This window comes from Leucoraja erinacea, chromosome 12 (genome assembly GCF_028641065.1).
Source record: "Leucoraja erinacea ecotype New England chromosome 12, Leri_hhj_1, whole genome shotgun sequence".
In the NCBI taxonomy this organism is placed as follows: domain Eukaryota; kingdom Metazoa; phylum Chordata; class Chondrichthyes; order Rajiformes; family Rajidae; genus Leucoraja; species Leucoraja erinaceus.
Genome location: NC_073388.1, coordinates 46,352,992 through 46,474,887, shown reverse-complemented (window position 1 = coordinate 46,474,887; position 121,896 = coordinate 46,352,992). Strand labels below are relative to the sequence as shown.

Sequence of the window (121,896 nt, the reverse complement as noted above, 5' to 3'; positions counted from 1 at the left end):
CAACTGCTCTATCTCCGACCGGAAGGCATTGCAGAGGGTGGTGAAAATTGCCCAACGCATCACCGGTTCCTTGCTCCCCTCCATTGAGTCTGTCCAAAGCAAGCGCTGTCTGCGGAGGGCGCTCAGCATCGCCAAGGACTGCTCTCACCCCAACCATGGACTGTTTACCCTCCTACCATCCGGGAGGCGCTACAGGTCTCTCCGTTGCCGAACCAGCAGGTCAAGGAACAGCTTCTTTCCGGCGGCTGTCACTCTACTCAACAACGTACCTCGGTGACTGCCAATCACCATCCCCCCCCCCCCCCCCCCCCCCCCCCCCCCCCCCCCGGACACTTATTATTATTTATTCAAATCGTTTGCTATGTCGCTCTACCAGGGAGATGCTAAATGCATTTCGTTGTCTCTGTACTGTACACTGACAATGACAATTAAAATTGAATCTGAATCTGAATCTGAATCTGAGAGGGATATGGACCAAACACGGGCAAGTGGGACAAGTTGAGATGGGACATCCTGGCCAGCATGACCAAGATGGGCCAAAGGGCCTGCTTCCATGTTGATGACTCTACCTTAAGAGTAATGGATTGTTAAACACAGATTTGGGTTGGACCACTGACAAAGTCTTGAATGCCCTTCGTGGAAATTCTAGCTAATGAGTTTCAACATTCTTGTATTTAGTGAATGAGGTGCAAATGCTTTGCATCTGAGACACTAGATGGAGCAATGGGTTACGGTGGAGAACTTGGAAGAGGGTAGACTCACCAACATTTAGACAAGATAGTTTGAAAGGCCTTGATCAAAACATCACACGGTTGACATTGATCCACTTATCCTTATGGTGAATGTGGAGTAAATTTAGGTCAGCAGTGCTCCGCTCACCCCTTTACAGCCAAGAATACATTGTCCCTAACATTTCTGTCCAGTTTTGACTGATTGAAAGGTATAGCGTGGAAACAGGCTCTTTGGCCCATCGAGCTCGCACTATCGATCACCCGTTCACACTAGTTCTATGTCACCGTACTTTCGCATCCACTCCCTACACATTAGGGGGAATTTACAGAGGTCAATTAGCCTGAAAACCCGCACGTCTACGAGATGTGGGAGCACCCAGTGGAAACCCACGCGGCTGCTGAGAGAACGTGCAAACTCCACACAGACAGCACCCATAGTCAGGATTGCAACCAGGTCTCTGGTGCATTGAAGCAGCAGCTCTCCCAGCTTTGCCACTGCGCCCCCCAATGGATTAGAAACATTTTATGTATGTTTATCATTAGTTTCTTCAAAGTAGTCTGTGTGAATTTGAAATGAATTTGGATTCTAATAACAACCAATCTGAAATGAAGTCCCATTCTTTTTCTTATTTGGGTTGACAGTCTGATGCAAAACAAGCACGTTTTGTGCACAGATTAGTAATTAAATGCCCTTTAAGTCTTATTTTATTCTTTCTTCTATGTGCCATTTGCACTCGTAACAATAGCAATAGTTTGCGCTGATGTAACGCCCTTAAAAGTAGCAAGATGTCCCAAAGTGTGTCACAAAGCGTGAACAAGGCAAAGGGACCAATGCTTAAGATTTTAAAAAGATAGGACTAAATGATAGAGAAATGTAGGGAGTTTTAGGAAAGGAATTTTAAAGTCTGAAGACCCAAATGGTAAAGGCGTTGCTTAAAATGGAGAGCAAGGCAGTCAGGAGAAGGAAGCAAGAGCCTAGTACAAAGCGTAAAGCAGAACTCACAAAGAGTTGCGTTTAGTTTATTGTCACATGTACCAAGTTACAGTGAAAACATTTTGTTGCGGGCTAACCAGTCAGCAGAAAGACTATACATAATTACAATCGAGCCGTCCACAGTGTACAGATACATACATGATAAAGGGAATAACGTTTAGTGCAAGATAAAGTCCGATCAAAGATAGTCTGAGGGTCTCCAATGAGGTAGATAGTAGCTCAGAACCGCTCTTTAGTTGGTGATAGGATGGTTCAGTTACCAGATGACAGCTAGGAAGAAAGTGTCCCTGAATATGGAGGTGTGCATTTTCACACTTCTGTACATTTGTCTGATGGGAGAGAGAAGAGGGAGTGACCGGGGGGGTGTGACTCGCCCTTGCTTATGCTGGTGGCCTTGGCGAGGCAGAGTGAGGTGTAAATAAGAGTCAATCAAAAGGAGGGTTTGTTTCATTTATTTTAGAGATACAGCATGGAAACAGGCCCTTCGGCCCATCGAGTCCATACCGGTCTCCGCACATTATCCTACACACTATGGACAATTTACATTTATACCAAGCAAATTAACCTTCAAACTGTACGTCTGGGATGCGTGGGAGGAAACTGAAGATCTCGGAGTAAATCCACACGGTACAGGGAGAACACACAAACATCTTGCAGGTTGCTTTGTGTGATGGTCTGGGCTGCATCGACAACTCTGCAATTTTTTGCAGTCTTGGTTGGATGGAGCAGTTCCCAATCCATGCTGTGATGCGAGCTGCAACACTTGTGGGGAGGAACAGAGTTATTGCTTTGCAAAAGGCATTGTGTATTCTTTTCATTAATGCTCTGCTGGCACAGTTGCTTCCTTGATCCTGACCTCAAATGCTGTCTGTGTGGAGTAAGCACATTCTCCCTGTGACCGCGTGGGTTTCCTGGTTTTCTCCCACACTCCAAAGACAAACACAGACTATTGCAGCATTCATGTCCAACAAGAGCCTCCTCCAACTTTTCCTCATAGAAATCTATCAACATAACTCTCTGGTCGCTTCTCCTCCACAAACTTGTCTAACCTCCCCTTCAATGCATCTATACTAATGAGTACATTGGCACTGTGGTGAATCCAAATAATTCAATTAAAAACAAGGAATTAAAAAAAAAAACTATTGGGAACAAAATGACTGGATTGTTGTAGAAAAGTTCTTTGGAGAAATTAATCTGCCATCTTGCCTGGTCTGGCCCGTTTACAGATGGCAGTCCAAAAAACTAGTTAATTCGTAACTGTCTATTACTAAATTTCCCACTTGATAGAGTGCCATGGAGTCATACACCATGGAGACAGGCCCTTTGGCCCAACTCACCCATGCCAACCAAGATTTCTTGGTAACCGTCTTTTATATATATACTAGACCAAGTGCAGACCCGTTGGGTCTGCTCCCCCAATGGTGTGATCCCCCAACCCAATATTCCACCATGCACCCGTCTCCTCCAATGGAACTGAAGCCGTTGCCAAATGTAAGTTTCTAGCACTCCCCTGCCTCCCTCAATTGCACCTCCCCTGCCTGCTGCAGCAGTGAAAAGTTCAGTGTTCCTGTCTTGCAACTTTGTTTCGAAGTGTGTTGGAAGCTGATAGGAAGGAGCAGCGAATCAAAAGGCAGGAAGGGATCCGTACTGCAGGCGGACGACGGATGGATTTGAGTTTTATATATTAACTAGACCAAGTGCAGACCCGTTGGGTCTGCTCCCCCAATGGTGTGATTCCCCCAACCCAATATTCCACCATGCACCCGTCTCCTCCAATGGAACTGAAGCCGTTGCCAAATGTAAGTTTCCAGCACTCCCCTGCCTCCCTCAATGGCACCTCCCCTGCCTGCTGCAGCAGTGAAAAGTTCAGTGTTCCTGTCTTACAACTTTGTTTCGAAGTGTGTTGGAAGCCGATAGGAAGGAGCAGCCGTCAACGAATCAAAAGGCAGGAAGGGATTCGTACTGCAGGCGGACGGATTTGAGTTTTATATATTAATAGAAGATAGATAGATAGATGTCTTCAATTTCTCTGCAAGTGTGAACATTCGCACAGTATCCACTCTATCAAAGCCTTTCACTTTAAAGGTCTCATAAAAACTCAATATCTCTGAGATTGATTTTTTTTTTCTTGAACAAATTGAGTAGTAACCAGTAGTTTTTTTGTGAAAGATCGAGAATTTATTAAGAACAAATGTCCGTATTCAACAACTGGTGATGGTTGACATGGAGCCACTTGGATATATCCATCCCTCTGGCTTTACATTTCACTCCTCTCGTCTCCCCTTATGCAAGACCCCTTTGCCTCCTTTTCATCTCTAACATTTAACATTTACTCCATCCACCTGCAGTCCAAGCCAGTTACCTGTATCCACCTATCACTTGCCAGGTTTTGTCCTGCCCATACCTCTCTTCACTAGATTTCTCCCCCCTATTACAATCAGTCTGAAGAAGGGGCACAACCGAAAATGCCTGCTGACTATTCTTTCCACAGATACTGCCTGATCCGCTGAGCTACTCCAGTACTTTGTGTTTTGTCCAAGATCCCCTGGATGGAATGATGTTGACCAGTCTGTTCTCCTTCTTCCTGTGGTCCTCTTCAAATGGACCTTACATCTGTATGAATCCACCTGCATTGCTTTATCCCCCCCCCCCCCCCCCCCCAACCCTCAAACACATGACATACATACTCTACCCTAGTCTACTAAATGTTATTGGCTCCAGTGTGCAAAATCCCATTGCCCCATTATCCCCATCCAGGTCAACATCTCACAATAACTTGGTTGGTGTTTACCATCATCTCCCCCACACACTTCAATAGACAATAGGTGCAGGAGTGGCCATTCGATCCGATTCAGTCAATCCAATCCCATCCCAACCTCCCTGCTGGACCTTGCAAACAGCACTCTGCATCTCTCCTGTACTCAATGCCCTGACCCATGTAGGCGCGGTTCCCAAATTTCACCATTCACCCAAACACTAGGGTCAATGTACAGAATAACCTACCAAACCACACATCATTGGCACCTGGAAGGAAACCTGAACATGTGGCGGAGGCCAAGGGGATCACAGGTAGAACGTGAAAACTCATCACTGACAGCACTCAATGCCAGGATTGAGCAAGGGTCACTGGAGATGAATATCTGTGTGGACTGTCGGGGTGTCCTGTATCTGTTCATTTTGGATCCATTGAAGAATTCCATGGGGAGCAGGAATTGAAGGCACACTGTTCTTTCTATATCTGTGGCAGAGCTTTAAAGCCCATTTCAGTTGAATGGCTTGCATTAACTGTGGAATGCTTTGTGTAAACACCAACGTTAAGGCACTTGTGGAAATTCAGATACTTTGGTGTCAACAGTAGCCAGCAATGCTGAAACATAGAGCAATGCTGAAACATAGAGCATCTTTAAAAGCAATAATCAATGTGCAGCAACATCATGGAGTAGACCCGATGATGGAAACGAAGTGTAAACGTCTGTGCTCCCTCAAGCTGTATTTGCATCAGCCCAGGAAACCTAAAAGCAGAGGGGAAAACACTGCTGGCTGCAAAGTACCTTTTTGCCAGGTATTGAAGCATTATTGTCATGTGTACAATGAAGAAAAACTGTTTGTATCCATAGTATAGTGGGCATGACTAAGAGAATAAACAGAGCACAATGAGGTAGATTGGAAGATCACAAATTCATTCCCAGTATATACGACGTCCTTTCAAGATTCGGATATAACAGCGGGGAAGATGTTTTTCTTGAATCTAGTGGTATGTCCTATTGAGCTTTTGCATCTTCTGTCCGATGGGAGAGGGGAATAGAGGGAACGACTAGGAAGTGAGTGGGCTTTGATTATGTTGTCTGCTTTCCTCTGGCAGTGTGAAATGTAGATGGAGTCAATGTCATGGAGGGAGGGGAGGCTGGTGTAAGTGCTGGAATGGGGCTGGCCCATAACTCTCTGTAGTTTCCTGTAGTCTTGGTGAACAGTAATTGCGTACCAAGCTGTGATGCATCTGGAGAGGATGCTTTCTACGGTGAATCTACAGAAATTGGCAAGAATAACTGGAGCCGTGCCGAATTTCCTTAGCCCTCTGTGGACGTAGAGCATTCTAACATAAGCCACTCTTCGTGAAACCAGGCAATTCTCGAGCTTCTTCACAACGGTCCCTCATTTAACTGGTCAACATTGAGGTCTTCCAAGCAAAGGCCAGGATCTTCTTTCCATGAGCCCTTTACCTCTGGAAAGAGTTCAAATAGCAGAAACACCAGGGCTGTCTGTATAAATGCACAACACACACACACACACACACACACAAAACATGTGATTAATTTACATACGTACAACACAATATCAATTCAAAATGAAAGACTCATTCATCCGAATGAAAGCTTATCTTCATCGGGTTTAGCTCAGATTAGTTTAGAGATACAGTGCGGAAACAGGCCCTTCGACCCACCGAGTCCGTGCCGGCCGGTGCTCTAAGCACACAAACACTATCCCACATCCCACACACACCAGGGACAATTTACAATTTTACCAAAGTCAATTAACCTACAAACTTGCGTCTTTGGAGCGTGGGAGGAAACCAGAGCCCTGGGGGATAATGCACGCATTCACGGGGAGAAGATACCAACTCCATACAGCACCCGTAGTCAGGATCGAACTCGGGTCTCTGGTGCTATAAGGCAGTAAGTCGACCTCTGTGCCACCGTGCCACTCCTGGGTAGAAAAGGTTTAGAGGGATATGGGCCAAACATGGGCAGCTGGAACTAGTAAAGTTGGGGCTTTTTGGTCAGCATGGGCAATTTGGGCCGAAGGGCCTCGTTCCGTGCTGTGTGACTATGAATAGGATTGCCCAAATAACACGTTTAAAATAGTCACTTTGTTCAAAGAAACTTTAGAAGCACAGTTTGTTAATCAATATTAGTGTGATGCTTTATAGAGTCATACAGCATGGAAACAGGCCCTTCGGCCCAACCTGCCTATGCTGGCCCTGTCTCCACTCATCCCACCTACCTGCATTTGGTTCATATCCCTCTAAATCTTTCCTATCCATGCACCTGTCCAAATGACTTTAAAATGTCATGATATCACCGGCCTCAACTACCTCCTTTGGCAGCTCGTTCCATATACCCACCTCCGTTTATATGAAAAGGTTGCCTCTCAGGTAAACACAAATTGGAAGACAAAAACATAAAACACAAAATGTTATAGTTCAGCAACACCAGGGCTACCGATCAATAAAATCTCAACTGAGTGGAAAAAAGAGAGTAATGCCCCTGTCCCACTTAGGAAACCGGAACGGAAATCTCTGCAGACTTTGCGCCCCACCCAAGGTTTCCATGCGGTTCCCGGAGGTTTTTGTCAGTCACCCTACCTGCTTCCACTACCTGCAACCTCCGGCAACCACCTGCAACCTCCGGGAACCGCACGGAAACCTTGGGTGGGGCGCAAAGTCTCCAGAGGTTTCCGTTCAGGTTTCCTAAGTGGGACAGGGGCATTAAGGTTAATACTAATCCGTGACCTATTTGTGGGATGGTTTCATCTGTATTTGAGAAAGAAAGCTTATATAAAAACGAAACTGAAGAAACCATTCACCCCTTTATTATTCACCCTGTTCTATTTCTTCAGTGAGACTTTGGCAGATGTTGTCTCCTTTCTGATCAAAGTTTCCAAAAATCTTTCAACCTCCAGCTTGAACATAAACAAGCAGAGCATCCAAACACACCAATGTACAGAATTCTGGGGATTTAGGCCCCTTCACATTGACATTTCTCCTCAGCCCAGTGCTAACTAGCTGATGGTTTATCCTGAGAGTGTGCCACTGAATTTCAGCATGTCCATCTAGCGTCTAGTCAACCTCTCCCAAAACCATGCACGTTTCAATAAAATCGCCACGTTCTGGTACGTCCCTGCAAGTGCTGTTCTACATTCATTATTCCTCACAGCCAGTTCAACTTAGAAATGGATCAAGTGGGCCTAACCTAACGCACTCCACGCCAAGTAAGTCCTTGAGCTCTTGGATGAACATTACAGCGACTATGTGTAGGAAGGAACTGCAGATGCTGGTTTAAACCGAAGATAAACACAAAAAACTGGAGTAATGGGACAAAGTTACTCCAGCCTTTTGTGTCCATTACACAAACTACTTTAAACGTTCTCTTCCCAAAGCTCGGTACAATGTCGGCAAGACAGATTTTGTATTCCACCCTCTTTCAATAAAAAAAAACAACCTACCTATGGTCTGCTGCGTCTACATGTTTTCTTTCCACATCACACTCACAACAGGACTCCTGGCTCTTTGCATACATCAACGTCTGCTAATTTCTCACCATTTAAAATCCATTGGTTCTTTTATTCATTTGAAGGGCAAGTGATTGTATTTATTGCTTATCATGACCTTTTCCAAAGGAACTTATGGTCAATGAACTCACATTGTCGCTGTCATTATAAAAAAACGTCACAGCCAATTTAGGGTGATACAGTGGCGCAGCTGGTGGAGTTGCTGCCGCTCAACGCCAGAGACCAAACTCGAGTGTTGTCTGTGTGGAGTTTACACGTTCTCCCCGTGAACACGTGTGTTTCCTCCCGTGCTCCAGACATATTTAGTTTAGTTTATTGTCACGTGTACTGAGGTACAGTGAAAAGCTTTTGTTGCGTGCTAACCAGTCAGTGGAAAAACTCTACATAATTACAACAGTGTACACATACATGATGAAGTTAGTAATGTGAATATGGTTTATTGCAATATCAAGTCGATAAAGTATGATCAAAGATGGTCCGAGGGTCTCCAACAAGGTAGATAGTAGCTCAGGACCGCTCTCTAGTTGTTGGAAGAATGGTTCTGATGCCTGATAACAGCTGGGATGAAACTGTCCCTGAATCTGGAGGTGTGCGTTTTCACACTTCTGTACCTCTTGCCTGATGGGAGAGGGGGTGGGGAAGAGGGAGTGGCCAGGAGCACAACTCATCCTTGATGATGCTGCTGGCCTTGCCGAGGCAGCGTGAAGTGTAGATGGAGTCAATGGAAGGGACCGATGGTCTGGGCTGCGTCCACAATTCTCTGCAATTTCTTGCGGTCTTGGATGGAGCTGTTCCCAAACCACGCTGTGATGCGTCCCGATAAAATGTTTTCTACTGCGCATCTGTCGAAGTTGGTGAGAGATGTTGGGGGCAACAACTTCCTCCCACATCCCAAAGACGTGCGGGTTTTGTGGGTTAATGTAAATTGCCGCTAAGTGGGTGGGGAGGGGATCCAAAAATGGGAATGACTCATTTGGAACTAGTGTGAATGGGTGATCAGTGGTTGGCATGCAATCAGTGGGCTGAAGGGTCTGTTTCCATGCTGTATCTTTCATTCATCCGTTCAATCAATTTGCATGCAGTGAGTTTGCATCAGGGCAAGGCAAGTTGACTGCACGCAAACAGCAAAAATGTCAATCGATTTTAGTGATGATGGTTGAAGGTGAAACCTAGGCCAGCACACAGCAAGAGTTCCGTTTCACCTCTGCATGAGAAAGCTAACATGACCTCAATTTAACATCTCATCCAAAAGACATGATAACACTCCCTCGCTCGCTATCTTCTTGTGCTCGTACCACCTCCCTTACACCTTGTCCTTGTGCCTCCTCCCTCGACTCCATCCAGAGACCCCGGCAGTCCTTTCAGGTTAGACATAAGACAGAGGTTCCCATGTACCTTCTTTAACCTCATCGACTGCATCTGGTGTTCGTGATGTGAGCTCCTGTACATCGGTGAAACCAAACGTAGACTCGCCGAACACTTACACTTGGTCCGCCGAGGGGAACTACGTGATCTCCCAGACTCTCCTTCCCATTCCCATACTAACCTTTCCGTCCTGGGTCTCTTCCATTGCCAGAGTGAGGCCCCATGCAAATTGGAGGATCAGCATCCCATATCTCGCTTCGATAGCTTACAACCCAGCGGTATGAACATTAAATTCTCTAATATAAAGTAACCTCTACATACTTTACCTCTACTCTCCCTGCCCCACCCCCCTCCATTCCCTACTTTCAGTCTGAAGAGGGATCCCGACCCGATACGTCACCAATCCTGTTTCTTCAGAGATGCCGAGTTACTCCCACACTTTGTATCTACTTTTTGACAATCCTGTGTAATTAACATTTTCAGGCTATCTTGAGTGAAACCCACCCGGTCCATCACCGGCAATGACCTCCCCACCATCCCTAAAGCATCAAAGAGGCAGGCAGCATCATCAAAGACCCGCACCACCCTGGCCATGCCCCCACTTCACCCCTACCATCGGGAAGAAGGTGCAGGAGTTGGAAAACTGTGACCATCAGGTTCTTGAACACGACACAACACTAACCTATGGACTACCGCTGGTTGCACTAAGGACCTCAGGCATTTTTGCACCCATATTGAGGTTATTAATTTATAGGTTTTTTGTTTATTACAGGCAGTCCCGACTTATGTAAGGGTTACGTTCTGTGAATCCTTAAGGGCCTGACCCACTTGGCCGTCATTTGCGCCTCATTTACGCATTGTGACGCACGGGTAGCGTGGGACGGGCGCATGGAGCGGCGTGGAGGAGTGGAGTTGCGAGCGGTATCGCACGGCGCTCCGGTGCTGCACGAAATCCTCGCACGCCACCTGCGTGACGTATCGCGTATGCACGCTGACGCATTGGGTATGCACGCTAACGCATTGGCGTGGCACGTTGCATCCCGACATCTCGCGTGTATCACGTGGTAATGCATTGTACGTCACCGTGTGTAACCATGTGTCACCGCGTGCCGCAGGGTATTCTAATGACGTCACACACACACCAGACGACATGATGACACGTGACTTGCGCGTGACCTCGCGTCGACCTATTTTACATATGATGCGTAAATGAGGAGCAAATGACAGCCAAGTGGGACAGGCCCTTTACGTTAGTCACATTGTACGCAAGTCAGAATCACTGGATCTCGCCATTGGAGCACTTTCTATGGTGCATGGCCTTCTAGGTTAGCACCGCCACCATGGGCGGCTTGTTTCTGGTGTAAACATGAGTGATCGTACTGTGTTGTGGAAATTACAAACTGCCTTGATTGCACTCGGGACTGAGTACAGAATGGTGTGAGTTTACATAAGTCGCCTATTGTGTAAGTTGGGGAGTGTGTATATATTATCTGCGTGTATTGTGCAACAGGCCCGTTAAGCTCTGCAAGTAAGAATTTCATTGTTTCGTTGTTGGTACATACAACAATCAAACACTCTCGACTGCGTGTGGTAGGGGAACGCGGAGAGCATTTAATTTTGTGGTACTTACATATACTAATCTCTTGTTGGTTTCCACATCTTGAAATACTGTCATTAGATTGTTGATGACTTCTTTTCCATGCAGTAACTTTAGGAAAAATGCTGAAATGAAACAAAGTAAAGATCACCATCCCAGCACGGTAATCCTGTATATGACTCCGCAGATGCTACCTGACCTGATGAGTATTTCCAGCAGTCTCTGTTTTTATTTCAGGTTTCTCGCATCTGCAGTGTTCTAGTTTTGCAAATACCAGCACGTTCGAAAACTGGTGCATTAAAATTTAAATATCTTGTGATTCATAAATGTCACACTTACAGGCAACTTTTGTTATAAATTGATAGGCTGAGCTAAATTTTAATCCCCATGTTTTAATGTTGGTGCAAATGAAAACTTTTTTAGAGGGAGACACAGAATTGAAAGAGGGTCTTCGGCCCAACGAGTCCAAATTTGGTTGAATTTAGAGATATGGCGCGGAAACAGGCCGACCGAGTCCTGTGATCACCCCGTTCACTAGCACTGTCCTTCACACTGGGGGCAACTTACAATTTTCGGTCATTGGAGTGTGGGAGAAAACTGGAGCATTCGGTGAAACCCCATGCAGTTACAGGGAGAATGTACACACAGTCAAGATCGAACCTGGGTCTCTGGCACCATAAGGCAGCAACTCTGTACTGCCCCAAAATGGGACTAGCTCAGTTGGGCGACCTGATTGGCATGAACATGTTAAGCTGAAGGGCGTATTTCCATCCCGTATACCTCCATGAGTCTACAACATCCTGCCACCATCAGAAATTCAACTGGAGTCTTGGATGGAACAAACCAATTCTTCACAACCCAAGTACAGATCACAAGAAGGATGTGAAGGTTTTGGAGATGGTCCACAAATCATTTACAACCAATGGTTCCAGAAGATCTGCGGCAGATGAACAAATGCTTAATCACAGAAATAGCTTTTGAGCTTCTTAAAGTAGTAAGAGAAAGGAAGGCAGGGTGGTTCCAGATGGAAGTCCAAAGCTTAGGGACACAACTGCTGAATGGTAGCATGATAGTTACAAATACTGCATTATAATCCAGAGGCACTCATGAATTCAAATCACATGCTGGGGCAAAAAGTTTTAATGATATAAATTCTGGATTTTTAGACATTGGTAATGACGTCTAGACTCCACCACCACTTGTGTCCATCGATCTCCCTTGATTGTCAACAATCACTAACATCCCCTTTTGTTCCCCCCACCATTTTCCTTTCCCCGCAGCTCTAAATGTCTCAAGGGGCTGTCCCACTTGGGTGACCTAATTGGCGAGTTTAAAAGAGTTTGAAAAAAATGACATGTTGAAGACCTCCTTCGACTATGTAGAAGATCTCCTTCAACCTCCTTCGACTATGATGAAGACTATCTACGACTACCTTCGACTATGATGAAGACTATCTACGACTACCTTCGACTACACTCGATTAATTACGACTAACTTGCCAACCTACTACGACTGAACCTACGAGTAAAAAAAAGTATCGATTTTTTCCATGGCGACCTTTTTTTACTCGCAGGCATTTTTTAACATGTTGAAAAAAACTCCGCGACCTAGGCTGAGGCTTTGAGTACGCGGAGACCACTCTCGAGCATGAAGGAGAGTTACAAAGACCTCCTAGGACCTCGTGTCGACCATGCCGCGAGTACGAGTCGAGGGAAAACTCGCCAGAACTCGCGGATTAGGTCGCCCAAGTGGGACTGGCCCTTAACTTTTCCTAGTTCTAGTGAAAGATCAGAGAGCTGAAACATTAACTTGTGTGTTTTATTTCTCCACACTTGCTTCCCAACCTGCTGAGTATTTGACGAGGAGTAGGCGGCGAAAATCAGTAGATAGGACCAAAGGCTCCTCTAGTATCTTTCGATAGGACTGTTGGCACTTTGGTAACTTTGTCAGCGCCACCAAGTGGCAACACTGGGTTGTATACAAAAAGCATCTCACTGTAACTAGGTACATATGACAATAAAGTATCATTTATTCATTCATGGATTTTCAGCATCTGCAGTATTTAATATGGGATGAAACAAGTTTTTTTACATCCTCGGGTTCACTGAGGGAAGTTACAATTGGGATTGGAATATTCCCGTCTTGTTTGAAACCAGTCCGGGGATTGACACTAACCATGGTTAAATAATAGGAGGCACGAGAGTCCAGATGAAGGGTCTCAACCCGAAACATCACCTGTCCATTCCATCCACACATGCAGCGTGACACACTGAGTCCCTCCAGCAAATCTACTTTTGCCGCTGCAGTGAGTAATAGGATTGGACTCGGCAGAAAGACTGTCAGCCTCAGAGCAGGTTAAAGGGGCAAGAATAGGGCAAGAATAGACTGGAAGGGGTGGGAGCGGAGTGAGGGTTGTGTGTGCTGGAAACTTCAACAAAATGTCTGGGAAACCTAACTTTACCTGGCGTTTTGCTCAGCAGTAACTCAATGGCTTTTTCTTTTGCAATGGCTTTTTCTTCATTAGATCTTTCTGGAGGTGGACAAGCTGGGATTCCATTTGGCCACAACACCTCTCTGAGTTGATCTATGTACGAAGCTACCTGCTCTTTACTCAAGAACCGGTCGACAAATTTCTTCAGAGATCTGTGTAAGTAACACAACACAAAGAGTAAAATATAGCACATGCACATGAGGATTCAATGGATTCAATGCCAACACTAAAGAAGGGACTTGACCCAAAACGTCACCTATTCCTTTTCTCCAGAGATGCTGCCTGACCCATTGAGTTACTCCAGCTTTATGTGTCTGTCTACAATTAAAGACTTGTGGTTTGCTGGTTTGAACCAAAGATAGATACAAAATGCTGGAGTAACTCAGTGGAACAAGCAGCACCTCTGGAGAGAAGGAATAGGTGAGAAGGAATGGGCTTCGGCTCGAGACCCTTCTTCAGACTGGTGATAGACACAAAATGCTGTAGTAATTCAGTGGGACAGGCAGCATCTTTGGAGATAAGGCACAAAATGTTGGAGTAACTCAGCTGGGGACAGGCAACAAACAGTTTTGACCCGAAACGTCACCCATTCCGTTTCTGCAGAGATGCTGCCTGTCCCGCTGAGTTACTCCAGCATTTTGTATCTATCTTTGGTTTAAACCAGCATCTGCCTGATTTGGGTCAGACTGATTGTAGTAAGGCAAAGAAAGCTGGAAAAGAGGTGGGGACGGGACAAAGTTGGGCAAGTGATAGGTGAATACAGGTGAGAGGAGAGGGGGTTTGATCGGCAGACGTCAGACAAAGGCTAGAGATAAAAAGGAGACAAAAGGGTGTCAGATAAGTCAAGTCAATGTTATTTCTATAGCACATTTGAAACAACTCTCGTTGACCAAAGTGCTTTATATCAGTGCAGGTACTAACGTGTTTCATACAGTGGTACACAGATCTAACAATACATATATAAATACATACATACAGCGCTTCCTCAGAGGACCTCAAGAAACGCTTGTGAGTAGAAATAAGTTTTAAGTCTAGACTTAAATTAGTTGATGGAGGGGGCAGTTCTGATGAGAAGAGGGATGCTGTTCCACAGTGTAGGTGCTGCAACCGCAAAAGCGCGGTCGCCCCTGAGCTTGTACTTGGACCGCGGGATAGTCAGTAGCCCCAAGTCGGCCGACCTGAGGCTCCTGGAGGTAGAATGGTGGGTTAAGGGAGAAGGAGTGAAATGTAACGCCAGAGGAAGGGATATCGGTAGATGCGGGTGGGCAGGATAGTGGGTGAAATGGGATATACTTTCCTCAAGTCTAAATTACAATCTACTGTTTTCCAATTGTTAAGTACATTATTCACAGGCCACTTACTTCTTCGCGATTACCAGGACACATTTTACCAGTTTCATTGCAAGCGTTATCTTGAAGTAACCATGCTCTGCAAAAGATGAGTACACTTGTGAAGACTGATGGGAGACCACATTTAGTCAAATCACAAACACAATTGATATCCTAAGATAGAAACAAAATGCTGGAGTAACTCAGCGGGACAGGCAGCATCTCGAGACCCATCTTCCAACTGAAGGGTCGAGACCCAAAACGTCACCCATTCCTTCTTCAGACTGAAGCATCTCGACCCAAAACATCATCCATTCCTTCTCACCAGAGATGCTGCCTGTCCCGCTGAGTTACTTTAGCTTTTTGTGCCTATCTTTGGTTTAAACCAGCATCTGCAATTCCTTCCTCTACATTGATATCCTAAGGGCGGGTAAACACTGCAATATAATTAAAAACAGAAAAGGGGAAATTATTAAAGAGTATTAAATAATTAAACCACTCTTTCTTTACCCACATCTCACCAAATGTTACCCGTTCAGCATTTATCCAACTCCCTGTTTAAGGTTAATGTTGTACTTGCTTCCTCAAGAAAGATGGAACATGTACAGGGCTCTGGTGAGACCACATCTGGAGTATTGTGTACAGTTTTGGTCTCCTAATTTGAGGAAGGACATCCTTGTGATTGAGGCAGTGCAGCGTAGGTTCACGAGATTGATCCCTCGGATGGTGGGACTGTCATATGAGGAAAGATTGAAAAGACTAGGCTTGTATTCACTGGAGTTTAGAAGGATGAGGGGATATCTTATAGAAACATAAAATTATAAAAGGACTGGGCAAATGCAGGAAAAATGTTCCCAATGTTGGGTGAGTCCAGAACCAGGAGCCACAGTCTTAGAGTAAAGGGGAGGTCATTTAAAACTGAGGTGAGAAAAAACTTTTTCACCCAGAGAGTTGTGAATTTATGGAATTCCCTGCCACAGAGGGCAGTGGAGGCCAAGTCACTGGATGGATTTAAGAGAGAGTTAGATAGAGCTCTAGGGGCTAGTGGAGTCAAGGGATATGGGGAGAAGGCAGGCACGGGTTATTGATAGGGGACGATCAGCCATGATCACAATGAATGGCGGTGCTGGCTCGAAGGGCCGAATGGCCTCCTCCTGCAACTATTTTCTATGTTTCTATGATGAACGTTTTCTCTGTTTAGTTTTGTTTAATTTGGAGATACAGCTCAGAAACCGGCCCTTCGGCCCAGACCAGTGATCGATCCCCATACTCTAGCACTATCCTACACACTAGGGCCAATTTATAATTTTCACTGAAGCCAATTGACCTACAAACGTGTACGTCTTCGGAGTGTGGGAGGAAACCGCAGCAGCCGGGAAAAACCCACGCAGTCGTGGGGAGAAAGTACAAACTAGGTACAAACAGCAGCCGCAGTCAGGATCAAACCCGGGTCTCTGGTGCTGTGAGGCAGCAACTGTGACTTTGCATACACATTAAAGAAAAACCTTAACCTCAGATGATCGAGGAGATTTGGTCTGTCGACAAACACTGACTGGTTGCATCGCTGCCTGGTTCGACAATTCGAACACCCAGGAACAAAGGAGATGACAGAGAGTGGTGAACACTGCCCCGGACCATCACGGATACTGACCTCCCCATCATCGAAGGGATCTATAGGAGGACTTGTATTCCGCTTGGGCAGTCTGCACCCTAGCGGCATGAACATTGACTTCTCCAATTTCCGGTAGCCCTTGCTGTCTCCTCCCCTTCTCAGCTCCCCCTCAGCCCTCTTCCTTTCTCCTTTCTTCTCCCAGCCCCCACCACCCTACATCAGTCTGAAGAAGGGTTTTGGCCCGAAACGTTGCCCATTTCCTTCGCTCCATAGATGCTGCTGCACTCGCTGAGTTTCTCCAGCACTTTTGTCTACCTTCGATTTTCCAGCATCTGCAGTTCCTTCTTACAAACATTATATATTTCCTGCCCAATAACAGGTCTGTTAAGTTGCTGCAAGTGACAATGTCATTGGTGCTTTGCCTGTACATGTGACAATTGAACACTGTTGACTCCCTCAAAGGAGTCAGCATTTGAACAAGTCTGAACAAGATGCGGGTCTAATGGTATTGTGGGCGGACACTCGAACATAAACAACAGGTTAGGAAAAAGTCAATTTGGAGGGACATCAATTGTGACCTTGCACACACATGAAAGAAAAACCTTCACCTCAGAAGATCGTGGAGATTTGGTCTGTCGACAGATACTCTATCAAACTCTTGATTTTACAGGTGTCAGGGGTTATGGAGAGAAGCAGGAGAATGGGGTTACGAGGGAGAGATAGGTCAGCCATGATTGAATGGCGGAGTAGACTCGACGGGCCGAATGGCCTCATTCTACTTCTATCTCTTATGATCTAATTTCAAAAAGTAATATGGTTCACCTGTACACATTACTTCTTCCAGGAGTTTGTGCAGGGGGCCTGCAATGCCTCCGGGTAGTTCGGCAATCCTTCCAGAAACCCTTGTCCGTCTCCTTCTGTGACTAATGTTGGTTTTGTTGTGCATTGTCCTCCTCAGGGTTGTGTGCCATGGACCTGAAGGAGAGGCCATATTCTGTGCTTTCAGAACTGTTTGTTGAATGAAGTGACTTGTTGGATGCTGCGTCCTGGATCTCCGCGTTTCCTGGACTTGCTTTGGGTCTCTCAACAGTTTCTACCCCATCATCCACATCCTGGTCACGTGAGCCCCCTGAAGTAACACTCTCCGCATCGTTTTCCTATGAGACACAACAGATCGGTGAAAAAGGCGTTGCATTTGAAATGATCGTGGAAGCTTAGGTTGGCACAGTTGGTCAGAACCACTGCCTCACAGCGCCAGAGACCCCGGTTCGATCCTAACCTCGGATCCTGTGTGTGTGTGGAGTTTGCATGTTCTCCTTGTGACTGCATGGGTTTTCTCCGGTTTCCTCCCACAATCCAAAAGCGTGCGGGTTTGTAGGTTAATTGGCCTCTGTAAATTGCCCCTGTTGTGTAGAGAATGGGTGAGAAAGTGGAATAACATGGAACTGGGGTGAATGGATGATCGATGGTTGGTGCGGCCTTGTTGGACCAAAGGGCCTGTTTCCATGTTGTATCTCTAAAACTAAAACTGTAACAACTAAATAAGCTCCATTTGTTATTCGTTACCAATGGCTGTTACTTTCTTCTCCAGTCACTGCTTTCCCCCTCCAATTCCACACATCCTTTTGGTTGCAGCATCTTACACAACCCTGACTTTTTCTTGTCTCACCATCGGCATTCGTACCTCCAACCGCCAAGGCCCAAGCTCTGGAAATCAATCCTTCACGAGGGACTATAAAATCCAACACTTTGCTTCTCAGGTCTCTTAAATTTTTCCCCTCCTCATTCAAAACCCGTACCCTCTAGTTCTGGACTCCTCTATCCTGCAAAGGAAGACGGTCTCCATTCACTTTATCGATACCTCTCATGATTTCGTACATCCCTATCGAGTCACCACTCCGCCTCTATCCTTCAGGGAAGAAAGTCACAGTCTATCCTGCCTCTCCCTACAATTCAAGTTCTCGAGTCCTGGCAACGTGCTGTTCTACTTACATATAACAGAACAATACAGCACAGGAACAGGCCATTCTTTAGTCAGAGGGTGGTGAATCTGTGGAATTCTCTGCCACAGAAGGCTGTGGAGGCCAAGTCAATGGATATTATTTAGGCAGAGATAGATAGATTCTTGACTAGTACGGGTGTCAGAGGTTATGGGGAGAAGGCAGGAGAATGGGGTTAGAAGGGAGAGATAGATCAGCCATGATTGAATGGTGGAGTAGACTTGATGGGCCGAATGGCCTAATTCTACTTCTATCACTTATAGCCTCATGATTCGACCCTCAATGTTTTGTGCGAACATGATGCCAATTTAAGATGCTCTCATCTGTCTGCACATAATCCACACCCCTCTATTTCCTGCATTTCCATGCGCCTATCTAAAAGCCTCTTAAATGCCATTATTGCATCTACCACCACCCCTGACAGCATGTTCCACTGTCCCCCACTGTGTAAAAATCATGCCCCACACATCTCCATTAAACTTCCCCCCTCTCGCCTTATAGCTATGCCCTCTAGTGTTGGACATTTCCACCCTGGGGAAAAAGGTTCTGACTGCTTACCGTATCATGTTATATACTTCTATCAAATCTTCCATTAACCTCCGACATTCCAGTGAAAACCTCTTCTGCACCCTTCCCAAAGTCTCCACATCTTTCCTGTAAGGAACTGCTCCCAATACTCCACTTTGGCCTAACCAGAGTCCTATAGAGCTGTATCATGACTTCCTGACTCTTACATTCAATGCCCCGAGCAATGAAGGCAAACATACCATACGCCTTCTTTACCACCCTATCTACTTGTGCTGCCTTTAATGAGCTATGAACTTGGACAGTGATGAAAGCTAATGGCATGTTGGCCTTCATAACAAGAGGAGTTAAGTATAGGAGCAAAGAGGTCCTTCTGCAGTTGTACAGGACCCTAGTGAGATGACACCTGGAGTATTATGTGCAGTTTTGGTCTCCAAATTTGAGGAAGGACATTCTTGCTATTAAGGGATTGCAGCATAGGTTCACAAGGTGGGACTGTCATATGTTGAAAGAATGGAGTGGCTGGGCTTGTATACACTCGAATTTAGAATGAGAGGGGTTCTTATTGAAACATATAAGATTATTAAGGGATTGGACACGCTAGAGGCAGAAAACATGTTCCCGATGTTGGGGGGAGTCCAGAACCAGGGGCTACAGTTTAAGAATAAGGGGTAGGCCATTTAGAATGGAGATGAGGAAAAACCTTTTCACCCAGAGAGTTGTGAATCTGTGGAATTCTCTGACTCAGAAGGCAGTGGAGGCCAATTCTCTATATGCTTTCAAGAGAGAGTTAGATAGAGCTCTTAAAGATAGCGTAGTCAAGGGATATGGGGAGAAGGCAGGAACGGGGTACTGATTGGGGATGATCAGCCATGATCACAGTGAATGGCGGTGCTGGCTCGAAGGGCCGAATGGCCTACTCCTGCACCTGTTGTCTATTGTCTCCAAGATCCTTCCGCACATCAATGTTGTTAAGGTTCATACCATTAACTGTACACTCTGCCCATACTTGTTCTGCCTCCCATTTTAACCACAGCACCTACGACAGTAACCCCCCTCCCCTCCCCCTCCCCACACCTCTACGACAACATTGTCCAGCTTTACAAAGCTGTATTCTCACAGACTGGAACCTGGTAACATCCAAAACATGGGATCACACATTCAGCTCAAACTGTTTGAGGGACATTGAGGGACAGGAATGAGTTATCTTTCACTAATGCAAGATTGCCCCACACCAAATCAGGTTCCATTGTAAACAAGGCCTTGGTCAGAGTGAAGGACGTACAAAGGAACAGTAAGAGAACCAAGAAATCTCAGTTCATTAGTATAGTTTAATTTAGTTTAGAGATACGGTATTATTTAACTTTCTCATCCACTCTACACATTGGGGACACTTTTTATTTTATGGTGGCCAATTAATCTACAAACCCGTGCAAACTCTTCACTTACAGCACCCGATGTCAGGATCGAACCGCATCCATGTCGCTATGAGGCAAAGGCTCTACCAGCTGTGCTGCCCCTAAATGTCCCCTCCTCTTCCCGTGTCATCGGTACCCATCAGCTGGGCAGAAAAAACTATGTACAAAAGAATCACGCAGAAACAATTGAAGAATTTGAATGCTTGTCCTTGCTTTCTTGTGGTTGGCATGTCCACATATTATTGTAGTGTGCAAGTGTGAACAACAAACTGTGCCACTTCATCTCCATTTATTTTCCCCCAAGGCAAAGACCTGAAAACACCAGCACAACATTCAGCTTCATGGGGGAATCAAACTCTAAGCTGGAAGTCCAACACAGCAGCAGTCGAGACTCCTGGTGCCAGGGTCCATATTCTCGAGGGGGAGGGGGAGCAGCCAGGAGTCATCGTGCATTTGGCACAAATGCCATAGGTAGGAATAGGGATGAGGTGCTGCAACATGAGGGAGTTGGGGTAACAGGTTAAAAAGTAGGACTTCCAGGGTAGGAATCAAGAACCAGAGGACATAGGTTTAAGGTGAGAGGGGAAAGATTTAATAGGAACCCGAGGGACAGCTTTTTGTTTTTACACAATGGGTGATGGGTATATGGAACGGGCTTCTGGAGGAGGTAATTGAGGCAGGTAGTATCTCAACGTTTAAGAAACCTTTGGACAGGTATGAGGATAGGGTAGGTTTAGAGGGATATGGGATAAACGCAGGCAGGTGGGACTAGTGTAGATGGGGCATGTTGGTTGGTGTGGCCAAGTTGGGCCAAAGGGACTGTTTCCACACTGTATAACTCTATGACTCTACCGAGGAAGTTCTGCACTTGATGTTTCTCCAAGGAGGTCCTTTCTCTGCACAGAAGGACACACAAAGCCCCACGTAACGAAAAGTTGGAGATTCATTCCTCATCTGCCAGTCAATATCGATCTCAACATCACAAAAACAAACACTGGTCAAATATCTGCTCATTATTAACTTGCTACTTTTGGAAGCTTGCTGTGGGCAAGTTGGTTTCTCTTATTTTCTGTGAGATAAAGGCATTGTACTTCAGAAAATCACACCATAGGCCGCAACACACTTCGGCGTGTACTGAGGATACAAAAGGCTCTAATCGGAATGCAATTTTCTTTTCTATTTAACCCAATGAAGCTGAGCACGTGGAAATCATTCAAAACAACGGTTAGATACGTTGCAAAATAAAAGATCTAGTGATGGTATGAAGCAATTAATCATCCAACAATTAAAATTAAAATACTATAATAAAACCAAATTTCTTTCCCAATGTCCATTCTGAGCATACCTGGACTTTGTTTTAGATTTAATGGTCTATATGCAGCTAAACATGCATCCTACTAAGATGACCTCTCCAATCACCTCACTTGTCAGTAATGGGACCATTGGATGGAGAAATGGTCTTGTTCATGACAGTGTCAGATCTATCGATGTTCTCAGCCCTCAGTTTAAGTCGCCTTTAAAGATTTTTTTTTTTAAACTTGTTAACAGAATAAACCAGACGCAGCATACAAAAGGAGACATTGTTTCCGCTTTCTGTGCTCGTACCTCATCCTCCTCAGCAAACAGCGACGTTAGCAGCCCCCAGTAGTCCCGATCATCGGCCGATAAGAAGTTCAGGACCGTCTCACAGCACAAAATGGACTCGTCAGAGCTCAACGCCTGCAACAGAAAATACACCAGGTTTGAATCCAACCTGTTGGATTGAAGACACAAAATGCTGACATACACTCCCGCACTTTGTGTCTATCTTCGGTTGAAACCAGCATCTGCAGTTCCTTCCTGCACACTGTTGGATTTAAAATGCGTGTTTCTTAAACTTAGCTTCCTACCCAGTGAAAGTGCAGAAACATTGCAATGGACTTATTTCTGTACAGAACCTTGTTCTTGTTATATGCTACAGCAAGTAATAATAGAAGGTTCTGTTTGGAAGAAGGGAAGAGAATTCTCTAGGAAGGCTCTCATTTAGCTGGAAGCAATGCAGAGAAGATTTCAGATTCAGATTCAGATTCAATTTTAATTGTCATTGTCAGTGTACAGTACAGAGACAACGAAATGCATTTAGCATCTCCCTTGAAGAGCGACATAGCAAACGATTTGAATAAAAAATAAATAATAAGTGTCCGGGGGGGGGGGGGGGGGGGGGGGGGTGATTGGCAGTCACCGAGGTACGTTGTTTAGTAGAGTGACAGCCGCCGGAAAGAAGCTGTTCCTCGACCTGCTGGTTCGGCAAAGGAGAGACCTGTAGCGCCTCCCAGATGGTAGGAGGGTAAACAGTCCATGGTTGGGGTGAGAGCAGTCCTTGGCGATGCTGAGCGCCCTCCGCAGACAGCGCTTGCTTTGGACAGACTCAATGGAGGGGAGCGTGGAACCGGTGATGCGTTGGGCAATTTTCACCACCCTCTGCAGTGCCTTCCGGTCGGAGACAGAGCAGTTGCCATACCATACTGTGATGCAGTTGGTAAGGATGCTCTCGATGGTGCAGCGGCGGTAGAAGTTCACCAGGATCTGAGGAGACAGATGGACCTTCTTCAGTCTCCTCAGGAAGAAGAGACGCTGATGAGCCTTCTTGATCAGAGTAGAGGTATTGTGGGTCCAAGAGAGGTCATCGGAGATGTTGAATCCCAGGAACCTGAAGCTAGAAACACGTTCCACCTCCGTCCCGTTAATGTGGATGGGGGTGTGCGTGCCACCTCTGGACTTCCTGAAGTCTACAATGAGCTCCTTGGTCTTCTTGGAGTTAAGGGCCAGGTTGTTGTCAGCGCACCATGCTGCTAAGTGCTGGACCTCCTCCCTGTAGGCCAGCTCATCGTTGTTGCTGATGAGGCCAATCACCGTTGTATCATCTGCATACTTGATGATGGTGTTAGTACCATGTACAGGTGTGCAGTCATAGGTGAAGAGGGAGTAGAGGAGGGGGCTCAGCACACAGCCCTGAGGAACGCCGGTGTTCAGGGTGAGGGTTGAAGAGGTGTGCTTGTCTAACCTCACAGACTGGGGTCTGTTGGTTAGAAAGTCCAGTATCCAGTTGCAGAGGGAGGGGTCGATGCCCAGGTTACCGAGTTTGGTGATCAGTTTTGATGGAATAATGGTGTTGAATGCTGAGCTGTAATCGATGAACAGCATTCTTACATAAGTGTCTCTGTTGTCAAGGTGGGAGAGGGCGGAGTGAAGTGCCGTTGAGATGGCATCCTCCGTACTCCTGTTCTTGCGGTAGGCAAACTGATAGGGATCCAGTGTGGGGGGTAGGCAGCTTTTGAGGTGTGCCAGGACCAGCCTCTCGAAGCACTTGGTGATGATGGGGGTAAGTGCAACTGGGCGGAAGTCGTTGAGGCTTGCCGCAGTGGAGTGTTTTGGCACTGGCACGATGGAGGTGGCTTTAAGGCAAGTGGGGACAACTGCTTGGGCAAGTGACAGGTTGAAGATGTCAGTCCAGACGTCTGTCAGCTGCGCAGCACAGGCCCTGACGGCATTAGTCCTACGACGTGTACGTGGCACTGAGTAGGACTAATGCCGTCAGGGCCAGCAGCCTTACGTGCATTAGTCCTACTCAGTGCCACGTACACGTCGTAGGGGGTGAGTGTGAGGGGTTGGTGATCGGCAGGTAGCACAGCCTTGATGGCTGTCTCTAGATTGTCCCTGTCGAAGCGGCCATAGAAGTGATTAAGCTCCTCAAGGAAGGAGGCGTCGCTGGATGTGGGGGTGATGTTGGAGGGTCTGTAGTCCGTGATGGCCTGGATGCCTTGCCACATGCGTCGGGGGTCGGAGTTGTTGTTGTTGAAGTGCTCCTCAATCCTGAGCTTATGGCAGTGCTTGGCCTTCCTGATGCCCCTCTTCAGGTTAGCCCTGGATGAACTGTAGGCTCGAGCATCGCCTGACCTGAAAGCGGTGTCCCGTGCTTTCAGCAGTAGCCTGACCTCGCTGTTCATCCATGGCTTCTGATTCGGGTATATGGTCACCTGTTTGAGGGAGGTGACACTATTGATGGTGGAGTTTATAAAGTCCAGAACAGAGGATGTATAGGAATCAATGTCCGTGTGAGAGTCAAGGGTGGCCTGGGCTGCAAACGCCTTCCAGTCAGTGTTTCCGACATTTACGAGGATGTTGCCAGACTTGAGGGCCTGAACGAGAGGGAGAGGTTGGGCAGGCTGAGACACTATTCCTTGGACAGTAATGCCCCTGTCCCACTTAGGCAACCTGAATGGAAACCTCCGGAGACTTTGTGCCCCACCCAAGGTTTCCGTGGTTGCTGGTGGTTGCCAGAGGTTGCAGGTAGTGGAAGCTGGAAGGGAGACTGACAAAAACCTCCGGGAATCACACGAAAACCTTGGGTGGGGCGCAAAGTCTCCAGAGGTTTCCGTTCAGGTTTCCTAAGTGGGACAGGGGCATTAGAGGACAAGGGGTGATCTTATAGAGGTGTATTTGATCATGGGGGGGAATAGATAGGGTGAACTGTCTTTTAGCTAGAGTAGGGGAATCAAGAACCAGAGGACATGGGCTTAAGGTGAGAAGGGAAAGATTTAATAGGAACCTGAGAGGCAGCTTTTTCCACACAGAGGGTAGTGGGAATATGGAATGAGCTGCCACAGGAGGTAGACGAGGCAAGTATATCAACGTTTAAAAGGCATTTTGACGGGTACATGTATAGGAAAGGTTTAGAGGGATTTGGGCCAAACGCAAGCAGGTGGGAGTAATGTAAATGTTGGGATGAATTGCCTGTTTCCGTGCTGTATGACACTATGATTGTTAGTCCAGTTAAATAAAACTCAAAGTGCTGGAGTAACTCAGCGGCTCAGGCAGCATCTCTGGAGGACATGGACAGACAATGTTTTGGGTCAGGACCCTTCTTAAAACTGATTGTAGTTGGGGAGAGAAAGCTGGAAAAGAGATGGGGGTGGCAAAAAGCCTGGCAAGTGATAGGTGGATACAGGTGAGGGGCATGTTTGATTGGAAGGTCTCGACCAGAAAAGTCACATACCCATGTCCTCCAGAGATGCTGCCTGACCTGCTGAGTTGACCTGCAGCATTTTATGTTCTTTGCAAGATTGCAGCATCTGCTGTTCTTTGTGTCTGCAAGTCCTATTATCTACCTTTTTCTTCTTATCGAGTCCACACACAAGATCAGAAGTTGGTCAGCCAGAGCTGAACACACTTCCCTGCATCTGCATACAATGATGTCTGTCTTGTTGCTTCTTGTGCGTGGTGGTGGATAGACTGGGCCGCGACGTGAACGCTCTTTCCTTGACCCCATTATCTACCTGCCATACAACCCATGTTCTGAGCAACGTAATATTAAAGCTACACAACACATTCATAAATTTTACGACTGTTCTGATTAGGGTGCAGCGGTAGAGTTACTGCCGCCCAGCGCTCAGTGACCCAGGTTCGATCCTGACCACGGGTGCTGTCTGTACAGAGTTTGGACGTACTCCCCGTGACCTGCGTGCATTTTCTCCGAGATCTTCGATTTCCTCCCACATTCCAAAGACTTACAGGTTTGTAGGCTAATTGGCTTGGTATAATGGTAAATTGGCCCTTGTGTATAGGATATTGTTAGTGTGCGGGGATCGCTGGTCGGCGCGGACTTGGTGAGCTGAAGGGCCTGTTCCCATGCTGTATCCCTAAACTAAACTATGATTGCAGAACACCTGTGTCCAATATAAGGTGCTAGTGTTTAGGTTACTGAAACATGTCTCCGTTTATTTGTGGCGGATCAAAGATACCCTTCTCCTAGAACCCCTGTTAAAACAGCAGTAATATAAAAACAGCTTTAGATTCCTACTTGGTAACCCAAGGTGCCCTTAGTCCTCAGCTTCAGTTGAATCTATCCCACATTTGGTTCTGTTGTACTTCATTAAATAACTACTTCAGTGCCTTTAAATAACAGTTCATGACCGAATTCTACTGCAGAAAGTAACATTGTGCTTCATAGTTCTCAAGATGGCGCTGCCTCACGGCAGCAGCCTCTACAGTCCGTCTTTTTTAAATTTTTGTTCTGTTAAGTATATGTTTTGGTTGTCGTTTATATATTATTTTTAACTGTGTATATGTGGGGGGGGGGTTGAAATTTTTAAATCTCTTCCCTGTACGGGGGAACCCGACCTTTCCCTGTCGGGTCTCCGTTGTCGTTGGGGCCTAGCACCGTGGAGCGGCCTCCAACTGGAATCGACCTGGGGCTCCAGTCGCGGAGCCTGCGGACCCACCATCGTGGAGCTCGCCGGCTTCGAAGCTTCTGAGGCTCCAGCTGCAGGCCCTGTGGACGGTAACATCGGGACCTCGCGGGTCCGTGGTGGGAGACCGCTTTTTGGAGCTCACGCAACGGCAATTTCTCCCGCCCGAATCGCGGGGTTAAAACGACCCGGAGCGGGGCCTCACATCGCCCGGCGCGGCTTTAACGGCCGCAGGACTTACTATCGCCCGCCGGGGGCTTTAGCATCGGGAGAAGAATAAAGATCAGGGGAGAGACAAACTTTACCTTCCATCACAGTGAGGAGGTGATTCACTGTGATGGATGTTTATGTAAATTGTGTTAATTGTGTGTCTTGGTTTTTTTCTTGTTTGTATGACTACAGAAAACGTAATTTTGTTTGAACTTAGGTTCAAATGACAATAAACGGTATTCTGATATTCTGATTCTGATTTAAAAACAGCTAAAAAATAGAGATTCCATAAATCGTAGTATTTACGCCACCCCCGTTCTTGTATGTTGATTGTCCGCATCGGATTATCATATACGTGGCATCATACAGAATCAATGAATCAGTGAAGATGTCTGGTCCTCTCACCTTTACAAACCCAGCCACTTGATGCTTAAAGTCTTCTCGAAATTCCTCGCTGATCTCGCCCGAGGCCAAGCCGTTGACTGAAGGCAGCTGGGATTCAGCAAGTGAGCTGAAGGTCTGGAAAACAAGGAGTGCAGGTCTACTGGGACAATGGCTCCAACACAAAATCACCCTCTCAGTTCTGCAACTGGAGCCCAAACAGATTAAATGATTAAAGAAGATTAAAACAGATTAAAGGCAGAAATTCAGCTCTTGTTGCTTCTGTTAGAGCTCAAATAATGGATGTACCTGGCTATCACACAAAACAATGCCTTTCACTAAACCACCCTACCAACAACTAGAGAGCAATCCTGAGCTAGTATCTACCCCATTGGAGACCCTCGGACTATCTTTGATGAGGCTTTACTGGACTTTATCTTGCACTAAACGTTACTCACATTATTTCCTATATCATATATCAGGAAGTTCAGAGCAAGGTCTCATCTCATGCTCCGCTTCTATACAGCCATCATCGAAAGCATCCTCACTTCATCCATCACAGTCTGGTTCGGTAGTCTCGACTCACTCTCCCGGAAGAAATTACAGCGCATCATCAACAGAGCATCTAAAATTATTGGCTTACCCCTACCATCCCTTGAATCACTTTACCACAAACGGACATTACACAGAGCCCGCAAGATCATCTCTGATCCTACTCACCCTGCACACTATGCCTTTCAGCTACTGCCCTCTGGGAGGCGTTACAGGACAATTGCCTCCAAAACAAACCGCTTCAAAAACAGTTTCATTCCCACTGCAATTAACATTTTAAACTCTGTACGGTGAGGAATAAGAATAAGCATGGCCCTTATGTATTATGTAATGCGTCTGTTTGTATGTATATCTATGCTATATGTTTAATGTTTGATGAAATGTTGGAACCTGTACCGAGCTGTACTGATAACAAATTCCACCAGCCTGGCTGTGTGGTCATTAAAATACAATACAATACAATCTGTAGACAATAGACAATAGGTGCAGGAGTAGGCCATTCGGCCCTTCGAGCCAGCACCGCCATTCAATGTGATCATGGCTGATCATCCATAATCAATACTCCGTTCCTGCCATCTACACAGTGGCTGGCTCGATTGTAATCATGTATTGTCTTTCATTTTGTGTCTACCTTTTAATCTTCATATTTGATTGTTAATAATACATTTTATGAATTCAGATGCTCATGTTGATGTATTTTTAAATCTTTAGGTTTATTTGATTGCCGCCAGATTCTTTATATTGAACTAATGGAAATGGCGTTCTGATTTACAAACTTTTTAACCAAATTAATTTTTTTCCAAAAGCACAAGCCTATCATTAATTGAGAAATACATGGGTTGATTTAATGGACAAATTCCAAGTAAGTGAACAATCTACGTCCCTGTGGGCTGCTGCCGTGGGAACTGTGCTCAAAGGTTCAAAGTTGGAGACATTCTTCTGCAGATAGACACAAAGTGAGGGAGTAGCTCAGCGTGGTCAGGCAGCAAAAAAGGAGCCAGCTTGCTTTGTGGCATTGTCAGCGCCGTAGATGGCTGCTATTTGTATACATTGGGTACGCAATCAAAGAATCTTTGCCTCAGAAGGCGGTGGAGGCCGGTTCTCTGGATGCTTTCAAGAGAGGGTTAGATTGGGCTCTTAAAGATAGCAGAGTCAGGGGATACGGGGAGAAGGCAGGAACGGGGTACTGATTGTGGATGATCAGCCATGATCACAGTGAATGGCGGTGCTGGCTCGATGGGCCGAATGGCCTACTCCTGCGCCTATTGTCGATCTCACTGTGCCTAGTCACATGTGACAATAAATTAAAGCAAGTAAGTATTCCATCTCTGGTGAAAAGGAATAGGTGACATTTCAGGTGGAGGTGGGAACACTTCAGACTGAAAGATAGAAGTGAGGGAGGGAACACGAGGCGAGAAAAACACAGGATAAATCAGGGGGAGCAACAGATGACCTCAGGATGGGTGGAGCCCATAATGGCCCGTAGTTGGATGGAGAAGTTGTGCTAACGAGGGGATTACAGGGATGTGGGCTGGAGAAGATATGCTGACGAGATGGATACAAGGATGCAAAATCTTCTGGATCTGGAATCCAACCCATTGTTGTAGGTGCGCGATTGTGTTCACATAGCCGAGGTGAAATTTCACCGTCAGTAAATGAGGTGGCTGCTTGACGGAGAGGATTGTAGCAACAGCCTGGAATCCACTCATTGTGCGTGCTACATTTACAAAGAAAGTGCAGATTTTTTTTTTTAAAGTGCATGGACCACAATGAGGTAGGTTGGGAGATCGGGAAGACTCCCTCAGCTTCTGTGCTGTCCCTTTCTGCAAATTGTGGCTGATGGGCATCTGAAGACATCAATATGCCATCCAAATTCAGACTTCGATCCGTGCTCCCCACATCCACGACCTTTCCTCGGTCCCTGAGGTCTGACAACACTTGGCTCCGGTCGTGGAGAAAGGCCAGAGGAGTTGCTGGTGGGAGGCACACACTTTCACAGACCCTGTAGGCCAGGATAACCTCCATTGCCAACAGTGGATCTCTTTAAGGCAGAGACGGATAGATTCCTGAGGTGTCAGAGGTTACGGGGAGAAGGCAGGAGAATGGGGTTAGGAGGGAGAGATAGATCGGCCATGATTGAAAGGCAGAGTAGACTTGATGGGCCGAATGGCCTAATTCTACCCCTATTCCTTATGAGAACATGGGCAAAAAAGGATAAACTAAGTGGCCAGAGTAACAATCAATGAGCCTTTCCCACAATCGGTCTGAACAAGGGTCCCTGCCCGAAACGTCGCCTATCCATGTTCCCCAGGGATGCTGCCTGATCCGCTGAGTTACTCCAGCATTTTGAGTCTTTTTTTGTAAACCAGCATCTGCAGTTTCTTGTTTCTAGCCTTTCTAATTTGTAGAGTGACTCACCGCTGGCTGTGTGATTAACCTGCTCACCAGAATTAACTAAGTATGATATTCATATGCAGGGATTCTAAACAAAACGCCCTTTAGCGCGACTGGTATACCTTGATTAGTTCATTCCGAAGGTCCTGAAATTCATGGTATTTCCTTTTCACAGACCAGCATTCTTCTGCATCTTCAGGGTTTTCTACATCAATTGTACAGAGTGGCTCCTCTTCATCATCCCAGGCTATCTGCAAAACGGCACAGCGTTAGAATCTTAACCCCCACTTCAACTGCCCACGGAGTGGGTGCTCGCTTTGCACTGTCAGGGGTGAGGGTGGCAGCAGATACTATAGTGGTGTATAAGATGTGTTCTATGTAAACAACAGCAATAGAAACATCTTGCAACAGAAGCAGGGATCACAAGGAGAATTAAAAAAAGGATAAAATTACAAAACAATATCAGGTACCACCTGGTTCTTTGCATTACTTTAAGGCATAAATCATCTTTGGTTGCCAAAAGAGTCAGCTTGACATTGTGCAATCTGGTGCATACTGTTGCGAGTCTTTTTAACTTACACTTGAATGCAATATTTATGCTTTAAATTGGATTAGCTATGAATAATTTAATTGGCATATCTACTGAAAAAGGAACAATGGAATTCTTACTTGCAGCAGCATAGCAGGTCTGTAAAGAAAGTATTCATAGTAAACTAAAAAATGTTCAATAAACTAAAAAAACTAGTGCAAAAACTAACTCTCAATCTAGGGAAGAGCATCATTGGACACAAGGATCTGCAGATGCTGGTTTACAAAAAAGATACAAAGTACTGGAGTAACTTTTCTCTCTTCTTTCACGCTTCTCTCCTTATCTCAGTCTTTTGTCTTCTTTTCATCTCTAGACACCCATCTGCCAGTCAAACCCCCTTACCTGTAAACTCAGTCTGATGAAGGGTTCCTACCCGCAATGTCACCCATCTTGAGTTACTCCAGCACTTTGTGTCTTTTTTTGTAATCCAGTATCTGCCGTTCCTTGTTTCTCCGCTTATCACTTCCTTGTCTTTGTGTTACCCCCACCCTCTCCCATCATCCTGCCCGCTTCCTTCCACCTATATCCCTCCCTCTGGCATTACATTTCACTCCTCTTCTCTCTTTACCTGACACACAGTTATCTCCTTTTCACCTCTATCCTTTGTCTACCAAGCAAACCCCACTCACCTGTATCCACCTCTCACTTGCCAGAGATTGACACAAAGTGCTGGAGTAACGCAGCGGGTCAGGCAGCATCCCTGGAGACCGTGGATAGGTGACGTTTCGGGTCTGAACCCTTCAGACATTGCCAGACTTTGTCCCATCTTCACCTCTCTTCCAACTTTCCCCCCCCCCCCCCCAATCAGTCTGAAGAACTGTTCCGACCCGAAACATCGCCTATCCGGAGATGAGTTGCTCCAGCCCTCTAGGGTATCTCAGTGACTTTTTTTGAAGAGTATCAACTGTTGATAATGTCAAATTAGTGGAATTGAATGCTCTTCAATGTGTTAGTGTTTGTGTGTCAGTTACACCAGACACAAATGGTTTCAGTACACCATATTGCCATACCTCTGAAATGGAGATCTTGCTATGTTTTAATGATGTCTTGTCTTCATTCGATTCAAAAAAACTTGTTTTCAGCCATTCAAACATCTAAAATGCAAATAGATAGCACCATTAACATCAATGCTGTGGACAACATATTACTCACATTTCCTTCAGTTGCAGAAGGATGCCATTCAGCCCATCATGCCCATGCTAGCACTCAGAGCAATCTCATCAGTTGCATTCATCTGTAACCTATTCGCTCTCCCACGCCGATCAACTCAGCTATGACCCAGAATGTTTGCGCGTGTCCTAAGAAATGGAACCTCTCTTTCTCACTCCAGACTCTTCAATGAAGAGTTCCGACCCAAAACATCGCTAAGCCCTGCACGTCCATAGATGTTGGGTTCTTCCAGCAGATTGGTTGTTGGTCACCAATCCCCCAATCCATCCATCCTTTTTCACAAAAAAGCAAATAGTTCAAAAAATAATCAAAATATTATAACGCTTGAAATGTTCTTTTATTTACTCCCACCAATCTACAAATAGGACATCTTCACTTCTCCCCATGCTGAGAGTTGCAACATGAATTAGGGTTCTGACCCAAAAAGTTACTTGTTCCTTCTCTCTAGAGATGCTGCCTGACCTGCTGAATTACTCCAGCACTTTGTGTCTATCCTCGGTATAAACCAGCATCTCCTTCCTGCGCATGAATTAGATTGGATCCCCTCTCTCCCCCTCTAAAGTACGTTGAGATGTTCCCTATTCAGATGGATTGTTAGGGCAGATTTTGAGGGATTGTTTGTCTTGCACTTGGGGTAAGAACATCAGGATGAAGATGTTGGCCATGGTTGACTGAGAGAGTAAAATTTCCTTCACTCACAGGGCGTGAATCCTCAAATTTGTTGTTTAGCATGCAACACAAGCTTTTCACTGTACCTCGGACCACGTGACAATAAACTAAACTGTTGAGTAACTCGCAATTGAAATTGATAGGATTTTGGAGTTGGGAAGGGAACAGCTTTGTAACATGAAGAATGATCATTACAAATTAAATAATTTCACACCGTACATCTTCAAAGACCTTGACACCGTTTTGTGCATTATTTCTTTCCTGGGGCCTCTATATTTTGACACAAACATGCTCTCAGCAAACACATCTTGAAGGATGTTTTACAAAAAAGATACAAAGTGCTGGAGTAAAGGGCCTGTCCCACGAGCATGCGACTCCATGCGGCAAGTGCGACCTAACGTGGTCGCTTGAGCCGTACGGCCTCGCGGGGCCGGTCCCACTTCGATCGCCGGAGCCATATGGAGTTGTGCGGAGCTGGTCCCGACATCGCGCGGGACTCCGAAAAACTGCCACGGTCCAAAAATTCCGCGAGGCAACGGCCTGCCGGCCCTCAGCCGCATTGTGGCCGTATGCACCACCGCGACGGGCGTGCGTAATGTCTTGACCCCGTACGCAGAGTCTTGATGGCGTACTCCTAGTGTGAACTTCCCACGGACTTCGCTTGAACTTCACGTCAACTCGTACGGGATCACTCAACCACCGCGTGGCCCCCGCTTCCGGTTTGGCCGCGCTTGCCGCATGCAGTCGTATGCTCGTGGGGCAGGCCCTTAACTCAGCAGGTCAGGCAGCATCCTTTAGTCTTTTTTATCATGGGAATTTATATTGGGAAACAAATAAATGGCAGAACAGTTAAACGAGTACGTCATTCTGTCCTCATTAAAAAAGACAAACAATCTCCCAGAAATACTAGGGGACTGAGGATCAAGTGGGAGGGAGGAACTGAAGGTAATCCACATTAGTCAGGAAATGGTGTTAGGTAAACTGTCGATGCATTGGTGATCATTTTCCAATGTTCTCTCGACTCTGGATCAGTTCCTGTGGACTGGGAGGGGAGCCAATGTAACCCCACTTTTTAAGAAAGGAGGGAGAGAGAAAATGGTGTATTATAGACCAGTTTGCTTTACATCGGTAGTGGGGAAGATGCTGGAGTCGATTGTAAAAGATGTTATAGCAGCGCATTTGGAAAGCAGTGACGGGATGGGTCAAAGTCAGCATGGATTTGTGTTGGGGAAATCATCCCTACAAATCATCTGGAATGTTTTGAGGATGCAACAAGCAGACATGGGAGAGCCAGTAAATGTGGTGTATCTGGACTTTCAAAATGCCTTTGACAAGGTCCAATACAAGAGATTAGTGTGCAAAATTAGAGCACATGGTATTGGGGTATTGACATGGATAGAGAACTGGTTGGCAGACAGGAAGCAAAGAGTAGGAATGAACAGGTCCTTTTCAGAATGGCAAGCAGTGATTAGTGGGGTGCCGCAAGGCTCAGTGCTGGGACTCCAGTTATTTACAATATATATCAACGATTTAGACGAGAGAATTAAATGTGACCTCCAAGTTTGCGGATGTCACAAAGCTGGGTAGCAGTGAGCACTGCTATGAGGATGGAGGGCGACTTGGTATAGGTTGGGTGAGTGGGCAGATGCATGGCAGATGCAGTATAGTGTGGATAAACGTGAGGTTATCCACTTTAGTGGCAAGAACAGTAAAGCAGATTATTACCTGAATGATGTCAGATTAGGAAAAGGGGAGGTGCAACGAGACCTGGGTGTGCTTCTACATAATTCACTGAAAGTAAGCATGTAGGTACAGCAGGCAGTGAAGAAAGCTAATGGCATGTTGGCCTTCATTGTGAAAGGATTTGAGTTTAGAAGCAAGGAGGTCCTACTGCAGTTATACAGGGCCCTGGTGAGACCACACATGGAGTATTGTGTGCAATTTGGGTCTCCTAATTTGAGGAAAGACATTATTGCTATTGAGGGAGTGTGGCATATGTTCTCCAGGTTAATTCCCGGGATGTCAGGAATGACATATGACGAAAGAATGGATCGACCGGGCTTGTATTCACTGGAATTTAGAAGGATGAGAAGATATCGTGCAGAAACATATACAATTCTAGAAGGATTGGACAGGCTCGATGCAGGAAAAATGTTCCTGAATTTGGTGGAGTCCAGAACCAGGGGTCACAGTTTAAGAATAAGGGGTAGGCAATTTAGGACAAAACTTCACCCAGAGAGTTGTGAATCTGTGGATTTTATTTACCACAGAAGGCAGAGGAGGGAAATTCACTGGATGTTTTCAAAAGAGTTAAATTAGCTCTTAGGGGCTAAAGGAAACAAGGGATGTGGGGAAAAGTGGGCCATGATCATATTGAATGGCGGTGCTGGCTCGAAGGGCCAAATGGCCTACTCCTGCACCTATTTTTCTATGTTTCTATGTGTCTGTACATTGTGGACAGCTCGAGTATTGTAATCATGTATCGTCTTTTCGCTGACACAACAAAAGCTACCTCTGGACACGTGACAATGAACTAAACCAAACATCTCTGGAGAACATGGATAAGTGACATTTCAGGTCGGGATCTATCTTGTCGGGTTTGAAAAAGGATCCCTACCCAAAACGTTACCCATGCATGTTTTCCAGGGATATTGCATGACCCGCTGTGTTACTCCAGCACTTGGTGTCTTTTTTGTAAACCGGCATCTGCAGTTCCTTGTATCCACATCTTGCAGGAGTTTTTTAGACATTGCTTCATTTAAAGAATTTCAAAAGCTAGAACAAGAAAATATTTTTTCCCTGTACTTCTTCTGGCCTTTAAATAGAAAGACACCAACATTACAACTAATGACCTTTAGAGGGGCTGTCACAAACCTCGTGGGAGGGATCAAAATCATTATCTTCCACAGAATCATCGTCCGCATGGTTGATGGATCTGAATTGGTGGGTTATATTTCCATCAACTTCATCCATGTCAGTTGCTTCAATCGCCATCTTCTTTTTGGATTTCTTGAGGATTTTTAATCTTTTCAGCAAACTAATGACTTGAACAGAGCAAATATTGCAATCAAAATTAAATGGCATAAGACAAACGAGCGAACTGCATTACATTGCAACAGGAGCGTCAATTGAGAAGAGAATGGTGCAGCCAGAGTTGACCTGACCATGGAAGGTTTGAAAGAAATTGTTACAGGCAAGACAGGTGTCCATTGTCCGAGAAGTTACGGATCACGATTTAGAGCAAGAACTAAAGCTGGAGCGTAATGAGGGGGCAAAACGCAAAATAATTGGTCAACGTGTAATGGAGTCATGGGGTCACGCAGCATGCAATGAGGTCCTTCGGCCAAACTCAATAATGCAGGCAAAGATACCACTCCTAGGCTAATCCTATTTGCCTGTATTTGCCCCATATCCCTTGAACTCAAGGGTTCCCAACGTGGGGTAAATTTACCCCCAGGGGGTAGGTTTGTTGATTCTGAAACAAAATAATAATGTTAAAAACAGTATTTGAAAAATTCCCCTTTGTCAGTTGCTTTATTATGGTAGAAGTGTAAACTCAAATTACTGAACAAAACAGGGTGGGGGTGAATTTACTTTCGAATAGTTGCCTGGGCGAAGGGGGCGAAATAAGTTGAGAACCTCTGCTCTCACCCTATTCTATTCATGTACTTGCCAAATGGCATTATTTAAGGTGTAAGTGTAGTCTTCAGCAAAGACCTGATGAGTTGCTGAGCATGGTGAATGAGGAATCTGGATAATGGATGACGTCATGCCGTGAGATCATGGATCGGACGCCTCACGGAATAGATTTCTATGCTCACATTTGTCTTGGATCCCAAATATTTGAAGGTTAATACAGAAGAATTGAAAATGTAGAATATTACAACGCAGAGGGAGACCATCAAATGTATGCTGGACCTGATCTCCAGAATGAAGAGGAGAACCAAAATAAATGGAACTTAGAACAGCTCAGTGCAGGAACTGGCCCTTCAGCCCACAATGCCTGTGCCGAACGTGATGTCAAGATAAACTATTCTCATCCGCCTGCATATGACTGATATCCCTCCATATCTATGTGCCTATCAAAAAGCTTCTTAAATACCACTAATATACAGTGGCTTGCAAAAGTATTCATACCCCTTGAACATTTCCACATTTTGTCACGTTACAACCACAAACGTAAATGTATTTTATTGGGATTTTATGTGATAGACCAACACAAAGTGGTGCATAATTGTGAACTGGAAGGAAAATGATACATGGTTTTCAAATTTTTTTACAAATAAAAAACTGAAAAGTATGGCGTGCAAAAGTATTCAGCCCCCCTGAGTCAATACTTTGTAGAACCACCTTTCGCTGCAATTACAGCTGCACGTCTTTTGGGGTATGCCTCTACCAGCTTTGCACATCTAGAGACTGAAATGTTTGCCCATTCTTCTTTGTAAAATAGCTCAAGCTCAGTCAGATTGGATGGAGAGCGTCTGTGAACAGCAATTTTCAAGTCTTGCCAGAGATTCTCAATTGGATTTAGGTCTGGACTTTGACTGGGCCATTCTAACACATGAATATGCTTTGATCTAAACCATTCCATTGTAGCTCTGGCTGTATGTTTAAGGTCGTTGTCCTGCTGGAACGTGAACCTCCGCCCCAGTCTCAAGTCTTTTGCAGGCTCTAACAGGTTTTCTTCCAAGATTGCCCTGTATTTGGCTCCATCCATCTTCCCATCAACTCTGACCAGCTTCCTTGTCCCTGCTGAAGAAAAGCATCCCCACAGCATGATGCTGCCACCACCGTTTCACAGTGGGGATGGTGTGTTCAGAGTGATGTGCAGTGTTAGTTTTCCGCCACACATAGCGTTTTGCATTTAGGCCAGAAACTTCAATTTTGGTCTCATCTGACCAGAGCACCTTCCTCCACATGTTTGCTGTGTCCCCCACATGGCTTGTGGCAAACTGCAAACGGGACTTCTTATGGCTTTTTTTCAACAATGGCTCTCTTCTTGCCACTCTTCCATAAAGGCCCGATTTGTGGAGTGCACGACTAATAGTTGTCCTGTGGACAGATTCTCCCACCTGAGCTGTGGATCTCTGCAGCTCCTCCAGAGTTACCATGGGCCTCTTGGCTGCTTCTCTGATCAATGCTCTCCTTGCCCGGCCTGTCAGTTTAGGTGGATGGCCATGTCTTGGTAGGTTTGCAGTTGTGCCATACTCTTTCCATTTTCGGATGATGGATTGAACAGTGCTCCGTGAGATGTTCAAAGCTTGGGATATTTTTTTATAACCTAACCCTGCTTTAAACTTCTCAACAACTTTATCCTTGACCTGTCTGGTGTGTTCCTTGGGCTTCATGATGCTGTTTGTTCACTAATGTTCTTTAACAAACCTCTGAAGTCTTCACAGAACAGCTGTATTTATACTGAGATTAGATTACACACAAGTGGACTCTATTTACTAATTAGGTGATTTATGAAGGCAATTGGTTGCACTGGATTTTATTTAGGGGTATCAGAGTAAAGGGGGCTGAATACTATTGCAAGCTACACTTTTCAGTTTTTTATTTATAAAATAATTTGAAAAACCATGTATCATTTTCCTTCCACTTCACAATTATGCGCCACTTTGTGTTGGTCTATCACATAAAATCCCAATAAAATACATTTACGTTTGTGGTTGTAACATGACAAAATGTGGAAAAGTTCAAGGGGTATGAATACTTTTGCAAGCCACTGTATCTGCCTCCACCACCACGCCTGGCAGTGCATTCCATACACCCATCATTCTCTGTGTAAAAAATCTTGCCCCTCTCACCTTGAAGCTATGCTTTCTAGTCTTTGACAAGCAGGTTCTGACTGTCTCCCCTCACTCAGACAGTAACTAAAAAGCAGATCAAACCTTATTCAAGTCCACAAAAGGGACAGTGTTTTATAAAGAAGTCAAGTCAATTTTATTTCTATAGTACATTTAAAACCAACTCTCGTTGACCAAAGTGCTTTACATTGGTGCAGGTACTAACATGCTACAAACAGTGGTACATAGATCAACAATAAATACATACATACAGCGCTCCTCAGAGGATCTCAAGAAAGGCTTGAGAGTGGAAATAATTTTTAAGTCTAGACTTAAAAGAGTCGATGGAGGGAACAGTTCTGATGGGAAGGGGGATGCTGTTCCATAGTCTAGGTGCTGCAACCGCAAAAGTGCGGTCGCCCCTGAGCTTATGCCTAGACCGCGGGATGGTCAGTAGCCCCAAGTCGGCCGAACTGAGGGACCTGGAGGTGGTGTGGTGGGTTAGCAGATTTTTGATGTAGGTGGGGACGAGCCCGTTAAGGGCTTTGTATACATAAAGAAGGAACTTGAAATTGATTCAGAACCGCACAGGGAGCCAGTGGAGAGAGGCCAGAATCGGGGCGATGTGGTCCCTTTTTCGGGTGCCCGTCAGGAGTCTCGCTGCGGCGTTTTGGGCCGATTGCAGGCGGGACAGGAATGATTGGCTGAAACTCTCGTAATCAAGGCGGGAGGAGATAAATGAGTGGATGATCTTTTTGAGGTCGTCAAAGTGGAGGAATTGATTTATTTTAGCTATCGTCCGAAACTGGAAGAAGCTAGCTTTTACCACGGCATTGACTTGTTTGTTAAATTTCAACGCGGAGTCAAATATCACACCAAGGTTTTTGACGTGAGGTTTGAGTAGTGGGGTAAGGCTTCCGAGGCTGCCTGCTATCATTTTGATTGAGTCCGAGGGGCCGAGTAGGATGACTTACTCTTGTTTAGTTGGAGGAAGTTCTGGGCCATCCAGCACTTTATATCCTCGAGGCAGTGGATAAAGCCGAGTAGATTAGATCGGTTATTGGGCTTCAGGGGGAGATAGAGTTGTGTATCGTCTGCATGGCAGTGGAAGGAAATGCCGTGCCTTTGAATGACTTGGCCTAAGGGGAGCACATACAGGGAGAAGAGAATGGGGCCATGGCTGGAACCTTGTGGAACCCCGCAGTAGAGGCTAGTTGGGGCGGAGAAAGATCATAAATATGTTTCTTAGCTGAAACACTTACATTTTTTCTTCGGTTTATTTTTCTTTGTCTCCTTGGCTTGATTTCGCTCTCTGCGATGAACAAAAACAAGAACATATCACTATGGTTGTGCTGGGAGCGCTGGAAACCCTCGCTTCACCATCCCAGCACAGACATAGAGACCGACACACCACATACTGGGGGGGGAAGGGGGTCTGGCCAAGAGGACTCAATGCAGAGATATGGGCTAAATACAGGTAAATGGGACTAGCCAAGAAGGTCGGCATGGATGAGTTGGGCCGATTGGCCTGTTTCCATGCTGTATGACTAATGGCTGTATGGGAAATCGATTGGGAAATCACTCATTCTGCTTGTTAAGTCTGTTTGGGATCAACACAAGAGCAATCCCGGCCAATCCACACACACTCTTCCCAGATCCCGGCAAAGTTGGACACCTATCCATCTTCCTTTTGGATGCTAGGATTGAATCAGCCTCCACTACTACTGCTGGCAGTGCATTCCACCCCCAGTGCCTGCTGTATCAATTCTGCAGCGAATGGTATGTTAGCATTCACAGCAAAAGGATTTGAGTAGAGGAGCAGGGAGGTTCTACTGCAGTTGTACAGGGTCTTGGTGAGATCACACCTGGAGTATTGCGTACAGTTTTGGTCCCCTAATCTGAGGAAAGACATTCTTGCCATAGAGGGAGTACAGAGAAGGTTCACCAGACTGATTCCTGGGATGTCAGGACTTTCATATGAAGAAAGACTGGATAGGCTCGGCTTGTACTCGCTAGAATTTAGAAGATTGAGGGGGGATTTTATAGAAACTTACAAAATTCTTAAGGGGTTGGACAGGCTAGATGCAGGAAGATTGTTCCCGATGTTGGGGAAGTCCAGAACAAGGGGTCACAGTTTAAGGATAAGGGGGAAATCTTTTAGGACCGAGATGAGAAAAACATTTTTCACACAGAGAGTGGTGAATCTGTGGAATTCTCTGCCACAGAAGGTAGTTCAGGCCAGTTCAATGGCTATATTTAAGAGGGAGTTAGATGTGGCCCTTGTGGCTAATGGGATCAGGGGGTATGGAGAGAAGGCAGGTACAGGATACTGAGTTGGATGATCAGCCATGATCATATTGAATGGCGGTGCAGGTTTGAAGGGCCGAATGGCCTACTCCTGCACCTATTTTCTATGTTTCTTCAGGTTCCCATTCCATGACCTCTGTTTCCTGACTCTGCTATCAATGGGAACCATCTGTATTTTATTTAGAGCTGTCCTGGCTTTCCTTTCTTAAACTATCTGCCCCACCAATACAGTAGTAATTGAAGATAGACACCAAGTGCTGGAGTAACTCAGCGGGTCAGGCAGCATCTCTGGAGAAAAACGATGGGTGACGTTTCTAGTCGGGATCCTTGGGAGCCGTTTTGTGGATAAGGTGTCTACGTGGCACGAACGTGATGAAGACTAGGAAGTTCTCTCCAAGGCCTTGTCTAATATTCACCGTATTTGACATAATGCTCTGGAGGAACATTACTTCAGCACCATGCAAGCCCACGTCCATTTCACCATGAAGCCAACGTCCATTTATCCATGAAGCCAATGGGTTTAACCATTGAATGGAAGAGTTCATCCAGTCCAACTCTGCATGGAACTGAACGATACAGCCAGGCCTCGCCACATCTTACAGGCCTTTCTCATCATGGATTAAGGAGGCACAATACTGGCCTTTGTCCCTGGTGACTGTCCAGTAACGGTGGCAGACAGGTGAATGGCTCAACATTTAAGGGTCCCGATTCTAGTACCTTCCCGAGTTGTGATGTTTGGCTGACCATCCCGTGGTCTGACTACATCTTGTGCAGGGACATCATCTTTGGGCTGGGTGCAGGATGGGGGGTGGGGGGGGGGGGGGGGGGGGGGGGGGGGGGAATGGGGGGGTGGGGGGGGGGGGGGGGGGGGGGGGGGGGGGGAGAGGGCAGAGATCGAGGGAACCTTTCTAAAAACAAACAATTCCAGTCCAGGGACACAGAATTTCTCGGCTGCATTGCCATCTCTCTACTCACGGAATGGGTTCAATATTTGTCTCAGTGATGGCAGGAACCTCTGGGATGGAATCCTTTCCCTCAGGGGCGAGCGAGGCCCGGTCCAGAAACCTGATCAATGACTGATTGATGAAGTCCGCGTCACAAACTGTGTTGATCGTTTCCTCCAAAGCTGTCAGAGATCAACAGAAGAAGTAAGGGATCAACTTGACAATGAGTTTACCCTTTCCACCAAACTACGCACAATGCTAACCCGAAACTGAGCAATCTCTTCAATGGTACTTTTATGCCGTCTCACTTAGGAAACCTGAACCGAAACCTCTGGAGACTTTGAGCCCCACCCAAGGTTTCTGTGCGGTTCCCGGAGGTTTATGTCAGTCTCCCTACCTGCTTCCACTACCTGCAACCTCCGGGAACCACCTGCAACCTCCGGGAACCGCACGGAAACCTTGGGTGGGGCGCAAAGTCTCCAGAGGTTTCCGTTCTGGTTTCCTAAGTGGGACAGGGGCATAACTTATCGTCACATGTACCGAGGAACAGTGAAATTCTCTTTTGTATACTGTTCCGTGAACTAAACTGTTTGGTGCAGCATGTTGGCGCAGCGGTAGAGTTGCTGCCTTACAGCACCAGAGACTCGGGTTTAATGCCGTCTGCATGGAGTTTGTATGTTCTCCCCATGACCTTGTTGTTCTTCCCAGGGCACTCCGGTTTCCTCCCACACTCCACAAAGATTTACAGGTCTGTAGGTTTATTGGCTTCAGTAAAGATTGCAAATTGTCCCAAGTGTGTGGGACAGTACTAGCGGGTCGCTGGTCGGTGCGTACTTGGTGGGCCGAAGGGCTTGTTTTTTATGTGAAGCCTTAAAAGATATGTGGTTCCATCCACTCGAGTAAATGGATGCGTCACAGAAATGGGGAAGTGACAAAGCCAAGTGTCGCCAAGGCGAACGCAGCCCACTTTATGTTCCAAAATTGTGGCCAGTCCTCAGCGGCAGACTTAGATAAATGGGTTAAATGGACTCAGGATACCATCAGACCATCCCCACCCCATGGATCATTTAATATTGATCAAATAGTGACGCCGGCAATGGTTGCCTCGCCAACAGTCTCTCTGTCCCTTTCTTTATGTTTTAATAGTATGTAGCAATGTTACAAAATTTTGAGATTTAAAAAGTCAAGTCTGCAATTTATCCCATCAGATAAAGCATAACAATAAGTTTAATTTGACACCTAACTCACTTTCATATCTCAAGTAATAAAAAAGTAGCCCAAAATGAGCTACTCGCTATAGAAAACTTTATATACAGGGTTATATACAAGCCCCATTTAATGTAAAAATAAGGTACATACCTTTAATTGTTTGCTTTATAAAACCCTGGGGCCGCGAGAGGTTGCGGAGTGAGAGAGTGATTTTTAAACTACTATAAATATTATACAAGGCCATAAAAACTAATAATACCTTTTGCGACGGGGTCTTCCAGCGATTTTCCGTTAATGATTTACTAGGCTGAACATTTTCGATTGGAACAGCCTAGTAAAAATCGCGTTTTAAACCCGACCCCTCTAAACAGCGCCAAAATCACACACACGGGGTGGAGCAGATGCTCAGCCACGATTCAGGTACGTTTTGTAACATACCTATAGTATGTGTTAAATGTAAGCTTTTAGTGTCCTTTTGCTTGTTTTACGTGGGGGGTGGGTGGGAGGAGGGGTTGGGGGAAACTTTTTCTAATCTCTTACTTCACCGGAGATGCAATTTTTTTCCCGTATCGTATCTCCATCCGCACTGCGGCCAAACATCGAGGAGTTGGCGGCCTTTGCTGGAGGCCGACCGAGAGCTCCACCGCGGGGAGCCTGCGGGACTTTACCATCGAGGAGCTCGCGATCCCTTTGCCAGGGATTGACTGCTGAGCTCCAACACGGGAGCCTGCGGGACTTTAACATCATGGAGCTCGCAGTCTCTGGTCAGAGACCGACTTCGGGGAACTCCAAGCCGCAGGAGCTTCAACCGCCCTGACAGAGCAGCTTCGACCGCCGGCTGCGGGAGCTTTGATCGCCCCGACCGTGGATGGTTCGACCGCGGGAGAAGAATGAGGGAAGAAGGTTAGACTTTATTGCCTTCCATCGCAGTGAGGAATGTGGGGAATCCACTGTGGTGGAAGTTTATGTTGACTTTTATGTAGTTGTGTGTCTTGTTGCTATGGCTGTATGGTAATTTTGCATATCACTGTACCTTAATTGGTACACGTGACAATAAACAGACTTTTGAACCTTTGAAACCCTTGAGTAGCGTGCCCGGAAGGAGGTTTAGTGGATGAGGATCCTGGCCAAAGAGGGAAACAAAAAGTGAATCCATCTGTGTTTGGAGATTGGAAGTGAGAATCACAGAAACGGAGGGAGAAAAGTGTGGAGGCAAGTAACAAGGGAAGAGACAAGAAGAACAAAAGAAATAAAGGCGAGATGAAAACTGAAGGGATGACCCAAATGAGAGTTACACAAGACAAATGTAGCAACCTCCCGATTTGGACTGAAAGATGGAGTTCCAAGAACAATGGGCAGACATCTCTCTCTCCCCCCCCCCCCCCCCCCCCCCCCAACTCCGACTCCAACTCCCGCCGGCTCACATCATGCAGGACCAACCAGCTGCACAGGTTATTGATCAAACATTAACCTCACTTTAACTTTAAATCCACCTGTTCTGACTGCACACACATCCCAATTCAAGTCCCAAACCATCCCCTGAAAAGCATCGAGATACCATGCTGACGAATATTTCCACTTGTACAATTTTCAGTGTTTTGTGCGCAGAAACCTAGCAATCTCTTCATCTATCATTTAACAGCTTGTTGTTAGATGAACACACAGCTCAACCAAATCTTCACTGGTTGGATTAAGAGGCAGTTAGCGTAATTGTCATTCCCCCTCACCGCCTCAATATAATGTGACTTTCCCAAAAGGCAAGGGGCATATTTAGGTATCAGTTTCCATTGTGAGCTGATGAGGTTCAGAGTGCAAACCTCTGGCCACTCCCAGTCCTCTAGAGGACACAGCTCCATCTGCTGGCTGTGTTCAAAGCTGGTGAAATAGCTTTTGTGGCTAAAGAGTGAATAAATGTGTTTACGAAACAGGATGGGGACGTGCATCGGAGTGCAGGGTTAATCCTGATTGCTTGGAATGGCGGAGCTAGGTTTAACCTGCGCATGGCTTTCCTCTGCTTGCTGTTCATACAGAGAGAGGGGGAGATGGAGGGGAGGTGGGAGGGGATGAGGAGGGAGGTCCTGAGTGCATGGCCTTGGCTGATCAGCAGAGGGATCAAATTCAGTGAGCGGGAGCTGACGGTTACAGATGAGGCAAGACAACACGGCGCAAAATCTCTGGGCCAAGTCCCTACAGACTGAACAGGATTCCAATAATAGTTCCGACCCGAGCCAGCTGCCTGCCTCTTTTCCGGGGTTACGTCCGTGGGATTAGAAAGGGAATACGCCCTGTCTGTGGGCACCCTGAGGGAGTTCCAGGACCACTGGGCTCCGCAGGGTGTTGAATGTATCCTCAATAAGGATTGTATCATAATTGTATAATAGTTTATTATGGATATATGTTTGTATTGTATTTATGGTGGTGGGTTCTGGCTTGTTTTATTGGAGTGTAAATATTATTTTTAATAATTGAATACATTTTGTTGTAAAAAAAAAATAAAAAAAAAAAATAGTTCCCAACCAATGTCAATCCTTAACCATGGCATATATTTCAAAGGTCATTTATATGTGATATTGGAGGATATCTTCCTCCTGGAGGTACAGGAGGAAGATAGAGGACCACCTGGACAGTAATAACAGCAGGCAGGTGTGGCAGGGGATCCAGTATCTCACCAACTATAAGACCAACCTTGGAGCTGTTGAAGGTGACGCCTCGCTGGCAGAGGAGCTGAACCACTTCTTTGCTCGCTTTGAAGTGGAGCCACCCGAGACAGCCACATCACAGCACATGGTCCACAGCAGCCTAACCCTCAAGATAGAGGAGCATGAGGTGAGGCGCACTCTGCGGGCCATCAATCCAAGGAAGGCTACTGGTCCTGACGGCGTATCTGGACGCGTGTTGAAGGACTGCGCAGACCAGCTGGCTGGAGTCTTTACAAGGATTTTTAACCAGTCTCTGGCCCAGTCCACTGTCCCACCCTGTCTGAAGTCCTCCACCATAGTCCCCTTGCCCAAAAAAAACAACATCTCCAGCCTCAACAACTACCGGCCAGTCGCACTCACACCAGTGGTGATGAAGTGTTTTGAAAAACTGGTCCGGGGTCATATCACATCACTTCTGCCCCGAAGCTTTGACCCCCACCAGTTTGCGTACAGAGCAAATAGATCCACAGAGGACGCTGTAGCCACAGCTCTCCATGCTGCACTGTCTCACCTGGAGCAGCGGGGGAGCTACGTGCGGATGCTCTTTGTGGACTACAGCTCTGCTTTTAATACCATCCTTCCCCACAAACTGGTGGACAAACTGGGGGACCTGGGACTTCCACACTCCACCTGTACGTGGATAAATAGCTTCCTGTCGGGTCGCAGCCAGAGAGTCAGAGTGGGCCATCACACATCCACGGCCCTCAGCCTCAGTACCGGCTCTCCACAGGGCTGCGTACTGAGCCCCCTGCTCTACACCATCTACACACATGACTGCACCCCCGCCCACCACAGCAACACCATTGTCAAATTTGCGGATGACACTACAGTGGTGGGACTCATCTCCGGGGGGGACGAGTACGCCTACCGGGATGAGGTGGAGCAGCTGACAGTGTGGTGCGAAGAAAATAACCTGCTCCTCAACACCTTAAAGACAAAGGAAGTAATAATAGACTTCAGGAAGAACAAAACGGACATGGTACCATTGACTATCAGAGGGGACTGTGTAGAGAGGGTGGCGGATTTCCGCTTCCTGGGAATCCATATTGAGGAGGACCTGACGTGGAGCGTGAACACCACTGCGCTGCTGAAAAAGGTCCAGCAGAGACTGCACTTCCTGAGGGTGCTCAGGAAGAACAACATCACTCAGAGACTGCTGCTGTCCTTTTATCGGTGCTCCATTGAGAGCATACTAACATACTGTGTATGCGTGTGGTACACCAGCTGCACAGCGGCTCAGAGGAAAGCGCTCCAGAGGGCCATTGACAACGCCCAGAGGATTGTCGGCTGCCCTCTCCTTACCTTGGAGGACTTACACAGTTCCCGCTGCATTAAAAAATCCCAGAGTATTATAAAGGACATTTCCCACCCCGGACACTCCCTGTTTGAACTGTTGCCGTCAGGCAGATGGTACAGATCTACAAAGACAAGGACGAACAGACTAAAAAACAGTTTTTACCCCACTGCTATAAAAGCACTAAATGTAGCTGCCAAGGAACGCAGGGGCGATACATACTAAGGGACTGTGGTAACTGTGAAATCGACAGAAGGATGGAGGGTTGGGTGTGCATGCGTGCTGTGTTCGTGATATTTATTTAGTTGTTTATCTTTATTATTTTACCTTGTATGTATCGTTAGCTTTTAGAAATGTTTGAATGGTGCACTGACTGGCTGACATTTTAAATTTCGTTGTACATGGTCCATGTTACAATGACAATAAAGAAACTATTCTATTCTATTCTATATTGTGTCTATGTGGTGTAAATACATACAAAGTAAACTCTTTAGAACACATTTATTTTCTGTATTTACCCTTATCTCTGTTATCCTTATCTCCTTATTCCTCATCTCTGCTCGTAACAAGGTTGATTTAGACCAGGGGATATGGATAAGGTGCAGGCAAAGGGGATTGGTTTACCTTACCATCAAATTTAGCACGGACATTGTAGGCCAAAGGGCCCGTTCCTGTAATGTACTGTTCTATGTAAAAATGTGTAAGAAGGAACTGCAGGTGCTGGTTTAAACCGAAGATAGACACAAAAAGCTGGAGTAACTCAATGGGACAGGCAGCATCTCTGGAGAGAAGGACTGAGTGACGTTTTGGGTCAAGACCCTTCTTCAGACTGTTTAGTTTTAAGGGAAACGAGAGATATAGACAGTGATGTGGACAGAAAAAGAACAATGAATGAAAGATATGCACAAAAGTAACGATGATAAAGGAAACAGGCCATTGTAAGCTGTTTTGTTGGGTGTAAATGTGATGCTAGTGCCACTTGGGTGGGGGAGGGATAGAGTGAGAGAGAGAGAGAGAGGGAATCGCTTTGCGGAACACCTTTGCTCAGCCCGCCTGAACCAACCTGATCTCCCGGTTGCTGAACACTTTAATTCTCCTTCCCATTCCTACACAGACCTTTCTGTCCTCGGTTTCCTCCATTGTCAGAGTGAGGCTAAACGCAAATTGGAGGAACAGCATCTCATATTTCGCTTGGGCAGCTTACAGCCCAGTGGTATGAACATTGGTTTATCTCACTTCAGGTAGCCCCGGCATTCCCTCTCTCTCTGCCCCCCCCCTCCCCCACCCAAGTCACACTAGCTTCTCGTTTTCACTTCACAAACAGCTAATAATGGCCTGTTTCCATCGTCACTTTTTTGCATATCTTTCATTCTTTGTTCTATATCTCTCCACATCACCATCTATATCTCTCGTTTCCCTTATCCCTAACCCAGTGGTTCTTAACCTTGTTGGCACCAGTACGCGCATACGCGAACAAAACACTGTATGTGGTATGTACTTTTGTTAGGTTCCTAAACATGGGCTCAATAAATCGATGTTATTTGCGTCCCCTTCATGATCCCCTGCAAAGCCCCAAATGAGGGGTCACAACCCCTAGGTTAAGAACCACTGCCCTAACCAGTCTGAAGAAGGGTTTCGACCCGAAACATCACCCGTTCCTTCTCTCCAGAGATGCTGTCTGTCCCGCTGAGGTACTCCAGCATTTTGTGTCTCCCTTCTGTACTGTTCTCTATTCTATAACCAAAGCAGAGTGGGGGATCGTGAGCAAAATGTGTGAAAAAAAGTCGGGGAAATCATGATCCATTTCAGCAGGAACTCTCAATTCACAAGCATTCGATTTTGGAAGCATCTGTACTATGAATATAGAGATCAGAGATTGTCAACTGTACAATGATGTGCCCATATTATATATGTCAGATCGAGATTAAGCTGGAGAGGGTGCAGAAGAGATTCACTGGGACATTTCTTGGATTGGAGCACCTTGCTTATAACGAAAGATTGGTTAGGCTGTTTGCTTTCCCCTGAATGGAAAGGACTGAGGGATGAGATGATGGCGAAGTACAAAATTATCAGATGGATAGGTAGAACGGATAGTTAGAATCTGTCTTCCCCTAATGGAGTGGATGACTAAAAACGAGAGTGCATAAGTAAAAGGTGCCAGGCAGGAGGATCCGAAGGGATCCGAGGGGGATTATGTTCACACTGAGCGTGGTGGGAATCTCAAACGCACATGCTGAAGAGTTTGTTAAGGTTGATAGACACAAAGTGTTGGCATAACTCAGCCTGCAAGGTGTAGGTTAATTGGCTTCTGTAGTCATAGCCATAGTCACATTTATTTATATAGCACATTTAGAAAACAACTCTCGTTGGCCAAAGTGCTTTACATTTGTTATAAGAATAGTATAAACAAACAAACTACATACAGAACAAGGGGTCACAGTTTAAGGATAAGGGGCAAATCTTTTAGGACCGAGACGAGGAAAACTTTTTTCACACAGAGAGTGGTGAATCTCTGGAATTCTCTGCCACTGAAGGTAGTTGAGGCCAGTTCATTGGCTATATTTAAGAGAGAGTTAGATGTGGCCCTTGTGGCTAAAGGGATCAGGAGGTATGGAGAGAAGGCAGGAACAGGATACTGAGTTGGATGATCAGCCATGATCATATTGAATGGTGGTGCAGGCTCGAAGGGCCGAATGGCCTACTCCTGCACCTATTTTCTATGTTTCTATACATATATACATATAGCCCTCGCTCAGTGGATGTCAGGAAAGGCTTGGGAGTATAGATAAGTTTTTAATCTTGACTTAAAGGAGTCGATGGAGGGGGCAGTTCTGATGGGAAGGGGGATGCTGTTCCACAGTCTAGGAGCTGCAACCACAAAGCGCCTGTAGATTGTCCCTGGTGTGTACGATGGACTCTATGGGTCTATCTTCGGGATGTACCAGCATCTGCAGTTGCTTTCTGCACAGGCAGTTATGGTAGATGCACCCACAGCATTACAGAAACGCCCAGACAAGCACGTAGAGCATCCAGAGCTACAGATCAAATATGGCTAAACGTGACTGGTATAGATAAGCAGCATGGACACGGTGGGCCGAAGGGCCTGTTTCTGTACGGTGCAATGACATAACGGGTGACCTGAGTATTAACCATGCTTCAGCCTTTAGTTCAGCCAGTGTAGATACTTACCTTTCAGTGCAATTACTTCCCTCATCACATTCTGGTAACAGTCTTGTTTCCACAGTGTCTCTGGAAGCAGATTATGTATCAGGACATCGGCAGTTCTCCTCAGAAAATACACCTCGCCTTGTCGATCCTGGAAAACCTTCTCCCTGCAACACACGATGACGAGATCTTTGCAACCAAACCGAAATAGATTTCTTAATATACAAGACTATACGTAGTTACCCGAGTGGCACAGCAGGTAGCGCTGCTGCGTCACATTGCCCGAGGCCCGGGTTTGATCCTGACCTCGGGTGCTGTCTGTGTGTGTGGAGTTTGCACGTTCTCTCAGTGACCACGTGGGTTTCCTCCACGCGCTCTGGTTTCCTCTCACATCCTAAAGACGACCAGGTTTGCAAGTTAATTGCCCCTGGTGTGTAGGGAGTGGATGAGGAAGTGGGATAACGTAGAACTAGTGTGAACGGGTGATCGATGGACAGCGTGGACTCGGTGCGCCTGTTTCCATGCTGTATCTTTCAGTCAATCACAACACCTCAAGGAAAATTAATCATTGAATTAGTCATATTTTGCACTTGCACTATTGAGACACATTGAGCCCTGTGCTTAAGAAGGAACTGCAGATGCTGGAAAATCGAAGGTAGACAAAAGTGCTGGAGAAACTCAGCGGGTGCAGCAGCATCTATGGAGCGAAGGAAATAGGCAACGTTGTCCTGTGCTATTGTTACAAACAGATGCAGCACAGTCCCACTCTTTCTTCGTCTCAGCTCCTCTCCTCACGATGACTAATGCCAACAACCATGGCACGGTGGCGCAGCAGTAGAGTTGCTGCCTCACAGCGCCAGAGACCCGGGTTCAATCCAACTATGGGTGCTGTCTCTATGGAGTTTGAACGTTCCCCCTATGACCGCGTGGAATTTCTCTGGATGCTCTGCTTTCCTCCCACAGAACACTATGTTTACATACCTGTTGTGCTGCCGCAAGTAAGAATTTCATTGTTCCGTTTCGGGGCATGTGATACTAAAACACTCTTGCCTCTTTCCTGACTCTTCCCTGTGCCCCACCTGGATGCACACCCACCTCTCCCTGTCTCCTTCCCCCCCTGTCCCCTTCCACCTATATTCCTTTCCTCCAGTTTCACAAAGGGTAGGTATGTTACAAAACCTACCTGAATCGTGGCTGAGCATCTGCCCCCACCCCGTGTGTGTGAGTTTGGCGCTGTTTAGAGGGGGCGGGTTTAAAACGCGATTTTTACTAGGCTGTTCCAATCGAAAATGTTCAGCCTAGTAAATCATTAACGGAGAATCGCTGAAAGACCCCGTCGCAAAAGGTATTATTAGTTTTTATGGCCTTGTATAATATTTATAGTAGTTTAAAAATCACTCTCTCACTCCGCAACCTCTCGCAGCCCCAGGGTTTTATAAAGCAAACAATTAAAGGTATGTACCTTATTTTTACATTAAATGGGGCTTGTAAATAACCCTGTAAATAAAGTTTTCTATAGCGAGTAGCTCATTTTGGGCTCTTTATATCCCGCAGTATTTTTCTGGGCATTTGAGGGCACAAATCCAGCGCAATGTGAACGTTCTAAACCAGCGCATTCACAGGAACCCACTAGAAAGCCGATTTAAATTGACTTTAATTTACAGCAAATGAACACTAAATTCCTTCCATTTGGCCTATAAATTGATGTAAATGAGATTTAAAAATCATGTTTTATTGTGAATTATTTGTGAATATTATTTGGACACTTGGGCTATTTAAAAATGTTAATCATTTATTAAGAAATGGATAGATGTTTAGATCTAGTGATTGAAGTTTGAAATTAGCTACAATTGGGTAACTAACTAATTATATGCTTTAATTTCAGGTCATCCAAGTAAGATTATTTTATATTTGTTTCAGAATGCTTCAATCTATGATAACTGAAAATTTCATTCAGTTCTCTTAATTTTTAAGAAGGTTATGGGCTTTTGACTGTCCACGATCACAGCTTTTTTGTTATGTCCATAGAAAATCAATAGGGAACAAGATGCTAATTTCCGAGTATGAAAATGGCCATAACTTTTTATTACTTGAGATATGAAAGTGAATTAGGTGTCAAATTAAACTTATTGTTATGCTTTAACTGATGGGATAAATTGCAGACTTGATTTTTTAAATCTCAAAATTTTGTAACATTGCTACAAAGGGTGGCCCCAGGATAAGAATTTGACTATATAGGACGACGGAGAAAGTTCTCCGTGCAGTGAATTGTAAATCTTCACCGCAGAGGACAGAGGTTGCTGCATTATAAAATCTATTCACGGCTGAGGTCAAAGGGAATGACGAGATGTAGGAATTGAGCAGGGGGTTTATGAGACACAGGATACACAGTAGTCTACCTGAATGACAGAGCACTCTCCAGGAGTTACCAAGCCTGCCTCTCTGTTTCGCTTTTCCAAGATTCTGTCTACAACAGTCTTTAAGCAACAAAGACTGAGGAAGATTATTACAGGCATGGTCGCATGTCGGGACTTGCATCAATCAAGTTCTGATCCAAGACAACATTTTCTCTGACAAAAGCTGGGGTGGAAACCACAGTTCTAATAATTATTATCAACGGGAAGCAACTTGCATTGGCAGCGATAAAATTAACCCATCGTGTCCCGGCCAAAGTGCATGCAAGAGAATGGGGAAATTCTTTATTCACTCATTCTTGAAATGTCCTTGTTTCCCAGCATAAAGATTGGGCTAAATGTCCAGGTGGGCAGGTTCCAAATCTGTAGCGATAGGAATGGAAAGAACTTTCAAAATGCACGAGGGAAAGGAGAAGCGTTCTGAGTTGAAGGTTATACAGGACATGAAAGGTGACAAAAAGTGGTGGCATTGTAAAGGAAAATGCAGCGGTTTCATTGGGGGTTATTAGTTCTGGGAATAAAGGTAAGGCCACCAGCATAAGGACGTGTCTCACCCCAGGTCACTCCCCCATCTCCCCTCTTCCATCAGGCAAGAGGTACAGAAGTGTGAAAACGCACACCTTCAGATTCAGGGACAGTTTCTTCCCAGCTGTTATCAGGCAACTGAACCATCCTATCACCAACTAGAGAGCGGTCCCGAACTACCATCTACCTCAGACTATCTATACTTTACTGAACTTTATCTTGCACTAAACATCATTCCCCTTATCATGTATCTGTACACTGTGGACACCTTGACTATAATCATGTATTTTCTTTCTGCTGACTGGTTAGCAGGCAACAAAAAAGCTTTTCACTGTACCTCGATACATGTGACAATAAACTAAACTAAACTAAAGTTAAATTTTTTAACTTAACAATATATGTTTTTTGAGAGGGACAGAACATGTTTCACTGAGATCAGGGATCATGGTGGTCAAGTCACCATACCATTATCCAGAGACCTTGACCGTTGCCTTGGTAACACAAGCTTGAATCGCAGCAAGCCAGATTAGGAACTTAAATCCAAATGATTAAATAGAAACAGAGGCATGAAGATCATTGTGTATCCTGTGCCTTATTCACCTCTTGTCCAAATCCTATATTTCTTGATTCTCTCTTAGCTGCCCCGCTAGCAGCGTGTTTGTTATTTCGACTTTTCTTAATGTGTCCAAATATTTGTTTTGGTGTCCCTCGGTGTATCTTGTGTGGGGGGGGGGGGAAAGAGAGGGAAACTGTTTTTCAGTCACTTCCTCGACGGAGAGGCGACTTTTCCCATGTTGCTTCTCCGCCTTCCCTCTCGCGGCCTTTCCCAGAGTCGGGCCCAGAGCTTCAGCAGCGGGCGCAGCGTGGACTTTTCCATCGCGGAGCGGGGCGATCCCTTGCTGGGGATCGCCGGAGAAGAGCTCCGACCACCGGCCTGCGGCCTATAGCAGCCTGAAACCGCGGTCTCCAGTGGGCACGCCAAGCTGCGGAGTGCGTTCGACCGTCCCGATGTCGGAGTTTCAATCATCCCGACGAGAGGGCCCGTACATCCGGCCGTCCATAGCGGCGACTACGGAGGGTTTATGGCCCCGACCACGGATGAAGAAGGGAGGAAGACTGGCTGAACTTTGTTGCCTTCCACCACAGTGAAGAATGCTGTGGTGGATGTTTGTGTTGAATTCCATTGTGTATTGTGTGTTCTTTTTTCAACTGTATCATTGCTGGCAAATTCATTTCACTGTCCCTTAGTTGGTGCATGTGACAAATAAATGTGACTTTGACTTTATGCACGAGAAAGTATCTACCTCAGACATGGATTAGTTTAGTTTAGATTGGAAACTAAACCATTCGAGCCCACGCTGACCAGCGATCACCCATACACTAGTTCTATCTTACACATTTGTATCCAACAATTTACAGAAGCCAATTAACCTACAAACCTGCACGTCTTTGGAAGGTGGGAGAAAACCGGAGAAAACCCACGCGGTTATGTGGAGACGTACAAATTCCGTACAGACCGTTCCCGGTCAGGATTGCACTCCAGTCGGTCTCTGCCACTATAAGGCAGCAACTCTACCACCGATTCACTCATGCCCTTTGAGTTAGTAAACCTCGGCTCACCCCCAGCCTGGTCTGGCCTATATATTACTTCAAACCCACTGGACAACCTTTACTTGCCCTTGGAATAATAGCCTTGTAGGATGCTCAGTTAGGAATGGATAACAAGAACTAATCTTGTCCGCAATATTAAAATCCAATGATCCACCAGTGGTGTTTCACAGCAGGTGACAGATGTGCCAGGGATTACAATGCTGGCTAAAGCAAGGAGCTATCAGTGGTTCAGGTTTAACAACTGACTGACTGTAATGGTTAAAGGGCCTGTCCCACTTACGTGTCCTTGGCACTCAAATTACACGACCTCGTCGCCCAAATGTTGTAGTTCCGGTGGCGCTGGTGCCAGCAGCCTCCACCTACAGCCCGGTATCTTTTTGTTTTTTTGTTTATTTAGTTATGTTAAAGTGTGTTTTTTTGGTTTTTTTTGGTGTTTTTATGTGGGGGAAGAGGGCACGGTGCGGGGGATACCGTCCTTCAGCCGCTTCCTGGTGAGGACGCGACTATTATTCGAGTCGCGTCCTCGCCCCCCCCCCTCCCCCCACAGCGGCCTACCTACCTGGATTGGCGCGGCCTTTCCTGCCGGGATCGACCGGAGCTCCAGCAGCGGCGGGACAGCGCTGAAACATCGCGGGGCTGGCGATGCCTTACCGGGGGTCGCCGTCTGGAGCCCGGAGTGCTGGACCAGCTGCACCGACATCCTGGAGCTGCGGTTTGCGGAGCTCCCAACGCGGGCGGCGCTGATGGACAGCGCGGGGTCCTGTGACTCTGCCCGGCTCGGCCTGTGGACTCAGGAGCTGCAGACTCCGGCAGCGGGAGGCGGCTGATCAGGAGGTCCGGGCCGCTGAGGAGGAGGATGTTCACCGTCGGGGTTCGGCGTCGGCGTTCCACCAGTCCGGCGTGAGGGCCTGAACATCGGGCCACCCGGGGCGGCGACTGCGGGTGCTCGGAAGGCCCCGACCACGGATGAACACGGAGGGGAGGCTGGCTGGACTATGGTGCCTTCCTCACCTTGGTGCCATTTATGTTATGTTGTGTCTTGGACTTTCTGTGTTTGTGCTTTTTTTAAATTTTAATTCAATTTCAATTTTATTTTTAATATGTTTTATTATTTATTGATTATTTATTTTTATTATTTCTTTGTGATTTTTTTATGATACTGCCTGTAAGGGAAATTCATTTCGTTGTCTCAAATTGAGACAATGACAATAAATTTGAATACAATACAATACAATACAATACAAATGGGACAGCCCCTTAACTTTCCCCAATTCTGGTCAAAGGTGATCAACTTGAAACAATTTGTTTCTCTGTTGCATATTTACAGCACTTCACACTTTTTGTACCAGCAGTTATTTCATCAGTTCACATATTGACTGAAATATACAGCATGGATCAGACCCTTTGGCCTACCGAGTCCACTCTGACCATCATTCACCTATTCACACTAAAAACGACATAAAGTGCTGGCGTAACTCAGCAGGTCAGGCAGCAACCCTAGAGAATATGAATAAGCAACATTTCAGGTTGGGACCTTATTCAGACCTGCAAAATTACTCTGTTTAAGAAAGAACTGCAGATGCTGGAAATATCGAAGGTTGACAAAAATGCTGGAGGAACTCAGGGGGTGAGGCAGCATCTATGGATAGAAGGGATAGGCGAGTCTGAGGAAGGGTCTCGACCCGAAACGTCACCTATTCCTTCTCTCCACAGATGCTGCCTCACCCGCTGAGTTCCTCCAGCATTTTTTCCTACCTTCAAAATTATTCTCGAACTTTGTGTCTTTTTTTGTAAACCAGCATCTGCAGTGCCTTCCCATTCACAACAGTTCTATGCTATCCCACTTTCACATCCACTCCCTACACACTAGGGGCAATTTACGGAGATCGATTAACCCACAAACCTGCACGACTTTGGGATGTGGGAGGAAACAGGAGCACCCAGAGGAAACCCATACACTCACATGGAGAAGTTTGCAGACTCCACACAGACAGCATACGAGGTCAGGATTGGGATGTGGGGGGAAACCAGCGCACTGGAGGAAACCCATCCAATTACAGGGAGAACGAGCAAACTCCACGTAGACAGCATCTGAAGTCAGGATCAAACCCAAGTCTCTGGCTCTGTGAGGCAGCAGCTCTACCAGCTGCGCCACATGCAGGATATAATAAATATCAGAAATTGGAACAATGAAAATAGTTCCATCTTTGATAAACACACAGACGGGTTGTGATGGGGAGAGATTAGAAATGACAGAATGGATAAAAAATGCAATAGAAATTCCCTTGAAAACACAAGCAGTAAAGATAAGGAAACTCCCCGGTGTTTTATATTTGCTCATAATTTCTCTTCTGTTACAATCCCACCCCAGATTTAAAAAAAAACATGTCATACCTCTTACTTTTCTTCTTGACATTTCGTAAGTGGATAGTGAGGATTTGAATCAATCCAATTTCTATTCTGGTGAAGTTCAGATCCCTGATTTTGCCCAATGCATAATCCACGGCAGTGTTAAACTCACGCAGTAGAACCTGGTAGAGTGGCTGGTCGGCCTTATCCTCAGGAGGGTCGTACCACAGCAAGATGAACTGGGAGTAACTGCAGTCAAACACTTGAGGAAGGAAACAGTCCACTTAATAAGATGTTATCTGAACAGGCCGAGTACAGGCTGAATGCTATGACGACAAGAAGCATTGTGTGGGCATTTCTAGAGTCAAGAGTGTTTTACCTTCATATGTCTCAGATAGAACAATAAAATTCTTACTTGCAGCAGCACAACAAAAATATGTAAACATAGTACACTGTAATAAATGAGAAAAAATTCAGCATATATATATTATATATATATAATGTTCTAGAAGGAACTGCAGATGCTGGAAAATCGAAGGTAGACAAAATTGCTAGAGAAACTCAGCGGGTACGGCAGCATCTATGGAGCGAAGGAAATAGGTAACGTTTAGGGCCGAAACCCTTCTTCTGAGTTTCTCCAGCAATTTTGTCTGCCTATTATATATGTGTGTGTGTGTGTGTGTGTGTGAGCGAAAAGCGAGCACGCACGCACGCACGCACGCACACACGCACACACACACACACACACACTAATAGTGCAAAAAGACAAAACCAATGTCCTCAAGTCAATGTAATTCATAGGTTACCATATTTGGAGGATTTCAGTATAGGAGTAAAGAGGTTGTTCTGCAGTTGTACAGGGCCCTGGTGAGACCACACCTGGAGCATTGTGTGCAGTTTTAGTCTCCTAATTTGAGGAAGGACATTCTTGCTAATGAGGGAGTGCAGCGTAGGTTCACGAGGTTAATCCCCGGGATGGCGGGACTGTCATATGAGGAAAAATTGGAACTGGGCTTGTATTCACTGGAATTTAGAAGGGTGAGAGGGAATCATATAGAAACATATAAAATTATATAAGGAATGGACAAGCTAGATGCACGAAATATGTTCCCAATGTTGGGTGAGTCCAGAACAAGGGACCACAGTCTAAGAATAAAGGAGAGGTCATTTAAAACCCAGATGAGAAAAAACTTTTTTCTCCCAGAGAGTTGTGAATTAGTGGAATTCTCTGCCACAGAAGGCAGTAGAGGGCAATCCACTGGATGGATGTAGAGAGTTCGATAGAGCTCTTGGGGCTAGTGGAAGCAAGGGATATGGGGAGAAGGCAGGCACGGGTTACTGATTATGGATGATCAGCCATGATCACAATGAATGGTGGTGCTGGCTCAAAGGGCCGAACGGTCTCCTCCTGCACCTATTTTCTATGTTTCTATGTTTCATACTTATAGCCTGATGGCTGTGTGGTAGAAGCTGTTCCTGAACCTGGACCTTACACTTTTCAGGCTCCTATATCTTCTTCCCGATGGAGGAGTTCAATGAGAGCGTGGGCAGGGTGGGGTGGGTCTCTGGTGATGCTGGCTGCCTTTTTGAGGCAGCGACTCCTGTAAATCCCTTCAATGGTGTGGAGGTCGGAACCTATGAAGGACTGGGCAGCGTTCACCACTTTTTGAAGTCATCTCAGCTCCTGGGCGTTCAAGTTGCCGAAGCAGGTCGTGATGCAACCAGTCAATATGCTCTCCACTGTGCACCTGTAGAAGTTCAATAGAGTCCTCTTGGACACACCAAATCATCTCAATCTTCTCAGGAAGTAGAGGCGTTGATGGTCAGCTGCTCCTGGAGGTACCGCGGTCTAGTCGGAGGCTCAGAGGGGATAGAGACTTCTCTGTTGCTGCTCCGGCACACTGGAACACCCTGCTGTTGCACATCAGACAGGCCCCCTCACTGTCCATCTTCAAATCCAGTGTTAAAACACATTTGTACTCCCTGGCTTTTGACCATGCCTGAGGCTTTGCTTCTGTTTGTGGTGTTTTTGATGTTTCTTTATTTTACATGTCTTTTCCTACTATTTCTTTTGATTGTTATTTTTGGTGTGTATTAACTTTTTTTTTGTCAATGATTAGTGATGTACAGCACTTTGTTGCAGCTATGTTTGTTTTTAAAGTGCTCTATAAATAAAATTATTATTATTATTATTATTATAATTGCACCAGTGTGCTGGGTCCAGGAAAAATCTTCAGAGATACCCAGGAATTTGAAGCTTTTGATTCTCTCCCATTGATATAGATGATATGTTGGATATGTGAGGGAAGGGGAAGGCAACGGAAATTTACTGGACTATTATGTGGACTTCAGGGTGGATTCCGGCAAGGTTGATTTGATGGTAGACGGGTGGGCAAAGGCCAGAGATGGGAAGATGACAAAAGGATGTGAGATAAGGAGAGAAGATGCGTAAAATGTGAGGAAGAGATGTAGGTGGAAGGGGAACAGCACCTCATTTTCCGATTGGGTAGCTTATAACCCAACGGTATTGACATCAAATTCTCCAATTTTAGATAACTAGCCAACAGCAACCCAAGGGGAAAGGGTTGCTGTTGGCCAGTTACCTAAAATTGGAGAATTTAATGTTCATACCATTGGGATGTAAGCTACCCAAGTGGAGTATGAGGTGCTGTTCCTCCAGTTTGCATGTGGACTCACTCTGGCAATGGAGGCGGCCTAGGAGAGAAATCTTAGCAAGAGTAGGAAGGAACTGCAGATGGTGAAGGTTTATAATGAAGATAGACACAAAGTGCTGGAGTAACTCAGCGGGTCAGGCAGCATCTCTGGAGACAAAGGATGGGTGACATTTCGGGTTGATAGATACCTAGAAAATAGGTGCAGGAGTAGGCCATTCGGTCCTTCGAACCAGCACTGCCATTCAACATGATCATGGCTGATAATCCAAAATCAGTACCCCGTTCTGGCTCCCCCCCCCCCCATATCCCTTGATTCCTGTAGCCCTAAGAACCAAATCCAACTCTCTCTTGAAAACATCCAGTGAATGTTCAGGAGGTGGAGGGATAGGATCACTTGCAGGAGGAGGCAATTATACGTCCATATGCCATAGGAGCAGAAGTAGTCCATTCAGCCCATCCCACCGAGTCTACTCCACCATTCAATCATGGCTGATGTATCTTTCCCTCTCATCACCATTCTTTCCCCTTCACCCTTGACATCTGTACTAATCAGGTATCTGTCAATCTTGGCTTTAAAAATACCCAATGACGTGGCCTCTACAGCTGTCAATGGCAATGAATTCCACAGATTCACCACCCTCTGACTAAAGAAATTCCTCCTCATCTTATCTGCGGCTATGCCCTCTGGTTTTGGAAAACAGAAAACAAAGAAAAATAGGTGCAGGAGTAGGCCATTCGACCCTTTGAACCAGCACCGCCATTCAATATGATCATGGCGGATCATCTAAAATCAGTACCCCATTCCTGCTTTTTCCCTGCTTTTTCCCCATATCCTTTGATTCCTTTAGGCCGAAGAGCTAAGTCTCTCTCTTGAAAACATCCGATGAATTGGCCTCCACTGCCAGAGAATTCTTAGAGGATTTGACAAGGTAGATGCCAGAGAATTCCACAGATTCACAACTCTCTGGGTGAAAAAGGTTTTTCCTCATCCCAGTCCTAAATGGCCTTATTCTTAAACTGCGACCCCTACTCCTGGACTCCCCCAACACCAGGAACAATTTTCCTGCATCTACCTTGTCAAATCCTCTAAGAATTTTATACGTTTCTATAAATTCCAGCAAATATAAGAAAGAATCTTCTTCAGACTGAGTTACTCCAGATTTTTGTGTCGATCTTCACAATATATTCACTCCGTGTATTGCCCAAGTGTAGACAGGCAGGTGGTTGAAGAAAACACTGATTCTGAAATGAACACGCACAGAAAATAAATTAGCATAGATGAAGGCATGACACATCCCCTGCAACGTTGCCATCTGGATTACATCTTGCAGAACCATGCACGTGACGATATATGGTCCCAACGGCAGCTGCCTAACTCCTCCAGGGTTAAAGGTTGGCAGAATGTAGGACCAATGGTAAATGGTCACGTAATCTGCAATGGTTTCTGACAGCCCCCCACACACACACACACACACACACACACACACACACACACACACACACTCGCACACGCACACACACACGCACACGCACACGCACACGCACACGCACGCGCACGCGCACGCGCACGCGCACGCGCACACACACACACAAAAATAGATAATTGTTTATATCTTAAATTGAAAAGGGCGATGTCAGAAGAGAGGTCAAGATGGCAAATTGCAGCTTTAACGCTTCCTGTCATTGGCCTCTCCTTGGGCATGGCATTTCCTCAGTGTCAACACTGTTAGAGCACGGACTGGGGGGGGGTGAGAGAAAGTCATTCTCAGTCCCGGCCGTTGCCAGTGGCCACTGCCATAAGTCAGATGTGCCGACTCCAGCTAATGAGTATAAGGAAAACATATTCACCTGGCTAATCCATGGGGGAACAGTTCAATGATATATCTCGCAGCAGGCAGAGAAGAGTGCGAATCATTCCCCACATCACCTATCCCAGTTTCCTGCACATCGTTCCTCCACATTCCCTGCATCGCCCCTCCCTATTTCCCCAAATAAACCCCCCTATTTCCTACATAACCCATCCCTCTTCATGCTGACGACACCAATGCTGGAGGAGTTGCAGACCGTGAGGAGGGGTGTCAGAAGAAACTGCAGGATATTGATCAGCTGCAGAAATAGACGGCAAAATGGCAGATGCAGTTTAACCCGAACAAGTGTCAGGTGTTGCACTTTGGGAGGTTGAATGCAACGAGAGACTATACAGCTAGTGGCAAGTCCCTTAACAGCATTGATATGCAGAGGGACTGTGGAGTCCAAGCTTACAGCTCACTGAAAGTAGATAGGGTGCTAAAGGCTTGGCTTCTTTGCTGGGGGCATTGGGTATAAGAGTCAGGAAGTCATGACGCATCTCTGAAGGACTGTGGTTATGCCGCATTTGAAAAAAAAATGAAATGATTCAATTTATTGTCATTGTCAGTGTACAGTACAGAGACAACGAAATGCATTTTTAGCATCTCCCTTGAAAGGGAGACACAGGGCGTCGCGGTGCGCGGTAATTTGCAGCATTGTGTGTGTTCCTGTGTCGTCTCATTACAGGAAAAGATGTGGAGGCATTGAAGAGGGTGCAGAGGTTTGACGGAGAGCTGCCCCAATTACAGGGAGTGGTTTGATAGACTTGGATTGTTTTCTATGAAACGTCGGAGGTTGAGGGGAGACTTGATGAAAGCATGTAAAATTATGAAAGGCGTAGATAGGATCGACAATTAAAACCTTTTTCACCGGCTTGTGGAAATGTTCAAAGCTAGAGGGCATACCTATAAAGGTATGAGGGGGAAAGTTTAATGAAGATGAGTGGGGCAAGTTTGTTTTCTACAAAGAGGGTATTGGGGCGTGGGACACATTGCCACAGGTGGTGGAGGCCGATACAACAGTTGAAGAGGCTTTTGCATGGGCACATGGATGTACAGGGAATAGAGGGATATGAATCGCGTACAAACACTTTAGATCAGTTTAACTTGGCATCTTGTAGGCAGAAGGGCATATAGGGGCTGCACACTGACACAGGGGTAGTTGCTGCCTTACAGCGCCGAAGACCCAGATTCGATCCTGACTATGGGTGCTGTCTGTACGGAGTTTGTACATTCCCCATGTGACCAGGTGGGTTTTCTCCGGGTGCTCCGGTTTCCTCCCACACTCCAAAGACGTACAGGTTTGTAGGTTAATTGCTTCGGTAAAAATTGTAACTTGTCCATGGTGCGTGAAATACTGCTAGTGTACGGGGTGATCGGTGGTCAGTGCGGACCCGGTGGGCAGAGGGGCTGTTTGCGCGCTGTATCTCTAAAGTAAAGTTCTATATCACCCACCCTTCTAACGGAACTGTCTCCTGTGGCTGGCAGTTCTAATTTCAAAACTCTAAATTCTCAGCTACATTCTAAATAACAGATTTTGCGCCAATTAATCCCCACCATCAGTCACCAGCACTAAGCGTTCACGAGAATACCTACAGCATTCAGTCCTATCCAAATGTGTGAAGTGAGTTTACCCAGAAAGTAGTGTCTCACATGCGAGAACTAACGATGAACTAACGGCCAGCTTCCTCCTCTCTAACTTTTACTTTCACTTCTTGAATAACTCGTGGGAGTAAATGGATTTTTAATACATTTAGTTTAGTTTAGCTTAGTACCGAGGTACAGTGAGAAGCTTTCTGTTGCGTGCTAACCAGTCAGAGGAAAGACAATACATGATTACAATCGTGCTGTCCGCAGTGTACAGATATATGGTAAAGGGAGTGACATTTAGTGCAGGATAAAGCACAGTAAAGTCCGATCAAAGATAGTGCGAGGGTGGTCTGTGAGGTAGCTAAGTAACTCAGGACCGGTCTCTAGTTGTAGGTAGGATGGTTCAGATACCTGATATTAACTGTCACCAGCAGGTTGCCTGATAATATATTTAGGTTAACTCATGCTGCAACTGTTTGTCAAGGAGCTATTACTGAATTTGTGCCTGAACTCTTTATGCCACAATAGCTAAGAGGTTATTGATACTTTCTCGATTAGACGAATGGCCAGAAACATAAAACTTTAGAGATGCACTGCCGAAATAGGTCCTTAAGCCCACTGAGTCCATGCCAACCAGCAATCAACCTGTGCACTAGCACTATCCTATACATTGGGGACAAATTACAATTCTTTTTTTAAACCAAAGCCAATTAACCTACAAACCTGAACATCTTTGGACTGTGGGAGGAAACCGGAGCACCCGCAGATAAAAGCCCATATGGGCACAGGGAGAACGTACAAACTCCATATAGACAGTAGCAGTAGTCAGGATCGAATCCATATCCCTGGCTCTGTACAGGGCCTGTCCCACTTGGGTGTCATTTACGCAACATCCGAAAAATTGGTTGGCGTGTCGTGACGTGCACATGGTGAGGCGTGGTGGCGTATGCAGTGACGCACGGTAGCGCACGGCGCCCCAGGATTTCGGGATGCACAAAATCCTCGTGCGCCACCTGCATGAGGCGCAAATGACGCCCAAGTGGGACAGGCCCTTAAGGCCGTAATTCCACCGCCATGCCACCGTGCCACCCCTGAAGCTAAAATAAAGCTAACATTTGATAGTTTCTTCAAACGTGACTCTAGGTTTGCAACGAGAAGTGCTACAGGAGACACACCGGAAAGATAGACCCATGGACAAAGCATAACGTTGCGTTTAGGTCATCACAATGTCAATTCTTTGAAGCTGGGGACAAACAGAGCTGTTTAATAGTGTCTCAAAACCTAATTTTGTTTCGATTGGCTATAAATGCCATCATGAGTACTCCATTGAATGTAAACAAGGTTTTGACATTTGACAAGTTCCTGACATGTTCAGTTATCTTGGACTTGAACACTAGTTAGATTATTGCTTCTTCATTTTTCATTGCATAACTCTTCCGGCTGGGCTGTTGGGCTGGGCTGCTGAGCACAGGAATGAAAATACCCAGCATGGGAACTGAAGTGGTCAGTTATCGCTCATTATGTGAATGTTGGGCAATTATTGAAAGTTGCACCATATTTATATTCATAATAGAATTAGATTCCACAATCGCCACAGAGGAAATAAAAGTAAGGTTTGTGTGTAAATCTGTGGCAGAGCCAGCAGCTGTGGAACCGGGAACTGCGATAAGGGGGAAATCTTTTAGGAACTTACAAAATTCTTAAGGGGTTGGACAGGCTAGATGCAGGAAGATTGTTCCCGATGTTGGGGAAGTCCAGAACAAGGGGTCACAGTTTAAGGATAAGGGGGAAATCTTTTAGGACCGAGATGAGAAAAACATTTTTCACACAGAGAGTGGTGAATCTGTGGAATTCTCTGCCACAGTAGGTAGTTGAGGCCAGTTCATTGCCTATATTTAAGAGGGAGTTAGATGTGGCCCTTGTGGCTAAAGGGATCGGGGGTATGGAGAGAAGGCAGGTACAGGATACTGAGTTGGATGATCAGCCATGATCATATTGAATGGCGGTGCAGGCTCGAAGGGCCGAATGGCCTACTCCTGCACCTATTTTCTATGTTTCTATAACCCACCAGAGGCCTCGAGAGGCCAGGGCCCGGTGAGGGAGCCGCCTCCAGACTCGGCCCAGAGTCACTGGCATTGTTCAACAGAGATCCCACATGGAGTGGGTCTGTGGTTCTTCTCCCTCTCGCCCACGGAGGCGAGAGTCGACGACACCGGTGGACACTGGATGTGGGATCTCTGTTGAACAACGCCAGTGACTCTGGGCCGAGAGGGCCGGAAGGGGGAGGTCCAGGGGGTGGCCTAACCTCCCGCTCCTCCAAGGTCAGCTGTGGGTGGTGTCGCCCGGGGCATGAAGACTGACGGGCCGGAGAGGAGAGGGACGGCTCGCTGGTGAACCGTGAAGAGGAGAGGCGGCCGGGCCGGGCCGACGAGAGACACGGGTCTGCCGAGAACGAGGAGGGACCCGGTGTGGGGGGGAAGGGCCACTGAGAACAAGGAGGGACCCGGTGGGGTTACTGCCAGGAACAAAGAGCGGCCGTCGGGGGAGTGGACAAAGGGGGACCATCAGGACTCTGACGTGCACTTGGTAGATACGCGAGGACACTTTGCTTCCTTTGTGTATTATATGCAACCAACAAAGAATTTCACTGCACCTCTCACTGCATGTGACAATGAAGTATCATTGAAACATTGAATCAAATCAGTTCGTACAAAGCAAATAGAACAAAGGTGTTCTGTACAGTAGTGATGTACCTTTCCTTAATGCCTGGTGAAGGGGTGAGGCCGCAACTGTTCCATCAATCACATCCTCTGCACTCTTAGCTTGGCTTTCTTCCTGTATGGATATCGGTTATGGGATTAATATTATTTAAGCAATTAAGATGTGCAAAGTACTTTAAACAACTATTCATCAAAGTGGATAATCCCAAAAGGCTGGTAGGATCTATCCCTAGTTATTTCGACAGACAAGAGGGGAGAATGCTGGGGGCAAGGTTGAATGAGTTGTGTGGGACAAGTTTTTGAACGCACACAAGCACTTCAATCATGCTGCTAGGGGTGGTGATAGAAGCAGAAACAACAGTGACATTTAAGAGACTTTTAGATAGGCACATGGAAGTGCAGGGGATAGAGCGATGTGGATCATGTGCTGACCTCTCTCTCTCTCCCCGACTCATTCGACCCAGGCATTCTGATACTTGAATGAGCCATCAAAGGTGACGGCAACCAACAAAAGCCCTTGTGTCCAATGTAGGAGTTGAGAACGGGAAAACTACGAATGGCGGCACGGTGGCTCAGCGGTAGAGTTGCTGCCTCACAGCGCCAGAGACCAGGGTTCAATCCTGACTACAGGTGCTGTCTGCACAGAGTTTGTACGTTCTCCCTGTGACTGTGTGGTTTTCTCCGGGTGCACCAGTTAACTCCCACACACCAAAGATGTACAGGTTTGTAGGTTAATTTGGCTTCGGTAAAATTGTAAATTGCGTAGGCTATTGTTAGTGTACATGGTGATCATTGGTCAGCAAGGACGGTGGGTCGAAGGGCCTGCATCCTCACTGTATCTCTAAACTACACTGCACTAAATTCTTCCATATACTGGGGGATAAGCGATTCCCTTATTTTATTTACCTTTATTTACAACTGTTCTTAAAACAGGTTAGCAAACATTTTGCTCATGGTCTGGACCATAATATTATTTTGGATGTCATTACAATCTCAAGGTAAACTTTAATGCCTCTGGTTCCACATCTAAAGCATTTCACTAAAGTTGCTGGATCATCTTTGCAATTGAAAATACATTTAAATATGGAAATCAGAACTCTTGCAGTTAAAAAAGGCATTTATAATATTACAACTTTTTGAAAAAGGTACTACAATAACTTTAATAAAAAGTCCAAATTACTGCTGAATAACCTCGTTGGTTCTGAAAAGTAACCAATTTATTTCCTTGCAATAACAGCCACAATTCACTATTTTAAATAAAATTTTGTTTAAGGTTCATTCATGCTTTTTCAGCTACAACTTAATCCTCGGTGTACTAAGGTTTCATTTGTTTTCTGTAAAACATTCACTACTTGGTGCTTGGGTTTGATACTGAAAACCAAGGTATTACTCAAAACTGCCAGCCTTGTTATAAGCTCCTGTTCAAGGGAACCAGAGGACATAGGTTTAAGTCAAGTCAAAAGTGACTTGACATAGGTTTAAGGTGTGGAGGGACAGATTTAATAGGAACCCGAGGGGTAACCTTTTCACATATAGGGTGGTGGCTGCCGTGGGAGTAGTTAATACAGGTACTATATCAACGCTTAGGAAACATGGTACATGGATACGACAGGTTTAGAGGGATATGGGTCAAACGCAGGCAGGTGGGACTAGTGTAGATGGGACATGTTGGTCGGTATGGGCAAGTTGGGCCAAAGGGCCTGTTTCCACACTGTATCACTCTTAGAAAATGATTGAAAGCCGTGCGGGATTTGTATCGAGGAAGGATAGAGTCAAATGGCATCTTCTTCATCGAAATGTTTCTCATTTTAGTTTATGGCAGTCTGATTCCTTCAAATGCATTTGATTTTGTTCTCTCAAGATGGATGGGAGACTTATGCTGGTGGTGATTCAGAGTCAGAAGCTTAAGTCAGCTAGCAGACTTTAGATGGACAGTAAAACTATTCTGTCTTGGAAGGGGATTTCAGGAAAGACGAGTAAACAACATGATGTAGCAAGTCTGGAAAGTTCATAGCGAATTCCTGACAATGGTCTCAACAGGTTGATATCAGTGTTATAGAATCTTGCTCCAAATCCAGCTGAAAGGAATGCTGTAGGGCGACTCCTTGCCTTGCCTGGCCTGTACTTGAGCCAGACAGCGTTGCTGATTGTGTGTTAAAAACAAATACAGCAGTCGCTAGAAATCTGAAATAAAAACAGAAAATACTGGAAACACTCAGCAGGTCGGGCAGCAACTGGGGAAAGAGAAACGGGGCTAATGTTTCAAGTCCAGAACCCTTCATCAGAACAGGAGAAAACATTACAAACAGTTCTGGCAAAGAATCTTGGACCTGTAGCCCAGTCTAAAGAAGGGTCTTGACTCCGAAGCCTCACCCATTCATGTTCTCCACAGATGCTGCCTGGTCGCTGAGTTACTCCAGCATTTTATGTTTTACTCAAAATATTGATGAACAACTGCAGAAGTCAAAGGAAAGACTTTACAATAGAAAATCTCATGTCATTCCTTGAAGATGCTGACATGATGTTGGTTTAGTAGAGAAACAAGGAACTGCAGATGTTTTTAGATGCAGTTGGTTTAATATTGACATGCACCCAGATACAGCAAAAAGCTCTCTTTCCTTTCTCTTTGCACTGCCTGTTGGACTAGCTTATGGTTTTTGATTGCTTAGTTTAGTTTATTATTGTCGCGTATACCAAGGTACGGTGAAGTGCTATTTGTTATCCAGTTAGTGAAAAGACTATGCATGATTACAGTCAAACTGTCCACAGTGTACAGATGCAGGATAAACAGTATAACATTTAGTGCAAGATAAAGTTTAGTAAAGTCTGATCAAAGATACTTTGGTGGGGTAGATGTGAGGTTGGGACCGCTTTCAAATTGGCAAGCGGACAATTCAGTTGCCTGATAACAGCCGGGAAGAAACTGTCCCTGAATCTGGATTCTTATGTGATATGATTGAACTTTATTTATCTCAGCAAGGAAATTGGGTTAAATAAAGTTATATCGTGTCATATAAGGGTTATTTCAAGTAACCCTTGCATTCTCTCTCTCTCTCTGTCTCTCTCCCACCCTCGTCGCCCTACTAGTTTCACTGTCGTTCTGCCAAGTTTCACTCTTTGTATCCACTCGTTATCACCTTCTCCAGAGCCAACAATGGACCATTGTGGGCTCCACCTTACCCTGCCTGGCTTTGATTGTGGGCTCCACCTTATCCTTGCTGGCTTTGATTTGAACTTTACATGCCTTTCATTAATTTGTTCTTTGTACCTTTTCACACCTCTAGTTCCCCTCTCCCCTGACTTCTCAGTATGAACAAGCTCCTCTAGTCAAGTCAAGTCAAGTTTATTTGTCACATACACATACGAGATGTGCAGTGAAATGAAAGTGGCAAATGAAAGTGGCTTTAGTATGAAGATGGGTCTCGACCCGAGACATCACCTACTCCTTTTCTACAGAGATGCAGAGAAGAGTTACTCCAGCATTTTGTGTCTATAATATTCGGTGTAAACCAGCATCTGCAGTTCCATCCTACACGTCTCTGAATCGTGTGTGGACGTTTTTATTTACATGGAGCGGATGCAAGAAAAACTTTGTTTTGCAAACTCTCAGAGTAAATACAATGACACATTCACGATTACAATTGAAAACCACAACACCAGTCCAACATGTAGTGCGAAGAGAAAGGAGAGAGTGTGTGGGATGTGGGTACAGCTACATAAATAACAAGGGGAGCTTTCAAATCCTTTCACTAAAACTCCTCTGATCGCCGTCGGGAGCAAAGATCCTATATAGGATCTTTGGTCGGGAGGTGAGTGGGGAATGAGCCCGCAGTACTTCCTATGTCAGCTGTGTGCAATAGGCAGGATGGTGCTCACCGTCCCGGCCGCTGCCGCCTCTGCTGCCTCCGCGCTGGACTCGCTTCCAGCATCGCCGCCGTCCCGCTGGTCAAAGGCGCCCGGTCTCGCCACGGCCCAGCAAAGGGCCAGCAGAGCCAGGTGGAGCGGGTCCCAGTACAGCAGGAGAGCGGCGACCAGGAGCCGGCACGCCAGCTCGGCCCACCCCATGACTGGGGGGAGGGAGAAAGGCTGTGGGCACCTCCTCGGAGAGGCACAGACCAAAGATCCTATAGCTCAGACTTGGACTCTTCGAGTAAAATTGTCTGCTTCTTCTTCTCCACAAGCCGGCGTATAGTACTCTTGTTGTGCTCAAACTAAAAGACCCAAGCTCCGCTCGATGTGGCCCCGCTTTGGTTGTGCTGCTGCAACTCCCGACAGCGATCTCCTCCCACTTATTTACTCCTTCAGGTGGGACAGAGAGAAGGTATTACTGGAGAACCACAGCTCTTGCTCTCGTGTCATTGCTGGGAACTGCAGATGCTGGTGTCCCGAGCAAAAGACAAAGTGCTGGAGGATCTCAGCGGGTCAGGCAGCATCTGAGGAGGGAAGTGGACAGGCGGAGGGTTTGTCCTCCGAATTGAGGGAGGAGAAAGGATGGGTGGGGCTGGAGCTGGTAAAGTAATGGGTGGATTCGGGTGAGGAAGGGAAGGGAAGGGGAGGGGAGGGGAGGGGTTGTGGGCAGATGGGTGGAGAAAGTGACAAAGGGTGGAGGTGGAGTGGAGACAAAGGGGTGTGTATGTGGAGACAGGTGAGGAGTGAACAGTAAAGCTGGAGGTTACACAAAAAAGCTGGAGAAACTCAGCGGGTGCAGCAGCATCTATGAAGCGAAGGAAATAGGCAACGTTTCGGGCCGAAACCCTTCTTCAGACTTCAGTAAAGCTGGAGGTTGTGGATAGTGGGTGGAAGGGGACTGGGGTGGGGAAAGTGGATACAGGGAAAAAGGGGTGGGAGATGGGGTGAAGGAGGAAAGAGAAACATAGAAACATAGAAAATAGGTGCAGGAGTAGGCCATTCGGCCCTTCGAGCCTGCACCGCCATTCAATATGATCATGGCTGATCATCCAATTCAGTATCCTGTACCTGCCTTCTCTCCATACCCCCTGATCCCTTTAGCCACAAGGCCCACATCTAACTCCCTCTTAAATATAGCCAATGAACTGGCCTCAACTACCTTCTGTGGCAGAGAATTCCACAGATTCACCACTCTCTGTGTGAAAAATGTTTTTCTCATCTCGGTCCTAAAAGATTTCCCCCTTATCCTTAAACTGTGACCCCTTGTTCTGGACTTCCCCAACATTGGGAACAATCTTCCTGCATCTAGCCTGTCCAACCCCTTAAGAATTTTGAATGTTTCTATAAGATCCCCCCTCAATCTTCTAAATTCTAGCGAGTACAAACCGAGTCTATCCAGTCTTTCTTCATATGAAAGTCCTGACATCCCAGGAATCAGTCTGGTGAACCTTCTCTGTACTCCCTCTATGGCAAGAATGTCTTTCCTCAGATTAGGAGACCAAAACTGTACGCAATACTCCAGGTGTGGTCTCACCAAGACCCTGTGCAACTGCAGTAGAAACTTCCTGCTCCTATACTCAAAGGAACAGAGACAGGAGTAGTGGGAAAGGGTACACACACACTGGGGTGGAGTGGGAAAGGAGAAGAGGAGGAGGGGAGAACCAGGGTGGATGAGTAGGGGATAGACACACGACAATGTTGGAGTAACTCAGCGGGCCAGGCAACAATTCTGGAGAAAAGGAATAGGGGACTTTTTGGGTTTCGGGAACAGCTCTATCCAAGACTGAAAAAAAAAATTGTAGAGTTGTGGACATAGCCCAGACCGTCACGCACACCAACCTTCCTTCCATTAACTCCATCTACACTTCACGCTGCCTCGGCAAGGTCACCAACATAATCAAGGACGAGTCGCACCCTCTTCTCCCCTCTCCCATCAGCCATGAGGTAGAGAAGTGTGAAAACGCACACCTCCAGATTCAGGGACAGCTTCTTCCCAGCTGTTATCAGACAACTGAACCATCCTATCACCAACTAGAGTACAGTCCTGATCTACCATCTACCTTATTGGAGACCCACGGACTATCTTTAATCGGACTTTATCTTGCCCTAACGTTATTCCTTTTATCCTGTATTTGTAGACTGTGGATGGCTTGATTGTAATCTTGTATTGTCTTTCCGTTGACTGGATAGCATGCAACAAAAAAACTTGACACTGTATCTCAGTAAACTAAACCTCAGGAGAAGTAAAATCATAGGGCACGTGTACTCTATCTTCTGTGAATATTTTGTCGTTAATTGCAATATAGAAAGTACATGAAAAAGGTAAGAATATTTGACTAAACAGATTGGGCATCAGGAAGCTAAAGATCATAGTAAGATCTCCAGACACATGCCCAGTAAAGGGCCTGTCCCACCAGCATGCGACTGCCAACGGCGAGTGCGACCTAACGTGGTCGCTTGAGCCGTACGGCCTCGCGGGGCCGGTCCCACTTAAATCGCCTAAGACATCATAGGTTATGGGGAGGAGGAGGAATGGGGTTAGGAGGGAGAGATAGACAGCGAGATTTGATGGGCTGAATGGTCTAATCCTGCTCCTATCACTTATGATGTTATGACCTCTTTCAGCTTTACTCAGTAGTAAAACTGAATTGCTGGCAAGATGTGCCCTTGGTGATGAAAAGGAGAAGTCACTCCTTCAAGTAGAACTTGCTCAGTATTGTTCAATGTGTTCCTGTTCTGTCAGTGGTAATTCAATGGTTAGCACTGTGTGGTTGAGGTTTGGATTCTCCCCAGTGTTTTGGCCAATATTGATCCCTCAACCAACATCATTTTAAGCAATTAGTCTTCTTGTGTCTATTTGTGGGTCTGCATATCCTCCATTACAATAGAGTATACACTTCAAAGGAAGATTTTAAAAAGTCTGTACTAGTTTGTTGTTGAGGTAGTGTTGCACTTAGGGTTTGGTACAGTTCAGAGATACAGCATGGAAACAGGCCCATCAGCCCTCCAGATCTATGCCGATCACCGATCACCCATTTGTATCAGTTTTATATTCTACTAAGGGGTGGCACAATGGCGCTGTTGTTTAGTTGTTGCCATACAGCACCAGAGACCCAGGTTCGATCCTGACTACGAGTACTATCTCTACGTAGTTTGTAAGTTCTCCCAGTGACCACATGGGTTTTCTCCAGGTGCTCCGGTTTCCTGCCTCACTCGTTCTCCCCGCATGGGTTTTCTCTGGTTTCCTCCCTCCTTCCAAAGACATGCAGGTTTATAGGTTAATTGACATCTGAAAATTGTCCCTACTCTGCAGAACTAGTGTATGGGTGATTGACGGTCAGCATGGACTCGGTGGGCCGAAGGGCCTGTTTCCACGCATTATCTCTAAATTATACAAAACTACTTAAGCAACCACTCCCTACACATTTGGTGCAATGTTACAGAGGGCAATTAAGCGACAAATCTGCGCGACTTTGCGATGTGGGAGGAGATCGGAGCACCCGGAGGAAACCCACGTGATCACGGGGAGAATGTACAAACTCCACACATTAACCCAAATGCACTTTTTCTCCAGAGATGCTGCCGGACCTGCTGATCTACTACAGCTATCTTCGATGTTACATAAACATGAGGCATTTTAACCTATTTATACTATGGCTCAATATAAACTTCTGAGAAACACCAATTGTCATGGTCTGTCCTCCCAGATATTGCATGCTGGAGGAACAACTTACGGGAAATTTATAGTTGAAAAGAATTAACGTTGAACTTGGTTTCAGTTTCAGTTTCTCTTGCCCAATGGCCATTTCTTTCCTTGAAGCTGTTGATCAGATGTGCTGGTATTTTCTAAACTTCAGCCCAGAGGCTGCTTTTAATATATCTTTCAGGAGACATATGTTGGTGGCGGGCAAATATATCCTGGGGTTAGTAGCAGCTGAGCATAGATATATTGTCAACCAAGATTCAAATACAATAAACCTTCACTATAACAGACTGGGGGGGGGGGGGGGGGGGGGGGGAGGGAATAGTGTCCATTATTGCTGATTGTTCATTATAATCGAGTAAAGGGATTACCAAGTAATAGAGCGTCATTGTATAAGTAGTAGAAACAAAGAATTGCAGATGTTGGTTAATACACAAAAAGATACAAAGTGCTGGAGAAACTCAGAAGTTCAGACCGCATCTGTGGAGAACATGGATGGGTGAAGTTTCGATTCAGGATCCTTCTTCAGACTCTTGGTCTGGAACTGGGCCTGCGATCCAGGAGAGTTGGGATGCGGGTCGGCGGTGGTGACAGAAGGTGCAGCCTGGCAGTGGTCAGGGGTGGCGGTGCATGCCACGTGTGCCGTCGGCAGCCCGGTCTGTCGGTGAAGGTTGGTAGGTAGTAACGACGACGGTTTACTGCACACATCTCCCAAAGGGATAATTGGAATGTAAGCATGAGTGGAGAATTTTAGTGCTTACTAGACTAAGTGGGACCCGTTGGGTCCCATGTTCACACGGGAGGGCTGGTTTCCCAGAGCAATATTCCACCTCTCCACCAATTCCAATATTGGTGGCCAGTGGGGGGGGCTTTCTGGAGTGCTAGTATGGGTGTTGTGGGCTGAAGGGTCTGGTTTCCAGAGGGCTAGTATGGACATTGTGGGCAGACTGGGTTCTTGGGCTGACATCTCAGTCACTCAGGGCTGGTGGACTGGCAGGCAGCTCAGACACTCAGGGCTGGTGGGCTGGCAGCTCAGTCACTCAGGGCTGCTGGGATGGCAGCTCTGTCACTCAGGGCTGGTGGGCTGGCAGCTCTGTCACTCAGGGCTGGTGGGCTGGCAGCTCAGTTACTCGGGGCTGGTGGGCTGACAGATCACTCATGGCTATTTCTTGAAATTCCATTTCAAGCAGAGTGCAGGCCACCAAATTCAGTTTCATAGCATTTCAAGCAGAATGCAGGCCACCAAATTGAGTTTTCACAGCATTTCAAGCAGAGTGCAGGCCCCAAATTCAGTTTCATAGCATGTCAAGCAGAGTGCAGGCCACCAAATTCAATTTCATAGCATTTCTAGCAGAGTGCAGGCCACCAAATTCAATTTCATAGTATTTCAAGCAGAGTGCGGATGACTAAATTCAACTTCATAGCATTTCAAGCAGACTGCAGGTCACCATATTCAAATTCATAGCATTTCAAGCAGAGTGCAGACCACCAAATTCAATTGCATAGCATTTCAAGCAGAGTGCAGGCCACCAAATTCAATTTCATAGCAGTTCTAGCAGAGTGCAGGCCACTAAATTGCCAAACAACTCATTACATTGTCATTAAGGGCTAACAAATGATTTATCGCAAGTACATTGCAGACTCACAGTTCAGGTGATTCATAACTTATAATCACAGTTGTAGACTCTCCCCTGCGATCTTTCAGAGTGACTGACTCATGTCCAGACATTCGATGTTTTATAGTCCTGCCCCCACCCCACCTGGAAGGGGCATTACCTTCATTGTTGTGATTGACATGTGAGAGGACCAATCAGCTGATCTCAAAATCTTTTAAACACTCATAACATTTTTATTTTTCATCGATCGGAAAAATCCTCAGGGCTGCCTCAGCAGAGGAGGACTGTGAGTAAGATGGCCAAAAATCATGGCGATATAGGGTAGGTAGTGTTTTTTCTAAAATCAATATACAGCACAGACAGGAAGAGGTCAAGATGAGCCTTTTAGTTACATAGATTTATCTGCAGTGTCCCAGCGGTAGAGACTTGGGTTCGATTCTGACTACGTGTGCTGTCTCTACGAGGTTTGTACGTTCTCCCCATGACCGCGTGGGTTTGTTCTCTGGGTGCTCCATTCCTCCCACATTCCAAAGACATACATGTTGATTAATTGGCTTCGGTAAGTTGTAAAAATGGTCCCTAGTATGTAGGATAGTGTTAGTATACAGGATGATTACTAGTCGGTGTGGACTCGGTGGACCGAAGGACCTGTTTCTGCGCTGTATCTCTGTATCTGTATCTCTTTTGCCCTTTACCATCCCAGCTGTCTGAAGAAGGGTCTCGACCTGAAATGCCACCCATTCCGTCTCTCCAGAGATGCTGCCTGTTCCACTGAGTTACTCTACCATTTTGTGTCTATCTTTGGTGTAAACCAGAATCTGCAAGGCTAAGACAAGTCGTACTGATGCAGGATCTCATCCATGTCTCCACCTCCATAGATGCTGCTTGACCCGCTGAGATCACCCAGCAGATTGTTTTTATTGCTAAGGTAAGTGTATTGTCCCACTTGCTGGTCAGGGTAATACCAGGTCACATGATATTTATACTCTAGTGTAACTTTGAAGTTTAAACTCAGCCTGAATCCAGGGTTAAGACCTAGCTTGAGATACGGTCAAAGAGGAGTTTGGAGATGGGGTATGATGGGAGACATCTTGTCCGTTAATGTCCAGGGTAGTGGTTGCTTGGGAAAGGAAACATTCTTGGGAGGAGAGTGTATGTCTTGGAAGTGATGACATTCTGGAGGCACAAGGAACCACACACACTGGAATGTTGAGCAAAACACAAAAGTGCTGGAGTAACTCTGGTCTTGACCCGAAACATTATCCATTCCTTCTCTCCAGAGATGCTGCCTGTCGCGCTGAGCTCCATGTGTCTATTGCCAGGCAGCATCCGTGGAGGGATTGGACAGAGGCGACGTTTCAGCTCTGGACCCTTCTTCGGATTGATGGAGTAGGAGGGGAGAAAGCCGGAAGAAGAGAGGAGGGAGCAAGACAAAATTTGCCGAGGGATAGGTGGATAGAGTTAAGGGGTTTGATTGGCAGATGGGTGGAGTAAGTGACAAAGACTAGAGGTGAAAAGGAGACAAATGGCTGTCGGATAAGGGGAGGAGAGGAGTGAAACGTAAAGCCAGAGGGAAGCGTGTAGAGAGATGGGCACAGGCGGAGGGGAAAGAGAGGATAAAAGGAAAATGAGGAACTCGGGAATATCACACCTGGGGGATGTCGAACTTTCTGTCTGAATTTGCTTACTTTTCCTTGCTGCAGAGACTGTGCTTTGATGTATTATTTACTTGGGTTTCGCATCTATACGAAACTGCCTTGCAGAAAGCTGCAGCAATGTCCTTTGGAGGAGTGGTATGATGGTAGACAGCTGTGGACTGGTGCAATTTGTGGAATGATTTGCACATGAACATAGCCCTCTTCAGAGAACAGGGTGTCATCGACCTATTAGCCTGAGATCAGTGAATGGAAGCTTAAAAATAAAACCAGATACTGCAAAGCTCAAACAAAAACGAAAAATTCTGGAAGCACTCAGCAGGGAAATCAGTATTACTTCTTCTACAGATGCTGCCTGACCTGCCGAGTGTTTCTAGTATTTTTTACTCTCATTATAGCCAAAGATCACTGGGATCTACAATGAAGAATGAGTTATAGAGTCATACAGCACGGAAACAGGCCCTTCAGCCCAACTTGCCCATGCTGACCAACATGCCCCATCTACACTCGTCCCACCTGCCTGCGTTTGGCCCATATCCCTCTGAACCTATCCTATCCATGTACTTATTTAAATGCTTCTTAAACGTTGCCATAGTACCTGCCTCAACTACCTCCTCCGGCAGCTCGTTCCATACACCCACACCCTTTGTGTAAAAACGTTACCCTTCAGGTTCCTATTAAATCTTTCCGCCCTCAACTCTAACTTATGTCCTCTGGTTCTCGATGCCTCTACTCTGGGAAAAGACTGCTCGTTTACCCGATCTATTCCTGTCATAATGAGATGAATCACAAAATGAGATGAATATGATTTATTACGGGGAACATGTAAGTGTGGCGTAGTTAGATTTTCACAAAGCTTTTGATCACCTCCACACAGGAGTTTGTTCACCAAGGTTGAAGCACACGGAATGGGTGATAGACCAGCATGGAATGAGAGTTAACTTACAGAACAAAATAAATGGGTCCTTCTCAAGATGGCAGGCTGTGACTAGAGGAGTGCAGCAGGATTTGAGCAGGAGCTCCAGCTGTGTACAATCCATACCAGCTGTTTGTTGAGGAGACTAAATGTGGTAGTTTGCTGACGATACAAAGCTAGGGGAAGTCGAGTCAAGAAAAGGTCTGAATGGCCTGTCCCACGAGCATGCGACTCCATGCGGCAAGCGCGACCTAAGCGATTCCGAGCGGCAAGGGCGACCTAACCAGAAGCGGGGGCCGCGCGGAGGTCGAGTGAGTGACATGAAGTTCGAGCGAAGTTCGCGCGTGAGGTACGGCGTTGAGGCGGCTGCGGGCAGGCAGGCCGTTGCCCGCGCGATGTCGGGACCAGCTCCGCACAATTCCATACAGCTCCGGCGATCGAAGTGGGACCGGCCCCGCGAGGCCGTACGACTCAAGCGACCACGTTAGGTCGCGCTTGCCCCATGGAGTCGCATGCTCGTGGGACAGGCCTTTCAGGCTTTGAGGGAGTACAGAGACAGATGAAGTGAATGAAAGTTAGAATATAATGTAGAAAGATTCGAAAAATATTCTGGTGCGTGTCCATAAGTTCATCTTCATAAGTTATAGGAGCATAATTAGTCCATTCGGCCCCAGTCTTAGAATAAAGGGGTGGATAGAATTTAAGACTGAGGTGAGAAAAAGCTTTTTCACCCAGAGAGTTGTAAATTTATGGAATTCCCTGCTGCAGAGGGCAGTGGAGGCCAAATCACTGGATGGACTTAAGAGAGAGTTAGATAGAGCTCAAAGGGCTGGTGAAATCAAGTGATATGGGGAGAAGGCAGGCACGGGTTATTGATTGTGGACGATCAGCCATGATCACAATGAATGGCGCTGCTGGCTCAAAGGGCCAAATGGCCTACTCCTGCACCTATTTTCTATGTTTCTATGTAAGTCTACTCCGCCATACAATCATGGCAGAACTATCTTTCCCTCTCAATCCCATTTTCCTGCCTTCTCCCCGTAACTCTTGACACTCATACTAATCACAAATCTATGCATCTCCACCTTAACAATATCCATTGACTTGGCCTCCACAGCCTCCTGTGGCAATGGATTCCACAGATTCACCACCCACTGACAAAATAAATTCTTCCTCATCTCCTTTCTAAAAGTACATCCTTTTATTCTGAGGCTATGATCTCTGGTCCTAGACTCTCCCACTAGTAGAAACACCCTCTTCACATCCACTCTATCCATAGCATCCTCTTCACATCCACTCTATCCAGTTCTTTCACTATTCGGTACGTTTCAATGAGATTCCCTCTCATCCTCCTAAACTCCAGTGACCTGACAGCTCTAGGGAACCGGTTCCAATCCTCGAGAGCTGACTGTGTGGTGTTTGCACAATCTCATGTAACCACACTGGGTTCCTTCCCCATCGCAAAGATTGCAGACTTACAGTTCAATTGGTCACCCCTTGTGCGGAGGTGTGCAATGGAATCTGGGGAGCTGATGGGAATGTGGGAAGAATAGGTCACAGGGAGAATTTGTGGGGAATGGGGTTGCTGTGTGAGCTGGGAGAGACGTGAGGGGCCAAAGTGACCACTTTTTGTGTCCTAAGCAAATATGGAAAACAGTTTAGAAATGATGACAGGTTGGGAAATATTGGTGTCAAAAGAGTCCGAAATATCTGTACATGTGTAACTGCAGGCTAACATGCCCACGGACAGCTTCTTTCAAATACCATCAGGTTCTTGAACACCACAAACACCAACCAAGCAATGAATTACAACTATTTCAGTTGCACTAAGAAGTTTGGGCTTTTTGCGAAAATATTTTAAAAAAAAATTATTGATTATTTTGTTTATTATGTTATCTATGAATACACTGTTTACAGGCCTGTTATGCTGCTGTACATAAGAATTCAATTGTTCTTTTTTTGGTACATAAGACAATTAAAAAAATCATGTCATCATAAGCCATTAGGAAAGCAGGTGGTTCATGTTCAAATAAGTGAGTGATTTTTTTTGTAGCACTCTCCCTCTGTGACAGATACATCCGTTTTTTCAAACCTGCACACAATACTCACCGCAGCCCCATATAAGCACAATAAATCATCTTTAATTCTGCTTCAAATCCTCTCATGGTGGAGGCTAATGAACCATAACTAGCAGGCTAGAGAAATGGAAGCCAGTAGGTTGAGTGAGCAAAAGGGTGGCAGATAGGAAAAATACTAAACAACGTGGTACCACCGACCGAACCGTATAGATACAAATGGGGAAATGAAATAGGTCACCCTATAACGAAAGATATGTGGGACGAAAGTTTACAACAAATACATCAATGTTCATTAAATGCCAGACATACTTTAATACAATTCAAGGTCTTACATAGACTACACTACTCTAAAATAAAACTAAATAGAATCTTCCCACAAATCTCTCCTATTTGTGATAAATGTCTACATCTAGAGGCTAATTAAAATACGGTGCAAACTGTATAACGAAACATGGATGATATTTTTGAAATAACTTCAAAGTTACAAAACTGGACCCAGACACAAAATGAATAATAATTGGAATATCAGAACAAAGTTTAACAACAAAACAGAATATATTTCCTCGAATACAATATAATAGGTCTTATATAAAATTTTGGAAAGGCCCTACAACCCCCACAACTAAAATGTGGATTGCGGAAATGTCGGAGACCCTATACAGGTGCACAAATCTCTCCTATTTGTGATAAATGTCTACATCTGGAGGCTAATTTAACACATACGTTTGCAAACTGAATAAAACTTAAACATTTCTGGACTGATATTTTAGGTACGTAGCGCGGGCGGCTTGAAAAGTCTGGAGCAGCTGCCTCCTCCCCGGAGACCGGGAATCATTGTAAATCATTGCAAATGTTAGTCAGTTAGTTTGGAGGGATTTTATGTGGTGGTGGTGGTGGGGTGGGTGGGTGAAATAACTTTAATTCTTAGAAGTTACCTGGTAACACGCGGAGCTGGGGGCTCCGTCCGACCCAGACGGCGCCGGTTAGCTCCGATAACTCTACCCCTGGCTGCGAGGCGCTCCAAATCCAGCGTCGCCCGCGGCCCCAGCTCCGCGAATGTTGGGAGAAGGCGGCCTCCGCGCCCCGGAGCTTACTGCACGGTGACCCGGTAAGGCATTGTCCGCTCCCCGCTGGTACCCCAGCGCTGCGACGCTGCCGACTCCCAACATTTGCGGAGCTGGGGGCGTCCGGTCGCGGGCGGCGGTGGATTTGCGTCTCGCAGCCAGGGGTAGAGTTGCCGGGGTCGGAGCTACAACCAGCGCCGCCCGCTGGCGGGCACTGCGCTGCGGAGCTTACTGCACGGCGACCCGGTAAGGCATTGACCGCTCCCCGTCTCTCCGACCAGGTAGGGGACTAAGAATTAAAGTTTACCCCTTCAACCCCCCCTTCACATAAAAGCCCTCCAAACTAACTGACTAACATTTAAGCAATGATTTACAGATGTTTAAGTGTCTCCCCGGTCTCCAGGGAGGAGGCAGCCGCTACAGTAGTACAGACCTGGGTTGACCGTGGGTCGTTTCGGATCAAGTTTGGCGCCAAACGCGAGCTTTGGTGTGCCGATGACATCCTGGAAAAAATGGCCGGTTTTCGCAGGTTTTCGGTTTCCGGAACACCAGATAAAAGTTGTGCACCTGTACTTAGAAAGAATTAGACTTGTCTTAATGGACAAAGAAGATCTTTTCGATAAAATCTGGGCTCCATTCATTAACTATCTGAAGGGATAGATTGGCACAGCACGAGGACCCAATTGAAACTTGAACTCAGGATTAAATGAAAAGCTATACTTTCTACGAACCTATCTCCATTGACGTATTACAAGTAACCCATTCCACCTCTTCTGTTTTTCTGGTTTTTTTATTTGTAACTTTCTACCCTCTCTTTCTCTCTCTTTCTATAAAAAATTAAAACACTAGAAGCAGAAGTAATTGATAATTGAAAATTTTAATAATGCATGACTGATGTATGTGAAAAGTCTTTTTACTATAATATGTAACTATACTTTATAATATGTCTACTTCTAATAAAAATATATTAAAAAAAAAAAAAAATAGGAAAAATATGTTATTCTATGCGGTCACGGTGGAGCAGCGGTAGAGTTGCTGCCTTACAGCGAATGCAGCACCGGAGACACGGGTTCGATCCTGACTACGGGTGCCGTCTGTATGGAGTTTGTACGTTCTCCCCGTGACCTGCGTGGGTTTTCTCCGAGATCTTCGGTTTCCTCCCACTCTCCAAAGACGTACAGGTTTGTAGGTTAATTGGCTTGGTATAAAAGTAAATTGTCCCTAGTGGGTGTAGGATAGTTTTAAAGTGTCTGAACCGCTGGTCTACGAGGACACGATGGGCTGAAAGGGCCCGTTTCTGTGCTGTATCTACAAACTAAAATAAACTAAACTCTGCTGACTTCTAACACAAGGGAAATGATGTCCAAGATTAGTCTAGAACAGGGGTGGGGAACCTGTGGCCTTAAGACCGCATGCGACCTTCTGGGCCATTAAGTGCGGCCTTTTGAATGAATCCAAATTTTGTAGAACAAATCCTTTTATTTTTATTAATATGTTTTTGTTCGTCTTTTATTATTTTTATTTTAATCTTTAAATGAACGTATTTAAATACCAAAGAGTAAAAGAAGATTAATCAAAATAAGCATTTTGTTAGCATTCAAATTAGCATTTCAACCTCACCTAATTGATGTCTCCAAGACTCCTGAAGAACTGCACACGGAATTGATTGAGCTATCAGAAGATGACATTTTAAAGTCCTTATTTGACGCTAAGAAAGATCTAATTGAAATATGGAAAAATGCAATAGAATACCCACGTGTTCGGCAACATGCAGGAAAAATGCTTTCTTGCTTTCCAACCACTTATTGCTGCGAATCTACATTCTCCTACTTAACCCAAATCAAGGCGCCCTTACAAAGTCATTAAAAGGTTAGTTAAATTTAGAATTAACAACATTTTTTTCATTTTCTTGAAGTTAGTACATAGTAGTTAGATTTTTACAAAAGAATGTACATTTTGAAGTATATCTATTTGAAGTTTCTTGGATGCGGCCTTATTAGATTACAGCTAACTTAATGCGGCATTCCAATGTGAAAAGGTTCCCCACTCCTGATTTAGAGTACAGCATGGAAACAGAACCATCGACTCAACGAGTCCACAACTGGTCTTTAGGCCCGAGTTCTAAGCCTCCCCCCTGCAGGCCGCAGCCCACAGGGTCTTCCTTCATGGTGGCAGGCCACATTGCCCCGTAATTAGAGGCAATTTACATAGGGCAATTAATCTACAAACACACACCTCTTTGGGATGTAAGAAGAAACCCTCACAGTCACAGGGAAAATGTGGACACTCCACATAGATAGCACACTAGGTCAGGATCAAACCCGGGACTCTGGCACCGTAAAGGGCCTGTCCCACTTTCACGACTTAATTCAAAATCTCTGCCAAGTTTAAAGGACCTAAAAAAAAAATCAAGATGGTGGTAATCTACGAACTCCTACCACCTTCCACGACTATGTTCACAAACTCCCTACGAGTATGTCTGTGAATTCCCACGACTATTTCGATGCTTTCCTTACGAGTAAAAAGTTGCAATTTCTTTCATCCCGACCATTTTTTTACTCGTGGACATTTTTTATCGGGCTGGAAAATACGTCCCGACTTACCTGATGCCACGAGGATCTACGGCTGGGATAACGAGCCGCTACGATATATCTACGACCTCCTACGACCTCCTACGGACTCGTTACGAACATTCTGCGAGTTTGAATCAAGGGGAAAACTCGGGAGAATTTGTGAATAACTTATGAAAGTGGGACAGGGCCTGAAGGCAGCAACTCCACCAACTGCACCACTGTGCCACCAAGAGTGAATGCAAATATACAGCTTGAGAAGGGTGCATGCTATGAGGATATTTTCTCAGGTGAGGCAGTGTAGAGCAGAATCCCAGGGTAAGATAAGGAGGAATTTATTTTTCATATTATTATTGTGTAGGTTAGGAATTGTCTCCAGTACCTGATACGAGTCAGGAGGGGTGGCGCAGTGGTAGAGCTGCTGCCTTACAGCGCCAGAGACCCAGGTTCACCTCTGACTGCAGGAGCTGACTGTACAGAGTTTGTACAGTTCTCCCTGTGACCGTGTGAGTTTTCTCTGGGTGCTCCGGTTTCCTCCCACACTCCAAAGACGTACAAGCATGCATGCAGTTTGGCTTCAGTCAGCAAATTGTAAATTGTCCTTAGTGTGTAGGATAGTGTTGTATTCGTGGGATTGCTGGTCCGCGCAGAATGGGTGGGCCGAATGGCCTGTTTCCATGCTGTATCAATAAGCTAAACTAATCCAAACTAAAGGTCAGGATGATTTGATTCACATTTGTGGCACATGTTTAGCATGTTTAAAAATCTGATACTTACAGCGATGGTCTGATTGCGTTTGGCTTTGCATTGGTCAATTTAAGTTTTAATTTTACATCTTTTTCCTCATCGATTGCATGTTACCCCAATCTATCCACCCACGGCCTGCAATCACCCTCATTCTACCTGTGCCATTTTGCACCACCACTACTGAAAAACTATTTGACCGCCTTGATATATTAATGGAATTAGGCATTGTCTTTTGAAGAAGCATTAAGCAGTTCGGACTGCTGGCGTCTGGAGTTTGTGTGGTAACTTTTCTTGAAGCGTAAAGTATTCCAATGCAGCTTGAGAGGGGTAAATGCTAAAGGCTAAAGATGGCAACTTATTTGTATATGGGTGGTTCCGCTATGACGTGTGTTTCTATAACACAAATTGGATATAACGCGTATGAATACAACATGTTACAGCATGGAAACAGGCTTTTCAGCCCACCAAGGCCGTGCTGACCATCGATCACACGTTCACACTAGTTCTATGTTATACCACTTTCTTATCCACCCCCTACACACTAGGGGCACTTTACCGAGGCACAATTAACCTACAAACCCACACGTGTTCGGGATGTGAGTGGAAACCAGAGCACCCGGAGGAAGCCCATGTGGTCACGGGGAGAACATAGAAACTCCACACAGAAAGCACCCGAGGTCAGGATTGAACCTAGGTTTCTACCAAATGCGCCAGGGTGCTGCAGAATTAGGGAACACTATTTGAATAATGCAGGCTGAATTAGTTGGAACATGATTTTAATTATGAACTCATGTCTCCTTTAGTATCTTTAACTTGCGCTATTGAAAATCCTGCGGGACAAATACGTTTGTTATGGTGAGTCTGAAACGCTCCAGCTCCTAACACACTTTCCCCCATTGCCACAATTGTCTTTATAATGTGATTTCCTGTAACAAGAGGCTGCTAAGGAAAAAATGACACAAAGTGCTAGAGTAACTCAGTGATGCTGCCTGTCCCACTGAGTTACTCCAGCATATTGTGTCTATCGTCAGTTTAAATCAGCATCTGCAGTTCCCTTTACACGTTTCAGAACGGGGCCCTTCCTGAAACGTCACCCATCCTTTTTCTTCAGAGATGCTGCCTGACCCCCTGACTTACTCCAGCATTTTGTGTCTATCTTTGGTATAAACTAGCATCTGCAGTTCCTTTTTATAAACATTAAGGTTTAGAAAGATATGGGTCAAACGCGGGCAAATGGGACTAGCTCGGATGGGGTAACTTGTTTGGCATGGATGGGTTGGTCCGAAGGGCCCGATTCCTTGCTGTATGACTCTGCAGTGCAGGGAAATGGCCACAAGTGGGCAACAGTGATGCAAGGAAGAAGCCTGCACTGCGTTACTCTGCAGTAGCAATGTTGCCTGAAAGGCTACAGGAACCTCTACAGTGAATGTTTTTTGGCAACAGAAACTAAACATAACTTAACACTATACCATCAATGTTTGTTATTCATATAAACAACTGAATATTAATTTGAATTGGTGAACATGTAAGAAATGACATTATTAGTAATGAATCACCTCCGGAAGTGGTGGCGCTGGTGAACGGCTGCGGCTCGCCTGCAGTCCGTTTGTTTTTAATTCAATTCAATTCAACTTTACTATCATTGCACAGATACCAGTATAGGTACAACGAAATGCAGTTTAGCGTCTGGTCATAGTCATAATGCAAGATAGGAATTAAAAAAAAATACAGAACAAGCATACATTAGAGTAAGAAGAGTACTGGTTACCAATGTGGATGGAGAGGCCAAAGATATCTAGCGACGGGACTCCGAGTTCAGCAATGTAAGTGTGTTGTTGAAAAAGCTGTTCCTCATCCTGCTAGTTCGAGACCTGAGGCTCCTGTACCGCCTCCCTGATGGGAGGAGGGCAAACAGTCCATGGTTAGGGTGAGAGGGGTCCTCGATGATCTTCCTGGCCCGTCTCAGACACCGTTTTCGGTGGAGGTCATCCATGGCAGGGAACGGGGCACCGATGATGCACTGAGCGGTTTTCACCACCCGTTGTAGTGCCTTCCTATCCGCTGCGGTGCAACTGCTGTACCATACCGTGAAGCAGGGCGGCCCGGCTCGGGGTTAGAACGGCGCTCCAGTGAGGGGTTGAGACGCTCCCGTCAGGGCAGCCTGGCTCGAAGGTAACGGCGCTCCCATGAGGGTGGCCCAGCTCGAGGGTAACGGCGCTCCCGTGAGGGGCTGAGACGCTCCTGTGAGGGCGGCCTGGCGCGGGGCTGAGACACTCCCGTGAGGGCGGCTTGGCTCGATGGTGGAACGGCACTCACGTGAGGGCGACCCGGCTCAGGGCTGGTGAGGGCGACCCGGCTCAGGGCTGGAATGGTGCTCCGGTGGCTGAGACGGCGTTCTGGCAGCGGCGGCCTGAGTCCGGGATTGGCCGCGGGCCAGTGGACGGCATTGTCAACAGCTGCGTCCGCTGGACTGGAGGGCGGCAGCTTCGACCACCCCCGGGCCGCGGTGTTTGAACCGGCCCGTTCGCGGAGCTCGGTGAGCCGTGGGACTGACTTACCATCGCCCGCTGGGGTATCGCCTCAGCGCAGAGGGAGAAGAGGAGGGAAGAGACACCAACCCTAAGATTGTTGCCTCCATCACAGTGAGGAGGTGTTTGGTGGACTCACTGTGGTGGATGTTAATTTGTGTTTACTGTCTGTTCTGTTGTTTATTATTGTATGTATGGCTGCAGGTAACGACATTTCGTTCAGGCCGTAAGGTCTGAATGACAAATAAAGGATACAATCTAAAAACAATTCACTTTGCCATTCCTTGAAAACTGACCTCAGTGGGTTAGGCAGCATCTCGGGAGAAACAGGACGGGTGACGTTTTGGGTCGAGACACTTCTTCAGACTGAAGTAGATGGGAGGGAACTGGAGGTAAGAAGCAGCCATGGCCGGCAACGGATGACCAAGGAAGGGTGGAGCCCACAATGGCCCATTGTTGGCTGGGGAAGAGGTGATACCTGTCACAGTCTGCCCTCTCCTCAATCTCATCCACTTCACCTCCCAGTACTTTTCCACCGGTCCCTCCTTCTCCTCACCTGCCTGCCTGCCACTCCCCTCTCATCAGCCCAACTCTCCTCACCTGTTGCACTCAGTTGCCTCTGATCACCAATTAACCCGGTATATAGACTCTCCTCACCGTTCACACAGTGCCAGATTGTTCTCAGCATTCATGCAAGACTCTCCAGCGATTTCCCGACTGACTACACGGATTCGAACCTGCCTGCCCGCCCCTGACCATTCCGTCCTGTCGTCTTCCCGGATATCACCTCAGCCTTCTGTCCCCGACCACGGCCTTCGTCCCGTACCTCCTGGTTTCTGTCTGCCTCTCTCCTGGGCTGTTTGGTGAATCCCTGCAACGGCTCCTCGACTTCCTGCCTGGCTTCGACTCTCCTTTCGTCTGTCCCTCGCTGGTTTGTTTGCATCATGTGTTGGATCTCCTGGTTACCGGACCTTCCGCTACCCCGACTACGTCTCCTGCCTACCCCTCTTCGGAACCCTCGCTCAATCCTGAGCCTCTGTGTGAGTACGGTGTACCCGTACGGTGTTAGTACTCTGTGTTACAGTATCATAATAAAGTTCATGACCAATTATACCTGCCCGATTCTGTGCTGTTATTGGGTCCAAGCTATGCCCGTTACAATACCGAACGGATACAAAGATACGACGAAGGGGGGTGGGGCGGGGGGAGAGAGGGAAGGCAGGGCTTGCTTGAAATGAGAGATATCAACGATCATACTGCTGGGTTGGAAGCTGCCCAAGCGATTAATAGTTTATTAAGAATATAAAATTGATTCATTATTTACAGAGTATCAGGAGTATTTATGCAACCATGGACAGCTGGGCATGGACTGCAACTTTCATTTAAGTTTGGTTCCTACTGCTTCTTCATCATCAGTCCCTGACTTGCAACCAAACCAATTATTTGAGTACAATGTGGTTGATGATGCCCATGTGGAATATACTGACTCTTGTTGTAGGTGGGGAGGAGATACAGGTGGGCGAGTGGACCGATTGGTGGAGAACCTTGTACATTCAATGTGCCAATACTGTAAATGTACAGACCCAATGACGTTATGAAGTTGCAGACTGAACGACACCATGAAGGCCGTGCACTGTTTTTGAGGTAGAGGTGGGGAGGCGCAGGGGAACAGGAGGCGAAAAAATGCCTGAACAAATAAGGGCCGGCAACAGAAGTCCTCAGGAAGAGTGGAGCCCACAATGGCCCATTGTGGCGGGGAAAGATGTGCTAGTGAGAGGGATACAAAGATGTGAAATGGGGTGGAATCAGCCTCAAAAAGGCTGCTAGCATCATCAAGGACCCACACCATCCTGGCCACACACTCATCTCACCACTGCCATCAGGTAGAAGGTACAGGAGCCTGAAATTTGCAACATCCAGGTTCAGGAACAGCTTCTTCCACACAGCCATCAGACTATTAAACACAACTTCAAACAAACTCTGAACTATAACAGCCTATTGCACTTTATCTGTTTATTTATGTGGGTGTATATCTATATTACTAAATGTCTGATCTTGACCACTTCCTATTATTCTGTAAATTGATTTTAGTAAAAAACGCTGCCACTTACGGCTGTGATTTTTGGGCATCTTACTCGGGGTCCCCCTCCACTGCGCAGGACAAGAGGATTTTTCCCATCGATGAAAAATAAAAGTTATTAGTGTTTAAAAAAAATGGTGAGATTCTCTCTCCTGAAGGCCACGCACCTTCCAGAGGGATTTTAAATCCGGAAGAGTTGAGTGCCTCAGTCGGTCTCTGCAAGATGGGGGAAGGAGACGGTCACGTCTCAGTCTGAGCTGTGAATAACACTGAACACATGTCTACTAAACTGTGAGTGGTTTTATTGACCTGTCAGTGCCCTTAATGTGGTTTGAAAATATAGTTTGGAAATGCTAAATCGGTGTTGCCTTTGGTTTGGAAATGCTAAAGCTGTGTTGCCTTTGGTTTGGAAATGCTAAAGCTGTGTTGCCTAATTAATGTTGCCTCGCCTAATTAAAGTTGCCTTTCCTAATTAAAGTTGTCTTGCCTTCTATATAATTAAAAGTTTAATCTTGACCACTTCCTGTTTGCGCTTTACATTGATTTTAGAAAAAAACGCTTCCACGTACGGCTGTGATCTTTGGCCATCTTACTCAGAGTCCCCCTCCGCTCATCAGGTGCCGAGGACTTTTCCCGTCGATGAAAAATAAAAGAGTTATTAGTGTTTAAAAAATGTTGAGTTTCTCTCTCCTGTCAATCACGCCATGAAGGCCAAGCCCCTTCTGGTGGGGGAGTGGGGGGGGGACTTTAAAACCCAGAAGTGTGGGCATGGCTCAGTCTCTGCAAGATGGAGGAGGGAGAGGTCACGACTCGCTGTCTTTAGTGGCCTTGCACCCTGCTTGAAATGGTATGCAACTACACTTGAATTTGGTGGCCTTGCACCCTGCTTGTAATGGAATTTCAAGGAATAGCCATGAGTCAACTGCCAGCCCACCAGCTGTGAATGAGCTGCCAGCACAACAGACTTGAGTGACTGTGCCGCCAGCCCAAGAATCCATTCTGCCCACAATGTCCATACTAGCCCTCTGGAAACCAGTCCCTTCAGCCCACAACACCCATACTAGCGCTCCAGAAAGCCCCCCCCCCCCCCCCCCCCCCCCCCCGCCCCCCCCCCACTGGCCACCAACATTGGAATTAGTGGAGAGGTGGAATATTGCATTGGGGGACCAGCCCTCCGGTGTGATGCTGGGACCCAACGGGTCCCACTTATTCTAATATATATATATATATGCTATGGTATATGGACACACTGATTTGATCTGTATTTATGCCTACAATATTCTGTTGTGCTGCAGCAAGCAAGAATGTCATTGTCCTATCTGGGACACATGACAATAAACTCTCTTGACTTGACTCAACCCCATTGTTGTGCATGCAGGATTATGTTCACATTGCTGAGGTGAAATTTCATCTTCAGTAAATGATGTGGCTGTTTGACGGAGACGATTGCAGGTGATGTTTCGGGTCGGGATCCTTCTTCTATAACCTGTCTCTGCTTTTAATTGTAGAAGGAGGCGATGAATTCAGTGTGAAGGGCTCGCATTCATGCCGGCAGAGAAGGCTGCAGGCTCAGTCAATGTGAGATTGATTTTCTGCTTATCTGTAAAAGGGGAAACGTGTTTGAGATTTCTCCTGCCAGCACACGAGACCAGTCGGCTGCCTGCAATGGGTTGCCATGGCAACAGTGACAAATACTACGCAGTGGTTCAACGTCACGGGGGAGGTCTCTACACGTCAGTGAAGAGGTTGTCGTGCTTCCCTTATAAGGGAATGCAGTGCGTTCTACCCAGTCACACTCTCAGGGTCACCTTGGAATTAGTGGAGAACGGAGAGGTTGAGAAGGAGTTTCTTCCCAGAGGCAATTCGGACTGTAAACGCCTTTCTCACCAGGGACTAACTGTACAGAACGTTTTTCCTTCTATTATTTATTATGTAAAATAATATGTGTGTTATGATTGTGTTTATAATTTGTTTGGTTGTTTTGTTGTTCCGCGAGCATTGCCACTTTCATTTCACTGCACATCTCGTATGTGTATGTGACAAATAAAACTTGACTTGACTTGACCTTCATGCAAGGGAAGTGACAGGGAGCGACTCCCCTGACTTTGCCCAGTTTAAACAACTATCCCTCATCAAGATTTCATAATAATCACCGGTTAGTGAAAGGCCTGGATAAAGTGGATGTGGAGAGGATGTTTTCACCAATGGGGAAAGTCTAGGACCAGAGGCCATATCCTCAGAATAAAAGGACGTTCCTTTAGAAAGGAGATGAGGAGGAATTTCTTTAGTCGGAGGGTGGTGAATTTGTGGAAATCGTTCATTGTCTATACCACTGGGTTGTAAGCTACCCGAGCGAAATGTGAGGTGCTGTTTCACCAATGTGTGTGTCACCTCACCCTGGCAATGGAGGTGGCCTAGGACAGAAATGTCAGTGTGGGAATGGGAAGGGGAAGGTGAATTGAAATGTTTGGCAACTGGGAGATCCCATAGGCCTTGGAGGATCAGGTTCAGTTCAATTTACTGTCACGTGTACCGAGGTACGGTGAAAGGCCAAGCCAAGGGCCTGTCCCACTTAGGCAATTTTTTTAGGCGACTACAGGCGACTAGGCTGTTGCCATATGGTTGCCGGGGTGTTGCCTGTATGGTCGTGCGTTGTCTCCTCAGTCGCCCAAGGAGTCGTAGCGTATTTTTGGTCGCCGCTGGATTTTCAACACGTTGAGACATTTTCGGAGACAGTCGCCGGCAGTGGGTTTGGCGCCAATGAGCGTAGCTTGACTTCTCCTGACGTAGGTGCTGGCGTAGTTGTCGCCAGGTTAATGTAGGTTGTCGCTGGTGCTCACTTCGGTTTTCTTTGGTGAAGTAATGATTCTATTTCAAATTTTATGTCGGAGGGGGGTGGGGTCCATTCTCCGTTTTTTTGGCGACCTGCTACGACTATGACAGTCACCGGCAGTCGCCTAAAAATAGCCTAAGTGGGACAGGTACTTAGGTGTTCAGCAAAACGGTCGCCAACCTCGCCCTGTAACTCAAGCTTGTAAAAAACGGGCACTAACCTGGTGAATCTCTTCTGCACCCTTTTCAATTTAATGACTTTCTTCCTGTAGCTGAAGATGGAATGGGTCCTACACTCAGCACCTGCATCACAAAGGTCAAAGGTATTTGCAGATAAATCCTCTGAGCTGGCATAAAACTTCAAGCAGCAGAGCCTCTGCTCAACACTGACCAACACTGTTTATAGAATGCACCTCAAAGAAGGTGAAGGATGTCACCGATGCTGACTCTTCAGAAGACATTGGCGCAGAATTAGGCCATTCAGCCCATCGAGCTTGCTCTCCCATTCAATCATGGCTGATCTATTTTTCTCTCTACTCCATTCTCCTGCTGAAATAATATTCTCACTGTACCTCAGTACATGTGACAATAAACTAAAATAAACTTCTCCCCTTACTAATCCCTTATTAATCAAGAACGTATCAGTCTTAGCTTTAAAATACCCAATGACCTGGCCTCCACCACAGTCTGTGGCAATAGATTCACCACCCTCTGGTTAAAGAAATTCCTCCTCATCTTTACGTTAAAGGTACCTCCTTTTATTCGGAGGCTGTGCCCTCTTGTCCCGGACTCCCCCTCTCGTGGAAATATTCTCTCCACATCCACTCTTATCTAGGCCTTTCATTATTCGGCAGTTTTCAATAAGATCCACAAAATTCCTCTGAATTCACTGGAAGGATGTCAGCCAAGCCCAGTGTCCTCTCCCAGGCCAACATTCCCAGCAACGATTCTCTGGTTAAACTCAGCTTGCTCTATTGGACTGGACACATCATTTGCATTCTCAGTACCAGGCTCTCGAAACTCCCATTCTATTCCAAGTTCCCTCACAGGGACAGGTTGCCATGGAGTCAGGGCACTATGCAGCATGGAAAAAGCTTGTTGGCTCATCTCATCTATGTTGACCAAGTTGCACTAACCAGGCTCGCCCCACTTGCTTGTATCTGGTTCATATCCCTCCATATACCTGTCAAGGTGCCTTTTAAATGTTTTAAGTGGACCCGCCTCAACCACTCCCTCCACACATACACCACCCTCTGTGTTGAAACATTGCCTTTCAGGTCCCTTTTTAAATCTTTCCCTTCTCATCTTGAGTCCTTGCCGTCTGGTTTTAAAACCATACCACGGCCTAGACTGCGTTAATTCATCTTATGGATGGCCCTCATAGTTTTATATACTGTATAAGGTCACCACTCAGCCTCCTACACTATAGGGCAAAAGGACTCGGTCTATCCAGCCTCTCCTTGCGTATCAACCTTACAGACCTGAAACATCCTAACAAATCTAGCATGCACCCTTTCCAATTTAATGGCATCCTTCCTGTAGCAGGGTGACCAGAACTGTACACAGAATTCCAGAGGTGGGCTTACCAACATCCTGTGGAATGAGATTCGAGAAAATGCTCATAGCCTCCTTGATAATGTGAGGCATTCCACGACACTTGAGAATTGCTGGCTCGTGACCACAGAAAATGGACAGGGAGCTTTCAAGGGGGTGTAAGGTACGATGGGTTCATGCACTGGGATCCCACTGGACACCCCTGGAAATAGGAGTTTAATGTCAGGTGTACCGAGGTACAGTGCAAAACGTTTTTGTTGCGTGCTCTCCAGTTGGCGGTAAGACTATATACGTGATTACCATCAAGCCGCCCAAGGGGCACAGATACAGGAGAAAGGGCACAACGTTTAGCTCATCAACTGCCCATCTCCTGATGTGTCTGAGCACGAGGGTGCGGCTGGTATAGTTGCTGCCTCACAAAGCCAGAGACCCGAGTTCGATCCTGACCGCGGGTGTTGTCTGTGTTGAGTTTGCACATTCTCCCTGTGACCACGTGGGTTTTCTCCAGGTGCGCCGGATCCCTCCCACATCCCAAAGACGTGCGTGTGTGTAGGTTAATCGGCCTCAATAAATCAGCGTGTAAGGAGTGGATGAAAAAGTACAATAACGTAGAACTAATATGAACGGATGATCGATGGTCAGTGCAGTCTCGGTGGGCTGAAGAGCCTTGTCCCATTCTATCTCTCTAAACTAAACTAAAACTCTGCAGTTGCCACATTGTGCCCATCACGTGCATCAAAGTCATAGAGACAGGGATAGATGCCCTCAATCCCAATGCAATTCTGATGAGGAGTTCTGAGTTTTTGAGTTTAGTTTATTGTCACGTGTACCCAGGTACAGTGAAAAGCTATTTTTGTGTATTAACCAGTCAATGGAAAGACAATACATGATTACAATCGAGCCGTTCAGTGTCCAGATACATGATAACGGGAATAACGTTTAGTGCAAGATATGGCCAGTAAAGTTCATATCTCTAGTCTCCCTCTCCCCAGACTCAGTCTGAAGAAGGGTCTCGACCTGAAACGTCACCCATTCCTTCTCTCCAGAGATGCTGCCTGTCCCGCTGAGTTATGCCCCTGTCCCACTTAGGAAATCTGAACGGAAACCTCTGGAGACTTTGCGCCCCACCCAAAGTTTCCGTGCGGTTCCCGGAGGTTGCAGGTGGTTGCCGGAGGTTGCAGGTAGTGGAAGCAGGTAGGGAGACTGACGAAAACCTCCGGGAACCGCACGGTAACCTTGGGTGGGGCGCAAAGTCTCCAGAGGTTTCCGTTCAGGTTTCTTAAGTGGGACAGGGGCATTACACCAGCATTTTGTGTCTGAAGTCTGATCAAAGATAGTCCGAGGGTCTCCAATGAGGTAGATAGTAGTTCGGGTCTGCTTTCAAGTTGTGGTAGGATGGTTCAGTTGCCAGACGTGAATATATGTAGAACATCTGTATGATTCAATAAATAACTGTTAATTGACCCTGGCGTAGTTAGCTATGATCCAACAGCTCGTTAGACGAGGTGGAGAAATTCACAAGGGCCTTACTAATACTCCTAATTACCTAGTTGATAACAACTTGATAGCTTGAGAGTTGATATGACGGAGAAATGTAAATTCATGTGGAGCTTAGTCTAGGATTACCAACATTGTACTTCTATTACTAAGAGATATATTGTGAGCAAAGTACATTGTGAGTGAGGACTGCAACAGGCCCAGTGTGGAGAGAGGAGATTAGTTGAACTTGACATCATGTCAGGTGTGGACATTGAGGGCCGAAGGGCCTGTTCCTGTGCGGTTCTGTTCTAATACCGTCCCCTGGACTGAGAGATGAACTGAGTCAGACCTGGACCAACAGGACTTCATGGTGGAGGGAGAAAGCAAGAAGAAGGGCTCGGAGCAGATTAGTCTTGGGAGGAAATTCCAGAGCTTGGGATCTAAATAATTGAAGGCACAGTCGCCCATGCCAGAGTGAAGGACATCAGGCATTCAAGTGGGCAGAATTAGCACAGGGGTCATTAAAGGTGAAAGGACTCAAAAGGGGCCACGGAAAGTGAGAGAGAGAGTGGCGCAGCGGGTAGAGCTGCTGCCCCACTGCGCCAGAGACCTGGGTTCAATCCTGACCTTGGGATGCTGTCTGTGTGGAGTTTGTACACTCTCCCTGTGATCACGTGGGTTTTCTCCGGGTGCTCCGGTTTCCTCCCACATTCCAAAGACATGAGGTTTGTAGGTTAATTGGCCTCTGTAAGTTGTCGCTAGTGTGTAGGATAGAACTACTGTACGAGTGGTCGTTGGTCAGCGTAGACTTGGTGAGCTGAAGGGCCTGTTTCCACGCTGTGTCTTTCAATCCAATTCAATTGAAGTAGAGGCGAGAAGGAAGATGAACTGTGATATTGACTAATGGCAGAGCAGGCTCGGAGGGCCAGTGAGTGACTTCGGCTCCTGGTTTCCTATGTCATTACATTCTTCTTGGCTGATCATTAGTGGCATCTCACCGACCAGCACTCATGCCCCTATGCAAATAGTTATGGACACCCTCTGAAGAAGGTTTCTGACCCGAAATGTCACCTGTCCTTTTCTCCACAGATGAGTTTCTCCACATCGGTGAGACCAAGTGTTGGCTTGGCGATCGTTTCACCCAACACCTCCGCTCGGTCCGCATTAACCAACCTGATCCCCCGGTAGCTCAGCACTTCAACTCCCCCTCCCATTCCGAATCTGACCTCTCTGTCCTGGGCCTCCTCCATGGCCAGAGTGAGCACCACCGGAAATTGGAGGAGCAGCGCTTCGTATACCGCTTGGGCAGTCTGCACCCTAGTGGCATGAACATTGAATTCTCCAATTTCCGTTAGCCCTTGCTGTCTCCTCCCCTTCTCAGCTCTCCCTCAGCCCTCGGGCTCCTCCTCCTCTTCTTTTTTCTTTCCTTCTACCCCCCCCCCCCCCCCACCCTACATCAGTCTGAAGAAGGGTTTCGGCCCGAAAACGTTGTCTATTTCCTTCGCTCTGTAGATGCTGCTGCACCCGCTGAGTTTCTCCATCACTTTAGTCTACCTTTGATTTTCCAGCATCTGCAGTTCCTTCTTAAACTCCAGAAATGCTGCCTGACCTACTGAGTTGCTCCAGCATTTTACGTGTATCTTATGGTAGATGCCCTATCCTACAACACAGTTGCATGCCAATATATCATCAAAGGAGCGGCACACTGTCGTCCAAACCAAACCAAGACTTTAGGAACACAGCATGCAAGCAGGCCCTTTGACCCACCGAGTCCACGCTGACCATTGATCCCTGCAAACTAACGGTATCCTAGCCGACTTGGACGTCTTTGGAGTGAGGGAGGAAACCGGAGCGCCCGGTAGAAATCCCACGTAGTCACAGAGAGAACGTACAAACTCCATACAGACAGCACCCATAGTCAGGGTCGAACACAGGTCCCTGGTGTTGTGAGGCAGCAACTCTACCGCTGTGCCACTGTTAGGCCCTCTAGTCACTGCATAATTATTTGACCATTTATCATCATCATCATCATCATCATCTGAGCCTGCAATTTAGTTCTCAATTTGAGCACCTTACACAAGTCTACCTTCAGTGGCTGTTGCAGGCTTGGTTGGGGATTGAAGGCTTTTGTGGGTGATATGAAAATAGGTGGAAGGGCAGGTAGTGTGGAGAAAGCAGGGACTTTATAGAAGGACTTGTGCAGCCTGGGAGAGTGAACTGAGAAGTGGCAGATGGAATATAGTGTAGCAAAGTGTGGAGTCATGCATTTTGGTAGTAGGAATAAAGGGGCAGATTATTTTCTAAAAGGGGAGAGAATCCAGAAATCGGAGGTGCAAAAGGAGTGATGGTGCAGGAGTCCCCTAAAAGTTAATCAACAAGTCGGCAGTAAAGAAAGCAAACTCAATGCTAGCATTTATTTCAAGAGGGCTTGTATACAAAAACAGGGATGTAATGCTGAGGCTCTATAATGCGTGGTAAGGCCACATTTAGAATATTGTGAGCAATTTTGGGCACCACATCTGAGGAAAGATGTGCTGACTCTGGAGAGGGTCCAGAGGAGGTTTACAAGAATGATCCCAGGAATTAGGTTAACATATGATGAGCGTATGTTGGCACTGGGCCTGTACTCTATGGAGTTTAGAAGAATGAGGGGGGACCTCATTGAAACTTCCTGGATATTGAAAGGCCTGGATAGAGTGGATATGGGGAGCATGTTTCCACTAGTGGGAGAGTCTAGGACTAGAGGTCATAGGCTCAGAATTAAAGGACGTTATTTTAGGCCGGAGATGAGGAGAAATTTATTTAGTCAGAGGGTGGTGAATCTGTGGAATTCTACGCCACAGACGGCAGTAGAGGCCGTCAGAGGATATTTGTAAGGCAGAGATAGATAGATAGATTTTTGATTAGTGCAGGTGGCAGAGGTTATGGGGAAAAGGCAGGAGAATGGTGTTAGGAGGGAGAGATAAATCAGCCATGATTGAATGGCGCAGTAGACAATGGGCCAAATGGCCTCATTCTGCTTTTATCACACGACCTTAAATACTTTGTGATTTCCATACATAGTGGAAGGGGATTTATATTGACAAATACTTATTTTTCTCTCATGAATTTGTTCCACAGGAATTTGCAATAGAATTGTGGAGCTACCTGCCCACTGGAGTTTCACAATGGTGATTTCCAGCCAATGTTAACATGGTGGCCACGCGACATTACCGCATGGACCCTCCTGACGTTTGGTTTGTACTTCTGCTGAGAGGGTTTTCCACTTCCTCATGGAAATGAGCTGGTGGAACGAGTAAACGTCAAACTGTATGATGTAACCTCTGACAGAAATCATTACCACCACTCATCTGTCTCGGGTCAACAACAGGTCAGTGAACTCCTGTTAAATGTGGACACAAGGAAATGCAGATGCTAGTTTACAACAAAAAAATCAGTTCTGGAGTAAGTCAGCAGATTTTGATTGCTTGATTGAAAAATACAGCAGAGAAACGGGAGCTTTGGCCCACCGAGCAAAAGAGATTTGAGTATAGGAACAGGGAGGTTCTACTGCAGTTGTACAGGGTCTTGGTGAGACCACACCTGGAGTATTGCGTACAGTTTTGGTCTCCTAATCTGAGTAAGGACAATCTTGCCATAGAGAGAGTACGGAGCTGGTGTTCCGGTTTTCTCCCACATCTGCGGGTTTGTAAGTTAATTGGCCCTCTGTAAAATTGCTCCTGGTGTGTAGTGAGTGGATACAAAAGTGGGATAACATAGAACTAGTATTAACGGGTGATCATGGTCGGCGTGGACTTGATGGGCCGAAGGGCCTGTTTCCGTGCTGTATTTCAAACTGTAAACTGAACTAAACATTATATCTGAAAGGCAGCAGCTGCAGCAATGCAGCATTCCCTCTGTATTGCAGTGAAATGTCGCAATGTAAGCAATGCGCCAGTTATATTGCACACAGCTTTGTCTCATAAACTGATCGTGACCAGATTAGGGTAGAAATTCATCCTAACATGCAATATCCTAACAAACTGGGTATTACACTCCACCTACACATTCAGTTTCATTTAATCAGAATTTTAAATTAAGCTGTTTCCAGGTCTGGAACCAAAACAAGGCCATTGGCTAGAGGGATGACGGAAGAACTGCCAGTTATGATGTGAAGATGGTGGGAGAAGAGAGTTTAAGTCAAGTTGGACAGGTTAGTAGTTAGACAGGTACATTGGATTGAACCGATTTGCAGGGATGTGGACTAAACACAGGCAGGTGGGACTCATGTAACTGGGACATGTTGGCCTGTGTGGGCAAGTTGGGCCGAAGGGCTTGTTTCCACATTGTTTCGCTCTATGACTCGAAGTCCAATCAAGTTTATGTACACATACGGTGAGGTGCAGGTACAATGAAAATATTGCTTGCAGCAACATGACAGGCACGTAGACTCCGACAACACACCATAAACATTATACATGAATTACACATAAATTCTACTCGATTGAAAGGAAAAAAGGCGCCATGAAGCTAACCAAGACATCAATGTAAAAAATACACAATTAAAAAACAAATATCACTTGGTATCATCCTACTTGGTACTTTAAATATAGAGCTAACAAAGCAGTTATGCAGATTTAAAAAATAGTGGGATGTAACAGTATAAGATTAGTTAGGTAGCACTTTCACCAGCTTGTGGATCAACTGCATGCTGATGCATTAGTTTGCATAAAAACATCTTGCAATTTCTTTAAAGATAGCTAATTCATTGCTGAGATTTGTCGGGATTATTTTCACAGTTCAGTGCTAAAGTTTCCAATTATTTATACAAAACAGTCCTGCAGGTGTAGCAAGTCACTGCAGGATGCACCTGACCGGTGTGGTTTTGAAGTAAGGCTCCATCGCACTTTAGTTTAGTGATACAGCACGGAAACATGCCCTTCGGCCCACCGACCAGTAATCCCCGCACACTAGCACTATCCCACACTCACTTGGGACAATTTACACATACACCAAGCCAATTAACCTACAAACCTGCACGTCTTTGTAGTGTGGGAGGAAATGGAAGATCTCAAAGAAAACCCACGCGGCCACGGGGAGAACGTACAATCTCCCCACGGACAGCACCCGTAGTCAGGATCGAACCCAGGTCTCCGACACTGTTAAGGGCCTGTCCCACAAGCATGTGACTCCATGCGGCAAGCGCGACCTAACGTGGTCGCTTGAGCCGTACGGCCTCGCGGGGCCGGTCCCACTTCGATCGCCGGAGCCGTATAGAGTTGTGCGGAGCTGGTCCCGACATCACGCGGGGCTCCAAAAAACTGACCGTGTTCAAAAATTCCGCGTGGCAACGGCCTGCCGGCCCGCAGCCGCCTCAACACCGTACGCAGCGTCTCGACGGGCGTGCGCAGCATCTCGACGCCGTATGCAGCGTCTTGATGCCTTGCGTCACACGCGAACTTCCCGCGGACTTCGCTCGAACTTGACGTCACTCACTCTACCTCCGCGCGGCCCCCGCTTCTGGTTTAGTTGCACTTGCCGCATGCAGGTCGCATGCTCGTGGGACAGGCCCTGTACGGGGATCACTCGACCTCCGTGCGGCTTCCGGTTTGGTCGCGCTTGCCGCATGCTGGTCGCATGCTCGTGGGACAGGTCCTTGAGGCAGCAACTCTATCTCTGCACCACCGTGCCGCCGTATCAAGGTACAGTGAAAAGCTTGTGTTTGTATGCTATCCAGTTAAAGAAAAGACTGTACAAGCTGTCCACAGTGCACAGATACAGGATAAAGGGTACAACATTAGCACGGAAAGTTCAGGTGAATTATTTAAAGCAGAACAACTTGCGCAAGATTTTGTTTCCGCCTGCAATTGCCTGGAATATGATGTCTTGGTTGATTATTCCAGAACTATCTGCAGAGATTACTGTAGATTTGCTATTGCATGTGGCTAAATATTAATAATCTTCATGCTTCAATATAACTTATGGCAGGAAATGTGTGATAACGTGACAGGGTTAAGCAGAAGACATGACTCTGTGTGTAACACTCTTTTGATTCAGAAGTTGTGGGTTCGACACTGCAAATTCTGAGCCCAATATAAAGGCTGACAATAGACACATAGTGCAGGAGTAACTCAGCAGGTCAGGCAGCATCTCTGGAGAAAATGGATGGGTGATGTTTCGAGCCGGGAGCCGACTTCAGACAGTTGTCAATAGGCTGTCATATCAGTACAGCACTGTTGGAGGTGCTGCGTTTGGTTGGGATGTGACACTGATGTTTGTTCTGCTCACAAATATGTACTATTTCAAAGGAGAAACCAGATCCTGTGAATGACAATCTCATGTGACCGTTTCAAAGAAATCTCTGGTGCCCTAACATTATTTATGTCTCCACAAGTCACAAAGAAAAATGGAAACTAGTTATTCCAGTGGGAACTTGCTCGGCATGAAAGGGCTCCAGCATTTCCTACACCACAAAACGTACTTTATTTGGGTGTAAAGCACCTTGGATTGCCGTGCGTTTGTAAAGTATGGTACGCCAATACAAGCTTTTCTTTCCTCAATCTGCCTTACGAGGATGTGTCCAATAGACATAGAGTCACAGCACACAAACGGGCACCACTTTGGCCCACGGCCTTTGAGGCAAATCATCTATGCTGACCAAGTTGCCCCATCTAATATAGTCTCATTTGCCTGCATTTGGCTTTTATCCCTCTAAACCTTACCTATCCATGTACCTTTCCAAGTGTCTTTTATATGTTGCCATACCTGACTTAACTACCCCCTCTGGCAGTTTGTTATCTGTCAGAGGTATATCATGCTGCTTTTTGCTGTCCTGATTTACATCAAACCCCTATACTCCTCCAGGGATATACTTGATCCCAGCTGCCTATGCCTGTCCCATGCCTGCTTCTTTTCCTAATCAGAGCCTCAATTTCTCTCATTGTCCAAGGTACTTTATCTGCCTTGCCCATCACTCTAACAGGAACATGCATACCTTGAACTCTCGTTATCACACTCTTAAAAATATCTCATTTTCTGGATGTTCCTTTGCCTGCAAACGTGTACTCCAATCAAGCTCCTGTGTCTTATGAACTTTAGTACATTCCTGTCTAACACCATCAAAGTTGACCTTGCCCTAATTTAGAAGTCTTTTTAGAATTTAGAAAATCTGTCCCCTGCACGGAAAATCTATCCCAGAAAATCTAAGAACTCGACCTTTTCTCTGTCGGGTCTCCGTTGGGGCCGAGCACCGTGGAGCGGCCTCCAGCAGGAACGACCTGGGGCTCCAGTCGTGGCGCCTGTGGACCTACTCACCATCGTGGAGCTGGCCGAGTTCGGAGCGGGTGGAGCTGTGGTGGCGCTTGGCTGCGACCTGACCCCGGGGATTCGGAGGCTTACCGCAGGTCTAGTGGACGGTGACACCGGGAGCCCGCAGGTCCCTGCTGGGAGACCGCTTTTCGGGGCTTCCACAACGGTGACTTCTCCCGCCCGAGTTGCGGGGTTGAAGAATACCTGGAGCGGGGCCTTTCATTATCGCCCGGCGCGGCTTGGAATGGCTGCGGGACTTTGCTAGCGCATGCCGGGGGCTCCAACAACAAGACCCGGAGCGCGGCCTTGCATCACCCGGCGTGGCGTAAATAGCCGCGGGACAATTACCATCGCCGGCCGGGGGCTTTGACTCTGACATCGGGAGGAGAATGGGGAGTGCAGAGGAGAGATAAGTCTTTGCCTTCCATCACAGCGAGGAGGAGATGCGCTGTGATGGATGTTTGTGTAAATTGTGTTGTGTCTTGGTTCTTTCTTGTGTGTATGACTGCAGAAACCACATTTCGTTTGAACCTCAATGGGGTTCAAATGACAAATAAATTGTATTGTATTGTAGCAGCCCAGCCCTGTCCTTTTCAATAACTATTTTAAAGCTAATAGAACTATGGTCACTTGTCCCAAACTATTCCTACCTGATACATGAATCTCTTGCATAGGAAAGAACTGCAGATGTACCGAAGATAGACAAAAAGTGCGAGACGAACTCAGCGGGTCAGGCAGTATCCCGGGAGAAAAAGGTGGATAACATTTCGGGTCAGGACGTCTGTTGAAGGGCCCCGACACGAAACGTCACCCATTCTTGTTCTCCAGAGATGCTACCTGACCTGTTGAGTTACTCCAGCACTTTGTGTCTAACCTCAATAACTTGTCAGGGTCCCGGAAGTGAGTATCTTCAGCTATGATGGCCCTTTGTCGGCACTGGGCCTGTACTCACTAGAGTTTAGAAGGATGAGGGGGAACCTCATTGAAACGGACAGAATGGTGAAAGGCTTGGATAGAGTGGCTGTGGAGAGGATGTTTCCATTAGTGGGAGAGTCTAGGACTAGAGGTCATAGCCTCAGAATTAAAGGATGTTATTTTAGAAGGAGACAAGAAATTTCCTTAGTCAGAGGGTGTAGAATCTGTGGAATTCTTTGCCACAGAAGGCTGTGGAGGCCAAGTCAGTGGATAGTTTTAAGGCAGAGATAGATAGATTATTGATTAGTAGGGGTAGGTGTCTGAGGTTATGAGGAGAAGGCACGAGAATTGGGTTAGGAGGGAGAGATAGATGATTGAATGGCAGAGTAAACTTGATGGGCCAAATGGCCTAATTCTCCTCCTATTCCTTGTGACATGGGTATGTCAAGCATTGCCCTCTCCATTATCAGGCCCTCTACATATCAGGCCCTCTACATATCAGCTTGAGGGAACTTTTCTGACAGCACTTGAAAAATGTCACCCCATCTATGTCCCTGGGGAAAGTTAAAATCCCATATGACAACTTTATTAGTCTTGCAGCTGCCTGCAATCTCCCGGTGCGTATGTTTCCCATCTAGCGGTTCAACGTGCGGATTAAATGAGGCCTGGACCAAGTGACCCTTTGTGCAAATTGACAGCTGATGATAAATTATTTAAATTTTTATTTCAATCAAGCGCGTCTCAGATCAAGTCTCAGATTAACAAATCCAGCCACTGAGAGAGCAATGGTTAAGTGAATGCTGAACCTTTCACCCCAATTGAGATTCCTAGGTGGCATAGAGCCGGCACTACTCTCCATGTAAGGTAAAGGCGAAGTGCATTGCTGCAAAAACCGCTGCAAACTGCCCTATACCGGTAGTACATGTGATTACAAGGAACCTGGTAAAATATGCATCAGCTGTTCTCAAGGACTCACCTCTCCTCTCCATTCATCCCCTTGCCTCTCATTTCCCTTTCCTCTCCCATCCCCTCCTATCCTCTCGTCTCCCTTCATCCCCTCACATCGCTCCCATCCTCTCTCTTCCTATCCCCTTCCCCTTGCCCACAGCCCATCATTGCTGCAAGCCCCGCCTCAGTAACCCAAATTAAAACGCGCTCTGTATTAAGCAAGACGGCTAAATTTTCCAGTGGTCTGTTTATTCCCTGTTAATTGCTGGCGGGTCTATTTATGCACAGAGTCCTGAACCTGAACATGTCCATGTCCCATGTCCACGTCCCACGTCCCCCCCAATTCCTTCTCCCCGGAAATGCTGCCTGTCCCACTGAGTTACTCCCATCTTTTTGTGTCTTTCTTTCCTGAACATGAATGTTCAGCCTTGTGATGTTCCTCACATGACCCAGAGATTATCAGCTGGAGATAGTCTGCGGTGGGAGAGGCGAGGAGAGGGGAGGAGGGTGAAGAGATGTCAGCGCCGGTGGAACCGCAGGCGCCGCTGTCTGACTGCAGTTTCAGCAGCAGAGCCCGTGTGTTTACTGCGCGTATGGAAACGCTGTAAATATGCGCGGTGACCGAGGCAGAGGGGGGTGGGGGTTAGGATGCCTTTTGGCATTGATTTACTGCAATAAAGCCTGTGCATTTGTCAAGGGCACTGTTTAGTTGACACATCGGCGGCATTGATTGAGTTTGAATAACCTTGCTCTCCCTCTGTTGATATGCGATGCGAAATCAAAATGGAGAGCTAGTTTAGAGATACAGCGCGGAAACGGGCCCTTCGGCCCACCGAGTTCGTGCAGACCAGCGATCCCCGCACACCAGCACCATCCTACACACTAGGGACACTTCACAAATTTCACCGAAGCCGATTAGCCTACAAAGCTGCAGGTATTTGGAGTGTGGGAGGAAACCGCAGCACCCGGGGGAAACCCACGCGGTCACATACACACGGGGACGTGCACACTCCGTGCAGACAGTACCGGTAGTCAGGATTGAACGCGGGTCTGTGGCGCTGTAATGGGCCTGTCCCACTTGGGCGACTACAGGAGACTAGGCTGTTGCCACATGGTCACCGTGGTGTCGCCTGTATGGTGTCCTCAGTTGCCCAAAGTGTTGTATCTTTTCTCTGGTCGTCGCTGGATTTTGAAATGTTCAAAACTTTTCGGCGACAGTCAGCGCCCGTTAGGCTTTACTCCAACTGTCATAGAAACATAGAAAATAGGTGCAGGAGTAGGCCATTCGGCCCTTCGAGCCTGCACCGCCATTCAATATGATCATGGCTGATCATCCAAATCAATATCCCATACCTGTCTTCTCTCCATATCCCCTGATCCCTTTAGCCACAAGGGCCACATCTAACTCCTTCTTAAATCCAGCCAATGAACTGGCCTCAAGTACCTTCTGTGGCAGAGAATTCCACAGATTCACCACTCTCTGTGTGAAAAATGATTTTTTCATCTCGGTCCTAAATGACTTCCCTCTTATCCTTAAACTGTGACCTCTGGACTTCCCCAACATCGGGAACAATCTTCCAGCATCTAGCCTGTCCAACCCCTTAAGAATTTTGTAAGTTTCTATAAGATCCCCCCTCAATCTTCGTTCGTAGCCTGATGTAGGCGTTGTCGCCAGGATGACGTAGGTTGTCGCCGGTGCTGACTTCGGTAAATTCCATTGGCGACTACCTACGCCAAACGGCGACAGGTATTGGCGACTGAATTGCCGATAACTTGTCGTAGGTAGACGTCCTAATGGGTCGCCGGTTGCCAACTAGGAGATAGGTTGTCGTAGACATTGTCAAAGGGAGGTCCGGTCGCTGATTTTTCGGCGACCTGCTACGACAATGACAGTCGCCGAAAAAATCACCAAAGTGGGACGGGCCCAGAAGGCAACAACTCTACCGCTGCGCTATTGCGCTGCACCAAATGATGGCGGATTCATTTACTCCAAGTATCTACACTACGTTGATCAATTAAATTGCCATAGAGGGAGCGCAGAGACGATTCACCAGACTGATTCCTGGGTTGTCAGGACTGTCTTATGAAGAAAGACTGGATAGACTTGGTTTATACTCTCTAGAATTTAGGAGATTGAGAGGGGATCTTATAGACACTTACAAAATTCTTAGGGGTTGGACAGGCTAGATGCAGGAAGATTGTTCTCGATGTTGGGGACGTCCAGGACAAGGGGTCACAGCTTAAGGATAATGGGGAAATCCTTTAAAACTAAGATGAGAAAAACTTTTTTCACACAGAGAGTGGTGAATCTCTGGAACTCTCTGCCACAGAGGGTAGTTGAGGCCAGTTCATTGGCTATATTTAAGAGGGAGTTAGATGTGGCCCTTGTGGTTTAATGGTCTCCGTCATTTCTATAATCCACATTTTGATTGTGGGGGCCGTAGGGCCTTTTTCCAAAATTTTAGGATTATAAATTTTTTATTCTGTAATTCGATTAAAGTTTCTTTTGTCGTAATCTAAGTAAACGTTATCTTTGTGTAGCATTTCGAAGGGGATCAGGGGGTATGGAGAGAAGGCAGGTACGGGATACTGAGTTGGATGATCAGCCATGATCATATTGAATGGCGGTGCAGGCTCGAAGGGCCGAATGGCCTACTCCTGCACCTAATTTCTATGTTTCTAATAGTTCTAACAACTTAGGCAGTTGAAATTGTTCAGTGGGGAAAGATGATGGGGGGGAAAATCCTCATTATTACCAAATATTTAGCACTGAAGGGACCTCCATTTTGAATCTAATAAATTATTTATCATTTGAAGTGGATCCAGTCCTGAGAACCCAGACACATACAAGGGCAAGAACAGAATCTCGACCCACACTGTGACGAACATGGTGCCAAATTAAACTAATCTCACAGAAACTTACCGAATAGTGAAAGGCCTGGATAGAGTGGATGGGAAAAGGATGTTTCCACTAGTGGGAGAGTCTAGGACTCTCTTTCATATGATGAAAGAATGGTTCGACTGGGCTTATATTCACTGGAATTTAGAAGGGATGAGAGGATATCTTATAGAAACATATAAAATTCTTAATGAATTGGACAGGCTAGATGCAGGAAAAATGTTCCAGATGTTGGGGGAGTCTAGAACCAGGGGTCACAGATTAAGAATAAGGGGTTGGCCATTTAGGACTGAGATGAGGAAAAACCTTTTTCACCCAGAGAGTTGTGAATCTGTGGAATTCTCTGCCAGTGGAGTCCAATTCAATGGATGTTTTCAAAAGAGAGTTCAAGGGATTGGGGTTGGATGATCCGCCATGATCATATTGAATGGCGCACTGGCTCAAAGGGTCGAATGGCCTACTCCTGCACCTATTTTTCTTTGTTTTCTGTTTTCCAGAACCATAGCCTTAGAGGAGATGAGGAGGAATTTCTTTAGTCAGAGGGTGGTGAATCTGTGGAATTCATTGCCATTGACAGCTGTAGAGGCCACGTCATTGGGTATTTTTAAAGCCAAGATTGCCAGATACCTGATTAGTACGGATGCCAAGGGTGAAGGGGAGTAGATGGGAAAATGGTGGTGAGGGGGAAAGATACATCAGCCACGATTGAATGGTGGAGTAGACTCAGTGGGCTCCTATGGCTTATAGAAACATAGAAAATAGGTGCAGGAGAAGGCCATTCGGCCCTTCAAGCCAGCACCGCCATTCATTGTGATCATGGCTGATCGTCCCCTATCAATAACCCGTGTCTCCCTTGATTCCACTAGCCCCTAGAGCTCTATCTAACTCTCTCTTAAATCCATCCAATGACTTGGCCTCCACTGCCCTCTGTGGCAGGGAATTCCATAAAGTCCAGAATTAAGGGACAGAAGTTTAGGGGTAATATGAGGGGGAACTTCTTTACGCAGAGAGTGGTGGCGGTGTGGAATGAGCTCCCAGTGGAAGTGGTGGAGGCAGGTTCATTATTATCATTTAAAAATAAATTGGATAGGCATATGGATGAGAAGGGAATGGAGGGTTATGGTACGAATGCAGGCAGGTGGGACTAAGGGGAAAAAATTTGTTCGGCATGGACTTGTAGGGCCGAAATGGCCTGTTTCCGTGCTGTAATTGTTATATGGTTAAATTACCTCTCCTTTATTCTAAGACTGTGGCCCCTGGTTCAGCACTCGCCCAACATTGGGAACATTTTTCCTGCATCTAGCTTGTCCAGTCCTTTTATAATTGTATATGTTTCTATAAGGTCACCCCTCATCCTTCTAAATTCCAGTGAATACAATTATATGAACGTATAATTGCCTCCGGCTGCAAATGATCCTTATTCCTCCACCCCCTGTACATTCACATGCCTATCTAAAAGCCTCCTGATTGCTACTATTGCACCTGCCTCCACCACCATCCCTGGCAGTACCTTCCAGGCACCTTCTGCACAATCTCCCACACACCTCCTTTAAACTTTGCCCCTTTCACCTTACAACCATGCCCTCTGTGACCTCTGTCTGTGACATTTCCACCCTGGGGAAAAAGGCTCGGACTCCCTTTCCCATCAATGCCTCCCGTATCTTTATATTTCTATCAGGTCTCCGCTCAGCCTCTGATGTTCCAGAGAAAACAACCCATGTTTGTCCAACCTCTCCTTGTAGCTGGGTTCAAGGTTCACATTTATTTGTCACATGCACCAATTAAGGTACAGTGAAATGAGTTACCATGCAGCCATACAATTAAAAATAACTCAACACACAATAGAATTTAACATAAACATCCACCACATCATTCTTCACTGTGATGGAAGGAAATAAAGTTTAGTCAGTCTTCCTCCTTTGTTCACCCACGGTCGGGGCCTTGACCCTCCCTAATCGCCGCTACAGACGGCCCGATGTGCAAGCCCTCTCGACAGGATGATCGAAGCTCTGATGTCGGCACAGATTGAACACACTCAGAGGCTTGGACTTCCCGAATCGGCCACTTCCTTACCGGAGACGCGGCTTCAGGCTGTTATAGGCCGCAGGCCGGCGGTCAGAGCTCTTCTCCGGTGACCCTCAGCAAGGGATCGCCCCGCTCCGCGATGGAAAGTCCACGCTGCGCCCGCTGCTGAAGCTCTGGGCCCGACTCCGGGAAAGGCCGCACCAATCCAAGTTGCTAGGCAGCGATGGGGGCGAAGAGGCGACAAGGAAAAAAGTCACACCTCCGTCGAGGTAGGTGACTGAAAATGGTTTCCCCCTATTCCCCCTCCCCACCCCCCCCCCACCCCCACATAAACACTAAAACCGAGAAATGCTAAAACGTACATTTGGACATACTAAAAAAACAAAAAAAGTCGAAACGACGAACCCGCTGCTAATGCCAACTAATCCATGCAGCATTCCGGTAAACCTCCTGCACTCATTCTAATACCTCCACATCCTTCTGGGTAATAGGGTGATATGAGATAAATGGCTTTTAAAGGTAGAATCATAGAAAATGTAGGATGCAGAGGCTTATGATGTATGATGCCAATGCTTATGTCAATTGGAAGAAAAATACTCTATCCTTTGCCCCTCCATGCTGTACATCAGCCTTCCCTTGACTGAATCGCTGTAACCAGTTGCCTGCCCATTGACCAGATTATATCATCCATCAGTCTAAAGTTTTCCCTACTATCAACCAGACATCTAGATTTAAAATCCGTCAATGGATAGAGTCCTTTCTTTAGTTTTACAACCCATATAATTGCCGTTATCTATGTACTAAATCTCTTGCAACGGCAAGAACAATTTTGTTCTGCTGTCACGAGGACTGTCGATATTATTAAAACAATCACTAGATTTCACCTTTGGCTCAGCAGTAAGAGCTATGAGTCAGTGATTATGGGTCCAAGTCCTACTGTGGACACTTGCCAATTAAAGCTTCATAGAGCACACAGCGTCAAACTCAGCCCTTTGCCCTGGTTCTGCGTTGTATGATGCTATGGCTCCATACATGTAGTTATCTATACTGCTCCCGATAGCAGGACTTAGCCCACTGACATTGAACTACATGTTGGAGATCAGCACTCGGTGATTACTGGAATCCTTCTGAGAATCGTGTGGGATCAAGTGTGTTGTGGATACGGCTGACAACGTTGTAGTATCGATGGTTGCTGTTTGTAAACTGCACCAGTAGCAGTTTGATTAATGTACCACCGTGTAAATTGTGACTATGTAATGAAAGCTCCTTGTTTGTGAACAGCTCCATCCAAGACTGCAAGAAATTGCAGAGAGTTGTGGATGCAGCCCCGACCACCTCGCAAATCAACCTCTTTTCCATTGACCTCACCTACACTTCATGCTGCCTAGGCAAGGTCACCAGCTTAACCTGGCTCTCAACACCAGCAAAACCAAGGAACTGATTGTGGTCTTTGGAAGGGGTAAGACAGGGGCCCACAGTCCCGTTTATATCAACGGGACGATGGTGGAAAGGGTCAAGAACTTTAAATTCCTGGGCGTGCACATTTCCGAAGATCTTTCCTGGTCCCAGCACACTGATGCAATCATAAAGAAAGCACATCAGTGCCTGAGAAGACGACGGAGAGCCGGTATGTCAAGGAGGACTCTCTCGAACTTCGACAGGTGCACAGTAGAGAGCATGCTGACCGGTTGCATCGTGGCTTGGTTCGGCAACCTGAGGGTCCAGGAGCGGAAAAGGTTGCAGGAAGTTGTGACCACTGCCCAGTCCATCATCGGCTCTGACCTCCCCACCATCGAAGGGATCTATCCCAGTCGCTGCCTCAAAAAGGCAGGCGACATCATCAAGGACCCACACCATCCTGGCCACACACTCATCTCTCCGCTACCATCGAGCTGAAATCTGTTATATCCAGGTTCAGGGACAGCTTCTTCCCCACAGCCATCAGGCTATTAAACTCGCCAACAAGCAGACTCTGAACTGTAACAGCCTATTGCACTTTATCTGTTTATTTATGTGTATATTGTACTGAACTGTTCTGTATATTTGGTTACAATATTCTGTTGTGCTGCAGCAAGCAAGAATTTCATTGTCCAATGGGGGACACATGACAATAAACTCTCTTGACTTGACTTGACTTAATCAAGGCCCAGTCGTGTGACTGGGAGTGGTCACTCCCTCATCTGCTCACTCCCATCAGCCAAGAGGTACAGAAGTGTGAAAACACATCACCAGATGCTGGAACAGTTTCTTCCCAGCTGTTGTCAAGACAACCGAACCATCCTATCACCAACTTGAGTTTGTTCTGACCTCCCATCTACATCATTGGAGACGTTTGATCTATCTTTAAATGGACTTTATGTGAATGTTATTCCCATCCTCCTGTTTCTGTACACTGTGGATGGTTTACTCGTAATCAGGTATCGTTTTTTTGTTGATTGGATAGCATGCAACAAAAAAAGAATTTTCATTGTACCTCGGTATATGTGGCAATATAATAAACTAATCCAAACAAAATTGTTTGTTAAGAAGAAATAGGCCTTCACTTACCATTCAAGTGCCCAAACGTTAAAAAAATGTTGTGATGTTATCTGTTTCCACAACATATTCGCACAAGGTGTTACAGATTAGAACCGCATTCTGGGTGAAAAGAAAATCCTCAGATATCTGCTAACCCTCCTATTCCTCACCTCAAACCCATGCGTCTGGTTGTAGACATCTCCATTAAAGGGAAAAGGTTTCTCACTATCCGCCCTAACTACGCTCCTTGTATTTTGTACAACTCTATATCAAGTTTTTCCTCCTCATCTCCTCCGCTCGAAAGAAAACAAACTCAGTCAACAAAGAATCTCAGTGCAGATAAACACTACATGCTGGATTAACTCAGTGGGTCCGACAGCCTCTCCGGAGAAAAGGAATAGGTGATGTTTCGGGTTGGTGCTGTCTGACTGGCTGAGTTACTCCAGCATGTTGTGTCTATCTTCAGTATATACCAGCATCTGCAGTTCCTTTATACACAATAATTTAACTTCTGTTTTGGTACATGCAACAATAGAACACTCTTAACTCTTGACTCAGTGTAGTATCTCTTCATGATTGATATGTTTCATTCCTGGCAATATCCTGGTAAATCTGAACCACATCTTTATCAGTACAATTACATCCTTCCCCTTGTGTGGTGACCAAACACCACACAATACTCCAGCTGTGGCCCAACCAGAGTTGTATAAGATTGTTCAAGAACAACAACAACTTACATTCTGTACTCCAACTACTGAAGGCCAGCATCATAAATGCCTTTTCACCACCTTTTCCACCTATGCTACCACTTCTAGGTAACCATGAAGGTGTACATCAGGGTCCCTCTCTTCCTCCTTTCTCCTAGTGCCCTACTATTCATGGTGTTTTCCTTACCAAAATATATCACGGTGCCATTATTCAGATTAAATTGTATCTACCATTGCTCTGGGAAATCTACTAATTGAATGATATTGTAACCTAAGATAATCCTTTTTACTATCAGCGACAGTATAACTCCAGATGTTTTGTCACGGCTCCACCAGGGGCGGAGCACGATTGACAACCCCACCAACAGTCTGTTTGTTTTTTCGTCTTTTTTTTAAATTTTAGTGTGTGTTAAAAGTTGGTGTAAATGTTCTCCAGTTTGTCTTATGTGGGGGGTAAGGGGAAACTTTTTTTTCAGGTTCTTACCTTGCCAGAGATGCAATTAATTTTCGGATCGCATTCTCCGGTCGCTCTGCGGCCTACCATCGATGGAACTGGGGTGCTCCTTGGACTGACCTTGGGCCCCACCACGGGGCGTGGACTTACATCGATCACTTGGCTGGGATCGCTCCAACCACGGCTTGCGGACTTTACATCGGGAGCTCGCAGTCTCGGGAGAGGCCGAGTCGGGAAGCTTCAACGCCACGGAACGTTCGACCAGCCCCGATGCGGGGTCCGAACGTCCGGCGCGGGGGAGCTGACATCCCCCCCGATGCAGGAGCTGATCGCCTCGACACGGAGGGCCTGAACACCGCCGGCTATGGGAGTCAAGATCATCTCGTCAACAGAGGGCTCTAGGTCCCCGACCGCGGTAGAGCAAAGGGAAGAGACGTGAAGTTTTTTTTCACCTTCCGTCACAGTGAGGTACGTGGAGGAGTCACTGTGATGGATGTTTATGTTAAAATGTGCTTTGTATGTTCAGTTGCTTTTTATTTGTATGACAGACTTGACAAATGAAATTCCTCCTATATTGCAAAACATACTTGGCTAATAAAGTATTATTGTGATTGTGGTGCTTGCAAGTTATAGGGGTAGAATTTAGCCATTCAGCCCATCGAGTCTAGTCCGCCATTCAATCATGGCTTCCTTTCCTATTTTGCTGCCTTCTCCCCATAACCCTTGACACCCGTTCCAGTCAAGAAATCTAGTCATCTGCAAATCATACTATTCATCTTTCCAATGTTCATACCCAACTTTTTTGATGTATATGACAATTAGTAAGGGGGCAGCACTGAATCCTTTTGTACCCTACTGGGTATCAATCAGCCCTCCGCTATCAGTAACTATCTTCCATTACCAAGCCAACTCTAGATCCATGTCTTAAATGAGTTGATCCCTTGGACTCTCACCCATTAGATCAGCCTTCCATGTGGGACATTACCAAAGGCCTTACCAAAGTCCATGTGGTGACATCAACTTCACCATCCCCATCCATATATTATGTTACTTCAAGCTCAATCAAATTAGTCAGACTGGAACTGCACCAAAAGTCAAACATACTGACTGTCCTTCCAAGTCCACATTGAACCTGAAATTCAGATTTTTTTCCAATAAATCTCCTTTCCTGACATTTGGCATAATGGTCTGAGATGACCTGGCTTATCCCTGCTGCCCATCTGGAATAAAGGTACCACACCTGTTGTCCAATAATTATCTGGCAACTCACCTGTGGCCAGCAAGGATGTAAAAATCTCTGGTAGGGCCACAGTCATGTCTTTCCTTGCTTTCCATAATGCCCTGGATTTCAGCGCATCCGGCCCACGAGATGTATCCACTTTCCAGTGCTCTAAGACATGTTATCCAGAACAACTCTCACCAGCATCTATAGATGCCAACTCTGGTTTGTAGGTTGATTAATTTGGTATAAGTGTAAATTGTCCCGAGTGTGTGTAGAATGGTGTTGGTGTGCGGGGATCGCTGGTCAGCTCAGTGGGTTGTTTCTCTAAACTAAACTATACTAAACTGTAACATAACGTCTCAACTTCCATAATAGCCTGACTGATGAAGGCCAATATACCACAAGCCTCCTTGACCACCTTATCTACCTGTGCCGCCACTTTCAGGGAATGTGCGGGGATCGCTGGTCGGTGCAGTCTCAGTGGGCCAAGGGGTCTGTTTCCACACTGTATCTCTAAACTAAACTAAAGATGCGCTGTTGCAAGCATTTTATTGGGATGCATCGCGGCATGTTTTGGGAACTGCTCCATCCAAGAAATTGGAGAGAATTGTGGATACAGCCCAGATCATCACGCAAACCAATGTCCTTTCCATTGACTATTTACACCTCACTCTGCTTCGGCAAGGCCACTAGCATAATGAAGGGCGAGTCTCACTCATTCTTTTCCCCACTCCCATCAGTCAAGAGGTACAGAAGTGTGAAAACGCACACCTCCAGATTCAGTGTTTAAGAAGGAACTGCAGATGCTGGAAAATCGAAGGTAAACAAAAATGCTGGAGAAACTCAGGGGGTGAGGCAGCATCTATGGAGCGAAGGAAATAGGCGACATTTCGGGTCGAGACCCTTCTTCAGACTGAAGAAGGGTTTCGACCCAAAACGTCGCCTATTTCCTTCGCTCCATGGATGCTGCCTCACCTGCTGAGTTTCTCCAGCATTTTTGTCTACCTCCAGATTCAGGGACGGTTTCTTCCCAGCTGTTATCAGGCAACTGAACCATCGTATCACTAACTAGAGAGCGGTCCTGAGCTACTGTCTCTCACTGGAGATCCTTAGCTATCTTTAATCAGACTTTACTGGACTTTATCTTGCACTAAACGTTATTGGGCCTGTTACGCTGAATCCCAGGTTTAAAAATAAAATCAAACTCGTGGTAAGCACATAGAATGAACGTAGCGGGTACGTCAGAGCTCGGGGACGTCTCTTAGCGGCTCGTAACGCTAACAGCAGGTACTCTGGAAGACTCGCTAATGGCAGGTAAGCTCAGGAAGACCCGTGAAGATTTTTCAACATGTTGAAAAATATCCACGAGAGCCCCAAGTACTTACGAGCGGCCATTACCGTAAATCTCCGAGTTCGAATCAGGGTAAACCCGGGGAGAACTGTTGGATGAACTCGTACAGTGGGACAGGGCTCTCTCATGTAACTGTACACTGTAGATGGCTTGATTGTTATAAGACTTTCTGCTGACAGGATTGTACGGAACGAAGGCTTTTCACTGTACCTCGGTACATGTGACAATAAACTAAACTTTTAATGTCAACATGCCCTAGGCTATCCCTGTCCCCTCCCTGAAATCTACTACTACTAGATAGACCTGAGGGCGTGCACAGGGTTGCACATACTTTCTCTAAAGATGAGAAGATAAAATGAATATCCCGAATTTTCATCAGAGCGTCACAGCACCGGGTAAGCCTTGAACTAACACTAGCAAAATAAATAAAGACAGTCTGATGAAGAGTCCCGACCCGAAACGTCAGCTGTCCATTCCCTCCACAGATACTGCCTGACACATTGAGTTATTTAAGCACTTTTGTGTTTTACTCAAAATAAACGATCCAGTGGTTTGTCAAAAGAACGAGAACACTCTCTTTTGTTTGCAAAGGTTTTTGAAATGTTCAAGATTATGACTCTACTTCCTTAGGTGACTAAGGAAATTCAGCAAGTCTCCAATGCTTCTTAGCTATTTCTACAAATGTATCGTCAAAAGGCTTCTATCAGAATGCAGCATAGTTTGGTTTGGCAACTGATCTGCCCAAGACTGCAAGAAAATGCAGTCTCCCCCCCCTTAAGATACAAAAAATTGAAAACACGTACCACCAGATTCAAGGACAGCTTCTTCACCGCTGGTACCAGACAATTGAATGGACCTCTTATAACCCAGAGTCCTGATCTCCCAACCTACCTCATTATGGCCATTGCACTTTTCTTATCTACACTTTCTCTGTAGCTGCCACATTATATTCTGCACTCTATTTCCTTTCTCTTCCTGCACTTCCTGTTGTGCTTGTGCATGGTTTGATTGCAATCATGTGTGGATGATTTACCTGGATAGCACATAAACCAAAATATTTCACTGTACCTTGGTACACAGGACACTACTAAACCAATACAAATACGAATACCAGTCAGATTCTTTCATTAAATTGTCAGTACAATGACACAATCTGTTTCTAGTCTCCAGGTTTATTCTTTCGCTTACCAACTGTTGAATCTTTGTAACTTGGATTTTCTTTGACTACTCAGTAATTTGGCTCAGTCTTTGGACCACCGAGTCTGTGCCGACCAGCGATCACCCGGTACACTAGCCTGCACACACTAGCGACAATTTTACAATTTAAGCCAATTAACCTACAAACCTGTACGTTATGGAGTGTGGGAGGAAACCGGAGCACCCAAAGAAGACCCACACGGTCACGGGGAAAAGGTACAAATTCCCATAGACAGCACCCGCAGTCAGGATCGAACCTGGGTCTCTGGAGCTGTAAGGCAGCAACTCTACCACTGCGCCACCGTGCCGCCCCACTGTGCAGTCACATGGAAGAAGAAAGGTGCTGAGCTCAGCGAAAGCTCTTTGACTTGAAGTAATAAATACATTCCTCTCTCCACAGATGCTACTCGACTTACTATGAACTTTGACAAATTGCAATTTCTAAACAATGGATTGGAATCATCTTCAAGAAATCAAAACTCTTTGATCAGTGCCAGTTGACAAGCAAAGGACTAGCCTATGTAAGAAATACATTGCTATATTTAAGAGGGAGTTGGATGTGGCCCTTGTGGCTAAAGGGATCAGGAGGTATGGAGAGAAGGCAGGTACAGGATACTGAGTTGGATGATCAGCCATGATCATATTGAATGGCGGTGCAGGCTCGAAGGGCCGAATGGCCTACTCCTGCACCTATTTTCTATGTTTCTATACAGCTAAACCTTGCAGGAAATCCATGCATGTGCAAGTCTCCATTTTAGTAGGATTAAACTCGACAGGTTACCTTTGAAAGTCACAATGTACATATTGGGGGAGGATATTTCCAGCATTTACTGTGTCTTTTGTATCTATATGGCACTCTTCACGTCCCTTTTAATCTGCGTCAAAGCACTTGTTGTGATATTTCTGAGGTTGGTCACGGTCATAGCGTGGGAACCATGGCAACCAACTTGCATGCAGCATGCATCCGGGATCATGTTAATGACCAGATAGACCAGCCCGAGGGACCAACTTTAGAGGTGGGGAGAGGGTGAAGTGAGAATGCTTCCAAATGAGCCGTGACTGGAACAGTCTGAGTTGGAGGGCAGAGAGAGAGTAGCTTTAAAGTGAGAGAATGTTCACAGCAGGTTTTTACACAGAGTGGTGGGTGCCTGGAACGCATCGCCTGGGGTGGTGGTGACATCAGATGCATAAGAGGCAGTTAAGAGGCTGTCGGATAGATACATTGAAATGCAGGGAATGGAGGGATATGGATCATGAGCCAGCAGAGATTAGTTTAACAACATCATGTTCAGTGTAGACATTGTGGGTAAAGGGCATCTTCCTGTGGTGCACTGTTCTATTTTCTAAGTTCTCAAACATGCAAAATCATCCATCGTCAGCACTTCAGTAAGAGTGAACAACAGCCTGAGGTATGTGGTTTTATTGTTCAAGTGACATTGCATCCCCCATTGATCTATTGTGGTGGTAGTCAAATTGTAAAGGGCCCAGGTTCTTGCTGAGGTAGTTCTGCACCAGATTCAGATTCAGATTCAGATTCAATTTTAATTGTCATTGTCAGTGTACAGTACAGAGACAACAAAATGCATTTAGCATCTCCCTGGAAGAGCGAAATAGCCGGTGATGCGTTGGCCCTCCGCAGACAGCGCTTGCTTTGGACAGACTCAATGGAGGGGAGCGAGGAACCGGTGATGCGTTGGGCAATTTTCACCACCCTCTGCAATGCCTTCCGGTCGGAGACAGAGCAGTTGCCATACCATACTGTGATGCAGTTGGTAAGGATGCTCTCGATGGTGCAGCGGTAGAAGTTCACCAGGATCTGAGGAGACAGATGGACCTTCTTCAGTCTCCTCAGGAAGAAGAGACACTGATGAGCCTTCTTGATCAGAGTAGAGGTATTGTGGGTCCAAGAGAGGTCATCGGAGATGTTGACTCCCAGGAACCTGAAGCTAGAAACACGTTCCACCTCCGTAGCTGCAAAGCTCTCTAGGAATGGAAAAGGTCTACAAAATAATACCATATGCGTATCTACTGCATATCTGAGATAGATATGCGCCATAACCAACCTCCAAATGCACTTCATCACCACGGATGTTAGTGCCACCGGTCAGTAGTCATTGAGGCACGTCACCTTATTCTTCTTGAGCACCAATATTCTTGGGCATATTATTGATGCCCTTTTAAAGCAGGTGGGAGTCTCAGACCTCAGTAATAAGACGATGAACATGTGTACAAAAACTCCAGCCAGTTTGGCTGCGCAGGGTTTGAAAATGCGATCAGGTATACCATCAGGTCCAGACGCTTTCCAAGGGTTCACCCTTGTGAAGGATCTTCTGACATTGGCCTCGGTGACTGAGATTACAGTACCATCGGGGGGGCATGGGTGCCAGAGAAGGCTAAGCAGTTTCTCCCCATCAAAGCATGCATAGAACACAATCGAGCTCATCTGGGGGTACTGCTGTGAACAGGAAGGGAAAGGAAGGAAATTGATGGTCCGTGAATTAAGTGTTGGCCGTACTAACTAGCTGGCTGTGGGAGCCACAGGAAATGCTGCAAAGCTCTCTAGGAATGGAAGAGGTCTACAGAAACACGTGATGGATGAGGGGAATGCGATGCAGCTCTTTCAGACAGCTGTCCCAGGCATAATTGCTGACTAATCTCTTTCTGTGCCATGTGACTCAATGAGGTGTCAAGCTGGTGCAGTGGGACTTAATCCTCCAGGTAGAAACAGAACATGCTGGAAATACTCAGCAGGTCAGCCCGCACCTGTGGAAAGAATTACAGAGCGGTCTGAAGACCCTTCATCAGAACTGGGAAAGAGGCAAAATAAGGCACAGGGAACTAACTGCAGACGCTGCTTTCCAAATGTGCTGGAGTAACTCAGTGGGTCAGGCAGCACCTCTGGAGGACATGGTCTGAAGAAGGGTCTCAACGTGAAATGTTGCCTATCCATGTGCCCCGGAGATACGGACTGACCTACTGAGTTACTCCAGCATTTTGTGTCTTTTTATGAGGCAAAGGAAGCTGCCGGGTGTAGAGGAGGGGATGTTTCTGATGGAGGTAAAACCAGGATGAACTGCAAACAAGGTCTGGAGAAGGGTTGCTACCTGAAACGTCACCTATTCCTTTTTCTCCAGAGATGCTGCCTGACCCGCTGAGTTAATCGAGTGTTTGGTATCTATCTTCAGTGTAAACAAGGTTACTTGGACAATTAGTGAATGGGAGCAGTCAGAGAGTGAAATCATTGACAAAAGAATGTGGGAGTGGCCAAATGTGGACAGGAAAACTCTGGGGCAATGTTGAGATGAAACAGACAGTTAATAAAGAGCTTTTCTCTCATCGCCTTGGGACACTGCAAAGCATTGTGTAGCTTTGAAGTAGAGCAACAAAACACAGCAGCCATTTATATCAGAGCCTGCTCCTTTGAACAACAATGTGAAAATGACTACATAATCCTAACAGTGGCACTGACCGAAGAAGATACAAAGTCGGACAGGACACCAGAGATTTTCCAGCCCTGCCTCGAAGTAGAGTCATAGAGTAGATGGGGCCTCTGGCTAATTCACAATTTGTTTTTACTTAGGTAACCATGCATATTTTTAATGTCAAACCATGCAGGATCAGTGTCAACCCTTATGTAATTCAAGATGACTCATGTACAAATCACTTTTGGTGTGAATCACACACCCTTACTGTGTCAACAGAAGCTCCCTCAGTACAATCTGCACCTGACAAACATGCACACTAATTCAGAATGTGCTCTACCAGGATAGGGCGGCACAGTGACGCTGCGGGTAGAGCTGCTGCCTCATAGCGCCAGAGATCCGGGTTCAATCCTGACTATGGATGCTGTCTGTGTGGGGTTTGCACGTTTCTCCTTGTGGCCGTGTGGGTTTTCTCCGGGTGCTGCGGTTTCCTCCCCCAAACCAAAGATATGAAGGTTTGTAGGCTAATTAGCTTCTGTAAAATTACCCCTAGTGTGTTGGATGCAAAAGTTTGAAGTTTAGTTTATGGTCATGTGTACCGAGATATAGTGAAAAGCTTTTGTTGCGTGCTACCCAGCTAGCGGAAATACAATACATGATTACAATCGAGGCATCTACAGTGATGAAGGGAATAACGTTTAGTGCAAGATAAAGTCCTGTACCGTCCAATTAAAGATAGTACGAGCATCTCCAATGAGTTAAATAGTAGCTCAGGTCAGCTCTCTAGATGTTGATTGGTTCAGTTGTCTGATAACATAGTAGGATAAGATGGAACTAGTGTGAACGGGTGTTTGATGGTTAGTGTGGGCTCGATGGGTCGAAGGGCCTGTTTTTAATGTTGTATCCTTAAAATAAAATAAACTAACATATGCCTCATTTAAACAAACCACACCCTAGTAACCGGTGTGGACAAAGTAAACCTATTCAGTAAAGAAGGAATGCTATGTGGCTACAACAAGAAATATGACTTCAAGTTTATTAATGAAAGATTAATATACTTGCCAATCCTGTGAGGCATGACACTGCAACATTGCATAGGTTGACACTGGTAAAAATGACATAATCACGCGTTGAATAGCTGTTTGGTCCTTTGCCAAGTTCCGTGTAGTAAATAAAACCTATATTTCCTTTCATAAGGAAAATGTGTTAAAGGAGTGGATTCACCACACAACAAATCTATTATTTGCATGGTGCATGTTAGCAGTTGCAAAGTCAACACCCAACCTATATGAGATGTATTTATCATAATTAATATTTATTTGCTTCTGAAGACATTTTACCTTATTTGCATCCTAGACCCATCGAGGATCTTTGCTCAAAGCAGGATTAATAAAAATACAGCTTCAGTGAAATACATTGTGTTGTCTCAGGGTAATGAGTACAGAAGTTGACGTGTCATGTTGTGCAAGAGGTTGGTGTAAAGGATATTTGACGTAGTCCTTAGTCCTTCACTAAGTCTTTATTAAGACACTACATCCACACGTCCCAGCACTGACCACAACTGTCTACACACGTACTGGAACCTACAGGGGGAGGGTGCATGCAGATACTACACTTATACTACATAAGGTGGGAGTGTCAATATGGTAATGAGGTAACCACATATTTGGTTGCATGCATAACCATCTACAGATGGTATGGCCACATTTGGAGTGCTGTGTACAGATCAGGTTGCTCTGCTATAGGAAGGATGGGCTTTGGTGAATGCAATGTTCACCACATTTGGGGTTCCTTTCAATAAAAGTAGGCTGCAGGTTGCAGATTTGAAACTTTTGACGGCATCAATCCTGAACAACCTGACGTGGCACACCCTCATCAAGTTCAGCTATCCACAGTTACTGATCCATATCTGTTATCTGACATTTGCTAAATTATGCCAGACATGCCATAATCCTAGCCGATGGGTCCACAACATAGCCAATCTCAGCGAGGAGTCAGCACACTCTCTTCAACCTCTCTCATTACAAAGCTGCACTTCACCTCCAAGGACAAGTGGTGCAGCGGTAGAGTTGCTGCTGTACGTACAGCGACCCGGGTTCCATCCTGACTACCGTTGCTGTCTGTACGGAGTTTGTATGTTCTCCCTGTGACCGCATGGGTTTACTCCAGATGCTCCGGTTTCCTCCACCATCCCAAAGATATGCAGGTTTGTAGATTAATTGGCTGCTGTAAAATTGCCCCATGTGTATAGGATACTTGTCGATTCATTGACTTTGGTAAAAATTCTAAATTGTCCCGAGTGTTTAGAATAGTGGTAGTGTACGGGTGGTGGGTGGTCAGCGCAGACTCCGTGGTATATGGCATGTTTGTATCAAATGGCCTGTATGTCTAAAATCTAAACTTGCCACAAAACTGGAGCTACTACATAGAGTTAATAGGAAACTCTTCAGCTACTTATAGTTTGCTTTGTTGTCCCATGTACCGAGGTACAGTGAAAAGCTTTTGTTGTGTGCTAACCATGCTGCGGAAAGACCATACACGATTA

General features: G+C 46.1%; 1 protein-coding gene and 1 long non-coding RNA gene across 2 annotated transcripts in view; both read right to left on the bottom strand.

The window, feature by feature from the left end:
- Positions 1-445: 445 nt before the first annotated feature.
- Positions 446-70,167, bottom strand: si:rp71-46j2.7 (uncharacterized). The gene is made up of 16 exons (XM_055644048.1): positions 69,553-70,167; positions 65,710-65,791; positions 56,890-57,106; positions 49,970-50,112; positions 41,610-41,760; positions 39,590-39,639; positions 35,416-35,585; positions 31,713-31,796; positions 30,236-30,364; positions 27,192-27,305; positions 21,955-22,068; positions 17,229-17,563; positions 14,828-14,894; positions 13,437-13,618; positions 11,009-11,100; positions 446-5,984 (listed from the first exon to the last, which is right to left on the bottom strand). Exons 1-12 carry the CDS (start codon positions 69,739-69,741, stop codon positions 17,330-17,332), a joined length of 1,677 nt encoding a protein of 558 aa, XP_055500023.1. The 5' UTR covers positions 69,742-70,167; the 3' UTR covers positions 446-5,984; positions 11,009-11,100; positions 13,437-13,618; positions 14,828-14,894; positions 17,229-17,329.
- A 50,478-nt stretch (positions 70,168-120,645) lies between these two features.
- Positions 120,646-121,896, bottom strand: part of LOC129702318 (uncharacterized) — a 4,628-nt gene continuing 3,377 nt past the window's right edge. Inside the window, exon 2 of the long non-coding RNA XR_008724365.1 lies at positions 120,646-121,896. This exon is cut by the window's right edge and continues 710 nt beyond it. This is a non-coding gene — a long non-coding RNA (uncharacterized LOC129702318).

Bases quoted from the DNA above. Each gene is read 5' to 3' on its own strand.
- si:rp71-46j2.7 (XM_055644048.1), bottom strand. From the start codon at position 69,741: ATGGGGTGGGCCGAGCTGGCGTGCCGGCTCCTGGTCGCCGCTCTCCTG. The intron at 65,792-69,552 runs GTGAGCACCATC...ATATCCATACAG, and splicing joins AGGCGGCAGCGGCCGGGACG to GAAGAAAGCCAAGCTAAGAG. The intron at 50,113-56,889 runs GTATGACATGTT...CGTGTGTTGCAG, and splicing joins GTCAAGAAGAAAAGTAAGAG to GGAGAAGGTTTTCCAGGATC.